Here is a 143,263-nt window from a genome sequence, read left to right as displayed (position 1 = left end):
ACAAACACTCAAAACATGTGTTGTATGGTTGCTGTTGGTACTATTTATATTGTCGATACCACAATAAATGTGGCTGATGCTATAATAGATGTTGTTCATGTTGAACTTCATATTCTATCCCCAACACAACTTCCTCTGGCCGATGTAGGAAAACTCCATCCCACAACCCACCAGCCCCCTTAGCAGACCCAGCTAGACAGCTTGTAAAGGAAATCACTTCTTCCCCAATCAGGACAACTTCAAGGAAGAAAAATAAAACACAACCAGCCCAGCTTCAACTGCCATTCAGGAAAGTTTCCCAATTACTACAACACTTCTACACATCAAATATGGATTACTTTAATTGCCCCATAAGAACACACTGTTGAAACATTTGACTTACCCAGAACTAATTGTCTGTCAAAAAGATATTTTGCAGCCAAGCAAATCGCTTAATTGGACATCTAATTTAACTGAAACCTTTTTTTTTCCTGCTTATTTCACGCTTTCTTCCCTTGTTTTTGCCAGATTGTGAATGCTGGGCAATGCTTTATCTGGGCACTAACATAATCTATCTTGTTTTTTTTTCCCCATTGTAAAAGTAACGCATGTTCATTATAGAGAGCTTAAAAAAAATTTTAAATGCAAAAGGAAAAAATAAAAACAACTGCCCCTAGACTCACTGCCCAGAGAAAGACTATCAAAATTTTAGCAAATTTCCTTCCCAGTTGTTTACTATAATAGATTATTCTACATAGTTAACAAACAAAAAACATATATTCAATTTTGTAGCATGAGCTTTTCGCTTTATATTTTAAGTTGAATATTTCCACTTGCCATTCCAAGATCTTCAGGACATTTTTAGAAATAGCGGAATATTTCCAATGACAACCGGCTTAACCTCCCACCTAATGTTGGACCTCTTGATTGTTTATGAATAAATTCAGGCTCATGTTTTAGTTATATAGTTTCCTTTGAAAAGATACTCTGTATTAGAAGGCAATTCTCCATGCTGTCTCTCAAATTTCTGCACATGTTGTGTCAGCTTTTGTTCCCAACTACCTTTGCTAGGATGTGTGTACAGCTCACAGTTAGAAGACAGAGGTAATGGAGCAGATGGCAGATTCGTTTCCTGACCAGGACTGTAAAGATGATGCCTGTCTCCAGGGCAAAGGCTGGGCAGCCCCTGGACAAAAACACTGGGATCCCTCAGCGGTGGTACAAACCCACTGTGGGCACAGCATCCACTTTGGTCCACCTCCCTGTCAGCTTGGAGGGCTTGGAGGATCCAGGGAACGGACGCAGACATGAATCACAAGCTTCCTGCTGTGCTTTATCACGAAGAATAGTCTTGTGTCGCTGACCCAGGAGTCTAGTGTCTTCTGCCCACATTCATGAAACTGGGGCAGATAACTGGCTAGCTTGCATGTGGGATGACATCCCAGACCCTTCGTAGTTCTTTATACTCGAGAGGTGAACTTGATGGGTCAGAGGGCGTGAACAATACTCTTAATATCTACTTCCAATTAGCTCTCCAAGCTTAACTGTCAATCATTGCCTGAAATTTGTCTTGCCTTCAGGAGTGGATACTACACCCTTCTCAGTACTCAAAGGAGACCGCTATTACCCAGAGGCAAATTTACCATGAAGGTAAGGAAGCTTAGGCTTCCAGACCTTTCTCGTGCACGGGTCCCTTTACGTGCTGGACCTGGGGAGGGCTCTAGGTGGGAAGGCAAAGCCAGGTTGCAAGAATAAAGCACCTCTACGTTCACGTTTCTGATCAATTACCTATGAAAATCTCAGAAGGATGGAAGGTAAATACTCATAACGTCCAGAAATCTGTTTTGATTTCTCATTCCAACAAACAGCCCAACAAATTTTGTGCTTACTTCTACTTTCCTACTTTTGTATTCTTTTTCTTAAAGCGAGATCTCCAAATTGTATGAGCTTCAGTCCCCACAAAACCTGGATGCAGTTCTGCCAAATGACAGATTCTGCATGACATCTACAGGGAAATCCTGGTTATTTCTGAGCAGCTGAGATTTTCTGATCCCAAGACAAGCTTGATTTTGAATATCCCATTGTCTACCATTAAAGACCCTACTAAGAGCTGTGAAAGCTCCAGGCTAGATGGATTTGGGAAGAGTGAGTTAGCAGGGATGTCCTACAACAATTACACTAACAGGAAGAACAAAAGGTAAGTCTGTATGCAGATGTCTTGGCCCTCAAGCTCAGGAGCCTTCAGATAACTGCCAAGTCTCCAGCCATAAATGGCCAGTGAAGAGAATTCAAACCCATCCTGTTTGCTTACAGAGTCCAACTCAATGAAGCTACTACATCCTTAATTGATAAAAAACAGGATTTTGTTTTTTTTTCAATAGTCAAAGTGATCTACACTTGGCTACGTAATGGCAAAAGTAATAGCTAACATTCATCTCCGGCATCGATGTTACACCCTTGACACAGGTTTCCTATTTTAATACTCACAGTTGAAACAGCTATTCTGGCTCCAATTTCATGGGAGAGGATGAGGAACGAGGCGGAGAGGTTACAACACTTACCCAAGGTCACACAGCCAGTGAGCAGGAAGTCCTAATCCGGTCCCTCTGATTTTAAAGTCTGTGGTCTTTCCTCTACCCCTCCCTCTGTGAACTCAGGGACCACTTCCTACATAGGCCATTGCTTGAATCCGGGGTGGGCAAGGCTACGCCCCAGTAACAAACAGCCCCTGAATTGCAGGAAGCGAAAACAACTAAGTTTCCTTTCTCACGCACACTCCGTGTTCATTATAAGTCACATGGAGCGGTGCCCAGTGCTGACTCACGCCCAGACGCAGGCAGAGAAAGCAGCCGCTACCTGAAGCAGAGAAAAGAGTGGCGGCTCAGATCCCGCCTCCTAAAGCTTCCACCTGAAAACTGATGGAGGTGATGTTGGATCTGCCGGCAGTTTCTGAGTGCGGGCCGGGATCCTGTCTCTTGAAGCCGGAGAATGGAAACACGGACCAGGGAGAGGCAAACAGTTTTAAAAAGAGGATAGTTTATTAGAGGCAGGAGAAGAGGTTGCAGCTCCCGAGTGGGAGGGGGTCCCGAATGGGGGTGGCCCCGTGACTGAGGCAAAAGCTCTTACTTTTATACCTTCCCTTGCCTGCTTGGGGGAGGGGAGCTGTTTGAAGAAGGGAACCTGTTTGCAGAAGGGAACTGGCGCCTTCTAATGAAATTCGTCTACCAGGTTTGTTCCGCTTGCCCATCCTAAAGGAATTAGCAAAGTAACCCACTCTTTATCTATCAGATCTGCTCCGTTTGTCAGGCCAAAAGGAATTTTATGATTAACCTCAAGGCCTTGTTACATTATGTCTTGGAGCGAAGGAGTGACCTCAAAACCTGAAGTTCCAGGACACGACTGTCATTTGTTTATCCCACCAGGGACCTCCCTGTCCACTTAGGGACATGCCAACTCTCCTGTATCAAAATGACAACCATCGCTTCTATGCTGATGGCATCGGTCAAAGCAAGCCCGGTGTCATGCCCACCTTTGGTGGGAGTAAGGACCCCACGTGTGCCCAGAAGACAGAGAACTGGAAACACTTGAACAGCATCAGTGACGACCCTGGGGCTGAAACGACTTTATCTCATTTGATTCCCATCAGGATAACATCAGACGCCTGAGTATCTGATCACCCCGACCCCTCACAGAGGTGGGAAGGGGAAACCCATAACTTACCTGTAACTGTCCAGAAAGACTTATCTTAAAAGTCTGGGTTTGGAGCGTTTTCCTTCAAAATGTTTCCCATTTGTCAGACCCTGTTGGTCCAGCAGATCGTTCTGTCAAGACTTCTCAAACCCCACGCTAAGATTTATCTCTCCATGATCCCCAAATTCCTCCTTCAGAAGAAAAATGATTCTAGAAATACCTCCAGCCTCATTTCCTGCAGCATGACCCATCCCGACCCGCCCACCTTCCCCTGGTCAGGGCAAACCAGGCTGAATCCTGAATACAAAAGACGCCAGTACCCCAAGCTACCGGGTCACAGAAGGCAGGGGCTGCCCTAATCAATATCCCCACTATCAGTTATTAAAAACTATGCCTGGTACGTTATCCCACTGTTCCCTTGTTCACGCCATCAGCCGCGAGTGCCAGAGTGCACAGAGTATTGTAGTTACCAGCACGGCTCTGCAGCAAGAGGGCTCCAGCTCAAACCCAACTCCCCGACTTATTAGCTAGATGACTGCTCGGTGCCTCAGTTTCCCCATCATGAAAAGGGAGGAACCTAATAGCTCTCTACTTCAGTGGGCTGAGAGGATTGAGTGAGTTCATGGATGTGAGTCACTCAGACCTCGGCTGCCTCCTTACAACGTGCTGCGTTCACGTGTTGTTAGTGTCACCATGGGCCAGGTATTGATGGAAAACACAGCAGTGAGCGGGACAGAGAAGGCCCTGTCCTCATGGAGCTTCCGTTCTAGGGAAGGAGCGGCTTTCCTAGGAGGCAACCCCTGACCCGGCCGGGCCTGATGCTCACTCTGCATCCTGGAACGTTCCCACTTCCTGAGCTTCTCTCGCTTGTGCACAAAAGTATCCTGACTAATAAAGACCCCAAAGCCGAAGCTCTTTCTGCTCCTTCAGCCTCTGCTTGGCCGAGGGTCTGTTAGTTTGCACCGACCACCACCAGTGCGGCAAACCTGGTAAGGCCCGTGGATAGTCAAACCAGACTTTACACAGTTAGAAACTATAAGCAGTGAATTATAACGAGCGTGAAATGGAAGCGTGATCTGGGTCATTACACAAGAGAGCAATAAAATCTGTCTTGGTGCCTACAGGTTTTGCGGAAACCATGACTACGTGTTAAAAAAAATTTTTTTTGACAAAGAATAATTTATGAAGTAAATTAGATTTCCTCGTGTTTTATCTAGTTAATCCAACCCTGAATATAAGAAGGATCACTTCTTAATTGCCAGTTAATTTCATCAATACAACGCATTTGACTTGCTCTTTAGAGGCCCCTCCACATTCAGACGATGTCTGCCAGCCTGACAGGCAAAGAACCAGGAAGCCACGAGACGTGGTGAGGGTTGGTGACACATGCGTGATCTGGGGGCTGACAGGCCGAGTTTTCAGTCCTGGCTCCATTACGTGTTAGTCCAATGCCTTAGTTTGGATCTCCCCAGAAACAGACCCTGAGACGACAATGCGGTGCAAGCAGTTGCTTTGGGACACGGCAGAGGAAGTGACACAGGTGAGGGACGGCAGCCAACTAAGTATCAATTACCAGTTTGGGAAACCGGAGCTTGGTCCTGATGGGAAACCCTGGGAGACACTGCGGAACACACTGGTGAACGCTTCACGACTGACCCTCCAGCAAAACATAAGAAGTCCTGTCACGTTTGCCCATTTCCATGGTGTAAATACTCTCACTGCGGCTGGTTTCAACCAACATGATGTCACTGGGCCAGACGATGGGGAAAGATAGACACAGCCGGCCGCTGCACACCCCGAGCGTGCCTCAGGTACCTCAGCCAGCCAGGGTGACAGAGCTGGGGAGCCCTCCACCGACACCCATCAGTCCTTGATAGAGGGACTCTCCTGGGGTGGCGGGTGACTTCCCCCAGCACTCCCATGCCGTCTGGGTGGGTATGGGAGACTTGCAAGGAGAGGAAGTCCTCAGGCAGAAACGCAAATGCATCTGGATGGGCCACTGGACGCTTAGGAGGGAAAGGTTAGGAGAGATGGGGCAGCGCTGAAAACATCTGCTCGCCTGTGTAACTGTGACACAGCCGCTCCACCTCTCGTGCTTCGTCTGTACCATGAGGAATCATTAACTTTCAACAAATATTTATGGAGCACTGCCTAGGTGGCAGGTGCTACTGGGGCCACGGGGGATACGATCGTGGGCAACACCCAGAAAGTCACGGGTCCAGGGCTTACATTGCAGTGGGGACAACAGCCTCTCACCATGAAACCACGAAGCGACACAGATCGCTTCAGAGAGGATAGAGAGGGTGACGTGAGGCAGATGGTCTTGGAGGAAGGGGTGCGGACGGGAAAATCTTCGGGAACGGTGACATTCGGGGTGAGACCCACCGTATGAGAATGCGTGTGCCTTGCGAAGATCTGGGGAACAGCATCCCGGGCAGAGGGAACTGCAAATGCAAAAGCCCTGAGGTGGGAAACAGCTGGGCTCCTTCACAGAAGAGGCGACGGAGGCGAGTCAGTCAGGAGGTAACGGGGGACGGGCTCAGAGGCGTGTGCGGTGCCAGGTCAGCCTTCAGAAGGAACCTGGATAATGACACAATCTGGAAGATTTGCTGAGAGGATGAAATGAGCTCCCAGGTGTTTAACAGGCATGACCCCTTTTATTAACCCAGGAAAGAGTCACATCTCTTATTTTTCCAATTAATTTCATGCCTTCCCACTATACTCCCAGAGGAGGAAAAAAGTCCAGTGTCTCCCCCTAGATTTCCCTTCCCACGGCACAAAAATGCTGAAGATTTAGTTAATCCAAAGGTCACTTCCAGACTCCAGGCCGAGAGAAGCCTGGAAGCGGATCCATTCACGGGCAGCCCCATTTTCATCTCCCCTCAGCCCCAAGGCGGCCCCAGGTGTTGCTGTGAAAGCCAGTTCACTGGTCGGGACGTCTGCTTATGCAGTGACGATGCCCACATCGCCCAGTCCCCAGCAGGGCACGGGGACCCTCCTCCACACTCTCGCTCCCAGCTCCAGCTCTTTGAACTTACACGCAACCCCTCGGAGCTGTCATACGTCCCCCTCTCCTGCCTTCCGGATCCTGCCCTGCAGCCCGGAGCTGGGGCCATCCCAGTCTATTCCTAGTCTAGTGTTAAGCTGGCTCAACAGCTGGGACAGCCCTTCTCCTTTGGGGTAACTTTATTTCTGGAGTTTCATTTCCCTTCTCTGCCATTAGACATTAGTTGGGAATCTTCCCATCCATCCAAACAGATCTCCGAACCTCCTAAAGAAGGGACTGGGACAGGAATGAGTAATACTTGAGTTTAATGACAATTTATTAAGTGCTTACTCCATGCCTGGGCTTCTGTCGAGCAACATAAATACATAGTCATAGAAATACATTCTTTTAAGCAGCACGATATCACCCCATTTTACAGATGAGAACACTGAGGCACAGGGAGATTAAAACTGATGCCCAGGATCACATGCAAATAAGTAACAGAAGCATGATTTGTCGCTAACCAGTCGGATAAGAGAGCCCAAGCTTTAAGCACTACATAGCCTCTGACCTGCCTCTTAGTAGAATATTATTTGAGTCCCTATGCAACTCGATGCATCTACTCCCCAGAAATCCCTTTGGGCACCAGAGATCTTGAAATGGCAGGCTTGCTCAGGTCAGGAAAGCTTTGGCTCCCCGCTAGTCCCAGAACAACTGGCAAAACAAAGAGGGTCAACGCAAGTGACTGACCAGAAGATAACAGGCAATCTTGGGCACACTTTCACCAAACGTGCAACTCCAATGAAGGAAAATCAATTCCTTACAGTTTCTCTGGTTTGTAAAGTCTTGGCCGAGACTGTCTATTATGACACTGAGTCCTTGCACAACCCAGAAAAGACAGTTTTCTTGACGTCAGTGGGACCCAGTCACAAAGGGCCAGCCACTTTTTGTTGATACAATGAGAAATTCTTTGCATTGTCCTTGTGAATTTGAAGTTAAAAAGACTGGCTCAATCGGTTGCATGAACCATGCTGGAAGGCCTTGGTAATTCCTTCCATTTTTCACTTTCTTTCTGATAATTCCCCGTTTGGGAGAATGTCTGGGTCTACACTGTTCCCTGCTTAGGGAAATTCGATCACTGGGCTCCCCTTCTCCCCCCAAAAGCCGGCTGTGAAGTGGCTCCCTGCACAAAGAGCCTCCGCCACGGCTGAGCTATGGGTCAGCACCCGCAGTGCCGTGGGAGGACAGACACCTCAGTGGCTGATTCCCTTAGCCACTGAGCCTCCATGTTCCATCTGTGAAACTGTACTCATCATGCCCATTATTTTCTACATTTTGTGAGGCGCTCACATCTTGGGGCCTTCTGGACCCAGGGAAGGACTGCCCCCCACCTCACCCCACCTCCAGCCAGCTAAATCTTAGAGACAGCAAAACAGTCTGGCTTTGAGCAGGTCTTTGATGCGCAAAGCAACCACCCCCAGTCCACAGCCTCACCCACCTCCTTTGGTCAGGCTCCTGCATCCTACGGGGCTGGGACACTGGTCCTCTGCCCTAAGTCACACCAGGGCAGGTACCAGACAACAGGGACCACGTATACCCCAGAGCTTTCCTGATCATTCAAACTCTCGAATCCTCTGCTTGCTCGGTGTAGCTACCCTGCCTCGCACATGAGAACCACATTAAATGCTTGGGCCCACGTTTCCCCTTTGCTCCTTCCACCTCCTGAATGACCCTGGCACCTCACCACGCGGCTCTGCATGCATGGGACACCCTCTCCTCTTGGGAACTGGAAGGAACAAACTACCTTTCCAATGGCAGTCACCCCCTGATATGAGTTCCACGACGCCAGCTTACTGTATTATTTGCTTCTGAGCAGCTCAGAGTGCCTAAGACACATGTGTCTCTAAGATGCTACCAGGAGAGGTGAGATTAGGTACCGTGGGAAATGTGATGGCCTCAGAAGGTCACAGTTCTTACCCAACTCTGCCATTCAAGGGCTGGGTCATCTTGGCAGGTCCTTCCATCTTTCTGGTCCTTAGTACCTTCTTCTCCAATCGGGGGACAATAGTGCCTGTCCTACCTACTCCACAGAGCTGTTGTGAGAACCACGTGAGATCAAGATGTGCAAGCTCTTCGCCAATTTTGAAAGACCATCAGTAGTAAAAATACACTAGGTGTGAGCTGCTAGGAGGCAGTATAGCATGGTGTCAGAGAGCTGAAGCTTGGGTTCCAACATAACCTCAGGCAACTTAACTTCTCTAAGTCTCAGTTTCCCCACCTGTAAAATGGGTATAATATTTATACCTTCCTCACTGAGTTAATTTGCAGATAAGATGAAGCATGTTTACCAGCAACAGAGTGCAGGGTTAGGTCTGTTAGGTCTCTGGACCATCCCCCCCAGGAAGGACAGAGTAGCTAAAGATCTGGAGAAGGGATTTGCCCCCACGCTCCCTTCCAGAATAAGATCTCCAGCCACTGCCACCCCTGGAGCTCAGTCTCCATGGTACCTGACACGTGGTCAGTGCTCAGCAAACATGACAAGGAACAAGTTGTCAAGGTCTCCCCTGCAGCCTCCCTTCCTACCAATGAGCAGAATCATGATTTGACCCCTCTGCCTTCTATACTGGTATTAAAATCTGTTTCCAGGGCCTGTGGCCTCGGAGAACTCCATCTGTCTGACGTCTGTTGGGTACTTCAAACTCAATTTGTCCCAAAATGAATTTACCCTGCTGCCCATATAATTTTACTGCTAAGTCTGTGTTCCCTTTATCACACATTGAGACACTTTTCAGGCATCTGCTAGAGTCAGGTCGTCTCACGTCCCACTGGCCAAAGACAGTCTCAAGGTCAACTCCACAAAGGGTGGGACGGATACTACACCCCCCACATGAAAGCACGTGGCCTCACCGAGCAGTGAGGAAAAGAGGGGGAGACTGAATATTTACTGAATAATCTAATCTTCCATGAAGCTCAAATACTTCACACACAAAAAAGCCACCATGAGACATAGCTTCTATCTCATCTATTTCATAGGTGAGTGAGGAGGGAGGATGAGTGACGAGGCCTTTTTAAGGATTTTGTACACACTTACTTTTGGAGGTCTCTGCAGACAGCATTTCAAATGTATTACAAATTTGCCTACATCCTACATTAAATGGATCTTTTGCTATCAAATATTTTTGAGAAAATTTCTAAATTTTGCTTCTGAAATTATTTGGCAATAAGGGACTTATTTAAATTTAGATTGGATGTGATTTCTTGGCAATCTGCATACTCAGAAGCTCTTGAAAGTGGGAAATTCTAATCTACCAGCATTTCAGATGTAATGAAATCTCAACGAACACTAAATTTAACAATTAGCAATATTGACAAAGTAGCACAGTTTGTAGGAAATGTTTTAAATGCTCATTAATGTCAACTTTGCTCTTTTTGCATTTTTGGAGCCAATGATTTTCTCCGGGGTCTCATTTCCGTAGACCCTTAGCCCTTTGAAAAACTCGCAGATCCCAGACAGCCTTTCCCTAATGAATTAAAAACACACTTTGGCTGGACTCTGCCGTCAACAAGTTATTTAGTGAGGGCCCGTTACAGGCTGGCTGCTGTGTTCGGTGCTGGGGACGTCCCAGGGAGCAGCCCACAGATGCCGTCCCTGCCCTCATGGAGCCCTGTGGAGCAATCAGACCTTACGCAGTAAACACAGTAATGGGTATATGATCAGAAACCAGGACCAGGGGTCTGTAGGGACAGACATGGTTTGATACACTGGGTGCTGTGGAAGGCTTCCAGAAGACGTGCCTGGGCTCTGAAGGATGAATGGGAGTTAAATGGACAAGGCATGTGGACTAAGGTGATTCCACAGAGGAAGCAGCACCTGCAAGGGCCCTGTGGCCTTGTGCCACACCCAACGAGTGAAGAGAAGCGGGATATGAGGCCGAAGAGACGGGCAGGATCCTGACCGTGTGGGACTTTGTAAAGCACACTGAGAATTTTGGTCTTTATCTTAAAGTCAATGCAAAGCCATTGGAAGGCAGCTAACACTTGATTAACTAAACACTTCAGTTAGCTAGCTCTGTCTCTGCACTTGCCTTTAGGGAGAGGGAGCCTAGAAGTCAAAACAAGAGATGATGCAATTTCGTTTAAAAGGTTTCCAGGGTCAGCCTCAGTCAGTCCATCTCTGGACCCATCGCACACACGATATTAATCGTTCCTGTTAATCGTTCATCATGTGCCAGGCATTATGATGAGACACACTTTATATACATTACCATATTTAATCCCACAACAAGATTTAGGTACTATCACTGTCCCCATTTCACAGATAAGGAAACTGAGGTTCAGACAGGTGAGTGGCATAGCTAGTAAGTGGCAGAGCCAGGACTCAAACCCACATGACTCCCTCCAAAGGCCATTCTCCTTTCCCTAAGCCATGCTGCTCCGCCTCAGGTTCTGGGAGCGGAGACAACTAGGAGACAACTTTCAGAATTTGAAGAACCAGATCCTACAAGCTCCTTAATCACCAAAGAAAGCCTGGGGAGAGGAGGAGGTGTTTGCAGGAAGTCACAGGAGGAAAGAACATTTTACACAGTGGAACAGCATGGAGGAGTGAACCCACACGGGATACCTGTACATCTGGCAGTGGTGGGCTCACAGAGCAGGAGGAGACGTAAAGAGAGGTGGGCCAGGTCACAGTGGGTCCTAGACGTGCATTAAATAAAACCACAGCGACACGGCCTTCAGGGGCAGTAAGGTAAGCCACAGACGCAGTTATATAAAACCATCATTTTCTCAAGATGCAGCGCACAGCAAGATGCTTTATCAAACCTACGCTTGCATTTAGAGCTCGAAAATGGTGCATTGTAGTCAATCGACTTCGATTTAGGGGAGAGACAGACACAAAGGGAAAGAAACTTGACCCTCTTTTTAATAACTGCGCCCAGGAAAAAGAGTTGGCTAGCCAGGTACAGTCTCTGAGAGGCCACATCAGCAGCGGCAAGGGGGACAATGGGACAAAGAGGACATCAGCTGGAATAACAAGTAACACCTTCAACAAGCCAGAGGAGTCATTTCTTTTCTTCTGCGTTGACTCTGGGCTCTGGAGAAATGCCACGGCAATTTATAGAACAGTTGAACGTAGACAGTGCCTAGATATTATTTCTGTCAGTTCATTTCAGTTCATTTGGTAAAAATTTTGCACTTGCAAATTGACATAGTTTAATAATAACTGTCAATGTCAATGCTAAATGCCACCATGATGGCACAAACACCCTTCGGGGCGTGGGCGGGGGGCGTGCAGTGGGGGCTGACTTCCTCGTCTCCTGTCCTTTCACTGTTATTAATAACGACAGTGATAATTCACATTCTTAGAGCTTTGTGATTTCAGAGCTTTGGGCTTTCCGAGAACTCACACCCCCTTTCCTTCGTTTGCTCCCTCCACAACGGGCAGTGCCTGTTTTGGCCCCTCTGAGAACCTGAAGTCTGACACGGTCCGGGGTCAGAAAAGGGCATACACTTCAGGGGTCTGTGTACAACGGGAACCACAAGCCAAGATGCCTGCAGAACACGGGCAGGGAACACAAAAGAAGAAAGAGGAAGAAATGAAAGGCAACAGAGAATGGTGGGGTCTGTGGCAAACTGGAGTGCACGCCCCATTGAATGGTGGTGGGGCCGGCTGCTTCTTATCTTGTCACCACCAACTATGTCCAGGTGGAAATACGGGCCCAGGGCTGCCAGACCTTCCAATACACTAAGCGAAGCTAAAAGGCCAGATGAGATGGAAATCTCCCAATTATTAAATGACTGCGACCAGATTCTTTAAAACACTACACCCGGCCCCAACAGAGAGGGCACAGCACCCACAAAACAGCTCCAATCATCCTTGGATCAGCAGATACCCTGGAAAGGTGACACGGGCCTGGCCAATCCAGGGCAGGCGAGTGGCCCAGGAGGCGTGAGACTCCAGCCAGGAGCCCACCGCCATTCAGCCGCCACCCACCCAATCTCCCCCACTGACCCAGCCATTGGTACCAGCTGCGCCGAAGATGTAGCTGAATGTCTTTACTGACTACCAGGCACGTTCTCAGCCACCACCTTCCAAGACCCTCGCGAGAACCGTGAGAGGCATACAGGCCACTTCCCCCATTCTCCTAGTGAGGAACTCAGTGGTTTGCCCCAGGTCACAGAGCCGAAAAAGAGACAGAGCCAGGATTCGAACCCTGGCCTCTGGCTTTCATTCCTCGGCTCTTGAACACACCTGAGCCCATCTGGATGGAGAACAGGTATGTGGACATCGCTGTGCTCGCCAGGAAGGACAGCCGAGGGCAGGGGAACACTCGAGCGCCTGTCCCTGCCCAGTGGGTCCTATTTGACTCACTGTGTCTTCACCCAAACAAACCAGCCTGTACACCCCACCCTTTACCGGGGCGCTTCCTGCCCACAATGCGCCTTCCTCAGACCTCCAACCTTCTTCTTCCTCAAAGCGACATCAGAGGCCGGCCTCTCCCCTGAACGCCGCCTCTATTCTTGCCTCCCTCTCTGACCTTGGCCTCTGGTTCCTGACAGCCTGAGGCCTCGGACCTGGACCCAACACCTGCTTCAGGATCCACGCTCTCCAGGTGTATATTCTGGCGAGTTCCCCTCCTACGTTATCAAAGCATTAGGCCTCCTGGCAAGACTGGCAGCTCCACACACACAGGGCAGGGCTGGGTTAAGGAGCTGTGTTAGGGCTGTGCCCCCTCCCCCAAATTCAGAGGGTGAAGCCCTAACCACCGCTGTGACGGGGCTGCTGGAGATCAGGGTTAGATGAGGTAGGAGAGTGGGGCCTCGGGTGGGCTTCCGGCCTTGCACGCAGACAGAGAGACAGAGACATCTCGCCCACGTGAGGGCACAGCTCGCTGGCGGCGATGCACACGACAGGCCAGTCCTCGCCAGGAACGGGATCAGAGGCACCTTGACCTTGGACTTCCAGCCTCCAGAACGGGGAGAGACCAGGGTCTGTTGTGTAAGCCGCCCAGTCTGTGGTATTTTGTTACGGCAGCCCGAGCAGACTAGGACAGCTGCTTTTCGTTCTGGAATGATCTGAGCCCGGAACTGTGCCCTGATCTACACTTTGTTCAGCGCGTCATCAGGCTGGTGGGAAAGTCTCAGGCCACAGAGGTGCAGTGAGGGGAGTCGGGGAAAGGCGGGAAGGGAGGCCCAGACAGGGGCTGTCTGGAAACAGCCTCCTGACCGTCGCCGAGAGCTCTGGGAGCAGCTGGCCACGCCTCCCCGCACACTCTGCACCTGCTCCTGTCCCCACAGCTCCCGATGCGACAGCCGCCCAGCCCTCTGCCAGCTCTTCCCTCAGACATTAGCAAGGTGGCGACCATTCCGCAGCCCCCTCCAGGACAGCCAGATGGCACTGCCAACAGCACAGGGAGCCAGAACTCCACCCACCGGCGCCCGAGGACTGTCTGAGCTCAGCCTGTTCCACAAATCAGGCCCTCAGCAGAGCAATGCTGAGCTTCCCTGCCAGCGGGCTGGCATGTGACAGCCACCCGATCTCAGAGGGCCCAGAACACGAAAGACAGGCTGTGCTGCGGTGTGAGGACACACAGGCCGGCTCGCTCTTCCACCCACATCTCCCACAACCAGGCCTGAAAGGGGCCCCTGCAGAGTCCGTGGGAAGAGCCCAAGGGAAGAGCCTCACTGAGAAAGCAGGGGCGAGGAGACCGGTACGCGAAGATTGGTTTATTGTCACTCATGTTTTGTGCTTGGGTAACCTGGGTCCAGAAAGTGAGTTTTCTGACCTGCCCCTCATCTTTCTGGATTTGCATGGGATCTTTTTAAGAGTAGTTCACATGGAAAGAAAAGGCAGCTTTGGAGTGACCGGTTAGCACAGTTGGTTAGAGCGTGGTGCTAATAACACCAAGGTTGCCGGTTCAATCCCAGCATGGGCCACTGTGAGCTGCGCCCTCCTTTAAAAAAAAGGGGGGGTGGGGGGCGGACAGGTGGCTCAATTGGTTAGAGTATGAGCTCTGGGCAACAGGGTTTCCAGTTCGATTCCCACATGGGCCAGCGGGCTGCACCCTCCGAAACTAGAATGAAGACAACGAGCTGCCACTGAGCTCCCAGGGTGGCCAGATGGCTCCGTTGGTTGGAGCGCGTGCTCTCAACTACAAAGTTGCCGGTTCAATTCCCGCATGGGGTGGTGGGCTGCGCCCCCTGCAACTAAGATTGAAAAACGGCAACTGGACCTGGAGCTGAGCTGTGCCCTCCACGACTAAGATTGAAAGGACAACAACTTGACTTGGAAAAAGTCCTGGAAGTACACAGTGTTCCCCAATAAAGTCCTGTTCCCCTTCCCCAAAAAATCTTAAAAAAAAATAAAACAAAGAAAAATCAGCTTTGCAGCCATGGAGCTGTGACCATTTTTATGTAGTTGATGGAGATTTGCAAGGTCTATGAGACAGGGCACTTGCCTAGGTGCAGGTTTAAGGTGCATGCGTGTTGATGTGACGCCCTCGTCCATCGCGCCACGATCACCACCACAGCTTCGCTAACCTCCCTCACGTTATTTAACTCAACAACTGGCTGGGCCTTTCTCAGGACACGTGCTGAAGTGGCTACGGCTTCCAGACGAGCCCTCAGTCTTAAATTTCCTTTCTTTTTGAGCCAACGCCACGCCGGCACTTCTGTCAGATCAACGTTCGTACGAAGACAGTTGGGGTCACAGGTTGAGAAGTGAAGACAACTCAGAAGCTGGTTGGGACCGTCTCACAACCACGACTCACTGCCGATCTTCTCGGTTGGTGGTGTTCTCAGAATTCTGTGCTTTGATGTGGTTCTTAAACCAGTTCCACCCTCACGACCTCATTACCTCCCAAGGCTGTACCTCCAAATACTATCACATTGCGGGGTTAGGATTTCAACGTATGAATGGGGGGGAACACAAACATTCAGTCTCTAGCAGATCCGAGACTTTGGAGGAGGGGTCCAGGGGCCCCACCAGGGAATCCAGTGTGGGCTTCAGAGCCAGACAGTCCTGCACATTTGGAGACTGCAGGGTTGTGGGGGTGAACCGACCGTCCTGGATTCAAATCCCCGCTTCATCACTTATTGGCCATGAGATCTTGGGCAAGCCACTCAACCTTTCAGCCTCAGTTTCTTCAACTGCAAAATGGAGATAAAACTCCCTGAGTGTTTGTGAGAATACAGTACGTATTCTGCTAATGGTGCCAACCCAGGAAAACAGAGTAAATTCCAGACTCTTTCCCTGCTTCAGAAACTGACCTCTAGGGAAAAAACAAATATTGGTCTTGCCTAGCCATTTACAGACTACTGCCTTTTCTCATAACCTGACGCGATGCAGGAACATCCGATGAAGAAGCCGGCGGGTACCAAACTGTCAATTACAAGATATAACAATTATTAATCATTGCAAGTCCAGCCTGTTCCAGGGAAGCCAGACGTGCGTGGACACGCTGGGCCTGCGAGCCAGGCTCCTAGATCCCGGGCCTTCCGCTACGGCTGACGCTAGGACTCTATCTCCTGGGAAAAGGAGTTTGATACAAGAAAGAACTTTCATTATCTTTGCCCTGAAGCACCAGCAACTGCCTACAAAGAGCAGAGCAAGGAAGAATGGCAGTGAGAAATGCATTATTGTGTCGTCTCCTCGGTGGGTAGTCCATTTAAAAGTGGACGGAGTCGGAGAAGTGTTTCTTTATTTGGTCCCTCTATTTCCATGAACTCAGAGATGAACAGGTAACCGACCTTCACCGCCATCCATCAATCAGCCGCCTTCTGCCAGGTGGGCCACAGGCTGTGTTGGACCAAGTTCAAGTACACGGCCACGTCTCCACCAGTTCTCTGGCAACCAGGAGGAGCTGGGGGCATGGACAAGTCTGTTGGGAGGGGTGTTCTCTCCGCCCCACGACCCTGCAGTTCTCCAAGTCTGTGACGCCTTTACTCTAGAATTGGATGTCACACATTTGTTCATTTCTGTCTGTATTTAACGAGTCTTACCATGTGCTGGGACACTTAAATGTGCCATCGGCTGAGCATAGGAGATTCAAAAGTGACAAAGACAGCATGATCCTTGCCCTCAAAGAACTTGTTCTAATATAGGGGTTCTCAACTTTGACACCTTGGCACACTTGACATTTGGGCTCAAGTAGTTCTTTGTCATTGGGGTCTGTCCTGTGCATCACAGGAAGCCTAGCAGCACCCCTGGACTCTCCCCACTAGATGCCAGGAGAACATCCCCTCAGCTGTGACAACGAAAAATGTCTCTAAACATGGCCAAACATCCCCTGAGGGTCAAAGTCCCCCCACCTTCTCACAGTGAAGAACCACTGTTGTGACGGGTGAGGCAGCAGAGCGGAAAGACTGCAGCTTTGAAGCTGGATGGGCCTGGGTTCTCCCACCTTATTTGCTGTGTGACCTGGGGGGAATTACTTACTTCCCTGAGCATAGTTTCCTTATTTGCAAATTATGGGTAGTAATCATACTTTTGAGAGGTTGTTAGAACTAAGGATCAAATGTATAAAGCACTGAGGCAGACATTGTCAATAGCCACCCAAAAGCCATTCTCCCCACCCCAATTCTTCTTGCTAACAGAACCCCAGCTCTGTTCAAGGATTCAGATCTCAGGAACGTTGGCTCAGGCCCTTGGAGGGGGTGGGGGAAGCATGTGACCCAGCACTAGCCAATGAGGGATAAGGGGCATCTGACGGAGGGGGCCCTCTAGGAAAGATCTTCCTCTCTGATAAGAAGAAGAGGTTGATAAAGAATGTGATTAGTCTTAAATATGTTCACAAATTCTTCGATACTCCTCCCATCAAAAGCTGGAGCCTAAATCCCCTCCTCTTGTGTGGGCTGAATGTTGACCCATTTGAAACGAACAGGAGGCAGCAGAAGTGACAACGTGTGATTAGAGCGTGAAAGGCCAGCGCCTCCAGCCCAGTCTGGCCTTCAGATGAAGGCAGCCCCGGCCAACATCTTGACTGAAACCTCACGAGACACCCTGAGCCAGAACCACCCAGCTGAGCTGCAGCGGAATTCCCGGCCACAGATAATAGGTGTCGTTGTTTTAAGCTGCTACGTTTTGGAGTCATTTGGGTAACAAATACAAGAAGAAACTCTCTGAACCCCACAGACCCCATCACCTCCCAATCCTGCCTTTGGGCCTCGTCAGAGGAGGACAGGTTGGAGCCACGGCGGCCAACTTGAGACCATGACAGGGAGGCCAGGATTCTCAGGGATGCTAACCACAGCCACGGAAGCAACCCCAAAGCCACCCCTTCCAGACAGCTTGTTAGAGCAGAAAAATGCCCCCTATTTGCTTAAACCATGGTTTCCTGTAGCTCCATGCCTTGAACACAGCAAGTTCTAGGAAGACAGTTATTATCTACGATGCTGTTTTTGCTATAACTTCCCGAGGCTCTTCCCATGAAGCCCAACCCCTCGTCCTGAACTGGGGGGCCTGGGGGGGTAACAGGTGATGAGCTTTGAAGCTGCCTCTCTCATCCCCTGTCCTGAGAGCTGACATTCCCGGCCAGGCCCAGCCGCACATGCTCTTAGCCATCCTGGCCGCCATGACAAAATGCCACAGACTCGGTGGCTTAAACAACTGGGATTTATTTCCTCACGGTTCTGGAGGCTGGCGGTGAGATCAGGACGCCAGCATGAACGCGTTCTGGGAAGAGCTTTCTTCCTGACTTGTAGGCAGCCACTTGCTTTGCTAGGTGCTCACATGGCAGAGAGAAAGGGAGACCCCAGAGGTGTCTCCTATGGACACTAATCCCGTCACGGGACCCACCTTCATGCCCACATCTACACATAACCACCTCCCAAAGGCCCCTCTGCAAATACCCTCACACTGGGGTCGGCTTAGGGCTTTCACAGGTGAATCTGGGGAGAACACAATTCAGTGTGGCTCATGCCAACTGCAGAAACTTCAATCTGGAGGCATAAGAACAACAGAGGTAAAGTTTTCTATGTATCACTGCTGGGACTCCTTCTAATTAATAATGACTCCAGCGTGGGCTCTGCAGCCCTGCTTCCGGGGTTCAAAGGCTGGGTCAGCCACCCACTCACCACTGCTAACCGGGGGCGACTTCACCTCTAATACGGGGATGTCAGTTGAAGTTGCCAAGTAGAGAGAGTGCTTAGGATGGTGCCTGGAGGATCGAAAGTGCTCATTGGCACAGCAGCTATTTCTACTGCTGTGGACGTTACCAGGGTTTTCATTGTTACCTTTTACTAAGGAAAGAGGGAGGCCGGCAACCAGCCTGTGGCACTGCTGATCCTGCGGGGAGTGACCCAGAGAACTGACAGAAACTCAGGGATCTGGGAAACAGCAATGGCGTTGGGCCTCTAACCTGTTTCTACTCCAGCTTGGATGCCCCATCTACACGGCGGCAGTAGGGAACACCGCCTTAAAACGTCAGAGAACGTGCAGGAAGCTTGAAAATGTCCGGGACACCTGTAGTGTTCCCTTCTCAGGCTCATGTACTGTTCCCTTCCCACCTGGGATGATGAGCAGGAACTTCAGGTATGAGAATGGACTATGTCAAAGCTTTTCAGGGCAACGAAGACTATCTTCAGGGGAAAGATGAAAAAGCTGCCTAAGAAATAAAACTCAGCCTACACTTTAAAAGCAAGACATTGAGTAAGTGGGCGCTCGGCAGGAAGGGTTCTGCTGGCCGATATCTGGAGGCTCAGTGTGACAAACGCTGCAGGTGAATATACAGTAGCCATGTGCCCCTTCTTCCTCATAAACCGGACTCCAGTTTTCTGAAGGAACTGGGGCTCTCTCTGTTTCAAGAGAAGCGGGGCCCTCCCCGCTTTCGAGGGAAGGACCTTGCTCAGTCTTAGCCATGGACAGTAAACTGTGGTGCTGGCTAAACCTAGACCACCACCTGGTGTTGGGTGGCCCAGGCGCTGAAAAGGGCTTTTCTGTTTTTTAAGTGGCTGGAAAAGATCAAAAGTATAATATTTCCTAACACATAAAAATTATATGAATGTCCAACACTCTCCATAGACAGGCCCCCTCCTTTACATATTACCTAGGGCTGCTCCACACTGAACAGAAGAGGTGACTGCTGCAGACAGCATGGACACAAGGCCACGGTATTTACTATCTGGCTCTTCACAGGAAAAGGTCCCTGGTTCAAGCCAGAGGCTCTCAAACTTAGCGTCCATCAGAATCACCTGGAAGGCTTATCCGAACAGACTGGGGGCCCTACCCCAGAATTTCTGACAGTCGGTCTGGGGGGGCCCCAAGAATTTGATTTGTATTTATAATGCGTTCCCCGGGGATACTGATGATGTGGGTCTGGGGACCACACTTTGAGAACAGCAAGTGTAAGCCAATTATGGTGACTTCATTTTCCTTGCCAGCGATTGGCTTAGAAAGCAGCATGTGATGCAGTTCTGGCCAATGAGATTCAAGGGGAAGTCATTGGGGGTTTCTAGGAAAGAGAGCAAAAGGGACAGGTAGAAGGGCTGGGCTCTCATGTCCCCTTCCTGTATCATCTTATGACCCTGAGCGGGCATCCCTGAGGACAGGAGCCACCTGCTATGGGTGGGAAACGGAGCAGAAAGGTGGAAAGAAACTGGATTCATCGTTACACAGCTAAGCCACTAAAAGAACCAACCACAGGGCCACCTTCTGCGAAACACTTAGCTGCCATTCTTGTCCAGGCCACTTCCAGCTGGGTTCCCAGTGATTCGGAGCCAAGCCCGTCCTAGGTGGTACCCCTACTCTGCACAGCCCCACGCTAGGTTCCAGCTCCCCCCCTCACCGCGGTGAGGACACCACCAATCCCGGACCGGGAGGGCTGGGGTCAGGCATAGGGGCCACACGCCCCACCATCCCACAGGAGACAGGGCAGATCTGGGGGAGAAGAAAGCATTCGTTGGGGAGCCATAAAATTCCAGATTGAAGCCTGAATTCCACCACTCAGCAACGGTGCGAGCGGGACGCCATTCACCCCGTTCTCCGGGATGTAACTTACACCTGCATGGGTGACGGAGGCAGCCCGGTCTGCGGAGCTGGGCAAGAGCGCTTCCTCTGGGACCACTATTAACCACTGCAGCCAGGACTTCGGGAACACTCGTCCGGCCCCAGACACTGCTAAACCCTTTAGCTATATCATCTCATTTGATCCTCACAACCACCGTCATTTCTCCCATCTTACAGCTCGAGAAACTGCGGCCTTGTAGGTAATGCAGCTTGTCCAAGGTCATACAAGGTGGAAGTGCAGAGACAGGATTACAACTCAGATCCGACCAGCTCAAGAACCCACGTGTTTGAGTTCTACGTGAAAGGACCGGAATGTGTCCTAGGGCCCTGGACACACATCAGGGGCCCGGGAAACATCACAGCCTGTGAGTGTCTCACACAGGGTCTCGTTCCTCTCTCATCACCCACCACTCAGCCCAGAAAAGGAGGCAGAGCATTGACTCCATGTTTGAAAGCTGGCCGGCTCTGGCCAGTCAGCCAGAGTGAAGCTGACACGAGCATCAAGGGAACCAGTGCGAGGTAACTCACGATGCGGACCATGAGACAGTGCCCCCCGAGAACCGGGGACCATGAGACAGTGCCCCCCGAGAACCGGGGACCATGAGACAGTGCCCCCCGAGAACCGGGGACCATGAGACAGTGCCCCCCGAGAACCGGGGACCATGAGACAGTGCCCCCCGAGAACCGGCGACCATGAGACAGTGCCCCCCGAGAACCGGGGACCATGAGACAGTGCCCCCCGAGAACCGGGGACCATGAGACAGTGCCCCCCGAGAACCGGCGACCATGAGACAGTGCCCCCCGAGAACCGGGGACCATGAGACAGTGCCCCCCGAGAACCGGGGACCATGAGACAGTGCCCCCCGAGAACGCCGGCGGCGGGTGACTGCGGGCCGTGCCCAGCGTCTCAGCAGCCTGCGTTCCCGGGCTGCAGCCTGCTCGTACCTGCCAGTTTCCATGCCTGGCTGAGCATCTCTCACCACCCCCTCTGGCTTCCAGGTGTCTAATCAGCTCTGCTGAGTCCGCCCTGGAGAACTGGGCGGTTTGCCTTGCCCCTCTGGAGGGCAGGCGGAGGCAGCAGAACGGGCAGCATTTCTGGAGCCGTCACAACTCCTGGCTGAAACCAAACATGACAGATTTACCATTGGGCAGGCTGTTCCATTTATTATTTAACGCTCGCAATAAATATTTGCATGACCCAGCACTGGAGGGAACGCTCTGTGATAACTCACTGCGTTTCCCTGCCAAACACCACCGCCATTGGGTTCCAAAGCTGCGCAGAGAATATTTTATGCTATTCTAAGGAGCCAGGCGGCGTTCCTCTGGTAGAAAACGTTTTCCAGCCCGTCTCCAAACAGGGGAAGGGGAGCAAGGAGACTGTATTCCAAGAAGCGACTAGATGAGGAGGAGGTTGGAGAGGACAGCTAACACTTACTTAGCCCTCCTGTGTGCCAGGCTCTATGCTAAGTGCTTCACATTCATTCATCCAGCCCACATCTCTTGAGGGTCAAGCTGCCACACTCAGCAAATAAAACACAGGACGCCCAGTTAAATTTGAAATTCAGATACACAATGAATAATTTTTAGTACAAGTGTGTCTCGTGCAATCTGGAAAATTATTTGATGTTTATCTAAAATTCACACTTAATTGGGCCCCCCGTTTTCCTCTAACCCTAATTAAGGCAATGCCTGACTGTAACTGAATAGCAAAGGGGGGTCTATTTTCAATTGGGGGGGTCAGGGAAAGGCCTCTAAGAAGGTGACACTTGAGTAGATATGTCAATGAAGGAGACATCCATGACCAAAGGGGAATCGAGTTCCAGGCAGAGAGTAGTAGAGTCCATGCAAAGGCCCTGGGGCTGGGGGAAAGTAGAGCATTTGATGAATAGAGGGAAGGCCATGCCACGTGAGTGAAGAAAGGGGAAGTGACAAGAGGAGAACATTCTGATGGTCATCATAAAGAATCTGGATGTTATTCTGAGTCAAAAGGAAGCCATTGGAGGGCTTTTCAGCCAGAAGTGGCCAGATCGGGTCCGACTCTTGCTGCCTGGATTTATGAATCCAGCTCAGACACAGAGGACCTGACATTGGCAGGAAAGAAAAAGAGGAGAAACAAGGAGAAATGGCTTTAGAAGAGAGCTGGTCAGGTCTCGCAGGAAACGCTCACAAACCAGCCGCCCTCCACAGAAACCACGTTTTCCAAGTTGTGCTCCCAGCCAGGCAGCTGGAAGGAGAGGGACCCGGCGGTGACAACGCTGTCAATTTCCATTCTGCTTTTGCCAAATACAGACAAGGACATTTCAAAGACTTTTAAAAATAACTTCCAAACAACTCAAGGATGGAAAGAAAAAAGAGAAAGAAAAGTTACAGTCAACCTGCTCGCGAATAGTGATAATGACAATACAAATAACTGTAAAAAAACAACTGTGTATTCACACGTTCTGTCATTTGCTCTTTAGTGCCCTAGGAAGCAGGCAGGGCAGATCACGGTATCCCCATTTCACAGAGAAGGAAACTGAGCGTCGGGTCCGACAGGCAGGAAAGGGCCAGGTTTGAAGGGATGTTTGTATGGCCCCAAAGCCTGGGCTCCCCAAAGCTCTCTGGAGACTTGCTATGGACTGAATTTTGTGCCTCCCCGCCCCACCCAAATTCATATGCTGAAGTCCTAACGTCAGTGTGACTGTATCTGGAGAAAGGGTGCTCAGGAGGTAATGAAGGTTAAATGAGGTCACAAAGGTGGGGCCCTACTTGGATAGGGCTGCGTCCTTAGAAGATGAAGAAAGAGATACCTCCCCTCGCCCTGAATCCTGTGGGGACACAGCAGGAAGGCAGCCCTCTGCAAGCCAGGCAGAGTCCTCACTAGAACCTGACTACCCTGACGCTCTGAGTTCAGACCCCCCGTCTCTAGAACTAGAAGCAATCGATGTTGGCTGTTTAAGTCCCCATCTCCCCACTCGGTCCGTGGTGTTTTGTTACGACAGCCCAGGCTGACTGAGAGCTGAGGTGAACCCAACCACTGCCCAGCTCTCGGCCGACCAGTGGGCCCAGCTTTGCCAACTAAGAGCCCTTCCCCCTCGACCTGCCTTCTGAGCTTCCACCCTTCGTCCCCTGCAGGACCCACATGCTTCCGTGGATGCCAACCACTAAGTCCTGGCAGTACAAGGACTCCTCCTCTGGAGGAGGCGGGCACAGAGGCAGAGTGCAAGGAGCGCAGCTCTGGTGTCAGAACACCTGAGTTCCAGTCCCAGCTCCATCACTAATTGCTGGGTGGCCTTGGCAAAGATCTGAACCTCAGTTCCCCTTCTGAGCAATGGGGTAACACAACCCAGGCCACGAGGATCACTGTGGAATGCCACATATAAAATAAAATGCCAGCTGTAAATAAGCTGCCAGGTAGAAAACCAAACCAGTACAGCGCCTGCCCATAGCGCCTAAGAAGTACTAGCGCTTGGTAATAATAATCACAGCAATGACAACACTCAAATCGTGGGACAGTGTCCATTCTTTCAACAAATTTTGACTCGATGCCTATTGCACGCTGGGCACCTGGGGATACGACAGGACACAAGATCCACGATTCCACCTTCATGAAAATTGTGATGGAAGAAACAGACACTGTATAATGAAACACCTGTGTGAAACACCAAACATACTAAGTGTTAAGTGTTGAAGAGTGCTGTAACGGCAGGAGGTTTCTGTGAGAGAATCAGCTACTTCGGCCTCAGAGGCCTCAAAGGTATTTAGCTGACACCCGGGGGTGTGAAGGAGCCTCCCCCGCACAGAAAGCAGCCCAGGCCAAGGGAGGGAGGCTGGAGAGAACTGGTTTGTACTGGGGGGAAGACAAAAGGCCAGATCGACTGGAGGAGGCCAGGAGGGAGACGCAGTTAGAGAAAGCAGCCAGGCCCAGAGTCTGATAACCTTTTCCCAGTTATTCTGAAATCCAAGGGAAGCAGGCGCTGAAGCGAAGAACGGACTACGCCGGGGAGCACAGAGCAGGAGCTCAAACAACACGAGCTCCCTTCCCGACCCACAAACAGCCGGAATAAAGAAAAGCAGGCCCTGTTTTGAAACTTTGGGTTTGGTTTTGCCTCGCAACTGTTTCTTTACAAAATGATCACGGACGGGTGGGGAAGGTGAAGTGAGAGAACATGGTCAAAATCAAACAAGCCGGAAGCGCCTGGCTGGGAGTCTTCTCTCCTGATCTTTGTAGGAATGGCCATATCGGTGGAACTGCAGGAGACAGAAGTCAGCAGAGCCTGGAATTCTTTCTGCAACCAGGACGCAGCAGCCAGGCAGATAGTGAAGCTGCCCCCACCCCACCTGCATCCACGCCGCCCGTCTGAGAACAGAATCTGCCAGCCTCCTCCTGACACAGACTGACGCCTCATAGCCAGTGTAGACTGAAGCCATCGGCCTGGGCCACTTGGATGCCAGGAAAGCAAAATATATTGCTGTTGGCAAACAGCTAAACAAATCTGGCAATTTGGTGAGGACAGAGCCACAGCCTGACTCTATGACAATTAATCCAGCATGAATTTGGGTGTGACTCAGGCCCTTCTCGAACTTTTAAAATTCATTACATTTTTTTCAAGATTCATTACATTTTATTTATGCAATCACTAACCACACAGAACTTACAGTAGACTCTAAGAAGTATGTATGACAAAGTTATAAAATATAAGTTGAAAATTGGGACTATAGGGGAAAAAATAAGAATAAGAGGTAAAGACAGGAATAGAGCAGAATAGAAGGTAAAATAAAGATACATAGGCCAGAAGGTTATTAAACTGGATCTGAAAAGTGGCTCTGAGTTCCCTGGTGGCCAAGTCAAAAAGGACAGTAGAAGCTATACTCCTGGTCCACAGGAGAAAGACACTCGACTCTCTGGAACCAGTATTGCCCTGCCATGAGACCCCAGGTAAGTGATTTAACCTCTTCTTGCACTCAGTTTCCTCATTTCCAAAAGGGATGAGAAACTCCTGAATCTTGGTGACTCCTTCTTTAGGTAATAAAAAAAAAAAATTTAAAAAAACCCCAAAACTTAATTAAAAAAACAAGAATGGCTAATCTTCCAGCCTAGACTCCAAAATAAGATTCCCAAACTCCAAAGTCTTTAAGGGCCAGTCAGTAACAACAACGAGAGAAGCAGTCTGGGCAGAACACAATAAGGAGGGGTAGGGATTGTGGTGAACTGCAGAGCCTGGGCGCTCTCTAAAGGGGGCAGCTGTTTCTCATCTCCAGCTGATCACTGCCTCCTACAGAAATGTGGGCCCATGTTCTGATTTTTACGAAGAGCTCAAAATCAGAGTTTTTAACGTAAACTCTTCTAACTTTTAAATTTTTCTTTTAATTCAAATTTATTTTCTTAAGACAATGCACAAGTCAAACATAGCCCCATCTGAAAGCCAATTTGTAGAAAGAAACAGCAAGCCCCTTTAGTGCCTTACACACAGATTTTTCAGGTTAAATTGCAATCCGCAGATGCTATCTTCTCCCAGCTAAGCATCTCAAAGAAGCATTTCCCAACAAAGGTATGATTCATTCCGAATCCCATTCCACACGCGTTGTTGAGTCCCCACCATATTTTAGGGACAGTGAAGGGTACACCAGTGTGATAAACAAGTCTTCGCCAAGAAGCCAGAGGCGCCTGGCGGTGTATGCCATCAGGATGCTGGATGGCTCCCAGGGAGGCTTCAAGGTTTGGTGATGTGTGCAGAAATCAGCCTCCCCAGCACCACCTTCAAGGCCGACGGCTGGATTTATTACTCCTGGGAAACAGAAAAGACCCATCCCTCTCCAAGTCATTTTTTCTCCGTCCAGCCCCCTGGACGAGCTTCGCAGAGCCCTGCCATTCCGTTCACTGCCAGTTCAGTTCAGCAAGACACAGGTACTCAGAGCTGGAGGTGTCAAGACAGAATATGGGACCACTGGTCCGCATTCCGCGTAAGTCTGAGATACGAGAGGCAACGGCACGTATCCTAGAGAATATGTGAATTCCCAAAGAAGCCACGTGATATCATGGAAAGTTAGTTAACCTGACCTGTGTTCAAGCTAAGAGTTCTCCCCTCCATTAGCTATGTTATCTTGGGCAAGTCACCTACAAAAGAGAATATTAAAAAAAAAAAAAAAAAAAAAAACAGGGCTATAACGTCACCTAACTTACAGTTTGTTGTGGTGTCGTGTGGTGGCTTTTGGTGACTCCAGTTGTTCAAAGCTGAGTAGAGAGCTGCAGCCAGAACAAAGAGCAAAAAGGAGTTCAGTCGTACGGATGGGGCAGCCCGAGCGACTCCGGTTCGATCTGCAGCCCCAGCCCCACCACTTCGCGTCGTCTTGCCCGTTCGGTTCTGCAGGGCTGCAGGGCGGCTGTTTCTCCTTCTCGGGTTCCAGCTCGTTGGAGGTCAGGAGAGGACGCCACCGCGGGTTGACCGTCCCGACCGGGCCTTGGCATGCACGCTCCACCCTCTCTTTCTGCACTAGCCGCTGTTTCGAGGACGCAGCCCTGAGAGAGGAAGGTGTCAGGAGACCGACCGCCTGCAGGTACATGTGACTGAACCCGGCTCTGGCCTCTGAATAAACTGTTAAGGTTCTGGCGGGCGAGTCTGGAGACCTCCTCGCCTTGCAGTGACCAAGACAAGCCTTGCAGGTAAGTTCCTTTGCTTGTTAACACCGCCACCTGCCATTCTGGAGCGACCAGCCTTTGCTCTCCAGGTCCGAAGTGTGTGTCAAATTTTACCCGCGAAACTGCGAGCTCCCAGCTCCGCCTTCTCAGCCCCAGGAAGCCGCCTCATCTCCCTCAACTGAGGCAGAAGCCCCGCCTCTTCCTGTTTCCAAAGCCCTACTACCGAATCTTCCTGTCCAAAGGGCCGTCAGCTCTCAAGTCATTGGTGGAGCACATGTGATTGTCAGCCACTGCACCCAATGACTGACCAAGTTGGTTCCAGTAGCTTCCGGAGGGCTCTTTTATCTCTCAAGTCTCTCTGATTTTGTTACAAGTGACAGAAGCCCAATGTGTTGGAAAGATACTGAAGGATCTTTAGTTATTATTATTGTTACAGATAATATTGTTAAATATAATAACAATAGTTTTAGTAGTATATTATTAGATGATTATCATTAGCTATAACTGTTATAATATTATAATATTGTTATTATAATATAATATTATTGTGGTTACCAGGGAATGAAATACAGAGATGTTGGTCAAAGGGTACAAACTTCCAGTTAAAAGATGAATATATTTTGAGGATCTAATAATGTACAACATGATTATTGTTAATTATACTATATTAAATATTTGAAAGTTGCTAAAAGAGTAGATCTTAAATGTTCTCACAATAAAAAATTAATCATTATGTGACATGATGGATGTGTTAACTAACAATATAGTGGTAATCATTTTGCAATATACAAGCATACTAAATCAACAAGTTATAGTGTTAAACATCAACAAGGTAACACTTAAATTTAGTGGTATATTTCAATTAAATCTCAATAAAGCTGGGGAAAATACTATGTCTAATTATTTTAGTATTATTACAAAATTTAATAACATTATTGTTGCCGTTATTATTAGGAGGAAGAGGAGGAAGAAGGAAAAGAAACATTTATGAAACATTTAATACTTCCCAAGTTATTCCTGGCACTTTGCATGTATCTCTATTCCTCACCACCACCCTATGAGGTACGTATTCTACTTTATCCTATTTTATAGAAGACAAAAACTGCTGTGACACAACTAGGATTTTAACTGCTGGTCTGGCTTCAGAGGTTGCACCCATCACTGTTAAACTATAATCAAAGGAAGCATAACCAGAAGAGCAGAGGTGTACAAGTGTAACTGAAACCAAGCGCTTGAATTCCAACAGGAATTTATTGCTCTTCATCTTTGCCTCTGTCAACTTTTTCCTTCTCACAGAAGATGAGCTTCCCTCCTGTGGCAGGAGAGGAGGCTCCCTACAATCCCCAGCCTCATGTCTCACAGCCTCCACCACAGAGGACTGACATTCTCTCTGCTTCCGAGTTCAAAACCCCAGGGAAGGGCTCTGATTGGCCCAGCTTGTGTCATGTGCCAAACTCTGGACCAATCACATGTGGCCAGGGGGCCACAGTACAATAGTTTCAGGGCTTTGGTGTCAAATCAATGAATGGCAGGTGGAGGCAGGACCTCACTAGGGGGTGGAAGAGGCAGGGAAGGGAAAGGGGATGAAAGCCATTTTCATGAGAAAGGAGGCATGCTGGGGACATTAGCATTTATTTCACCCTGAGAACAAGGGAAATTTGCCAGAAAGCCTCACTGGGAAGAAGCCGGTTGGCTCTTGCAGCTGTGGCCCTTCTGACATTTCCAGATGCTGGACATCATTTCTTCAAAAGTGCACGTGCAGCTTTAATGAGGGACTAAGGAGAACAATGTTCCCGGACACCCATGAAGAGGAATCCTGCTCTGCCTCCCTGTGTCTTCAAAGGGGGTTTTTGAAGACATATCCTGGGCATTTAGCAAATGCCCCAGAATAGCTCCTCTGAAGGACTCCTGTCCTCTGTTACATCTCACAGCTGCAGTTTGGGCAATTCACAATCGACATTCACTTCCACATCATCCTATCTGTCTTCTTCCTCCCCCACCCCAATCCTGATTTACATTTCAAGACCCCCCGGGTGGTGGGGCAAGAAAGCTGGCTCAATAACCAGTCAGAACTGGGTTTGAATCTTGGGTTTGCTCCTTGGCAGCAGGGCTGTCTTGCGAAAACTATTCGACAGGTCTAGAACCCATTCCCCCTGCCCCCGATACCTGGAAACAAGAATACCTTCCTGGTAAAGCAGTTGAGAGAATGAGAAATAATGTGGAGAAAGTCCCGTCAGTCAGGATAAAATGACTGGGCTGCAGTGTCAAATAAGACCCCAAATATCAGTAGCTTTGTGCCACGAAGGTTGTTTTGGCCCTCATTCCAAGTTCCCGGCCACATGAGAGGAAGTCTTTTATGGTAGGCCATCATAAGGCCAAGTCACCAAGAGATGCTAACACCAGCAGAAGTGACAGATGGACACACATATAAAGCATCTTGCTGCCACTGAGTCCCTAGTCCCTGGTCCATGCCACAACTCCCTCCATTCCGTAAGCCACTAAGTTCCCGCTGTGCTTAAGTGTGTGTGCTTCAGTCACTTATAAGTAACTGAAGGAGATGCACCCAATCGGATTAGCCATAGGAGTGCCAGCGGTCCCCTTGCTGAGTGCTTAGTATGTACTAGGCACTAGGGATCATGTTTTCTGAGCATGTCCCAGGCACTGTTCTAGACCCCTCAGGTACGCCCATTTCTGCCCAGGGTCAGCTTCACTCCCACTGGGCTGAGGCAACCTTCACACCTGCCTGTTGAGTCCGTGATGAAGACCCTATTTCTAAATTAGGAAACTGAGGCCCAGAGAGGTTAAGTCACATGCAGTCTTAGTTTGGGCTCCCCCAGAAGCAGACATGAGGCAAGAAATCAAGTACAAGGAGTTGATTTGGGAGATGCAGAAAATACATACAGAGAAGTGGGGACATGAGCTAGGGAAGAGAAAGCAGCCAACAAAGACTATTTTCCAGACAGCTCGGGCTGTGGGCCACTGGAGCTTTATCCTGTGAGGGAACAGTGGGGTCAGCATTATCCCCACCAAGGGCCAGGGAGCCGGGGTATTTCTTTACACACCTGTCAGTCACTGGTGGAGGGAAGCTCTCAGGAGCATTAATCCCTGACATGTCCAGCCGTCCCTCTGCAAGGGCAGAGGAGCATTCCACAGCTTTAAAAAAAAAAAACCCTCCGACAAGGAGAGGGAGATATACCAGCAGCTGGAATTTGGCCAACACTTACTGATATAGTGGTGTGGGGGTAAATGTTTAACAACTGGCTGTCCAGACTGGGGGAGGGGGGCAGGGAGGGAGAAAGGAAGGAGAGAGAAAAGAAAGAGACAGAGAGAAAGGAGAGAGAGAAAGGAAAGGGGAAAGAGGAGGAGGGAGGGAAAGAGAGAGGAAGGATAGAGGGAAAGCCTTGATTTGTGACGTTTGCTTATTCCACGGTGTAAATACCCCCACTATGTCCAATTTCAAGCTACCGTCTTGCAAAATTTCTGAATATTTTGGAATATTCCCGAAAATTTAACAGCTGGCTCTTGCGAGCTGGTACTAGCCAATTCCGGCACACAACTAAGCCAGAAGGCAAGAAACGTGTCTGCCACGTCACGTGCCAAGGCACACAACTGGAGTAATTCCATGCAGCAGGTATGACTCCGAAATCCACGGTCTTTACATTCTACCATGGTGGGTATTATTCATCCTTATTCCTTCTCAGCCTGGGACTGCACAAAGATTGTGGTGATAAACAGGCATTGGGGAAAAGAAAGGAGAAGCTCATGCTGAAAAGAGAGGGACCGGGCTAGTCATTGACAGAGACCTTCCAAAGCATCCATTCTGACCCCACACTGAATGCTGGGCTCCTCCTGACAGCATCCTTGCCCCGTGATCATCCATCAGCTACTTGCACATCTCCCAGGATGGGGAGCTCACCACTTCTCCAACAGACTATCTGCCTCTGAAGGGTCCCATATCACCAGACCTAGACGGGATTCAAACAGCCAACTGCCTGTTTAGGAGGAGTCATGTCACTGCGTCCAGGGCAATGGATGGCCTCGGTGCCGGAGGAAGGCACTTGAAGAATGTGCACGCCGCTAGATCAGATACACGGAGTAGATGAAGTGCCTGGTCCCAGACCAACTTAAGCAATGGCTCCTTTTGTCAAAACCACTCACCAAAAGGGAGACTATTACATGATAAATGCTGGCCTGGGTCAGAGCAATGAAGCATCGCGTGCAGGGTTCTGTCTCCGACAGGGCTCGGTGACTTCCCCCAGGCTGAAAGATTAAGACAGAGCCCTAACTTTCCTGTGTATTAGAATCACCAGGAAGCTTCCTGGGCCCCAGGCCCAGAGATTCCTATTCAGTAGGTCTGGGGCAGGGCCTGAGACTCTGCATTTCTCAGGTGGTGCTGATGCTGGGGGACTTTGGGGGTGTACGACCTGTGCTCAGAAGGGTCCCGTGCTTGCTTTAATGCTCTGCTGTTGTCATCTTTAAGTTCTTAATCATTTTTTAGCAAGAGAGCGTATATTTTCATTTTGCACTGAGCTCCACCAATTATACAGCCGGTCCTGGTTGCTGGTCCCCAAACCATACTTCAGCAGCATTGAATTAAGGACATCCGCCAAGCAGACAAGCTTCTCCTAAGTGGAAATGGGAATGTAGTTCGAACGGTTCAGCTTACATTTACTGAGCACCTACTATGTGCCGGGCACCGGGCTTGGTCCTGGGGAGGGATAGAGTACAATGGTTACAGAGCTTGCAAGGGCTACCCTCGGGAGTTCACAGAGAACAGAGGATCTTATACTTCATTCATTCAACCCGTTTGTGCCTGGCAGTGTGCTGGGGCTGTAGTGCTCAACAAAAGGCCAAGCTCTGCTCTGGGCAAACTTGAACCCTCCTGAGGGAGAAGGACTCTTCCACCCCCATTGAAAACTGCGAAAAAAGCTGAACCGAGTTAACAACAACAACAAAAAGACACTTAATGCATCAGAACAGAGACATTCAAAAGTCCTTTAAGTTAGCAGGATGGACCTGTAAGCCATAAAGACATCCATGAAGAGACTGTCAATAGAAGTTTTAGTACCAAGAGCCGCCTGCCATTTTGGACGCTCACCCAGCCCTCCCAAGCAGAGAGGCGGGACTCTTTGCAGACCCTGGTTTACAGTTGAGGAAACTGAGGCTCAGAGATAAAAGTGACAGGCCTGAGGTTACACTGCTAGTAAGTGCTGGGGCTCAGGGCTGCCTGACCCCCAAATCCACACTCATCAGTGTTAGTTTACACAGTTTAACATCTGGAGCTGTCTCCAGAAAGAAGGGGAGACTTGGGGAGGTGGTGAGTCCCCCATGCTGGGAGTATTCCTGCAAAGGCTCCACACACACACACACACACACACACACACACACACAGACACACACACACACACACGCCCCTGGCAGGCAATCCTGGAGAGAATCCTGAGCATCAGATGCCTGGACGGAGGTAGAGTCCTCACCGGAGCTGGGAGTCCATGTAGCATCGTGGCTGACGGAGGGACACCAGATTGACGAAAGTCACATCCTGACCTCGTCACTCCTTAGCTGCGTGACTCACTCAGACAAGTCACTTGGTCTCCAGGAGTGACCACACTCCAAGCACCTGACTTGCAGGCTCCACTCAGCTCTAACCTCCAGAAGACTGTAAAGTTAAGACATCCAGTACCTACCTCGCCAAGAGTCATCTTTGAAAGACAGAAGGATTCGCGGGGCAAAGCTCTTCATGTCAGTGGACCCTGCGAAGCACATCCCATAACCGTCTGCTTCTCTGCACTTTGACTGCCACCACCCTGGTCCACGCCACCATCACACCTCTTCTGGATTAACCCAGTGGCCTCTCAGCTGGTCATCCTGTCTGAGCACTTACTCCCCTACAGCAGAGATCTGCAAACTATGGCCCTCGGGCCAAGTCCGACCAGGCACTGTACTTTATTTTTGGGGGGGTCAATAAAGTTTTATTAGAACAAAGCCACATCTATTCATGTATGTACCATCCAGGGCTGTTTTTGCACCACAATGGCAGAGCTGAGTGGTTGCCATAGAGACTATACACGGTGCGTGCGTGATGCCTAAAGTATTTGCCGTGTGGCCTTTTGCAGGAAGTCTTCCGATCTCTGCTCTGCTGTCCTATCTCTCCTCGGCCTCCACAGTCATCTTTCTGAAGTGGCAATCAGATCATTTTCCTCCCCTGCTTAAAGCCCTCCAGTGGCTTCCAGGGGACATGGGAACATCTCAATTCTGTATGCCATCTGGCAAAGCCCTATGTGACCTCGTCCCTGTTTACTTCACTGCTCTTCTCTCTCCACTCCCACCAAACTGTCCGGTTTCCTTCTTCTTGACCCCTGACCCCACCCCCGCCATGCTTATGCCTTCCCTGGGGCCTCTGCATGTCCCCTCAGTCTGGAATCCTCTTCCTCGGCTCTTCAGATAGTTGGCTCCTTCTTATGACATAGGGTCTCGGGTTTCAATGGCATCTTCTCGGAAAGGCCTTCCCTAAATCCCGCCCAACCTGGGTGCCCCCAGTCACCATCCCATCACCCAGTTCTATTGTCCTCTTGGCATTTACCACTATCTACAATGGTCCCATGTATCCGTGTGTTTCCTTGACCAATGGCTGACTTCCTACTAGAGTAGAAAGTTCCCCGAGAGGGAGGAATTTTTTTTTTTTTTTTTTTGATACACTACATGCCCAGGCCCTAGACTACTGCCTGGCACATAACAGGGACTCTCTACATTCTTGTTGAGTGAACAAATGATTCTGTCACCCCCGCCCCCGCCGCCCCCCGAAGACGAAAGAAGAGACTAAAATTACAGCAGGTATGGCTTAGACCAGATGCACACGCACCAATGCTTCCTCCCCCAAAGGGATGAGACCTGACAAAAGCTATCATAAGAGACTCAGGAACCATTTTCCAACTAAATTAGGAAAAACTATAGCACCCAGTGCTGGTAACATTGTAAGTATCGCTGTAGACAGCTACAAACCCTTTGGAAAGCAGTAAGATAATATGTGTCAAAAGCCGAAAAAAATGTTCATTCAATAGACCTGGTATTCCCACTCTTGAGGATTTAAAGAAATAATTCAAGAGTAGCAAAGGGGTTTTTTTTTTTTTTTGCATAAAGGTGTTTAGTATATTATCTGGAAAAAAACTGGACCAAGCTAACTGTCCAGCAATTGGTGTACACAGCCTATAACCACAATCATTATGAAAACTCAGTGGAGCTACACAGAAAAAGGATTATGATAAATGAAAGAAATCAAATAAAAATGAGAATCTATATTATGGCTCCAAGTAGGAAAACGACTTATGAACGAGGACTAGAAGAGAGCAAGAAACCATGGAAATACCTACTACGTGAGGTGGAGACTGCTGGCTGCTCATCAAATGTGGATCGTCCATCACCCCGGACACACAGCTAACCAGATTTCCCAGCAGTCCCCACACCTAACGGGGCCAATCGCCTGAGTTCAGATTGGTGGAGTGGGAATGGAAGTGATGTGCCACTCCCTGCTCTGGCCCATAAAATCCTACCACGCATGTTTCACCACGCTGTGTCTCTAAGGTGACCTCAGAAGCCCCATGTTGGAGATGGCAGAGACTCTGTGAGCCTGTGCCCCAAACAACTGTGTGTAACAGACCTCTCTCCCGTTCACCTAAACCACCCTTAACTGTAACATGAGTTGGAAAGGAACTTCTGTCGTACATGTGCTGTTCAGTCTGGGCCTGTTTGTTACAGCAGCTTAGCTGACCCTGACTAATACCCTGAAACAGTGTCTGGTGGTTAAGCGTCAGACAGACTTGAGTTTAAGTCCCAGGAACACCACTTACTGCCTGTGTGACTGTGGTAGTTAACTGCTCTGAGCTTCAGTTTCCCCATCAGTTTGTTTTGAGAAGCAAATGAGAAAATTACTACGAAGTCCTTAGTATGGTACCTAAGATGAAGAAGGGGCTTGGTCAGGGGTCCCAAGTGTTCCTGAAGCCAGCTGCATCCTGCCCTTCCATGGATCCTGGAGTTGTCTGCCTAAGCTAGCTCGAGCTGGGTTTCTAACCCTTGCAAACAAGAGTGCAAACTAATACAACACTGCTCCAAACGTTCATGTCCCTCTCCCCACCCACTACCCAGGCAGAGGTGGTCCAGCCGGGCAAACCCCAGAGCGAGGCTAGCTCACCCGTAGGCAGGCTTCAGATAGCTCCAGAGGGCAGTAACTGACCCACTGTCCTCTGCACCTGAGTGGCAGAGCCAGGTCCTGAAACTACGAAGACCCCAAAGCAGCCTTTCTCGAGATGTGGCCCTGCCTGGTGTCCACTCAGGTCAGGCTATGCTGTCTTCCTGGACAGAGAAGTCACAGATGAGCAGGCAGTGGTCAGCAGGCTATGCCCAGGCTGAGAACATTTCTCAGGCTAGATGGTGTCTCTGGAAGGCCCTCGAAGCCAGCAGAGGCCAAGTCATGCCCAAGAGGCCCAATATGGTGGGGATGGTCCAGAGTCCCGATAAACAGGGTATTCCAGTGCCCTCCCTTTGCCAGCTGGCCACCACTCAAGCAGCCCAGAGCAGCAGGTGGGCAGGGCCATCCCAGGCAGGGGTACTGAGCCCGAAGTGGGGCTCACAGGCTCCATCACACACTCACACCCAGGACCCCACACACAAATGCATGCACACACACAGCTGCACTCACCCGTCACACACAATAGACAACAGGGCCACGGTATGGCAGAGAGGAACCCCTGGAGTCTGATCCCACATTTTTCTGCATGTGTCAGGGAGACGAAGGTATTTGACAAAACCCTTGAGTCACATCCCCCACAGGGTCCCTGCCTGCCTACAGACCCCACCAAACCAGCCCCATGGCCCCTCAGGCCCTTCCTCACTGGGTCCCCAAAGATCGATCACTTGTTCCTGCAATTGCAGAAAGATCTAGATCTGAAACAGCATGACACTGATGGCCAGGTTTCCTAAAAGCAGAGCCAGCGACAGGGACCTGGGGGCGCGTGGGTTTTTAAGGGAGGGCTTTCGGGGGAAAGGACGTGAGGGCCACAGGGAGCAGATGGTGAAAGAGCCGAGTGACAATGTGGTCTGTAACGTCTGGCCTCAGCCTGATGCCACCCCGTGACGCAGGGGCCAGCAATTCCTCCTGCTGAATCCGTGAGTCATCGGGCCATGGCACCCCTCCCGGGTGACGCGGCTCCCGCCCGCCAGGCTGTAAAATATGGGCACAGCCACACCAGTGAGATCAGCCGAATGTCAACCCCACCTCTGCCAAGGGATTACACCGTGAATCAAACTGTGCAGCCGCTGCTCCGTGAGTACCATTTCACAGGACTCTCACAAGCGCCTCTAATGCCACCATTATCCCCACTTTACTGCAAAACAGCCTAGGGATCAGGGACATTAGGCAGCTCGCCCAAAGTCACACGGTCCAGTAAATAACAGGGGCAGGACTTGCACTCACACCTGTCTGGCTCCAAAGCCAGGAAAAACTTTCCTCTCCACCTCACGGGCTTGAAAGAGATGAAAGAAGAAAGCAGGCAGAAGCCCAGCTTCCAAGGAACACGAGGGTCTCTCGGTGGTGCTAGGATCATGATTTTCTCATGTTCCGAGCGGAATGAAAGGGACAGGAATCAAGCGAGGTGTGATCCCCTGTCATGTTGGGAGACGCTCTTTTCAGAGAAATGTACATTTCGCGGAATCAACCTGCTCTGCAGCCTCAGAAAGCGGATGAAGACATGCAGCCCGATGCCCGTTACGAGAGACAGTGGACATTAAACTGAATCATCTGAGGCAATTAGGTCGTCAACATTCAATATTAACGATCCATTTCAGGCCCGAGGAAGCACGCCATGTGCTCTGTTGTCAAAAGACGGACGAGAACTGAGATGGAGTCCCCGCCCCTCCTGCTAAGGATGGTGACAGGACTCGTGTCCCCTATCCAGGGCTCGGCAAACTTCCTCCCGATAGACAGTGAGTGTCTTGTGGGCCACACAATCTCTCCTGCAACTGTTTGGCTTGTGCCCACATGGCCCCCACCTGCGGGCCACATCCCCTTGGTCTCTGGCAGGCTCCCCCTCCCTGCCCATCCCCTGGGCCTTGACCTCTCTGCTGTCCCTCACATCCTGGAGGCACAGTCCCTCTCTGGGGCCTTTGCAGTCACCGCCCCCGCCACCTGGCAGCTCTTCCTGATCTCTGCGTAACTGGCCCTTCTCTCCCTCAGGTCTCAGCTCCAATGTCACCTCCTCAGAGTGGCCTTCCCTGACACCAATCACCCTCTACCACTCTACTCTGTTTCTGTCCAGCATAGGCTAGATGCTCAGTTAATACTTGTTGAATGAATTAATGACTCCCCTCACCAAGATGAAACTTCACAAAGCATCCACTGGACGAGCGGTCAGCAAACCTTTTCTAGAACAGGCCAGAGAGTAACTACTGTAGGCTTTGCCATGACTGCTCACCTCTGCCATTGCAGGGCGAAAGCAGGCATGGGCAATCTGTAAATACATGGGCACAGCTACGTTCCCATGACTCTATTTACAAACACAAGTGGCAGACCAGTTTGGCCCGCGGGCCACACTTTGCAAACCCCTGCACTCGACCCATGAGTCTTAGTCTTCATATGTGAACAGTTCTTTGCCACCATTACTGACTATCAATCATCACTTAGGTGAGGCATTCCTGAAACTGTGAGAGGGAAGAAGGCAACAAAATGTTTTCTCCCCATTTCTGCCCACGCCAGCCCATGAAAAGGAAGCAAGAGCGGCCTGTCCCAAGTCTGACCACTCAGCAGCTACCAGCCACCTCTCCCTCTTGGCTCAAAGACAGTAACAGTATGGAAATACTGCACCTGGCAGCTCCCTGCCTCTCGCCAGCCGCTTCCCTTGCAGAGACTAGACATTCTCAGGAGGCATGGATTCTGCACAGATGTGAGGACCTCTAGTTCCAAGGCATTCATCTATTTTACAAAATCTTCAGATTCCAAAAGCAACTGCAAGATGGGCTGCTGTTTCATCCACAGAGAGGAACAGTGAAAAACGCCACTCATCTGAAAGGATATGCAAATCGGGGGCATTTTAAACAACCCCAGGCGTATACAGTACAGCAGAAGGGAGGTAGTGACCATATTTTGGGACCCAACCACGATCCCACTATTGCATCCTGAAGCACACACATCTGCTCCCACAGAGAAGGGGACAGAGAGAGGGTTATATCATCCTTTCCCCGACCCTACCAAGTTCCAGGGTCAGAAAGGAGCCTCCTGGCCCGAGCACACAGTAGGCCCACAGGAACATTAGTCTCTCCCCTCCTCTAGGCATGTCAAGATTAAGGTCATGGTCATCGAGCTAATGGGAAGATGAAGCCAAAAGTGGTAGGTGGCTCTGACCAGGCCCTGTCAAGTTTTAAAGGGGGTGGACCTGACTTCTATTGGGACGACTTGTTCCCAATAGAAAAAGCAGCTTCCTGGGTCACGAGGGCGATCCATGGCACAGAGGTACGGCTCGGGTCTGGCCAGGCCCAGGCGACTCTGCAGTTGGCCCACCACCTTCCCCGGAATTGACACCCGGGACTGTGACACAGAAGTGCTCTTTCTGTTGGGCCTGCAAATTGGGCTGATGTGAGACTCGACGAGCTGGGTGACGGAAGCAGAACAAATCGACAGAAGTCGAAAACCAGTTTCCCCAACGCTGCTCACAGTTCATTGTCGTCACGTCCACTTTTGTGGATGTGTGCCCAGCATCTGCCCCTGCCTCTGCCTCGGGCAGAGCAGTGACTGAGCAAACAGCCTCGGCCCTGATGGAAATATCTGCCAGTTTCTAGCAAAGTGGTCTTTCAGAGCTGATCTGAGAGCTGGCACCGAGCCTTGATGGAGGAAAGAACAAGGTGAACACACAAAGGGACGCAGAGCCAGAGGACGAAGACAGACCCTGGACCCGGGCCAGCATACAGCCAGACACTCTGGACTTCTCAGTAACGTGATCCGTGACATGCCCCATTTTGCTTAAGCTAGTTGGAGTTGGGTTTCTATTAGTTGAAACCGAAAGAGCCTTGGCTGACACATAAGTAGAAATACACTTTGCTGGGAGGCTCTCAGTCCTGTCTATTCATGTAACAGGCATTTATGGAGTGCTGTTCCAGTTACCTAACATTGCAGTTACCTAGCAAGTTACCCCAAAACTTAGAGGCCCAATACAACCATGTATCATATTCACAGATTCTGTGGATCCGGATTTTGAGGAGAACTCAGCTGGGCAGTACTTACTTGGGGTCTCTGAAGTGGCGGCAGTCCGATGTCGACTGGCGCTGCAGTCACCGGAAGGTTTGGCCAGGCCTCGGGGGGTCCATTCCCTAGATGCCTCACGCTCGTGGCTGGCAGGCTGGACTGGCTGTTGGCCAGAGGCCACAGGTCCTCTCCACGGGACGGCCGGAGCATCGGCTGGAGCGTTCTCAAGCCAGGCGGCTGGCTTCCCCCCAAGCCAAGGTGGGAAGCGCAAAGCTTTTTATGACTCGGCCTAAGAGGTGGCACACGCTCACTCACTCCTGTCATATTCTTTCCATCGGTCACATAGGGCCAGCCTGACTGAGTGTGGACCACTGGGGACCACCTTGAGGCTGGTATTTGTCACAAGCACCCACCCTGTTCAAGGGACTGGAAATACAGATGAGTGAGACACAGTTCTCACCCCTAATAAACACTCAGCCCAGACTAGGGGGAATGCAACCATGCAGACTTTGTCCCCCAAATCCTTCCCAACTCCGCTCCAGCTTTTCAGGAAAGGGGAATCCTGCCTATTAAGGAACTGAATTTAAGTGTTTAGTCACCTCGCTCTTGGGTTCCAGAAACAATGCTGATGGAACAATTAAAAGGTCCTCCATCACCTACACCCCCCCCCATGACCCAACCCTCCCCCGCATGCGTGGCTACCCATCACTGTGCCTTTGCTAACTTTATTACAGCTTCCGCCCACATCTCCTGCACACGACATTCATTTTCTAAACCCCTGAATTACCCCCAGACAACATGGCATGTAACCGCATTGTCCCATTTTGTACAGCAGGGGCAGTAGGGCCTCGCGGTCAAGAACTCTCGGACCTCGGTTCAAATCCCAGCGCTTGCCATTTAGTAGCTGCAAGATCTTTAAGTCTCAGTTTCCTCCTCTATAAAATGGGTCTGAAAGACGATGCACTCTTAAGGTCACGACGCTCCAGGAGCTCGTGCATGAAATTGCTCAGCACAGCGCCTGGCACACGGTAACGACTTGGGGAACGCTGGCCTCTGCTGCTGGTGCGCTTCACTCGGGAGGGCAATCATCCACTCACTGGTTTCATGAATCTCCTTTCCTCACTGTCAGACCATTAGCGTTAAGCACAAGCGCTGCCTCTTCCCTCTGCCTTTGTCTTGCAGCCGGCGCCTCCCCACCTACGCACACGTGGTCATGCCCACCTTCAGCCCTTCCCCTGCCCCCACGTCCAACAATCCTTGCTGGTTGGTTGGTAAAATTCAAAACAAGAAAACCCAGAAAAGAAGACTAAGGCAAAGGCAGCATCTTAGAATGACACCTCCCTGACACCTCTCTGGTGTCTGCAGTGACATCCCTTTAATCAGCAAAAATGCGCAAGCAACCGAGTCCTCCAAAACCTTACCATTTTAGACCTTTTAAAAAAATTGCTCAGGGAAAACAAATCTGCCTCATGTAACTTTTGCCCCATTCAAAATCCCCTAGCAACGTTAACACGTATCCCTCAGAGGGGGATCAGAGTTCTATCCAGAAAAACGAAGAAAACTACAGATAACTTCCAAATGGACGGAAAATACATCAGCTTTTTTGCAGGAACAGAGAGAGCCCTTTAGAAGTCCCAGCCACATCCAAGGTGACCGGTACCCAGCGATGGCGGAAGGCTGCCACTTAATGGCAGCCTCTGGAACTGGATGGAATGTGTTGACATTTAGTTGTATCTTTCACAAGCTTTTAACCTTTATCCCATGTCAATAAAAAAGCCCTATTAACATTTAAAAGGGATGTTCCTAGGTGTCCACTTGGAATAACAGTAAGGAAACACTCCAAGAAACATATTATGTATCTCATCTGTCCCAGACCTCCAAGAGTTTACTTCCTTCCACAGTAAAAAAAAGCAAACTGGTGAAAAAATAAACGGCCCACGGATGACGAGCTGGAATACACAGCAACTTTTCAGGTGGCCACCAAGAGGCCGGGAACCCTAAGGCTGACCTTCTGCAGGGGAAGCTGCACCCCACAAACCCTTCTGCCCCATTTTTCCTCTCTCCACTCTGTATCCTTCCAGGCTTGGCTCGAAGGTCACACCCAGGAAGCTTCCGGAAGCCCTCAGCTGGGATCAGACCTCTGTCCGGTGTCCCCATGGCCACTGGAGCGTCTTCCACCAGGAGGCCCTCAGCTCCCTTGTCCACTTACTGGCTGGTTTCCCACCCAACGATGGGTCACACGTTCTGTGAAGGCGGGCACCGTGAGGACCTCAATGCCTTCACTCATTCACTCACCCACTCCTGACAGAATGCTCACGACACGCCAAGGAACAAGTGTCTTCTACCCATCTTCATATCCCCAGTGCCTGCCACACGTGGTACTCAGTAAATGCTGGATGGATGTGTCCCCTCCTACAATATGTCTTAATTGTTTCCTTCGTGTCAGAGCTGAATTAATGCAGCGCGAAGCTGTGAATTCCTGTGGATCCCTCCTGCAAACCGGCAGCCTTCAAGCCTTACCCGTCCTATGTACCCATTGTGCAGGGGCCAAAAGCATGTGGTCTTTTTAAAAAGCGAGTTTGCAGCTAATGTTAACAACTGAAAGACTGCACACAAGACGCTGTCTTTCTGGCTTCTCTAGAAACACGAGCACACACTCCTGCAGCGCCCCAGAGAGCTCGAGCTGAGAAGCTGGCTTCTGCATACTCTGCCCCAAGCGCCGCCAGCCCGTTTCACCACCACAGAGGCTAAAAGACAGCCACCGTGTAAGCCCGCGCCTTTGCTGGGGACTTTCTCGTCCCAGCCCTTCACACATCGCCACTTGCGATCCTGGCATTATGCCAATATCATCCAAGGAATACGTCTGACTGGAGCTACAACACAAATGAACGGGTAATTTTATTGATTTTACCTCCTAACATACCCTCCTGGTGGCAGGTACACGTCGTACGGTGTCCAGCAGGGACCTTGGATGCAAAGGGACGTGAAGGGAGAAGGGAACTCCAACAGGTACTTCCCAGCGAGGGGGCCGAAACCCCCGCTGACTGGAATTCTTCCTGCCAATGACTGCTAACGAGAGGGATGACATGCTCACACCACCAGCACAGCTTAAATACCTCTTTGACAAAAATAATAATAATAAATTATCTTCAACTCAGAAAATAAATTGTGCTCAGCAGAGTGACAGACAGGAGGGTCCATTCAATGCATTGCACCAAGGGGCCAGACGGGGGAGGCCACGCCGGCCGACAGAGGTGCCGGGGCACAGAGCGGGTGCTGAAATCAGATGCAGGCTTCCGCGCCAGCGGCGGCCGGGCCCCCGGCTGTGGCCTGTCCCCGAGTGAGCCTTCACTGCCCCTCCTCCTCCTCACGTCCGCCTTGTCTTCTGTTTCTTGGCCTGTCTCTTTGCATCTTCGGGGCCGCTATTGTCAGATGCTGTCTGGCCAAGAGACCGGACGCCCTGCAGTCGACTTGTCAACTGCAACAGCAAGGGAATGAGCTAGAAAGAGAGGGAGAGGGTGAGAGAGAGGGAGATCAGGGGACTTCTGCCACGTACCAGCACACTTCCTTCTTCAGGCCTAGTCACCACCTACTACGTGCTAATGGGTGACCTCAGTTCAAAATGAAGCAGGCCTTTGCGCTAGAGAGGGTCAGCAGACAGGCTGGCTCTCTCTGGGAGCAACGCATACTTAGAAGGATCCCAGGCTTAAGGATCAGGAGAGATGTTACAAGACGTGTATGGCCTTGAAGAGAGGCTTTGGGGGTCGCCCCTTGAGACCTTTACGGTCCCTTCGAACCCTAAAATGTTATTTCTGTAACACTGGACATCCTTCTCTGTTACTTCCCAGCTGTGAGGGACCCCTCTCGCTGACAGATCCGCTTTCTCGCGAGGTCTCTGGATTCCCTACCTTATCATGGTTGTAGCCGGCCAACAGGACAAGTAGCGTCAGAGGCAGGGCGATGTAGGAACCCTGTGCGATGTCTTGCTCAGGCAGTTTCCTCTGCAAACACAAGAGCACGGTCCCTTACCGACCATCCTCTGCCCCACAGCCGTGACCCACCAGCTGTGTGAATCAGCTACCCCCAGACACCAGGTCATCCCACACGATCCAAACTCTTTATCCAAATAAGGAACAGAGGCAACTCGGATCAATTTGCAGATCCACCCCCTGCTATCCAAACTCATTTCTTGCTCCCTGAAACTCAGGAACAGTCCATTGAGAGGTATTCCTTACCCTGTGGACTTTCTCTATCTCAACTGAGGAAACCAAGCGCTGTGGAGAGCGGGGAGTCCCTGTGGTGGAGAAGTAAACGGATCTCGCTTTGTTGAGTCCCCGCTACACACAGGGGCCTCCTCCTGCAAGGACACCTCGAGAAGCCACTGTTCGAGGCTCAGGCACGTGGCGGTAAATGAGCCAGTCCTAGAGACGACACCTAGGGCGATGGAGCAGCTGCGACTTCCCAGCGGCCATTCGCCCTTTCTTCCAATAGAACCCTCAACTTTCACCTGAGCCAATCAGAATACAGATCACACGTCCGTTCTTCTCTGCAGACTGATTGATACAAGATCCAATAAGGTCCCCATGTTGCAATTGGCTGATAACTGAGTAGGTTTCCTTTAATCTACAGGTATCCCGTCCCTATGTTTTTGGTTTCTTTCTCTTACAACTTGTCCAACAAGTCAGGTCCAGGTTGTTTTCTTGCGGTTTCCCACAAACTACATTTTGCGGTGTCCATTACCTGGCTCCTGCGTCCTCTATGTATGCCCTGTAAATTGGCAGCTGGCTCTAGAAGTTTGGGCGGGTATCATGTGCCTCCCGGAGGACCACAATGCCACCAATCATTATAGAAGGGCGCAGTGGTGACCTTCATCTACAAAAGTCATACCTGAGCCACTGACCTAAACAATTCTACCCTCTCATCGCCAGTCTCCTCCTTTCCTGACAGGGAACAGAGCGCATGGGGGCTCGGACAAGTAGAAACATATCCGGGGAAATCCAGAATACAAAAATCCAGATGCTAAAGGGACCCAAGGCCAAGGGCCCGTTAATCAGCTGGGCTCCCTCCATCCAGTACCCGGGGCACAGGCGGTGGGAATGTTCCTTCTCCCGCCAGCCCTGCCCGTGGGTTTTTACAAAACGCTCCCTCTTCTTACCGTGGGATTGAAAATCAAGGTGATGTGCTTATGGTAGCCCAGCGCGGTGAAGGAAACTTGAGGCAAGACGTAGTCGTACTGGGATCTGGGGAGTGTGGAGTCCAGGAGCACAACGTAACTCTGAGCACAAGAAAGAAGGGATTTTTATAAAGCGCAGTTCAGGCGAAGCAAATGAAAACTAAAATTTAACGTACGGTTGTGATGGAGAGGACTTTATGGTCCTAACAAATTTGCCATCTTTACACCCCCAAACAGGGTCACTCAGCTAGTAAGGTACCAAGCAGGCTTGCAACCCGGGTGAGCCCGAGCTATTTCCACAGCGCTGCCTAAAGAAATAGGGGAGCATCCAGAGAAATGGGGAAAAGCCCCCAGATTCCATCACAACCTATCTCACTGCTGTATAGCCATTTCATATGCAGAAAGGCCATAGCATGTCACCCCCGTGGCAGGTGGTCGCTAGCCAGGAGACGGAATGGCACACCACAGGCTCACAGCTGACACCCTCAGGCTCAGGCCCCCAGAAAGGAACAAATTCTCTGCAAAGGTTGCTCCCATCATGCCAACTACAATAGTTTTGCTCTGTCCAATTTGAATTGATAATAAACATTCTGGATCAGTAAATGCTGCCTGACGTTAGGGCCTTGGTTAAATCAATTATGGTATTTCCTATACTGCGGACTACTGTGCAACCATTAAAAATCATGTTATAAATGATTTAATGAGGAGGAAAACATTGGTGACATAGTCTTCATTGAAAAGCACAGACTCCAAAATAATGCACAAGTCTCAGCTTTTAATCATTAAAATAAACACACCTGCATATTTATACGTATACACATATGTGCACACGCCTTGAAAAAAGACCAACAAGATACCTCTGAGGATGTTAACAGTGGTTATTTCTGGATGATGAGGTTATGTCTGATTCCGCCCCCCCGACTCACGTGCCATGAAAATGTATTTATGATTTCTGTAAACAGAAAAACACTAAGAAAAATAATCCCTACAGAGCCCAACCTCCTTTGATTTAGAAAGGACCATGTCAACCATTTCTGCAGAGTGGTACTCAGGGAGAAAATGAGAGACTTGTACTTCTGTGAACTAAAAATGGAATTAAAACAGAGACAGAAATGAGAACGGCGCCACGGCCATTACCTGGCCATCTCTGAGCAGAGGCGGGAAGTGGAAGAAGAGGGACTGGCCGAGGGAAACCGTCTGAATCGGGTTGTCGAGGTTTTCACTTTTGTAAAGCTTTACCTGGAGAGGAGAAACAGGGCAGGATGGGCTTTTGAATGAAAACACGATGAGCCTTTCATTTCAGAAAGGATCTCTGTGAACACGGGTATTTGAAGGAGAAACTATCCTGCGCTGACAGGCCACATATGTAATGCATCCCTTAGTCATTCAAAACTCCAGTTACGTAACATGCGAAGAAATGTACGACGTGAAATAGATTCTGATGACATACGTTAATGCTGAAAATAGTAATAATAGTCAGTATAACGATCACATAAAAAAGAATAGCTTCTAACATATACATATATATGCCTGGCGGGCAGCAGGGGCCTTAGATATATTGTCACCAATCCTGGCTACTCAACAGGCATCGTGATTATCCTTAAGGAGACTCCGAGAGCCTGTGTCACCTCAGGTTGCATAATTTATACATGGTGGAGCCTAGAACTCAAGCCATGTCACTGACGGTCTCACCCTCCATCACTGCCTCTCCATACGCTGTAACCTGAACTCTACAGGTATTTGTTAAACTCCAAATGCATTCTTCCCGTTTTGTATTGGTTCCCCAGGCTGCTTCTAGAAAGTTTAGTGCTTTGTTTCTGGCCTTTCTTTGTATCTGGTCCGGGTCTGCTGCCCACTCTCACACCGTGTGATGGGGCCTGAGAAGAGGAAGGGACAGTGCTGGCTGAGGCTAGAGGCTGTGGGGGCTCCACCCTGCACCTGCCACAGGACAACGCCACAGCCACCCCTCCCAGGGTGCACACTGACACGTTTCTACATTACCACACAAGTCAAGACAAGTTTTCTGAAAACAAAGTCACAGGAAATACTGGATGCCTCTGGGTCACATCCAAGACCACATATGTGTTCTTTAGGCCTCTACAGGGTTCTAAATAAATTTGAATTCATTGCCTACATTTAGAAATCAGGTGATTTCAAATAACTCTAACTTCCAGCTTGAAAACTAGAAAGTGATGTCAACCCTGGGCCAACACAGCAACAAGCAGAGGGAGTAGAGTGGCACCGTCGCCTCCCATCTGCCCCCCTTGCCCCTCTTGGATGGGGCATGGCTTCCCCAGTTCACCCCACACCCACCCACCCTCCTCACTCTCTGGACTTACCTGTCTGGCCCCCAGAGGCAACATGTTTGAAACTCCTGGACTGAAGGGCAGCGAAGAGGTGAGTTAAAACCTAAGCGCACGTTCTCACCCAAGTCTAACACTGTAAGATTGTGAGTCCCTCTGCAAAGTACACTCCCGTGGCAATTCATTAACACCTTTCAAAGGATCGCAGGGCAGTGTGTAAACATGGCTTCATTAATCGCAGACACGGACACATTGGTAGAGCTTGAAGAGACCTTATGTCACTGAGTCCAACTCCCTGGCTTTACAGAGGAGGGAAATGAGGTCCCCGGGAATGAAGTGACTGCCCAGAGTGGCAAGGTGATCACGGTGACAGGAGAGAGCCCAAACCTTCTGAGTTCTGCCCACTGCCCCCCACCTCCCACATACAGAATTTAAAGAGGTATGAGGCACTCTGCCTTAAAATTGTCTTTCCGTTTGAGATTCCACAGTGTATTGATCATTCATTAGGCTTCTACTACAATACTTCCAAAGATACACACTGCTGGCAAAACGATGATCTGAAACCATCTCTCTCCAGCAATCAGCAAACATTCCCCCAGATACCTGCTGGGATGGAAGTTCCTTCGATCTCAACTTCCCCCGTCTCAGCATCTCCACCTTTAATACCCTACAGCAAGCACTAGACAGGCCTGCATATCCTGCTCCCCCTCGTCTCAAAGCCGAAAAGAACACGATTATTTTCATCTTAAAAAACTGGCCTTACCCATAATGTAGGAAGATACTCGGAAGAAGTGATCACATTTCCACTCAGATCGAATTGATTAATCTGCCGGAAAACTATAATGTTCACATCGTCGATGTCGTTATTCCCAACCTAGAAGGACATAAGGAAATGTTCTAAAAAGAGGTAAGGAATGCTGGTATTGAGGAAGCTGGAGACAGACTTCTCCGCGGTCCTAGGGGCTCTTCTATAACAAACTTCACTTCCTATATAAAGGGAGCAAAGTCTGCAGCAGAAAGAGCTTAAGTCCAAGGTCACAAACCGACAGTAAGTAGGTAGGCTACACCTGGCCCCCACACACATTTTGTTCGATAAGCACAGTATGTGTTTTCAAAGTTAAAAAAAAAAAGTCACCATTTTTTTAAATTGCATATACCAAAAAAAATGCCAGATCTTCCAGCTTCTCTTGAAAAGAGAGAAAGCTGTTCTTGCCTGGTGGCAATCAGCAGCTGAGTCACATCTGCCCCCGCTGGGTGGGAGTGTGCTCGCCTGTTTGTCACCTGTCCATACCTGCCGGGCCGCAGTCCACACGACTGCTTGTGATCCTGGCCTAAGTCACCACGGCAAGGAAATAAGAACTTGTAAGATGCAGCCATCGCAGCCATTTAAAATGCCAGATGCCATAAAGACGTCAAGAAAATCCACCTGCTGGGCCAAATAGCCCGAAGTGGCCTCCCGCCTCCCTCCCTGACTCCTCACAACCGTCACACCTAGTGCCACCTCGGAAAGCCGGAAGGCCGCCAAGGGGCAGTCCCGCTGGTCCCACCTGAGCCCTGCAGTCTAGCAAATGACAGTAATTCTATGGGAGAAAAGCTTCACTTTAAATGATGCCAGGGCCACTTCCTGTGACCTGGAGGGCTGCCTCTGTAGGGATCAATTAGCTAAGTCACTATGTGAATATCAAAAGACCCTGCCCACCCAGTGGAACACACAGGGTCCGCTGCGTATAAGGAAACTGGGTGGCCTGCTACCAAGGGAGCCCACGGTCTCGTTATTACATTCCCTTGATTGGAAATGCTGCTTGTGCCTGAAAAGCCTTAACTTGATCAGAGCTTTCAGGGGAAGTGGGGAAACAAGAGCTCACATTTCTTCTCTGGATGCGTGACAGCCATGCTGTTCATCAAAAACGCCACAGAAGATGCCGCTTGGGAAGACGACGCTATTCTAGGAGGACCCTTAATTAGGGCTTAAAGTGCCCACCCCGCCCCCACCACAGATGAAAGGCAGCCAGCCAGAGGAGCACGACAGCATTTCTGAGCAGGGAGGCAATCACACCCCCATGCTGGTTGCACTGACGAATTTCATGCCTTACCGAAATGACCCGGTGGTGGGGGAGGGCCCGTTCTATGTGGTCGTTGCCTTCGGCCTTGAGCTGAACGTGGTACACACACCCCGGCTGCAAAGGAAACCCAGGCGTCACTTCTCCAGAAAGAGGCTTGTCACAGGCAACCTGATCTGAGCCTGTGCTGACTGCAGGTCCCCAGAGGACGCGGGCTTTTCTGCCCCACCTGAGTTCCCGGTCTGCGGCCTGTCAACCTTCTAAGAGTTCCTTTAAAAAGCACCCTGATAAAACATATATCTGATGGTCTGCGATTCCTCCCAGCGCCATTCACTTTCCTCTACCCAAGAAAAATTCAATGTGGTTCCTTAATTCAAAACAGCAAGCGTAATATGCTCTTATTCTGATAAAATTCTTCTTTAATGGCTGTCCACCCCTCCCCTCTATACATATATGTGCATCCAGGGATATCTGGAATGACAGTTCCAAATGCTTACCACGGATATTATTTCTGAGAAATAGGATTTCAGGATTTTTCCTTGTTTTCAAAAAAATATATATATTTTTTCTTCTTTATACTTTTTATTCTATTGCTCAAATTTTAGGCCTGTATCATGTTCACCAAAAAAAAAAAAAAAAAAAAATCATTCTGAAAAAACGTTTATGTGACACTGCACTCATGAAGGACATATATACATTTACTCCGATAATTTTTGGCAGATAGCCGTATTTTGTTCTAAGAAAGCCAGCACAGGATGACACTCATCCAAGAAATGGAAGTAAATTGCCTTGAAGAAATGCACTTTGCTGTTTGTTTTTTACACTGCTATACGGGCTAGCAGCAAAGTAGATAATGAGGGGTATGAGTTCAAAAGAGAATCTCTAGAGACTAGGCCGCAAATCAGATAAAATGCAGCTTAAAAGTAAGGCTTTAGCACAAATGAACTCACTGTAAACTTCTGAATTATTTTTTTTCTTACACAGTTATTAAAAGATCGGTATCTTTAATGCAGAGGATAAAGGTGTCTTACATTAGCTGGGTGAAAAATAAAACTTTTACAACTACCAATTTCTGTCACTGACAGCACAGCTGGCCCAAGGACACATCAGGACCTAGAGGCCTAAGCCAAGTTCAAAGGTGTCCATATGCATCGAAGAGGGGACAGCCCTGAGATTGCAACCGTTTCTTTTGAAATCAGCATGGATAACATGGTTCTGGTCTCAGACCTAAAATAATGTGTGCTGTGATGGTCTCTGCATGCAGACAGGGCAGTGTCAGAAATGACATCCACTCTGCATTAAACAGCGGCACGTCCAGGTGCTGGCTTTAGGGTGGGTTTTTTTCCCCCTTTCCAAATTTTGTCCTTTTGACCATGTTGCGTTTGTGCAGCCAACAAAGGACGAAACTGCAAAGGCTGGGCTTGCACTGAACACGTGAGACGGAGAAGCTGGTTCTAAGGACACTGGACATGAGTGTTCTTGTCTTTTGGACAAATAAAAATTGAGGAGAAACGCACCATGGATCCAAAACCAAATGTTACAATTTAGCAGCCAAAAGGACAAAGAAGTTGGTTGTCTGGCCCACAAAGAAGTGATTTCGTTTTTGATTTTTTTTAATTAGTTGTGAACATCTAAAGATCGGGAGTTTCTTATTGGCGCATTCATTCCTTTGCTCACGCATCAGACACTAAGTGTATGCTGTACAAGTCACAGAGAGAGCGTGGGTTGGAAGGTACTGCTGGACTGGGCCACTCGGATTTGGGGTTGGGTCCCCAGCCTTTCAGATTCACAAACCATATATTCTCAGTCGACCCCAGAGATAGTCATGCGTCTGTTGGCCACAGACTAATGTTTGCCCAGATCATGGGAGCTGAGATGCCAGTCTGCCATTTTACTTAGATACTCTGGGGTGATGCCACCAAACGCCAACCCAATGTATCAGCTAGACAAAAGGACGTGGAGGGTTCCTGAACCTCCCCGCCCTCCCAGCCCAGTCCATTCCCAGCAGTTTTGGGGGCAGCACAGGACACCTCTGAACGTTTTCATATCTACGGTATGAAAACACCCCCTAACGAAACATGGTCCAGGCCTCACCAGCAATCCACGTAACCTGAACTTGCCCTCTTCATCGGTCACGGTGTCCTCTCCATAAATGCCGCAGTCGTTCTGCCCCACCGCTTCCACGCCAACACCCTGCTCTGGTTCTCCGTTTAAAGAAGAAACTGTGCCATAGCAACTAGAGTGACAAGAGGAGAAACGCAACATGACATTCTCGTGGTTTTCTGAAGCACACAAAGGATTTCAGGTGAAGTGTCCTGCATTTACCAACAATTTACGGTGCACAGCAGCTCAGGGGAGAGCTGTGCCCCAGTGACCCAAGCAATTCAGGCGTAGCAGTGTCACCTGCAAATGGAGCCAGGCTCATGCCAGCCAGACAGGAGGATGGCACCAATTTCTCTCTCCTACATTTTAAGGGACGTTCCAGGAAATTGTAATTTTAAAAGGCTAAGCTTTATTCCATTTTACTTTATTTTAGCTACACTTTACTTTAAATAATGAAACATTCAATAAAATGAAAATAAATCACTTTCTCTTTGATTCCATGCATTCAGCTGAAAATGGTCCGTTTTTCTAAACCTACTCCTTCTGATAAATCTTCATGTCAAATACTTTTGTGTATGCGTATAAATGTATAAGTGTGTCTTTGTATATAAATTCATATATACACACATATATATAATATATATCTATGACATATATATATATACACACACACACAGAGGGTGCCCAAAAATGTATACACATTTTAAGAAAAGGAAAACACAGTATTAAAATTATGCTGATGGTAACCGCTTTGAGCATCTCTTATAACTGCAGAAGTCAAACATGACTTGTATTCACCTTTTGTTAGCGGTATATACTGAGTAATGCAATTTTAATAGTTTTTTCCTTTCTTAAAATTTGTATACATTTTTTGGCTTTTCTTGGCACCCTGTCTCTCTCTATATATGTATTTATACACACAAAAACACACCAGCATTTGCATAAACCATCTCTACAAGTATTCAGAAACACTCGAAAACGTGGGTAGCTGGGAGACAAGGATAAAAGGGAAATTTTACGTAATATACTCTTCAACATTTCGAAGTTTTACTCAAGTGAATGCATTTCCTCCTTTTAAAAATTTACTTCACGTTTCCAACTTTTCCAAAAAATAAAAATTTTAAGCAATTGCATAGCCTGTCGTGGGCCACTCTCAAAAGAGAAACGTTGGGACCGAATCAGTAGTTTGAGATGTTAGAAGAAGAGGATAGCAGTCTCTTCTCCTCTCTTATCTCCTTGCCTCCCCAATAAAATCAGTGCGGAGGCCGGGGTGAGCGTCTGGACAACAGGAGCGTGAGAGGGACTCCGCAGGCTGGGCCTGGACGAGAGGGCAGCGGCCGCTCACCTGTAGGCCGTCCGGTACCCAGTGATGGTGATCTTCAAGTTCTGACCCTCCTGCACCTCGATCATTTGGGAGGACGGTTCAAACCGGAATTCTTTCATCATGGGTTTGAAGTAATACTGGCCAGGGCTCTGCCGAGACAACCACAAACTGAACCTCTGCGGCCACATCTAGGTCTGGCTTAAAAGGGGGCAACTAAAGTCGTAATGGACCAGAATTGTGCCACAGAGCTCCAGGGCTCCCCAGAGAGAAATGGCACCCCTAACGCCACGGTGACTAGTTACAGTAACAGCAGCGACACATCTAACAAGAGCAGTGTCATCGTCATGCACCTTCAGTAACTCTGAGGTAGAAAGCATATTTGATTTTTAGAAATGATGAAACGGAGGCTCAGAGAGGTCAAGTAACTTGCCTGAGATGACACAGCAAGTCAGTAGCTAAGGGAAGACTTGACCTTGGGGGTGCATCACTGCACAGAGTGTGATCTTTCAGATACACCTGTCTGCGACACCCATACGCCCCTCACTTTATTCCCGGGATGGACAAGATGGCCGATGAACGAGCACTTCCTGAGTCCCCACCACCCGGACCACATCTGGAATGAAAAACTCATGTTATCCTCCACCAGGCAGAGCGTGCCTTATAGAAGAAGCGCCAGCTAACCGCCGAACAAGACTCGGCACTATGAATGACAGGCTCCTGAAGCAAAGCAAAGGGACGCCTGAGCCCAGGGTCATTAATTACATTGTCTTTGTGACCAGTAGGTGACCAGAACACAAGTGTGTGCAGAAGGGAACACATATCAGCGGCCTTAAGTTCTGGTTACATTTGGGCCCCTGAGAAACTTCAAACGCTCCACGCCGGTGTGCTGTTCGCACGTTGTCAAGCAACGCAGCAGTCATGCATGGCCGTCCCTGCTCCCTCGTGGGGAGGACAGGCAGTGACGGGACACCTTACCAGGTTTGAGAACGTCAGAATGCCATTGTCCTGAGTCAAGAGGTTGGAACGAAACACGCCGCCGCTGAGGGATAGGAGGACCCCAGGGAGGGGCTGGTCATCTTCAGCTTTTATCTGGGGGCAAGAAAGGGACGCAGGGCAAGTTTAACTCCCGTTAGCCATGAAGACAGTAGTTCACAAGTCAAGAGGTAATTCTTATGGTTTTTCTTCTGGTTATTCACTGGGGGGAACCAAAGGTCCGTTCTCCATCCCCATGGGTAACGGATGTTCCCAGTTTGGTGTGTAGCATTCCAGAACAGTTTCGATAGCCACGCAAAGCTTATAAACATCACAGCTATTGCTGAAGGACTGGCAGGTGCCCTGGGGGGGGGGGGGGGTGAGACACAGTGGCCCCCTACAGACTGCACTCGCTTTCTCTCCTCAACCACGCATCCTGACTCTCCTATGGCATCAGTCCCCTGACAGAAGACCTGCCTCACTGGGTCTTAACAGTTGCATATTATTCTAGAGCAGAGGCTGGCAACTCATCTTTGTGACAGAAAAGGAGAGACAATCCAAAGGTCTCTGAACGTGTATATCCTTATGCATTTACGTTTTTCTCTTTTCCTGAATGATTAATTCCTAGCAGTAGAACTGATGGGTATGTGTACTTTAAATTAAGAAATATGCCCCAATTGCCCTCCAAAGTGGCTGTCACCCTTGATAGCTCCACAAATCATCCCGTCGTGAGAAAATACATGCTCTCCACAACATGCATACTGTCTTAACTACCCGAATCTAACCCAAAAGCCAGTGTTTTGATGGTAACTTCCTTTGTGTTTCCTCAGTCAGTACGGAAACTGAGCATTTCGTCTATGTCTGTGAGTCACTTGCATCACTTCTGTGAACTGCTTTTTCATATCCTTTGTTCATCTTTTCTCTGTTGGGTTTTTTCTTATCAATTTTAGAGGTTCCTTATAAACTGGGGATGTTACTTCTGGTATAAACATTCATTCCGAGTTCGACTATTTTTCAATGAGGTATAAAATGTATTCTGTAACACAGAATTTTCATTTTTCCTCCATGTTGAAAATGTTCACACTCCAGGATCTCCAGGCTCACTCTGTGCACCTCACAGCCTGCTTCTTCCCAAGAAGGGGCGACAGACATGAAACACCACTGGAGGAACCCTTCCATTCGACACAGAACAGACTTCGGGAGGAAGGTGTAAACCACTTCCCCAAAGGTGTGCGAACAAGCTCAAGTAAGAGACCTCCCAGTTATGCTGAGGGAAAGGAGCCAGACAAAAAAAAAGAGGACGTCCTGCGTGATTCCATTTCGCTAAAACTCTAGAAAATGGAAACTCATCTATAGTAATGACAGAAAGCAGATCAGGTCGGCAGTGTGGGGTGGGCGGCATGGATTACCATGGGGTACGAGGAAACTTTTGGGGGGACAGGGACAGATGTGTTTACTATTTTGATTGTGGTGTTTCCGTCGGTGTGGAGAGTCTCGTGCAGTTTATTGTATGTCAATTACACCCCAATAAAACGGGTTTTTGAAAACACAGCGTTACCTCAAAGCTCACGCCTGCCAGGGCGTAAGCCTTAAAGTCTCCTATGGTTCCTTCCACCGCAGTCAAGACGTAGCCCTCCTTCTGTGAGGACACAGTGTATTCCAGGTCACTGTGCAGGGGCCCAACGCTGGATGAAAGAGAGCAAACGCTAAAGATGGCTTCACTTCAGACCCTGGAGGAGGCATCGCCTACCCCAACGGAACCTGGGCTCCCCATTGGTCCCAAGCGAACGTTTCTTAACCACGGACGTACCTGTAGGCGCCTTTGTCATCAGTAAACACTGTGATCAGGGGCGAGCTTGCCCCCTTTTCGCTGATGACAATCTCGACTCCTTCCAACTCTGGGTGGACCTGGCCTTCGAGGAATAAGCCTGCTCTGCCATGGATTTCAATCAGCTTGCCCGGGCAGCTTTCTAAAACAGAAGAAGTGAACGGAAAAGGACGACTTAGCTGCAGACAGAAGGGAGCCTTCTGGTTGGGGGCTTCTCCTGAACGAAGGGCCTGGAACTGAGATATTTGATGCTAACCTCCAAATGAGGCTGTTGAACACGTGAGAAACCCCAATAAAAAGAAGTAGTTCAAGCCTTCCTGCACCCTTGAAAGGCCTTGTTTAACCGCCAACAAGGTGGGCAGGTAAAGCTAGCAAAAGGCTGGGTTTTCGCTACTCCTCTCCCTCAGTTCCCACGAGGCCACAGACAAGGACAGACTGCTAAGAGGTCAGGCAGAAGACCGCCCCAAAGACGCTGCTGCTGGAAAGCCAGGCTCTTCAATACACTCTCCTTCCAGACACAAATCACATAAATGCCCAGGATTTAATGAACCAGTAATGCTAGAAAACACTACCGGTAGCCAAAAGCAAATACTCCTCAAGCAATCACTTCTACTTACGCAGCCCTAAAAAGACCCACCCATTACCCCTACCGAAAAATACACTCACGAACAATTCACACACAGAACGGCCACTGCTCCCATTCCAGCAATGACAGTTTTGCTTTTCACCCACCTCTGGTGTTAACCCGGTAATGTCAAGAAAACCCAAGTCCTTTTCCGAACAGACCACCCCCTTCTAATAGCAAAAGTTCCTTTCACTGACTTCATTCACTCGCTCATTCATTCATCAAATAGTGACATCTACGTGCCAGAGGGGATTTAAGGTTCCTTACAAAGATGGTTTCACTGCAACCACCACACAGACTAAATGTTTAAACGCAGGCGAAGGAATAACTAACTGCAAAGGGTGCCGTGGGATCTCTGAGCCGACATCTACCTCCGCTGACGGTGGCCTCCATGGAAGGTGGATAAAAGAGCAGCTCTTTAGATGAAGGCGTGACCGTGATTTTCTCCCCAGACCTGAAATAATGAAAACACTTCAATTCGGTGGGTTCTGCCCCTCCGTTACGAAGAACATCAGAACACAAGACACTGCAGAGAGAAGCCCAAGAGAGCTCACCGGGCCCAGTAGGAGAAGTCGTAAGAGAAAGGGCCTTGTAACTCATCCACCATCTCCTGGACGGGCGGCTTGGTCCTTCCTTCTCCACCCGCTTCTTTGCCGTTCTTCTCCCGCTCCTGCCTGCGGCTCTCAATCTCGGCCAGCTGCTGCTCCCTCCGCAGCTCCTGCACAGACTTCAGGGGGCCTAAGACCAAGGCGGGTTCACTGTCAATGGAAGACCTGGAGGAAAGGAAGCAGCAGCCCAGAGGATGTGGTCACTTGGCCCTGTCGTCAGTAGGAATCTGACACGTCTGCCAGTGGTCACCCGTAAGTGAAAAAACCAAACACCCCGTAACGCCCCCAAACGGCACAGTCTCCTGCTGTTTTGAATAAACTAAGAGTTTTTGAAAAATAAAGACTGAACTTCTGCGTGATGGCAGCAGTAGCTGGAGACCTGGACTGGAATGAAATACCACTGGCCTTGCGACTGTTGAAAACTTGCCAGACTGCCCGAGGATGTGGCACTCTCTGCACGCCACCATCCGTGTCTTTCATTCAGCCTTTACCGGGGGCATCCTCTGCCAGAGAAGCAGGCACTGGGATACAGAGAAAACAGCACAGACACATTCCCTAACCCTGGGGAATCCACGTTCCAGTGGGAAGAGGCATACGATAAAAGGAAAACTGATGTCAGATGATAGAGAAATGAAGAGTAAACAAACGTGAAAGAAGAGAGTGCTGGGAGCATGGGGGCACTGTTTTTAGGGGGTCAGGCAAGGCCTTTCTGAGCAGGGGACCCTGAGCAAAGACCTGAAGGGAGGAGGCAGGCATGCAGCTCTCTGGGTGAGCAGTCTCAGGCAAGGGGAGGGCAAGTGCAAAGTCCTTGGAGTCTTGCCGGTGGGGGAAGAGGGGGCTCCCTCGGCACACTCAAGGGACAGCAAGGAGACCGAGGCACCTGGGCCAAGGGACCCAGGCAGGGATCAGATCAGTCAGGGGGTCTCCGGGGAAGCAGGTGTCAAACTAGGGCTTCGGAGCTGTGGATCTTGGTGGGACCCTGGGTTTCCCTGTGAGAGGAATGGAAAACCCGTGGAGTTTTAAGTAGAGGAATAATATGATCTCTGGTAAAAGGATCACTCGTGGCTTAGCGTGGGTGGCCCCTACCAGCCTACCTCTCCTGGATGCCCCCCAATCCCAACAAGGTCACATTCAAAGCACTTATCACCCTTGTAATTTTACAGTTCTGAGAGTGATTCTTGGACTGTTGTCTGCCTCCCCCATGAGACTGTACGTACGTTCCACGGGGGCAGGAGCTGTGGGCTACGCCCAGTCACACTGAAGGCTCTCAGTAAATGTTTTCTGAAAGAATGGATGGGTGAAAAGGTGGTGGACAGAATGGTGGAGACATAGCTGGAAAATCAACTTCCACTAGGGTTAGGACAGAGAAAGTTACTCAGGTTTCCATTCTATTTGACAAAGGTGGTCGGTCATGTTGCCAAAACTCTTTCCTTTCTCAACAAAATGAGGGTGTCAGGGGCCCCTCACTACACGGCAAACATTCCTCTCAAAGGTGACATTCACATAAATCCGACCCGCCGTGAGAGACAGTCTTTGATGTCCTTTCTATCTCATGACCTTTCTTATATCAGGTGTCATCTCCATTTCCCCAGCCTTTGAGAAAAGGTCTCAGAAAAATAGGCAATCTTTTTGTATTTGCTAAAACGCTTGAAATACAATGAATAAACCAGAGATTTTTTACTTCCCAAGCAAAGACAGGAAGTGTAACAAGTTCAAAGAGAAATGGAAAGACACTGAAACGAGCTGTCAGAAGGCTCTGCCTCACCCACAGTTAATTCTTAAATCATAAAAGGAAAGGATCAAGGCCGTTGTAAATTTATGGCTACGTCACGTAAGTGTGAGAGAGAAGGCCATTTGTATACACACCTAGAGATAAGGAATCAAAAATCATTTTCAGAGAGCCTGCTGGAGAAGCTCCCAGACCTCACCCACCCCCGACCCACGCTCGGCCCACCACGGAACGCTACTCTTACTTGATAGTCACAGTGACATCCATCATTTTGTCAGTGGTGATAGTTCCAAGGACATGGTGGCGAATGGCTGTCAACGTCAAGATACTGGGTGAAGACCTATAAATCAAAGACGTGGAAAGAAAACACTAGTGGTATCACCTAGTCGTTCTGAAGGGATCAAAAGCAACACCCTATCTGGGCAACCTTCCTGACTCGGAAATATACTACGTGACATTGATCTTAGTTTGGCACGAAATAACTCCTGAAATACGTACCAGTGTTTCTGGGGAAAAAAATAAACTAATCCTCCTCTCCAAAACATTACATCTCCAAGTCCCAGTGACACTCCACAAACATTTGCAAAAATCGAAAAATGGTGGGCTTGAGCTTGAGAATTCCCATCAGGGAGGGCGGGAGGAAGATTTACCAAAGATTCTATTTAAGAAAGGTCAAAACCACAGCCTTCCATCCTGGGTTTACGAAATTTTAGGGAAAAAGATCCTACCTCCACTTCCTCAATAATTTACTCAAGTACCTTAAAATCCTAATCTAGACACTCTTTTTAACACCTAACTTCTTCCAGAAAAAAACACAAAAAATTCCACCAGCTCTCAGAAATGACGGCAGAGAGGCACACTCGCTCCCCACAGAAGGCGCATAACCCCAGAGCAGTGAGCACCCAGCTTACGTGTCATAGGTGTAGAACGCTTGCTCAAACCGGTGGCAGGACCGTGGGGTCACCTTGTACACGCCTGCAGCCAGGAAAGCAAAAGAGATTCTCAGAGAAGGGTGTCTACCATGCGAAGCGATTGCAACATTTGAAGTGCAAAGGCACCACATCACCTAAAGACCAGAGCACATCACGGGTGTGTGACAACGGGACCAGAAACGCCTTTTCCGCTGCCCATGCCGGCGTCTCCCCCATGACCCAATCCATCCAATGGTCCACTCGCAAGCTCAGGATTTTCATTTCCGGAATGTAACAACTCACACTGTCGTGTGATCTGCCCAAGACATGCTAACAGATGCTTGCAGAAGAAGTACCTTCTACCGCAACTCAGACTGAGAATTTTCTACTTGAGGACTCTATTAAAGATCCAAAAGACAATCACAGCCTGAAATTCCTATAAATATCCCCAACAAGGGGCATGGAGCAGGGGAAGGCCCCCCAAATTATGAAATAGTCACAGAAAACATTTCCGTGCCATTACCTTACGCAGAGAAACATTCCATTAGGAGCACGTGCCGTCATTTGCCAGAGGAAGACAGTCAATTTCAGGACAGAGCAAAGCCTTTCAATGAATTCCCCCAAAGGCCAATTAACCAACATTCTGCCCGTACTTCCTACAAAACCCCGACCTCTGCTGTTTTCATCAACTGAGTAGGCCCAGTGCACTTTTTAATACTGGGTTTCTCCATTCGTTTTGTTCTCTTGACAAATGTTAACAGAGCACCAGCACCTACTACAAGCCATGTATGGTGCGAGGGATTGGGACATAGTGGGGAACAAAACAGACACAGCTCCTAGCCTCCTGGGGATTACCATCTAGAGAGAAAGAGAGAAGCCTGTGACAGCCACAAGCAGACCAGCTGTGCTAAGTGCAGCCCAGGCAATGAACTGAGTGCTGTGGGCAAGAGCATGACAGGGAGATCTAACCGACACTGGAAGGCCATCCTCCCCCCGGGGAAATAATACTTGAACCAGGAAGTGATGGGTAGGAAGGCACAGCTGGGTGAGGCGGTGGGGCGTAAGGGACAGCACTCAGGCAGAGAACAGCATCTGAACCACAGACTTGCTACTTGCTTCCCCAACAGCTGTCCTTCCTTCCTCACTATCAGACCCGGGTTTATGTTTAAGGTGGCAGTGTGTTCAGCCTCAGCAACATATCCCACTGTCCCAGCCTCCCTTGCAGCTAGAAGCGACCATGTGACATGTGTCTGGCCAATAAGACGTAAAAGGGGTTTACATTTGCCTGCCCCTCTCCTGGTCTTCCTGCCTTAAACATAACAAATTTTTGGAGGGAATGGTGGCTTTCTTGAAAACACAAGGGAAACAATACAAGGGAAAGGGCTAAAAGAATCATAAAGATACCATCTCTAACATCTACCAGCTGCTGAACCCATGCTTGTAGCCACATGCTGGCAGACTTTGTTACTGAGCCAAATTAACCACTACTTCTTAAGGATATTGTTGTACAGATTTTGTTACTTGCAGCCAAAGGCATCCTAACTTCCACACAGAAGGACAGAGCGATCAGAGTGGAGAAAAGGGCAAACAGGGCTAGATTATACAGGAGTTCAAGGTCAGCTTAGGATTTTGTATTTTATCTTGAAAAGTACAATGAGATACCACTTTACACTCAAAAGTCAAAAACACTGACAATAAATGTTGCTGAAGATGCAGAAAAACAGGAACCCTCATGCTTTGCTAATGGGAATATGAAATGGTACATACAGACTCTTCAGAAAATAATTTGGCAGTTTCTTAAAAAAATTAAACATAAATTTACCATATGATCTATTAGGTTGGTACAAAAGTAATTGCGGGGCCGGCCCGGTGGCTCAGGCAGTTGGAGCTCCATGATCCTAACTCCAAAGGCTGCCGGTTCAATTCCCACATGGGCCACTGGGCTCTCAACCACAAGGTTGCCGGTTCAACTCCTCGAGTCCCACAAGGGATGGTGGACTCTGCCCCCTGAAACTAAGATTGAACACGGCACCTTGAGCTGAGCTGCCTCCCTGATGGCCCCATTGGTTGGAGCGCAGGCTCTCAACCACAAGGTTGCCAGTTCGATTTCTCGAGTCCCACATGGATAGTGGGCAGCGCTCCCTGCAACTAAGATTGAACATGGCATCTTGAGCTGAGCTGCCGCTGAGCTCCTGGATGGCTCAGTTGGTTGGAGCACGTCCTCTCAACCACAAGGTTGCCAGTTCGACTCCCACAAGGGATGGTGGGCTGTGCCCCCTGCAACTAGCAACGGCAACTGGATCTGGAGCTGAGCTGTGCCCTCCACAACTAAGACTGAAAGGACAACAACTTGACTTGGAAAAAAGTCCTGGAAGTACACACTGTTCCCCTTCCCCAATTAAAAAAAAAATTTTTTTTTAAAGTAATTGTGGTGTAAAAGATTAAAAGTAATTGCAAAAACTGCAATTACTTTTGCACCAACCTAATCGTAATTCCATTCCTAGGTGTTAACCCCGAAATAATGAAAACAGATATCCCTACCAAGACTTATAAATGAATGTTCATAGCAACATTATTCGTAATAGCCAAAAACTAAAACTATCCATCAATTGGTAAATGGAAACACACAATATGATATAAAAATACAATGGAATACTCTTCGGTAATAAAAAGGAACAAACCACTAATACTTGCTACATGAACTTCAAAACAGTATGAATTTCAAAAACATGCTAAATGAAAGGAGCCAGACAAAATACCAGTATCGTATGATTTCATTTATATGAAATGTCCAAAAAAGGCAAACCCATAAAGACAAAAACTAGATTAGTGGCTGCCTGCCTGGGGCTCGAAATGGAGATGAACTGTAAATATGCATGAAGGATATTCCTGGGATACCCCTTGGTAAATTTACTACAGATCGTTGCATTGTACATTTTAAATGGGCCTGCCATTTTATGGTCTGCAAATTGCACCTCAATAAAGTTGTTAAAAGAGAAGGAAGCCACCGAAATACTTTAAGCAAGATGGGAGATGATCTAATTTTTATTTTAAAAAGATCACTCTTAGGGAGAAATCATTGGACAATGGTGTAATATTTTTAACAGTGAAAGAGACTAATCACTATGGTTTACACCTGGAACTAATATTATGTGTCAACTGTAATTGAAAAATAAATAAATCAAAGTGAAAGTTTCAGGCCACAGAGGTATCTCTATCCAGCTCAAGCCCAAAAGACCATTGCCAATCCCCAGCTCTAATTCTTTGGTTAAAAACACTGCTCCCTCCAGAGGAAAGAGACAGAAAAACCAGAATAGGATAACTACAACCAAAATTAGTAGCTTGATGCTAACAGAACCGAGGTAGAAAAAAATGCCTTTAAAACCATCCTCTGGTACTTTTCCATTTCCCTAAGGTGCAGCACATCCATCCTCTCAGACTCACCAGGCTTGGACAGGCAGAAGCGGTTGACTCCTTTGGAAAGGTTATAAATCCCCACATTCTCAGGTCCATTTCCATCCTGATAAAATTCCTAAGGGACCAAAGTCAATACAATAACTTACTGGGGGAGAGGGAGACACAAGATGATTAATAATATTTCTGTTTCTGAACCAGTCATCTGTTTTGCCCATTAATCATTTGAGCAGTTGGGTGCCACAGGAAAATTAAAAACCTCCAAAAACTTCCAACAGAAGCGGACCCTTTTTCATTCAGTCAACTAATATTTATTGAGCACCTGCTATGTGACAGACCCAGAGCTGGGCCTTGGTTGCTGACAAGGCTCCTGTTCTCAGGGGTCTTATATTCTCATGTGGGAAGACAGAAAATCAATGCAGTCAACAATTAGTGGATTTCAGCCAGTAAGCAACCGAGAGATCTGAGGAAAATAAACCGGGGGGCAGGATATGGAGTGATCACCGCAGAGACTGGTCTCAGGGCTGGCCTCTCGTGAGTAGGGAACAGTGCGGCTGCAGGCTGAATGATGAGAAAATCCAACTACACGCATTTCTGGAGAAGACACGGCGTTCCAGGCAGAGGGAGAGCATGTGCAAAGGCCCAGAGGAGGGACCAAGCTTGGTGCGGAACTGGAGAGGCCGGTGTGCTGGGGCCCAGTGAGTGAGGTGGAGTGGTAGGAGGTCAGGTGGGAGTGAGGGAAGGGCCTTGCTGACTATCGTTCAGGAACGTGAATGTTACGTGAAGGGAAACAAATGCACTGGAGGATTTAAGGGAAGCAATGGTTTCCTACATGCCTGTCCCTTATTCTCTACTGGATATTAATTAACCCATCTCCTGAAACAAAGCTGTTTGTTTAGCATTTGTAGTTAAACAGAGCAGTCGACTGGCGTTGAAAACACCAGTTTCAATCCCTCCAGTGTCTAACACAAGCAATCATTTAATTGCCATCTGCCTCCATTTCTCTGCTGGCACCTGACAAAGACATTTACCACAGCCGGAAGTCAAAATTTAAATGAAATCCATGAATGGACCTGCACAGATGTTCCCTTTCCTGGAACTCACGTAGCATACGGCCTATCAGGCCACAAAGACCCCATCAGCAAGAGAATCAGATCCTGCCTCACAGCTCTGACCTCTGCACCAAAACACGTCTCCTGGGGAAACTGACTCAGCTACTTGTGAAATAACAGCAGTGTACGCCAAGGACATGTTAAATACGTAAGAGCCTCACTTAAACCTCACTATAACTCTGAGAAGTGGATACTGTGATCCCAATTTTAGAGGAGAAAACTGAGGCTCAGAAACATTAAATGAACTTGCCCAAGCCTACAAAACCACTGCCCTTTGTGCAACATCAATGGCTTCCCCAAATCACCGAAGTTAGAAGTTAGTGTGGGGCCAGGAAATCTCCCAAATAAAGGCGTCTTCCACTGAGGGATTGGAAATGCTGGTGATGCTTTCTATAACAGGTGGCGGAGCGGAGGGGCAGGAAAGGAAATCTGACTCGACTATGGTTATAATCTTCTGAGCACGCCAGTCCTTGCTTTCAAAAGGCCAGCGCCCTTCCAGACAGAGGGTCCTCAGAAGCCGTGCATACCAGAGTGATGGCATGAGAAAGGGAACATCTCAGCATGTAGCCCGTCTGCCTAAACTCAATCGCTGACACGTCCTCTTCCAGAACTTCCACCTCCAGACTCTTGTTCCTCCAGCACCAATCCTCATGCGTGATACTTACTGGAAAAGCACATAACACAAAGAGACGTGTGGGTATAGAGCGTACCACCTCCCTAGACGCCACCAAGAAAAAGTTCCAACAAATTCACTAAGTTTTTTAAAAGCGTGTGTATGTGTGTGTGTGTGTGTATGTGTATCAATAAACATTTTATACACACACACAATACATATATGTATACACATTCATACACACACACATATATATTCACATATATACGTACATATGTATATTTATATAGCTAGCAATGTTTGGAAAAAGTAACTGCTAAAGAAAAACAAACCAATGGCCATTAAAATCACTAAGAAAGAAATTCAACTGTGCCAAACGATCAGGCTACAGGTAAGATATTCAGGGATCAGCAAACTTTTTCTCTAACAAGACAGACCAAATTTTTTCAACTTCGTAGGCCACACGGTCTCAATTATTCAATTCTGTGTTTACAGCACACGAGCAGCCACAGACATAAACAAATGTGCATGGGTGTGTTGCACTAAAACTTAATGAACACAGGCCGTCAGCCCTCGGGCCGCATTTTGCCGACACCTGACATAATACACGTAACGCCCCTGAAAAAGCGGTCTGCCTTAGAAGCTATCCACTGCCAGCCACTCCACGCTGAGCTCTGAAGGAGAGGAAGCACAGGCAATAGGTGGCTTCACAAGAAAGGCAGGGCACAGAGGACTGACGTTTGCCAGCACCTACTGCTCACCCAGGCACTGGGGCAAGGGCTTTACCAGCTGTTTCATGGAGACTTACATTCTGCAAACAGTCTAGTGCTCCTGCTACAGACCAGAAAACTGAGCCTTCGGGACTGCCGTGGTTGTCACCCAAGGCTAAGTGGTAGAGCACATAATGTGTGATTTCATACTCTCTTCTCCAGCATTTAGAAATAAAATGGCATAAATACGGGCACCCTCCCAAAAGAGAAGTGTGTAGGTTGCCCTGATAAGGCGGCAGTTGGTTCACAGAGCCTCAGCTCCTGCCTTTACCGCCCAATGCTAACTAATGCACATTCAAGGTCAAGGGGCAAAGAAGACTCAAACAAGTAAAGGTGCACAGTTGGGGCGAAATTTGAGAGTTGGGTTTTAGAATGTAAGGGAAGACAGGAAGTGTGTGAGGGCCCCGAGGGGCTGCCTTAGGTTCTTACTTTTGTATTTTCCAGGAAGCACGCTGTCAAACGTGAAAGTCATTGAGTTGACCTTGCCAGAGAGCTGGAGGCTCCGCTTCTCACCCTGGCGGCTCAGGGACTGCAGGGTCACCAGCAGGTCACCGCAGGTGTCTGCAGAGAAAAGACGGGATGTCCTTGTTTGACTGCCCTCCTGAACACGGCACGTCTGGGCCCTTAACCTCTGCGTGCTACCTGCTACGTTGATCTCCTGCAGGGCAGTGCCAGGAGGGTTCCTTTAAAGCTAAATATGCAGCTACACTTTTTCTAAAAAGTGCCCTCCTGGCAGGTCATCAATGCCCGACAAGGAAGCCACCAATGATCCAAGCAGCTCCACCATTTACTGAAATGGCGTAAGTAATGTCTATGGAACAACTACAGCAGCCAGAGAAAGAGAGAGAAAGGTGACAAAACTTTATTGAATGTCCCCTTTATACCAGGCATAGAACTGGGCCCTTTATCATAACAACAACATTACTAATAATAGCAAAGATTTAAACGGCTCTTGCTGTGTTCCAGGTATTCCTAAAGGCTATACATACCTTAACTCATTTGGTCCTCGCCACAACCCTAGGAGGCAGGGATTATCATCATCTCTGTATTGCAGATGAGGGACTCAAAGCACAGAGAGGTTAAGTAACTTGTCCCAGCTCATACAGTGAAGGTTCCATCCTATGTAATCTGATTCAAGAGCCTACACAGTCACTGTGCTACACTGACTCCTGACATAACCACATTTAAGCTTCATTAAAACCCTCTGACAGCAGTAGTGTTCCCATTTTACAGAAGTAAAACTGAGGCTGGGCAAGTAAATGCTTACAGTCTCAAACCTGGTAAGTGACAGAGCTGGGATTGAAACCTGGGCCTCATGCCACCTTCCTTTCAGAGACAGAAGGGAGAAAGAGTACCACGTGTTCTTTTGGGAGACAAAGCAGAAATACTCCAAGGGAAATAAGAGTTTCTAGTGACTTGCTGTGGCATTTTTTTGGAAAGACCTGGATACAACACGGACTCCCCAAAACTACTGCCTAGAAGCAGTTTCGGCATCGTCTCCAAAGCTGCCCAATGAGAAAAAGCTACCCCAAACCCCACCACCTTCTTTGAAACTACATGTTCTTGCTTTCAATGGACATCTTACCTAAACAAGAGACCTTCCCAGAAACTGATGCCAAAAACTGTACAAAGGCCACGTCCAGCACGGGCCGGTCCTTCACAACAAGAGGGAACGTCTGGGGCTTCAACGTCAGGCCCGCTCTGGTCTCTGCCTCGGGAACCATCACCTGAGGGAACATGGGACAAGGTCAGCGGTGGCATCGGGGCTACTGCCCCCCTGGCCTACAGGACACCAGAACGTTCGTCTGGGCCCACGGCTAAATGGGTTTCAAAGGACCAAGGGACACTTCTAGGCCGAGTTTTATGCTCACAACAAATCTGCAAGCAGCCTGTCTGAAGAAAACACATTTCTAATCAGATATTAAAAAACTCGTCTTCAGGGCTACGGTATGCACAGAAGCGTATCGGGCCAAACTGTCCACAGAGACACATGAGCTGTCATCAGTCACCTGTACACTGGGTGGGATCCATACTAAATCCCAGCTGAACACTCTCCTGGCTGAGGTCACTCACGACATAAGCTATGAACTTGTCGACGCTGCGTGGATGGCCACGAATGGAATTAGGTCATTTTCTTCTTCCTTTCTTCTGATGTCCTTTCTCAGGCTACCAGCAGGTAGGTACTAGGAAAGGGGCCGGTGGTCACCTATTTCATCCCTAGTAAAGATTGCAGCCCGGAATTGCCCGTCCTTGGGTAAGTCCCTTATCACACTTCCGAAAGGGCTTCCAAGGGCTTCACTGTGGCCAACTTTCCAAGAAGCTAGCTGGCCAGGAAAGGGGCCGTCAACCCACATACCCCACTGACCGGTGGAAGCAGGGAGACTGCTGTCCTCCAATGCTACCCCGTTTAGAGGGGGCATCCCATTTGCCCTGGAGGACACCAAGCCTTAGAAGGAACGTTGCAGAGCCTTTCCATTCCCTCACTTGCTCTTCCTCAGGGAGGAGAGCAACAGCTGACTTGCTGGGTGAGATACGAGAGCGAGTGGGACAGTCTTTCCCTGTGGGCTTGTTCACTGCCCTGAGAAGCACAGCGGGCTGACCTCTCGTTCTGCCTTGTCTCTTGCCCAGCTGCGCTTAGACCTTCACCCTTGCAGTGACACCACAGGCCAGGGTCTCCCAGCCTCTCCCTGCCTGGATGGAGCAATCAGAGGAGCCTGCCCAGAATCTTCCATTCAAGGCGAGGCAGGAAAGGGAAGTTCCGTATTGGCCTCGGGTTCTAGACGCCATGCACTGCTTCTAGAAGTTACTGAGCAGCCATCAATAGAGTTCTTTTTTATCTCCTTCGGGACTCATGGCTATTCTACAGCAGCCAGAAGCCTGAGAAGGCGGAGGCACGACTGGCAGCCAGATACTAACCCCTAATAAACATCAGGCCTGGATAATACGAGGGCCTGTTGCCTCATTTTTAAACTAGTTACCTATGTGCTCCACTAACTGTGACATGCAGGAATGTGAAGGTTTCAAAGTAAGAAGTTGGGAATGGAAATGCTCCTTCTCGAACCCATTTGGGCTGGTAATAACCCTTTTAAAAACCACCACTTTTTTCCAAATATGTTAAGTAGAACAAAACCATCGTACCTGGACTTTGTAGGTCCCTGGTTTTGCTTTGAAACAAAACGATCCATGAGCATCTGTCTCCACGGTGACCAAAGACTTGTCCTTGTCTTGAGACGACAGGACAACTTTGTATTTACTCATCTGCTTGACAGTGTCCGGGAAGCGAATGATTGATATCTGGCCACACACGCTGAACCTGCAACGAGGGGACCATTCATTCCAGCACGAGAACTCAATCAGTAACAGGAAAGGCACTTATCAACCAACATTACGTGTCCATCTTCCAGCCATGGTCCCTGAGACCAGTTTAATCTTAATAAAGATGCCGCCCCAATGACTCCAGTTTTAAAAGCAACCTTCAGAAAGAAGACTGGACCTCTTTCTGAATAAGGGAAATGTCAGAGCAGGGGCCCAGCACAGGGTGTGCGTGTGGTGTGTGTGTGTGCGTGTGCGTGTGCGTGTGTGTGTGTGTGTTCTGGGTGACATCTGGCAATCCCCACTGAGAAAGCGACTTCCAGAAAAATCTGTAGATGATAAAAATGTTTCAGGTAATTGCATCACTGACAATGGAGCAGCCACAGGCTGAGAATGTGGGCTAATCCTTGAAAGGAACTGTGACATTACCCAGGCCATAAAACAAAGCAGGGTTATCAGATGCCTTCCTCGCCTGTGTTTACATATAATGCATGGATAAGAACAATCTGAAAGAAAAGGTAATTAAGTTAGAAAAATACAAAAGCTCAGGTTGAACTTCTTAGGACCCAGGAGCCACAAAAGCACCTTATAACTTTTATAGGTGGGAATAGATAATGACATAACTATATTCTCATTACCCCTTTCAAGGTAATGACGCAGAGTGGAGGCCACCTGCACCGTGTGTAAAACACTGCAACTTGAGCGGCCCACAAAAGGCACGTCCACTCCCTGAGAAAGATGAAGCTCTTCAGGTTTCAGTCAGTTAACGTGTGAAAGTGGAATATCGGACCGCAGCTGGAGGCCACACTTGTTTCTTGAGCTTACAAAAGGTTCTATTTCCTAACCTTAAAGAAGCATTTTAGATAAAAATCACTTGTTCCTTTTGATAGAAAGGTATTAAAAACTGTCGGATTCAATGCTGGGTAATTACGGGGCACACTAAATGCTGGAACACCCATTCCGCCGCAAACAAAAAAATAGCAGGAGGAACAAGATGGTGGAATATTGTGCGCATGAAATCTAAAAATAATGAAAAGCCCAGGCATTTCTTAGCGTGAAGTGACTGGCCCGGCCACATGCGCTCACAATCCACTGAGGAGCCGAGAAACGATGGCCCATGGGCCATTCTCACCAGCCACCTGTTTTTGCATGAACCTGAGGTGAGGATGGTTTTCCCACTTCCATTTCCATACTTTTAAAGGGTTAAAAGGAAAATCAAATCCAAAGAAGAATATTTCATGACACCTAAAAATTCTATGAAAGTCAACCTTCAGTGTTGTAAATAAAGTTTTATTGGAACACAGTCAGGCCCGCTCGGTTAGGAATTATCTATGGCACATTTCGTCACAGAGACCGTATGGCCCACGAAGCATAGAGTATTTATTCTCTGGACCTTGACAGAAAACGTGTGCGAGCCCCTGATGCAGATGAAACGTATGTGCTTTGGTTCTCACATTCTCCTACTTCGCACTATCCGAATAAAAAGACAGGAAGAGAAAATACTGATGAATTATTCTTAAGGACCTTTCGTGTTCTCCGGATTCATGACCGTATCAAGGGGAATGTCATCTTATTTGGTCCAAGGTGAATCTCTTTGCCTCTGTAAATTTTAAATATTGGAACCATAAGATCTGCTTTAGCTCATATTCTCAATTAAAGAGAAGTGCCCAGTTACCCAAACCTCAAACGTATTTTGGTTTCGCTTAGACAAATAAACTAAAAAGCTGGTAAGAGACTGTTTTTTTATAGCGAAGCCCTTAAAACTTTATTTTTGCCAATAAATTCTTTCATCAGGACTTAATAATTTATGGATACACATTGGTCATTTTGGTACATTGTGAGATAACTATATTCGCATAGTCATTTGGACGTTCGTCAAACAGAGTGGGAAAAAATTTTTTTAAGTAAGAAATAGCAATAAATTAAAAGGCAAATGTGATATGTTGGCCCAAAAGAAAAATGATGGATTTTTCCAAAGACACTCAACAAACGTAATTTTTCTTACTTTGACCCAAACATTCCATTTTAAAGAAAATCAATATAAATATATTTCCCGTCTCCGTGAACGGCACCTCCTCCATCTGCCCAGTTGCTCACGTAATAAACCCACAGCACAAAGCCTGTTGATTCTCTCTCCATGTCACCACCAAATCCATCAACTTCTCACTCCGTCCCCTGCCAGCAGCCTGGCCCCAGCCACATCTCCTCCAGACAACTGTCACAGCGTCCTGTGTAGGCGCTTATACTCTGGCTTCCCTCTGATCCATTCACCGCACAGCAGCCAGGGGGGGCGGGGGGGGTGAAGACCAAAGCAACTTCCTAAAACGGCCTGATCCACATCGTTCCCTTGCTGAAAAGCCCATCCCCACAAGACCGCTACAAGGACACGTGGCTCTCCCACCCCGCCAGCTGCCTCCAGCCTCGCTGGCTGCCTTCCCGAGAGCTCCCCTCTCCCTCGCAGGCCTTGGCCACGCTGTTCTCTCTGCTGGGAGGTTCTTCACTGAGCTAACTTTGAGTCTCAGCGACTCAGAGAAGCCTTCCATAGACCCACCTAAGTCAAGTCCTCTCAGAGCTCACGCTCCCTTCCCCGCACAAGACCTACTGTAACTTACAACCACATTTCTTCCTCTTAATCTGTCTCCCCAACAGGATGAAAACCCTGTCTTTGGAACATTAGGTTTCTTTTCACTGTTACACACCCAGCATTTCCTAGCATTTCTAGGGTAAGTGCCTCGCCCAGAGGAGCTGCTCAGAAATGTTTATAAAGGGAAACAGGGAGGACGTCAGTCCACAAGTTATTTTCTGAGGGCACCAGGTTCCACAGGTGATGTGCTTCCTCGTGTCCCATTCAGCACTGAACCTTGATCCCCAGCTGTCTACAGAAAATGGTCACTATAGCTTCCTCCGTGCCCAAGCCAATGGACTGTGTTTTCAGGGCTCAGCTGCATGGACCTTCCTGACCATCCAGCACCACCTCATACCTAAAAGTCACCATCCCAGGTTCCCAAGGCCATCCGTCAAACCAGCATTCGATTTCTGGTCAACCGATCTCCCAGTTCTACCTGCTCTGACGCATTCATGGCTCTGGCTGCCACCTGCAGCCAAACCTTCCAGATCTACAATCGAGCCAAGCACCTGTTGGAGAGCTCCACCTAGGGGTCCTACAGACCCCAAAACTGAACCCTCATCCCTGACCGTGCTCCTCTCCCTGCCCACAGCCCGTGGCACAACAGGCATCTTGCTTCTCAAACGGGGGACCCCTGAATACATTTCCAGTCTGTCCTTGACTTCCCTGTAAGACAAGCCCTCACCAACTCTGTTTTCAGGCTTCCTGTGCCCAAGCTTTGTCCCAAGCACAGCCATGCTCCATCGTGCCACCCCCGAATGCCAAAGCCTAACCATGTTAACTCCATGCCCACATGGTTCACTGGCCCCTTGACCCCTAGCAGAGAACGCCCCCATCTTCTGGGGAGTGAAAAGGCCTCTGAGATGGGCCCCTCCCGCTTCATCCTTTGCCTGGGCACTTCCTGCACCGGCGACACCAAGCTTTACGCTGCCGTCCACTCCGGCTCCTCAGGCGGCCACCCTTTTTCCTGCTGCTCCTCTCCAAGCCAACGCTGTCCCTCTCCTCTGAAGTCACTGTTCAGTGGGCACCTACTGCTGTCTCAAAGAAAGATGGCAGCATCCTGTTGGACAGGTTACACGCAGGAGAGAGAAAGCTGACCCCAAGGCCTGGGTTCTTTGCCCTACATGGCATCACTACGTGACAGGACTACAAATTCAACCACAGCGCATCCTCTCACATGCTCACGTTAAGCACAACAAAGGAGGAAGAACCATGCCAATGACCCAAAGCGTCTCACAACGAACATTCTCAACCAACTACACCATCTTCCAAAGTCCTCAAGAATTACGCCAGGAAAAGGTCCGCAGACGTGAAGTCAGACACGAAAGGTCTTTTTCTAACTTAAACCCATCTGAACTTGGAACCAAGGTTATTTTCTTTAAGCATCCAACATAGAAGTGCCTTCAGTCGGTAAGATTTTGCACTAATCTTCCTGAATTTCTCGATCGGTGTCCGAGGCCAAACGTGGATCCCTAGGGGAAACAGTCAGATGGCAGGGGATTTTGTTCTCCGCTGGCTGCCGACAGGCGCCGGCGCTTTCAGACGCACACCCGAACATCTTACCCTGTGGCAATGATGTCAGCCAGCTGAGGTGTGTTAGGTGCAATTTTGATTGTGACAGTTTCAAAGTAGAGGTTCTCTTTCTGCGCATGGATGGTGTATGTGCCAGTTGTTATGTTCTCCAGACGGAATGAGCCGTCCGCTTTGGTTTTGACTGGAAACAAAAATTCACAAACAAAAGATGAGCCCCAAACAACCGCTGAGCCCTCCATACACACAAGAATGCTTGCGATAGAAAGCTGGCTTATTTTCAGAGGGGAGGCGGGTGGGGAAGCTGAGTGAAAAAGGGACAGGGATTAAGAAGCTCAAATTGGTAGTTACAATAACAGTCACGAGATGTAAAGTACAGCATAGAGATATAATCAGTAAGGTCACAACAACCATGGATAGTACCCGATGGGTACCAGACTTATTGGGGGAATCACTGCATCCATTATAAAAATGTCTAACCACTACGTTGTACACCTGGAACTAATATAAAAAATATTAAATGTCAACTAGAACTGAAAAAAATAAATAATGTGTTGCTTTTTTTTTAAAGACGCATTTTGTCATGGGGTCCTTGAGGTTTTATTTCCTTTGTTCCTCTCGGGGATCAAGAACTAGCCCTGGTAAACAGCCCCAGGGCCCACATGTCTGCCCACCTTTGATTTGGTTGTTGAGAGTGACCACTGCCTCGGGAACACCTTCTCCTTCGGGTCCGTTTAGGACCCTCCCGGTGACAGAGAATCCCATGACGTGGAACACAGGCTGGAAGGTGAGGAACAGGAAGAAGGTTCTGAGAGGCACAAGCCTCCCTTGGCACATCCACCCATGTGCCAGTCAGGCTCCCTCCCAGCTCAGCCACACACGTGGCTCCCTCACCGGAAGCACATCTCCCGGGTCTGTCTCCTTTCTTGTATTCCCAACACACCGATGTTTGTCAAATAATCGCCTCCAACAGGTCTATAGGCTGACTTTCCAGTTAAAGACCGAGTCAGACTGGCGAGAGCCCGCCCAGCCTTGCTGCCTTCCCGCCTCCTCCTCTCCAGACACCCCCACGCTGTCCTCCAGTCTCCAGGCTTAAACTCCAGCATCCCCTTGGACCTCCTTCCCCACACCCCCGACGTCAGTCCTATGGATTCCACCTCAGCGAGGTCTCCAGGGCCCTTTTCCGGGCTCTTCCCACAACCTGAACTCACATCCTCACTGACTGCCCGGACCACCTCACTCAACCCCAGCTGTTCCCCGGCTGCAGTGCTCCACGGTGGATACGTGTCTGCCCTCCTCGCTCGTGAATGCTGTGGCTTTGCTCCCTCTGCAGTCACTGCGCTCCAGCCACCTGATCCCTGTTCCTCACACTGGCCACATGCCATCTTCACGTGTGGCTTTCACACCTTGGCCTGGATCTTCTCTCACATCTGGAGAAGATCTGGGAGGAGCCCGTTCCTTCTCATCATTCGGGTTTCAAACTGCCACCGCCTCCAAGAAGCTTTCCCTGACTAGCCTATCTCTGTAGTCCCTGCCTCCTGCCCCAGCCAACCATTATCCGTCACACTAACCTATTTTATTAGTTTCATCAAAAAACAGGCCAATATCTGAAATGTCCTTGTTTGATGTTTTATACTTTGTCTACCTCTCATTAGAATGTAAGGTCCATGAAGATGGGGACCTTTTTTGTCTTAGGCACCTGGTATATAGTAGGCACTTAATAAATGACTCCTGAGTGAATGAATGAATGAATGAATGCATCTATGCCACAGCATTTGAGAGAGCTTTAAAAAAATAACACAGCTTCCTTTTTATTCAGGTAACCCTTCTTGATCCTTCCCAAAAAAGGACCCACTTATTAATTCATATATCCACTCAACAAACACTTTTGCTAGGCGCCTACTATGTGCCAGGCACTAAATCACATGTTAGGACTACAGTCAAAAATAAGACTGACCTCATGTAGCTTACAAGCTCTCTCACTCCCAGAAATTCCATTCATTGATCTGTTTAAAAACTTGTATTCATGTCTCTGTTTAAAAACTTGTATTTGCTCGTGATCTGGAATGTCTTTCCCCACTCACCTGCCCCCATTCCTTCTCTTCACTTTCTGTCCCTTCTATCCTGTACTCCAGGGCACAGCACAGAGGTCAAATGCTTTACTGGAACTCACAAAGCACAGTCAGAACCCCACTGAGCACGTTACCTACATGGTAGCTCCTACTCATTTAGGGTACATTAACCCAGCACTTTCAAACGTAACATTAAAAGAAAACGATTAAAAATCTAATTTTTTCAATAACTGTAACACTGGGTGGTCCATTTATGAAAGACTTATTTCCTTTTGGGATTTGCTCTATCTAGCAAATTTGCTACAGCAACCATTTTCCACTTCTGTAATTAAGGATATGATTGTGAAGAAAAACACATTTACCATATATTAGGTTGGTGCAAGAGTAACTGCGGTTTAAAAGGTTAAAAATAATTGCAAAAACCGCAATTACTTTTGCACCAACCTAGTATTTTAGGGTCTAGGGAGTTTTTCAGGCCATCCACCACCCCACCCACCCCTATCACCATGGTCCAAGCGCGGTCAGCTCCACGGGGTTTACTGCCACCGCCTCCTAATTGGTCCCTTGCGTCCACCCTGCCCCCTGGGAACGCTTTTCTCAACACGGCAGCCAGAGGGATCACGCCTGCCCTCTGCTCTGCACCTCACCCAAAATGCTGCCAATTGTCACCGAGTGGCCAACCAGGCCAGGCCCAACCTGCCCCATCATCTCTCTGACCTTTTCTCCTCCTCCTCCCTTCCTCACTCCCTCCACTCCAGACACCCTGGCCTCCTGGGCTCCCCCAAACCTTCTAGGCACACCCCTGCCTCAGGACCTTTGTACCTGCCAGTCCTTCTGTCTTAAACACCCTTCCCACAGATATAAGTACAGTTTATTGCCTCTTGCCTTTCATGATGTTGCTCAAATGTCACCGCCCCCCCCGCCCCCAGTGACGATTTCCCGAGAACACCACATAAGACTGCAACCCGTCTCAACCTGGAAACTGTGTTATCTTCTTTCTTGCTTTATTTTTCTAGAGAACACATCACACTGTCTAACATACTTTCTAATTTACTTAGTTATAAGTGTATTGTCTCTTTCTGCCATTAGAACATGAGTTCCACAAGAACAGGAATTTTTGCCTCCTTTTAGTCACTGCTATACGCTCACCCCTAAGTGAGGACCTGCGACGTATATCAGTGACACTCAATAAATATATTTCACTGAAAGCAGTAGCTATAACTAGGGCTCCAGTTCTCTACGATGAAGACACCGTGTAAGAGACGTGAGGTATCTAGTGGATTCCAGGCTAACCTGGAAGAGAGTACAAGATTCTGTTTTCCCAACAGCCCTTTTAGATAAAATTCTGACTTTTTTTACAAAACATGTTTGCAACTACCTGTGCCCAGGGATGGGAACTCGAACACCTGTCCCTCCGGAGGACAAGTTCTTACCTCAATTTTCAGGCTGTCATGTTCCACTGTAAAGTCAAGTCTGGAAGGAGCAACGTCAAAGGTGATCCTCTCCCCTCGGTAGAATGGGACCTGGGAGGAAGGGTCTGCTCATTACTCAGAGCCGATAACAGGGCTCAACCATCAATACTGACAATCGATCCAGCAACCCACAAGTGACCAGGGGTTCAAGGCAGACCAAGAGAAACTGTACATCATAACTGCGGCTGGTTTTAAAAGAGGAAGGCTTGCACTGTTGCAGCTACTCCTGAGGGGTCAGTCTTCTCCTAAGGAGCTGCTCCATAAAATGTTCACAAAACCACAGGCCAATCATTGAGTCGTCACCACACCAATGGCATCGACTCGTCCTGCATCAGAAGAATCCCGAACACAACAGAACGGAAACTGCTTCACTCACCACAGTATAGCCCCCACTCGGCAAGGAACGAAAGGAGAACGAGCCATCTTCCTTGGAGACCGCGTAGCACAAATACACCAGACTCTCGTCTTGGGGCTGGAAGCCGGGCACTGGTGAGGTATTACAGCCCAGAACGTCCTATGCCAGGAAAAACAAAACCAACAAACAAAAAATGGCTTATTTTTCCACTTATATGTTCTGATTATCATCAAATAGCCACACTACAGGAAAACTTTTATAAGTTTTATGTCACAAAACATGTATTTCTGAACTCTAGGACACAGCAGAGATAAAAGGAACAAAAATCTTTACATTCAAGTTAAAAAGGGCACAGTCTTCCTGGGGGAAAAAAAATGACACGATTGTCCTTTTCCACAATGGGTTACCGCTCTCCAGGTTAAGAAAATGGAGCTCAGCAAGGGGCAGGGACGGGCCCAAGGTCACACGGCTAGTAAGAGGCAGAGCCGGGATTTGTCTGAACCCGGGTCTGATTGATTTCAAAACCTGTGTGCACTTTCCACCAACACGGCCTCCCGGTGTAGGTGTTCACGTTCTTGTGCGTCAACACGAGAAACACAATGGTCTTGAGTGTCGAGACTATAAATCAGCCTTGACCTACATTTGAAACAGTCTAGTCTCAGTCTCTTTTGTTCCTCACTTTCCTTGGCTTACCTCTTTGGTTACTAAAGAAGAAAAGAGAAGAAACTTCACCCCTTTCATGGGTTCGCCGTCACTGCGGACAGAGCCAGACACGTTATAGCCGGCCACTATCAGGGGACTGGCGGCGTTGGCGTTGGAGTTTGTCACGCGCACAGTGGTGCTCGCCTACAAGAGAAGATTTTAACTTCAAAAACAAAATACAACGTGTGTAACAACATGGGGGACATGCTTAAGCTACAATATGAACTGGGAGGGAAAGTGACATACAAAATCACTTATATAGTATGATCGCAGCTATTTTTTAATGAGCAAAATGAAGTGAAAGGAAACGTGGCAAAATGTAGATAACGATAATTTCATGTATAGGGTGACATTTTACGTCTTTTATACTTACTTTCTACCTTCCAAATTTTCTAACTCTGTTTCCACTCCTTTATGTTCTTCTATATGTTCCAATTTTTAAACATTGAGTATGCCTTGCTTTTTTTCCATGTTTAATGGTATATATGCATATATTTTTAAACTTTTTGTTCAAGTGCAATTTAAATAATACTCTACATATCCAGTGCAGTCATTTTCACAAATTGAATACATTATGCAAATAGCACCAGAAACAGCAAAGAACCAGCACCCCAAAAGCCCCACGCGTGCTCATTTCAAAACCAGTCACTACCCCCTCCAAGGGACAACCATCATCCTGACTTTTAACAGCGTGCTTTACTTTGAAACACAATTCTACATTAATAAATTCAAATTCCTTTCTGCATACAATTAACAAACAATGTAAGCCTTGCAATGTATTCTATTGATAATGGTAAGCCATTGAGTTTTCAATAAAACGTGTAAAACCCTGAGAAGGTGAAATCATAAACAGTATCCAGCTACATCTCGGCTGAAACCAGACCATCGATTATAAACACAGAGCAGAAACTGAAATACTGATTCTGATGCTTCTTGAGCAAGAATGAGAGACACAGTCTCAAAACTAATATAAAACCTAGCATGTCAAAATGTTTTTTAAGTCTTATTTCAATTTGGTTTTCCACAGTTATTATAATACCTCACCTGGTATGTTTCTTCCTTTTTTAATCTTTTCTTATAAACGATCTCAGGCAAACAAAAAGATAAAAGCAATACTCTAAAGAGCACCTATATGCACTCTAAAAAAATAGAAGCATAGTCAGACGATTCAAGACCCTTACGTATCCCCTTCCTTTCGGTCTACAGACATCAGTCTGGTAATTAACATGGGCTTTGGCATTTCCACGCACAGCTTTACAATTTTCCTACGTATGAATGTATGCATAACTGGTACCATGAGAGTTTTCAGTCACTACATAAATGGTATCCTATTTCCTTATCCTTCAGCAACTTGCTCTTGTCCTTCAAGTTATGTTTTTAAATGTATTCATATTGCTCCAGGAAGCTCTGGTTCATTCATTAGTGCTGACGTACACAATTCTATTGTGTGATGAAACCACAATCCACCCTCCTCTTCATGCACATTCAGGTTTTTACAATATTTCACTATGACAAATAAAGCTGCAATAAACATTCTTATACAGCTTCCTTGGGCACAGGTGCAACAGTTTCTAGAATGTTAAGTATATTTAAGATTGCTGTTTCAGGCTGAAAGAAAAACAACCAATAAATCAGGTGCTTCTGGTGTTGATTTAGCTTAAAATAGCCGTAGTTAATAACAGACCTATTTCACAGCAGGAAGAAAATATTTTCACCGAAAACTGAAACCAACATAAGCAACATCCGCTAAGTGAGGGAGTTTTACCTCATAAATACCACCAACCCCAGCAGCAGCCCCTTTCTTTTTTTCATCTACTTCCAGAAAAACCATCAACTCATTTCATATCCTGAATTGAAAACCCCTGCATTTGTCCCCAAGCCAGCACATGGTTGGCGTGGCTAAACACATAACGAAAATGCTCACCTCTTTCAATGCCCAGGTTGGGTGAGTTGCGAGGATTTCGTAATCTCCGGGAAGAACTTTAAAAAACGCAAACCTAAGAAATACAAAAGACCACTTAACTTTCTGCCAACACCCCAAGTATTTGTAACTTTATGCCCAGTACTGGGAAACACATGAAAGTAACGTCGGAGTCATCACAAGCTTGCCGTTAGCTAGTTAAATGAGCATAAACAAAATTCAGTCCTCCCCCGTGCAAATCCACACCAGACAGTGCTTACTGAGCACAGACTGTGCGCAAGGATAGGTGTTCCGTGTGCTGACAGGTACCACTTAGCCCCGAGGAGTTCTGGCCTAACATCCAGTCACTGTGGTTTAGCAGGGATCAGTCACAGGACAGGCAAGTGAGTTCTGACAGCAGTGACAGGCACAACGAGAAAGCAAGGAGAAGGCAGTGACGTGTCCAAAAGCACCCAAGTGGGAAGGGCAGTGCCACATGCAAAGAACAGATCTGACAGCAGATCTGACAGGCTGAGGCCACACGAATAAAGATGACACTCATGATATGGGAGGGCGGATGATAACAAGCTCTGAGTTCGACATGAGAGAGTTTGGATGTGTTATCAGAAACAAATAGGACATTCTGGGTTCTTGTGCAAAGCCACAGTGACGAAACCAGAAGCTGATGAAACCAGAGGCTGTCACTCCAGACCAGAGTGACACGAGCTGAGGTTGGAAATGTTATCACCACCAGGATTCTGGCACATTTAACCCTTTCAGTTTGCCAGGCCCCCGACAATTCGTGGGTTAATTCTAGCGAAATGAACGACAGGAAGCATTCAATTTCTTCTTCTGTGGTGGGATTTTACCATACTATGGCAAGTACTATGGCAAGTGTTGCGTATAATAACTGGAGAGGAGGGCTCGCCAATCTCTTTGCTACAAAAAAGCTGCAACTGCCACTGGATGTTAGTCTTAGCAGATTGAGCCTCTGCTTCGTTGCCCGTTTGGCAAGTAACCATCAGTGTTTGAGGTCATGCCGATGAAGGAGATTCAGGAAGGTCAAGTCACTTCTCCCAGCAAGGTCAATGGCACATTACGAGCCCAGACAAAAGGAAAACTCCACGTCCCTTCTACAGACCAGGGCTGGAGGGGCATCAATCAAATAGAAGTAAATGATATTGCAAAACTGAAAAATAAATTCAACGCTTTGGATGACTTACTGACAGACTCATTCTAAACTTCTTTTCTGCAGCTTTGTCAGTTTTGTACATTGAAGTTGTTCGTAATGATCTGAATGCTTTCAAAATTATCAGTTGGAACTATTCTGGTATTAGTCTTGGCACATCTGTTAGCATTCACAACTCAACAATATAAACCTAACGAGTAAGTGCTTTAAATTGGACTCAACAAGGTTAATTAGTCATCAGTTCTAACTACAAAACAACTTTGATTTAATAGCGATAAAATGATTTTTCTTTTAATCCTAACTGAGCTATATTGAGTTAACAGTTACTAAGCACATATTGCACACCGGGCTGTTTAAAACACTAATATTATAATTTAATCTTCCACAAAACCTTGGGAGGTAGATTCCATGATAATCACTTATAAATGAGGAAACAGAAGCCCAGAGGCAATAAGTAACTGGCCCAAGGTCAAACCACTTGCAAATGGGGGAACCAGGATTCAAACCCAGCCTGGCAGGCTCCAGAGCCCATCCCAACCATTAAAGGAAGGCCTACTATGTGCCAGTAGGTGCCTGATGAGCGTTATCTCATATTTAAGCATCCCATCAACATTAGCTGCAACGGTACCGATGACTTCCATTTTACAGATGAGGAACTCGAGGCCATGTGGGGCATGAACTTATCCAAAGTTAAGAGGCCGAATCTGGATTTGAACCCAGGCCTCCCAAGACCCAAAGATCCCCCTATCCCCGTTACAGCCCCACTCTAGCCGCAAGGCAGGATGACACAGGCACAACTCACTTTCCGCCAGGCTGTGTGACAGTGGACTGGATCTTCGCTTCGGTCCCCGTGTTTCTCAGGGACACCTGAACTCCAGCGGGACCCAGGAGCTGTCCTTTGCTGAGAACCTGCCGCGGAGAAAGGAGGTCAGGCCCCACCCAGCAGCAAAGAGCCCTTCTCAACAGATCTCGCTCATGCTCCCCACGTGGGGCCTGTTAACTTTCATTGGGTCAAGATTCCTTTGAAAAGGTGATGGAGGTCGTGAATACTCTTCCCAGGGAGGCTTGAGGGGCCGTGAGAGGGAACTGTAACCGTAAAATAATACCTAGTATCGCTGACCCTAAGACACCATCGGTTGAAGATGCACAATTCTTTTACGAAGCATGGAGAAAGAATAAATACCCTTGATCCTTCTCTCCCAAGAAACCCATACGTAAAGCTGGGACCAAAGGGCCTCACTCTCAGTGTGAAGGTAAAAAAGTAAACCGGCCCGTGCAGAAAAGGAGGCCAATAAAATGTGCTGGGTGGAGGGAGGAAACAATTCCGCCCTAAGAATCCGTCCCTGTCAAAGGCCACCCCTGGCCCTTACACGCCAACAGCCTCTGCTCGTGCACAATGATCAGCAATCTAATCTGACCCCGAAAAACACCCACTACCTTTTACACTCAATTTCAAGTTCCCAGACCCTCTTGAAGCTTATCTGCGGGTCCCTTGGGAATCAAAGCCCCCAGGTGACAAAGTCTTGCTTTTTTACAGGCAAGAGAAGATTCGGTGTGTGCCACAGGGCAAATGTTAAAAACACCCCAGTTCTGAAACCAAACCTTTCCATTCACAGAGAAGCCCGTGAACACAAAGTTGATGTCCCCGCCCTTCGTGCAGATGTCACTGATGCCGTCCACATACAGCTCCACATTTGTTGGCTCTGAAGGATGAAGGTGGCGAGGGGAGGGAATGGGGTACAAGACACAAGAGCAAGTTTAGTTCTTGGATAATGTGACGCTTTCTAGGTAAAACACATTTTCTTGGTTAACTTTCATTTTATTTCTTTTTGAGCATTTAACACAATCCCATGGTTCAAAATCCAAAGGTACAAAAGGTAGGCAGGGAGGGTCTCCCTCCCACCCCAGTCCCCCGGACACCTGGTTTCCATCCCAGAGGGAACCAGTGTTTAGAGTGTAACATACTCTTATAACGGTCTCTCGGCCGAGCTGTATCTCAGAGTCCCATGGAAAACTCAGTGAGCACCAGTTTTATTCAGTGAATGCTTACCTCAGACCAGGCACCGACCTGAGTGCACTTTATTCTCACAACTATTTTAAGAGGTCGGTAATAACATTTACCATTGATTGAGGGGTAAACTGAGGCACAGGAAGGTTAATGGATCTCCCAAAGTCACAAAGCTTGTGAGTTACAGGGCCCCAATTCAACCCAAAAAAATCTGGCTCCAGTTCTGACTCTGGACCAAGTACGTGGGTTCAGCTACTTAAACCAGGACCATAAACTCTAACGCCTCCAAGAGCCAACTGGGTAAGAAGTAAGCAGACAGGACAAGCGGTGACAAATGGACAAAAGGGGAAGCCACTCCTCAGCTGCCATGTGGACATTTGCACCATCTCCTGATTTTTCACTATTAACAATTAATTCAATTAAAAAAAAACCACTGGAGTTCATTACACTAGAGGTTAAAGTTGCAGTTTTAAAAAATTAGGAAGAATGTGGGATGATCAGTAGAGACAAAACAGGAAAATCAAGAGACTTTCAGGTAAGACGAAGAATTACCCAGACACAAACACACAGGGGAAGACACCGATAAAAACTGGACAAAAGATTTGAACAGGCACCTCACAAAATATCCAAATGGCCAGTAAACATATAAAAAAGTGTTCAATCTCAGTGACCACCAGAAAAATGCCAACAAAAACCACCATGTGGATTCCACCAGGGCCCAACCAGGATGGCTAAAAGGAAATCTGAGCCCACCGAGAGCCGGTGGCATGGGGGGTGCCTGGGACCCTTCCACACCGCTGCTGGGGTGGTAGATGCTGCATCTCTTTGGATGTTTGGCCGTATCGACCTAGAGCTGAACACGTGAAAATTCTATCGCCCGGCAATTCCACTCCTGGTAGCTTCTCCACAAAAATGCAAACGCACACATACCAAGTATATGCACAAGGCTGTCTGCAGGAGCACTGTTCTTAGTGGCCGGAACAGATCGGGAGGTGACCCAAATGTCCATCAACAGAAGAGGTAAGGCACTTTATATCAGAATTCTGTGCAGCAACCAAGCAAAGCCACTAGAGCTGCACACCACGTGGGGGAGCGTCATGAGCAGTGTTGAGAGAAAGAAACCAGATACAAAAATGTACCTTCTATGGCTCCATTTATGTCACGTTTAAAACAGACAGAACTAATGTATAATTTTAGAAGGTCAAGGCGGTGTCACCTGAGGGGTGGGGTGGGTGGAGCAGTTAACGAGTGCCTGGAACGGGGCGCTTCGGGCGCTGGAAAAATTCTATATTGTCTGCGTGGCGGTTACGTGGGTGAGTTTATTTTGTGAAAATTCACCAAGTGATACCCTTATGACAAGTACTCTGTCCTGAAAACGTTATGATCCAACAAAAAAAGCTTATCAAAAGAAAAAGCACTGACGGGAAGGGCGGGGGTGCCAACAGAACCCCCCCACAGGCTGCCAATCTGTAACCTCTGCTTTCGCCATCAGTTGAGTTTGATTTCCCCTCCGCTTTCTGGAACGCGCCCCTGGCCAGGCGCCCCCCGTGACTTCTAACTGAAAAAGAACTTCTCCCACAGGGCCAAATTAGCTACCTGAGTGATGGCAGGGGCTCAATCCTTCCCTCTCTAACTCGCGAGCCAGCCTGGCAGGGACAACCGTGGCCCCCACTCCTCTCCCTGAGCGACAGAACGGAGGTCACACTCGTCAAGTCTCCCTTCTCCAAAAAAACGTCAGCCGTGGCAAAGCTGAGCCTTCTCTTCGGACTTGAACCCCATCCCCACCTCTCCAACTTTGCTGAAAGGCGGTTACCTCAGGAATGTTCTGAGCTTTTCTTTGTCTGTGTGCAGAAGGACTGCTTTTAAGTACCTACTACTTAATTGCTGCTGATGCGCCAGCCAGGCTGAACACTAGACACGTTGGCTCATCAATCCTCCAGGTAGCCTGTGTGACAAGTGCTGTTACTCCCCTGACCCCCGAGCGCGGGGACAGACGCCGACACGGGGGAAGTGACACAGGGGAAGTGACTCGTCCACGGTCGCCCCAGAGCTGGCAAGGCCCCAGGCTGCCAGATTTCTGATCTCTTAAAAAAAGTAGATCTGGATTTTTATGTCCAATCTCCCAAATTTCATGTTGCAGTTAACTGAGAAAAAGAAGAATAACACTGAGGGGGCTAAGAAAAAAGTCATGCTGGGGCAGGAACAAAGGCCCACCCTGACCTCTATATCATCCTACTGCCACTTAATGAATGACACTGTAAAAAAAGTCTCCTGAGAGAGGTATTACAAAAGACGCCTATTTTAAGAAAGATGACAGAAAACCTTAAGGTAGATCTAAGGTGAATCCAACCTACTCTAAAGTGATGGGAGAGAGGGGACGCTCTTCTACCCTAGAAACGAACCCTTAAGGTTTAACTGTCTATGCACTTCAATTAATACTCAGCATGTAATCTAATCATTTACAGACTATGTCTGGTTATCCAGTTAACTTACCAAAACTCCACCCTAGGGGAGGTTCAATCTTCAAAATAAAATCTCCCTAAGAGAGGGGAAAAAAAGAGGAAAGGAATGAGAACTGATGACCCTTCAACTAGCTGAATTTAGCTGAGTGCTATCATTTCATCTAGAATGTTTACACTGGAAAATGAAATTCCAAGCATAAGCTATGTTCTTCTAAATGGTAGTGGACTCTCCGATTCTGCCCAGAGGCGTCAAGCTGAAGCCGTTCATCAGGAATTCCCATCCAGCCAATCAGAAGCCATCTCTTCCCACGGAGCATTCTAAAAACACCATGTTCAGCCACTCGTTGTCTTTTTTTTTTTTTTTAAAGATTTTATTGGGGAAGGGGAACGAGACTTTATTGGGGAACAGTGTGTACTTCCAGGACTTTTTCCCAAGTCAAGTTGGTGTCCTTCAATCTCAGTTGTGGAGGGCGCAGCTCAGCTCCAGGTCCAGTTGCCGTTGCTAGCTGCAGGGGGCGCAGCCCACCATCCCTTGTGGGAGCCGAACCGGCAACCTTGTGGTTGAAAGGATGCGCTCCAACCAACTGAGCCATCCGGGAGCTCAGTGGCAGCTCAGCTCAAGGTGCCGTGTTCAATCTTAGTTGCAGGGGGCACTGCCCACCATCCCTTGAGGGACTCGAGGAGTTGAACTGGCAACCTTGTGGTTGAGAGCCCACTGGCCTATGTGGGAATCGAACCGGCAGCCTTCGGAGTTAGGAGCATGGAGCTCCAACCGCGTAAGCCACCCGGCCATCCCCTCATTGTCTTTTGATACCAAAGTTACTATTAATGGAATCTCCTATCAACCCCTCAACCGCCTAAGGTCGCTAGTACCTTCAGGAACTCAAGGCATTTATTAAAACTACATTTTACTCATATGCCCTAGCTTCTTGAGATTGTTTCAGTAGTTTTAAAAAAAAGAAAACAAAAGATTTCAAGACCCAGCTAATCCACCTCTAGACCTCAATCTTATATACAGTGCATAAAGATGTAAGTTCAAGAATATTTATTTCTGTGATTATTAATTTTAGAAATTGGGAAAAAAGAAGCGGTTAAATAAATGAGTTTTGGCCTGATTCGGACATGCTATGCAGCCATTACGAAGAAGGCAGCAGGTCGACACGTGCTGATGTTGAAAGCGAGCCAAGATACCACCACAGGGAAAAGAAAACCAAGTTGCAGAATAATTCCTATTATTTGATTCCATTTGTGTGTTTTTAACTCAAAATCAAACCTACGTATGTGACTATTTTTGCAACTTCCTGTCAATCTCTATTTCCAAATATAAAATTGTAATGTGGGGAGGACGGGGGGGCTGGAAGTATGGCTACGCATGAACACCCATGTAGGTGCCCATGCATTTGTGTCTGTATATGTGTATTTGCATGTATATTCATGGAAACCTGCATAACTATAAATATAGAGAAAGCGGTCTGTTAGGATACACACCAAAACTTTTATCAGCGGTGATCACTGCAAAAGGAAGGGGACGTGGGAGGTAAAAGATAAAATTTACTTTTTATACTTCTAAAAGACCTTGATTTTTTCTTTTCTTTTTTTTTTTTTTACAAAGCTCATGAATTCACATATTACTTATGTAATTTTAAAAAAACGATTTTAAGCAGCTTGCAAATAAAGGGTCCGATTGCATCAGGGCTTCTCAACACTGGCACTGCTGAAATTTGTCTGACCGGTGCAGCATTATGGGAAATTCTGCTTCATTCCTGGCCTGTACTCACTAGGTACCTCTCACACCCCGCTCCCCTACGGCTGTAACAACCAAAAATGTCTCCAGACGTTGCCAAACGTCCCTGGAGACACTGAGAACCATGGTATTCAATCAAACCTGTTGGTAAGCTGTCTCCCCCAGAATTTGGCCAGAACTGCCAGACTCCACGCATCATTTACAAAGCGGACGAGCATTTGCTCTGTGGGAAAGGTTCCACGCCCACTTAGCACAACCCTGGGGGCCACACCACTTCCCATCGTAAAAGACTAAAGGATTCTTCCTCTTACCTTATCATACAAGGGGATCATAAAGTACCCATTGTTCGGGGCACAGTCTGTCTGGTATTTCAAAGTCCCGTGCTTGGTGTACAACTTTATCTAGAAAGGAAGGAAAGAAAAGATAAGTCATAATAGCGCCTTTGAGAAATTAGCTACGGACTTTACGCCCAAATGAATTACTAAGGTCTGGGGTCAGGCCAGGGATCTGTGTCAATAACCCAGAATGATTCCCCATACTTGAGAGTAACACTCATCTAGAGATTTTAAATTTTCTCTTTTGGTTTCATTCTCGGGACAAAAACATATCAAAAGACACTCAATATATGTCCTCTCCTCAAGGACTCTCTGAAACTCTTGCATCCTGAGCATTCCCAGAAACAAACTGTTAACCCACTAAGACGCTCAAGTAATGTCTGGGTCTTCCACATACTGGGTGACCTTGGGCAAGTCATTTACCCTCCTGAGGTCATTTGTTCCTTCATGGGTAAAAACAGAGCCACTCTCCCTCCAGGTGGCTGTACAGACTCACATCAATGCTTATTAAGCACCTGGCACAGAGTATGGCCTCAAAAAAAAAAAAAAAAAAAAAAAATATATATATATATATATACGTTAGGGATTACTATTTTCTATCACTATTTTACTATATTACTATGTTGTGTTACTAACATCTCTCTGAAGTAAAAAGCAATGTAGTGTCATCGGCAGGACAGAGACTGGATTCAAAGAAAATTCCCTAAATCTCCCCAATGGGCGCAAGCACGCCGAGCCTCAGTTTCTCCATCTGTAAAAGGAAGCAGTTGGATCTGACGATGTCCAAGAGCCTCACCTCTAAAATGGTAACGCTCTGTGACCACGACACGAGAATGACAGAGTCACGTCACACCAACTAAGAAGACGTAAAGCATGGCAAACGCACAGTGTGCACACTTAGGAAGGAAACAGAGTGCAGTCACATAAGGACTGCACGTGCCCCGTGGGCGTGACCTCAGCTGACACTCCGCAGCGTCAGAGACACTGTCTTGTTTCGCGGAGGCGCTCAGTAAATACTCAGCGAATCTGTTCACAGGCCATGAAGAAAACCACACACTTAAGGCAGCGATTGAAATTCACCTGCCAAGAGGGGACAGGGAAGTAACGTCAACAGGCATTCATCTAAAGGGGGACAGATCACTATTCAAACCCAAGCCAAGTTTTGCAGCCTGAACATCAGCTGGTTTTCCAGAGAAGCCAGAAATCCAGTTATTAATATGAAATCTCCTGACTGTTCAAGTATCAGCAACCAATATGATTGTTTCTTTTGTGGGGATTTTTGTCTGCTCTGTTCACCACCCTGGACAAAGTTTTAATACATACAGGAGCTCACTCAGTAGTGACTAACTGAATGACCACGATGGGAAAACACCAGAAGGGAAGAAGGCGGGGAAAGAAAGGCGGCAATTCTCTCTTGCCTTCAAGAAATGATTGCGAAATATCTCAATCGTGTACATGTCTTTCACAAAGTACAGATCAGGACACAGGACGGCAATATACATTACACACATGAAATGTCTGATTCCGTAATCAGAAATTATGAAAGAATGAACGCGTCAGACCACCTGGACAGGCAGCCCTGCGGCTCAAGGAAGACGCTTCCTACTGGGTCACCTAACCTGCCCCTCTGTTATCGAGGTCACTATTAGTGTTTGGGGTGGGAGTGCCCTAAACCGCGTTCACTTTCCTCCCAGAGCCCCAGGAAACTACAAGCTACCAAAGGCCGATCAAGGCAACTTCTGAAATGTCCTGTGCCCACACACTGGGAGGCAACCCAGGAGGTGGCATGGGCACCCAGCTTCTCCTCGGAGCCCTGCCACTGAGAGTGGGTAGAGTCATTAAACACCCGACTTCTTAAGACCAAAAACGGTGGAGACGCCACAGACAGAGGGGTTGTAAAGGTGGTAACTGTTCTCTCTTTTAGGAAATATCTGCACTAGGTTCGGATGCTTCTCCCACAACATCTTACAGGAACAGGAATTGGGGCTTGGGGCACGGCCAGGCCAGGTCCAAGAACTAGTGGGGTGCGGGATCTACTTCCTACCGTTCCCCAAACCTCAGCAACCTGCTTTGCAGAACACGCTGGCTCACCCTTCACCGCAGCCCTCCAGCTGCCAGCACTGGAGAGGCTCAAATGTGCTTTCAGGCAGCGTCTGGGGTCTCCGTCCCCGGTCCCTTCTCTTTGGCATCTCCTGGCCTGTTCCTTTTTTCTCTTTCAAATCCCCTTCTCCGGCCTCATCATCAGTACCCTCCTAAAATAGAGGCCAACCCTCCCTCTGGTCCCTTCCCATCTACCCTGACAAGTGACCTTCTATCCTCCTACCTCCATCAGCCTCCCTTTCTCTTCCCAAAAGCTTTCTGGGGGGGGGGGGGGCGGCCGGATGGCTCAGTTGGTAAGAGCGCAAACTCGGAACAACAAGGTTGCCAGTTCAATTCCCGCATGGGATGGTGGGCTGCGCCCCCTGCAACTAAAGATTGAAAACAGCAACTAGACTTGGAGCTGAGCTGAGCCCTCCCCAACTAGACTGAAGGACAACAATTCGAAGCTGATGGGCCCTGGAGAAACACACTGTTCCCCAATATTCCTCAATTTAAAAAATTAAAAAATTGGAAAAAAAAAAAGGTTTCTGGGTCATAATCCCACTGGGCTGATAATCATCTAACTGACCCGGGATTTGCAACTTAATAAGACTTCTGCACACATCTCTAGTGTAATCCCAAAAACTACCCAGTAAAGCAATGAGGGCAGCTGGCAACTCGCCATTTTCAGAGGAAAAGGAGCCCCAAGGGGTAAGAAAAGGGGGTGGGGGTAGGGATGACAAGTACAGATTCGCGGCCCCAGAGATGCCAATAGAGACCTACTGGGAATTCAAGCTCTTCAAAAGCATCCGGGGGGATGGGAAGAGGGGTTTACTGCATTAGAACTTTTGGGGCGCTGAGCTGTGGGGTTTGGGGAATAAGACTTATGGTCTCTAGCTTCTGGAATACGGGTTTCAGCAAACTGAGTTTCAAGGGTCTTAATTTTGAGGATCTGGGGTCTGGGTCCCAAGGGGCTTGGGTCCTGCTGAGGCTGGGTTTTAAGAAATCTGGGGCCGGGGTTCTGGGGACCGTCGGGGTTTGGGATGATCTTGGATCTGGATTCTTAGGAGCTGGAGTGTGGGCTTTTAAGAACCTGGGGTTCTGAGGTGGGGGATCCTTGGTGCCGAGTGATCTGATAAAAGTTACGCAGCGCCATCACGAGAAATGTCCCTCACAGCCCTGCGCAAACACCTTCAGGCCCCCGCGCCGATTCCGTAGCGGACCCCACGATAAGAGCCTCCACTCTAGCGCGACTGACGAGGGGGTGACGGAGGGCCCGCGGAAAGCGGCGCCTTTAAAGGGGAAAGGACTCTTAGCATATGGGGCTGCTGGCCGCCGCATGGTGTCAGAGAAGCCGCCGTGGCCCAGAGAGGTTGAGCGACTGGCCCAGCGTCACAGAGCGTGCTCAGGCCCGGGCCGCGGGCCGGGCACTCACCTCGATGAGCGAGTAGTTGATCTCCACGTCCGACTTGACGAAGCCCCCGCAGCCCACCACCATGTCCTCGGAGCTGTGCGCGGGTCGCACGCCGCTCAGCAGAAGCACCAAAGCGGCGGACACCACCACAGGCCCCGGCGGCCCAGCGCCCCGGCAAACCCGCATGACCGGACCCCTAGCACCCAACCCTCTGCAGGCCCCCGGGTCCCGCCCCTCACACCGCACGCTGCCCGCTGCTTCCTTCTCGGCGGATCGCTGACAGCCCAGGCCCCGCCCCGACGCCGCCACGCATGCTCGCTCCGGCCCCACGCCCACACCCTCAGGCAAGATGACCCCAGTGCACGCTCAGCAACGAAACGAGACCATTTGTGCCCTCTGGAGGCCTGGAGGACTCCGCGCACTGACAGGTCCCGTTGAAAGACGCATGCTTACACGCGGAAACTCCCAAGTTGAATTCCACTTTGGAATTCACTCTCTCTGAAACTGGAAAGGGCGAGTTGATGGAAGTATCCAACAACGTTCCCGAATCGTTTTGACCCATATTTCACGAGTGATATATAAGCTCAAAAACCACTTCAGGAATTTGTATACATTGGTACATTTTTTCCATGATAAATGACCAGTAAGTTTTTTTTAAGCAAAATGTAGGTCATCTAAGTTCAGCACAACATTTTAAAAGATATTAAATTTTTCTTTTAATCCCAGATCTGATAATATTTTCATGGAAACAAATTCTGATGGTTTTCCCCCATACACAAGAGAGGCACGCAGTTTAATTTACTGTGGATTAGCTCCGTGAGATGAAGCATGATTTGTGCAAAAATAAGTTCAAATACCAGGATGTTGTATTTTGTCCCAAGATTGAGTCTATGCTATAACTTACACTGAATTTAACTGCAAGCTACCACATCAAAATAGACAAGAATTGCTTTTTCTGACCTAGTGTTTGGAATTCTTCGATTTTTCTCCATTAAAAAAAAATCAAGCGCTTTATTTTTGATAGTTTTGATATTTTGTGTGCAAATAATGAGGTAAGAGAGGAAATTTCCCCTGGGAATTTGCCATTGCGGCTCTGACTTAAGCAATATAAAACTGTGACCACAAGGATGTTAAACTCTACAGGGGTTAAAATCTTCACAGTGGCTAAGTGGAATGGCAGCTCAATTTTATGAGTGCATCTGATTCCAATTTCTCGCTCTGAATTCTCACTTGAAGTACAGTGAGACGCTCAAATGTTCAGTTATAGAGAGAAAATGTTTCAATGATTGTTTTATTGATTGCAATTTGTTATTAATAACTAATATTAGAATATTCGCCCTTAAAAAAAATTGCTCTTTACCTTCCCTAACATGAATCCCTGTGATTTGTCTTAGCAAATCACAAGGAGTTGAAAGCCACCAATTGGGAAGTGCTGGCCTATGGAAACTTCTCATCTTATAGAATGAGAAACTGAGGCTAAATGTAAACAGCAGACCTGCCACCCTCAACTCCAAGACAAATCCTTGGGTTCCTTGTATCTCTGCTCTTCCTCATGCCCCCGCCAGGACGACGGCTGATGTGGAAACAAAAAGAAAGGGGGCCATACGCCCAGGGGAACTCATGCGTTGCGGCCTTCCCTGCAAGAGGCAGGAGAAAAGGTGAGATCAAGACCCTGAGAAGTAACCAGGCAGCGTGGAGGGAGCAAAAGGTGTTCATTCTGCACGCACCTTCTGCACCTGTGCTTGTCTGTCTGACCCTGTGCTTGTCTGTCTGACCCTGTGCTTGTCTGTCTGACCACGCTGAGTTGGTCATTACTATATTGAAAGGAATACCTGCTCATCGCAGAAGGAAAGAAAATAGAAAAGGAAAGGAAAAGAAAATTAGGATTCCCGTGATCACTGCTTTAGTCTATTTCCCTGTTTTTATTTATGCATTTACAGGACATAGAGTCATTTCCAAAAAGAACTCATGGCTGGGCACACACCTTGCTGTGAGACACAGAAGAAGGTAAATTACTTGACTTCCCCACTTTCCCCAACTGAAGCATATACTTTTTTCCTTGTGCAAAAAATATCATAGCCTATTTTATGTTATAATCTTTTTTCACTTAGCGTTTAGCAACCATCGTTCCAAATTAATATATTTCTGCATTGGCACTTTGAACCACTGCTTAGTAACCTATGAATGAAATAATACTACTGCTAATAATAGCTCTTGCTGAGCATTTGCCAGGCACGGTGCTAAACTCTTCGTAAGTGACCTCAAAATCTTCGCACCACCTGAGAGGCAGAGGATGTCCAGTCCCAAGGATGAGGAGACTGAGGCTTCATCAGACGTTCCCCCCCGCCCCCACCTACCCCGGCTATTGGACACTTAGCACGTGCACACTTGCTGGGTTCTTTCATGGGGATAAATTCCAGGAATTGCAGGTCCACGTGTTCAGGAAGTTTGGGGTGATTCTCGCTGGGGCAGGTGGGTTATACGGAGATGCCACTGCACTTTCTGGGGCTGGGGGATCCCCCGGTGTCTGCTGGGGCCTCCCTGAGCCTCTTTTCACCCCTTCTGGCCCCACCCCCACAGCTCCGCTGGACCTTGCCCGGGGCCTTGCAATCCGGAGCTCGAATCCCGTCCAGGCCTGCTGGGCCCCGCCTATTCCCCCCAGGCTAGGAGCGCGGGCGAGGAGGCTGCCAGGGACTAACGGGGGGGACTGACTGACCGACAGACCTACTGACGGACGGAGGGACAGAGGGCGTCTGATGGCGGCGCCTGGACAGCCCTGCGTGGGACCAGGGGTGAGTGTCCCCCCCCCGCGGGATTCGCCTTTTCTGGGCTTGGTAGATCTCTCACGTGGTGGCACTGGGGAGGGTAGAGACCCCCCAAATTCCGGGCCAGATGAGCAGCAGGGGAAGGCGACCCCTTTGACCAAGTCAGCGCCCAGGAAAGCCCCGCCAGGTCAAAGGGGCCTCCAGACCTCCCAGCTACAGGAGAATTGGGCCTCTGTTTGCAAGCAGCTTCAGGTCCTCCACCTCTCTCATCCAAGCTCTCAGCAAAGGACTCCAGGAAGTAGAGTTTACCAAGCGGCCTGTGAGGGTCGCAAACTCCCAGGATTTCAGGGGCCAGGTAGGAAAGGCAATCATAATAGCTGATATTAATGCAGGGCTTACTTTGTGCCCAGCGACATGCTACCTGCTTTGCTGGTACTGACCTATTGAATACAGCTCTTAGAGGTCGATTCTCTTATGATCCCCTTTTTGCAGGGAAGGAAACTGAGGCACCAGGAGGTGGCGGTTCACACAGATGGTGAATGGTGAACGCCAAGAGTAAAGATAACCCGTGGGGAGGGGATTGAGGGGTGGTTAATAAAACAGTGGAGAGAATGGAAGAGGCCCTGTTCTTTCAACTTCACATTCAAACTTCTTCTAGGGTTAGAGAAGGCCCGTAGAGGGGCTGACATAAGATTCACAGATGGAGAACAAGATTTGGGGTCAGACAGGCCTGACTGGAGTCCCCTCTGCCACTTCCTATTTGTGTGGGCCTGAAGGAGGCTGTCCCCCTCTGTTTCCAAGTCTGTGAAATTGGGGACAGCAGCAACTACCTCCTAGAGTTGTTATAAGGATGAAGTGACAGTCTGTGCCCAGCACTCGTCATGGAGCCCAGGTGTCCTAGACTCCAGGATCCAACCGCCTAAGTTCAAATCCCAGTACCACCACTTTCAAGCTGGGTGTTGTCAGCCAAGTTATTCAACCTCTCTGGGCCTCAGCTTCCTCATTTGCAAAACCAGTGTGATAACTGCATCTACCTCACAGGGGTTTTGTTAGCATTAAAGGAGTTGAGAATTTTAAGGAACGCCGGAGTGCTTGGCACGTTTCCATGTAAATAGGAGGGGTTCAAAATGTTGCCTGGCCCCCTGAACCAGTGAGTTTGGGACCCCTGTGTTGTACCATCATAAGGATTGCCCCGGTATTCCCTCAGGTCTGGAACCAGACGGAGCCTGAGCCTGCTGATGACCACCTACTGAGCCTATGCTTCCTGAAAACAGCAGGGGTCTGGGTGCCCGCCATGTACCTCTGGGTCCTTGGCCCCATCTACCTTCTCTACATCCACCGTCATGGCAAGGGCTACATCCAGATGTCCCCTCTCTTCAAGGCCAAAATGGTAGCCACTGCCTCGGGGAGCCTGGAATCAGACAATGTTTGGGGGGAGGGGAGGGGCAGGCTGGAACCTGGCAGAGACTTCAGAGTGGCACATAGGGTAGGGACAAGAAGGGAACCTGTTAATCAAACAGAGGCTGGCAAAATCTACACTCCAGAGGCGGCAGAGGTAAACTCAGTGGAACAAGGGTCACCCCAACAGATTTGGTAATAATGAAAATCCATCAACACACACATCCTGACACTCATGCGTTCCTGGACAGTGTACGGCCCCCATAACCTGGCACGCTGCTAAGGTGCAGTGTATACTCCTGGGATATGCAAAGTAATTTTAGGAACATGCTAGGAAAAACCTGTTACATTTTTAACGGTTAGGCATGGATGTTTATGTCACCCCCACCCCTGGTAGTACTAAACAACAGTTCTTAAACTTGGTAGGTATTTCTTTTAGTGAGTTAGAAAAACACTGGCATTCTAAATCCGCCCAACCACCCCCTTCTCCAAACTTCTACAAGAATTGCCCTCCGAGGTCTATTCTTTCCCATACCACCTTGTTAAGTTTTATCCTATCGCTCACCATCTCTCCAGGGATTGATGCATTCTTCCTTAAAGAGCCAAATAGTACCTATTTGAGTACCTATTTGGGTCAGGGGTCTCTGCCACTTAGTTCTGCCACTGCGGCAGGAAAGCAGCCACAGACCACAGTAAACAAACAGGCACAAAAAATAAATAAATGAATATTTATAGTCCCTGAAAGTGGAATTTCCTGTCATTTTCACGCATCATGATATACTGTGCTTTTTTTGAGTTTCGTTCAACGATTGGCAAGTGTCATAACCATTCTTAGCTCACAGGTGATACAAAACTCAGCCTGTGGGTGGTAGTGTGACCCCGGCTTTGATTAACTGACGTGCAAAAGAGAGACCAAGTCATCTGAGAGAAGGCCTAGAGACACCCTGGTCTCAACAGAGTTTCTCCTTGATTTAACAGTAGGGATTGAAAGAGACTTGAAGAGAGTACAATTTTTTCACCCGGTGGGTGTCCTCTGAAGTTTCTCTCCTGTGCACTATTGAGCTCCACCCACTGGGGTGGCTTGGTGGCCTTGTGGTGCATTATTTATAGGACGGTTACAGGTCCAGATAGATAGATCTGCAGTGATGTCCCGTCACTGCTGTTTCTTCCACATCTTCCACATTGGCACCGTTAAATTATGACATTGGGACGGGACAGTGCCCCATCCAGAGCCACTGTCCCCTGGGACACGGGGTCACTGTCCATTTTGCCACCATCTTATCTAAGCCTGTCTCCCCAGGTGTTTGGGTTAGCCCTCATAATCCTGTGCACCTCCAGCGTCTCTGTCACTCTTTGGAGGATCCAGCAGGGGGCGCCCCAGGCCCCAGAATTCCTCATTCACCCCACCGTGTGGCTCACCACAATGGTAACGAAGTCCCCAGGCTGGCTGGCTTGCTCCTGGCTGCCGCTTTTCCTGCCCTGGTGAGGGTGTGGGGCAGAGTGGGGCTCCCTCTCTCTCTCCCCCACCCTTCCTCTCCCCCTCCCCTCCCCCACTTTAAGGGCGTGGCCTGACCCTGTGCAGACCTTCGCAGTGTTCCTGATCCACGCTGAGAGGAAGAAGGGGGTCCAGGCGTCTGGGGTGCTGTTTGGGTACTGGCTGCTCTGCTCTCTCTTACCAGCTACCAGCGCCACCCAGCAGGCCTCACAAGGGGTAAGTGGGGCTTGGGCCACCTGGGGAAACCAATAGGCAGCTTCAGGCCTCCGGTCCCATTCTTCCTCCTCCCCTTTCCACACACCGGTGGTTCTCTAGGTGGTTCTCTACACCGAGACAGACACACACACCGTTGCTTAAACTCTAGCGACACCCAAGCGCACTCTCCCCTCGAAATAGCCATGTCCCACTCAATTTTGTCGACACACTTTCCCATTGTCTCGCAAACTCAAGTCACTCACTTGACTTGCATCCCAGACACATACTTGTATGCCCCCATTTATGCGTCACACAACCACAGACTCCAAAACATTTCACACACACACACACACACACACACACACACCTGCACAGGTCCATTCACACTTGCTGCCACCCAGCTGTGGCTCCAGCTTCAAGCTCTCTCACACGGCTCGGGCACAAACATCCCACACTCCCCCAGCGCACACACACTGCCTGCGTGCAGACACACCGTGGGTTTGCGAGGTCAGAATTCCCGCCTGAAATTCCAAGCAGGCTCCATACCAAAGAGCAAAGGGAGGGGAAAGAGACAGGCGGAAGAGGCAGGTCGTTCCAGAATGGTCGCTGGTGGTTTTAACATGCAAAGGAACTTACCTACGACGCTTGTCTTGGTCCCTGCAAGGCGAGGAGGTCTCCAAACCTTCCCGCCAGAATCGTAACAGTTTATTCAGAGGCCTTAAGGGGTTCAGTCACGTGTACCTCCAGATGGTCTCATGCCACCTTCTTCTCTTAGGGCTGCCTCACTGAAACAGCTCCCATTGGAGGAATGGCGGGTAGAGGGCACATTTCTCAGACAGAAGAGGGAGCCTCAGATTGCCCGGGGCCAGCGCTAGGGTCAACCGGAGATCGTGTCCTCTCAATGACCTCCTCCAACATGCACTTCCGCTATATACATGCACATTCCCCCATCTCACCTTTTCTCACCCTCACTTGTGCTCCCATGCATATATATTTATACACTCATTTTGCACACCCACCCTTATTTCCCTGTCTCAACCTGTACAGCAGCACTTTTACGTTAGCGATCGTTTTATCTACTAAGAGAAAAATACATAGCCTAGACCAGGGTTTCTCAACCTCAGCACTCTGGACATAATTCTCTTTTCAGTGGGGGAGCCATGCTGTGTATTGTAGGATGTAGGATGTTGAAAAGCATCCCTGCCTGCCACCCAGTACAGGCCAGTAGCACCTCCCCAGTATGGTCACCCCAAATGCCTACAGACATTGCCATGTGTTCCCGGGGGGGCAAAATCACCCCCCGTTGAAAACAACTTGCATAGACATTCACCTAAGACCTCTGATTGAGAAAATGTTTGCAGCAGGCTTCATTCAGAGCATTGTTTCTGGAGCCAATTAGTTACTGCATCCTGCTTCTAAGAGGAGAAGACAGAGAAACACCATTCTGTTCTCCAGGACAGGTTTTTACAAACCCTCCATTGATTCATTCATGAAAGGTGGTTACCCCAATTGACTTCATCACTCTGCCTGCTTAGACCCCCTGCCACTTCTGCCTTCTCTCCTGCAGGATTTCCAGAGTGACCCTTTCCGGCACCTGTCAACCTACCTGTGTTTGTCTCTGGTGGTGGCACAGTTTGTGCTGTCCTGCCTGGCTGATCGAGCCCCCTTATTCCCTAAAGACCCTCAGCAGTCTGTAAGTTGCCATGTCTCCAATCCATTGCCTCCCTGGTCCCTGTTCCACTTCCGTTCTCAGTCTCCCCATGTGCCTGGAGGAAGTTGTAGGCCTTTAATGTTTTATTCACTCCGTCATTCAGCAGTATGTGTACTGCATGGCTACTCTATGCCACGGTTGGCCAACTTTTTCTGTCCAGAGCAAGATAGAAAATATTTTAGGTTTTGTGGGCCGTATGATCTCTGTGCCTACTCAGCTCTGCTGCTATGGCACAAAAGCAGCCCGACAGTATGTCAACAAAGGAATATGGATGTATTCCAATAAAACTTATTTGCACAGATAGGCAATGGGCTGAATTTGGCCCCCGGGGCCTTAGATTGCCAACTCCTGTTCTGTGCCCCAGCTAGGAGCTAAGAATCTATGGTGAACAAGCAGATGTAGTTCCTGTCATCATGCAGCTAACAGCCCAGTAGGGGAACCAGACATTAATCACATAATTACACAAACGCATGGAAAAGTATAACTGGGGCACATGCTCTGCAGGAGAACTTCATGATCCATGAGCATTTACAATAGGTTGTAAACCTACATTGAATTAATCTGTGAAATCAGGAAAGAATTCTCTGAGGAACAGACTGTTAATCTGAGATCATCTGGAAAAAAATGCTCCACTGCTTGAATCATCAAGTTAAAACTGTAATGGGACTTTTTAAAAATAAGAATGGCAGAAAAAATATTAAAAATGGATAACAAGCTGTGATGACAGAGATGTGGTGAAATGGGCACTCGTGTGTCCTATTGGGGAAGAGTGTAGATCTGTGCAATTTTTCTGGAGCAGCTGGCAAAATCTCAGGACAGAGCCCTCTCCACCTTCTTACCACTTTCACTGAAGGATATTGTTGAGAAGGTTGTGTATGTCCTGGTCCTTGCTTTGAGAACTTCCTGGTCTCAGTATTAATAATAGTTTTTCTTCTGGGAAACTGTTCGTTCTTAAATTGTAGCTACTGTTAGTCTTATGGCCCAATCCCTTTTTGCCTTGCCTGCTAGGAAGCACCACGCCCATTGGTGTCCACCTCTGACAAGTAGTCAGGGCACCTCGGTGTACGCTGTTGGTGCTAAACTCATGGTCAGTTCATCCTGTCTTCCTGCCCTTGGTTCCCCTTCCTGCCCTTGGTTCCCCTTGCCACATACTGGCCATAGAATGTGAGACTGAGTCCTCCCTCTGCCCCATCTTTTGTTTTTACAGAATCCATGTCCAGAGGCTGGGGCCTCCTTCCCCTCCAAAGCCATGTTCTGGTGGGTTTCTGGGTAAGTAAAGTATCCGGGAAGGGGGTGGGGTGGTGCCTCCCCCGTCCTCCCTGCATTTGCTGCCCTGAGTCGTCACTACAGCTCTTCCCTCATCAGCTCCCCCTCAAGGTCAGCTGGCTTTCTCCATTCCAGCCTCAGCGCTTCCCTCTTAGATTTCAGTGTGTCCATCATACACAGCCCACTCAAACCCAGAGTGAGATCTGGGTTTGAATCCTGACTCTGTCTCTTAGCCAGCCATATCACAAACCTTCAGAGTCTTGGTTCCCCCTCTATAAAATGGGAACAACTCTACCTTCATTCAATATTACGTGCTTAGGGCTTATACATAGTAGGTGCTCAATAAAATCATATCTCAGGCTCAGCTTCATTCATTCCACCAACATTTAATAAGTACCTACTATGTGCTGTGTACCAGGGATGAGGAGGTAAACACCAAATCTTGATCACCCAGAGGCTCCCAGGCTGGTGGAGAAGACAGATGTTTCCCCAGGATCAGCACACCATGCGCAGAGGGTGTGCCCACCTACCGCACCCCTTCCTGACCACCCTGCAGTCAGAGCTCTGTAGCACCTAGGTTTAAATCCTAGTCCCACCACTTCCCGGCTGTGTTACCTTGGGCAAGCTACTTAACCTCTCTGTGCCTCAGTCTCTGCACCTGTAAAATCAGGATGATAATAGCATCTGCCTCATAAGGTTGTGAGGATTAAATGAGATACAGGTTGTATATAGAAGCACTTAGAACAGGATCTGACCCATAATGAGAATTATATAAAGCAGTTGTTAAATAGATGAAAATAGGATGCTTGAGGGTGTGGAATTGGTGGCAGGAACATAGAGGTGCTAGAAGAAAACAGATCTAGCCCTCTGTTTCCCTAACGTAGGCATTTATGGACCATTCTTCAAGCATTTGCCTTATTAGGGTATCCCTCTTATGCTACATGCTTGATGTTTTTTTCTTTAAATCAACTCACTTTTCCTACTTTTTTAAAAAGGAAACTTTATCACTGCCAAATTAGAAAAATCCATAGATTGCCACAGAGAACTCCAAACCGAATTTCAGTGAAATCCAAGCAATGTTAATAATTCCTAGATCAGACGGTTGCTTGCCTGAGTTTGTTCTGTGTGAAGAAAGGGAACTTGGAAAATCTTAGCACCAAATGAGACCATCTCCTTGGTGGCATTAGAAAGATTAGAGAGATCTGAAAAGAAAATAATTCTCCCCCTGTGGAACTATAGTAATTAGTTTCCTGCGTATGTGTGTTGGTTCGCAAACTGGCCCAGTACCCGGAGAGCAAAGAGAGGCGGAAAAGGCAGGTCACTCCAGAATGGTCGGTGGCGGTTTTAACAAGCAAAGGAACTTACCTACAACGCTTGTCTTGGTCACTGCAAGACGAGGAGGTCTCCAAACCTTCCCGCCAGAATCGTAATAGTTTATACAGAGGCCTTAACTGGGTTCAGTCACGTGTGCCATCCAGATGGTCTCATGACACCTTCCTCTCTCAGGGCTGCGTCCTTGAAACAGCTCCTACTGCAGGAATGGCGGGCAGAGTGCACATTCCTCAGACAGGAGAGGGGTTAGGATGCCTGGGTCCAGCTGTGGGGGTCAACCCTTAGTCACTTCCTCTTGATGTCCTCCTCCAACAATGTGCCAACTGCAGTCATATTATATAGGAGTCCCATACACTGAGGAACATTCATTTTAAGGTGAGAAAGAACATTGAGGTCCTTTGATGGGAAGTGATTTGCCCAAGGTCACAGAGTTGATATGTGGCTTCATGTGTGCCCTGTGCCAGGAGACAAGGATAAAGGCAAGCACTGTCTTTGCCCCCGTGGAACTGACGCTCCAATGGAGGAGAAAGACACTAAATAAATAATCAGACCAAAAAAGTAAATAATCATAATCGAAACAAGTGTTATAAAGAAAAGCTCAGGGAACCATTGGATCTTATAATAGAGGAATCTTTCTGGACTGGGGGGATCATCTAGTGGGTTTCTAAGGAAATCCCGTCTAATTCAAGGTGAAAGACAAGTAAGAAGTGACCAGGTGAGGAGTGGAGGAAATGAGTTTTGAGCAGAGTGACAGCATATGCAAAGGTCCTGAGGCCCCTGGCTGGAGCAGTGAACAAGGAGAGTGAGGACATTTAAAACTGAAGAAGGAGTTCAGGTTTCCCATGTAAAGGTAGTTTTCAGCACTGGATTTCTGACTTCTGGGGAGATTTATTTCCCTTGCCACACAGACTGTCCTTTGGTTAAGTCATTTGATATCTCCGAGCCTCTCTTTGCTTCCTCATATATAAAATGGGTCAATAGTAACCTACCATATAGGTTCATGTGAGAATTAAATGAGATCTTTATAAACTGAGAAGTGCCCCACAAATGTTAGGTGCACTTCAATTCATTGCTTTCCTTTTACCAACTGGCCAGCAAAGATGCAGAGAGGTAAGGTGACTTACCCAGGGTCCCACAGTTCCCAGGCCAGGACTTTGCAGGAGCAGAAGGCAGGAGGAGCTTGCCCTGGTTATCCCTCTTTTACAGGCTGGTCTGGAGGGGCTATCGGAGGCCACTGAGACCCACAGACCTCTGGTCGCTTGGGAGAGAAAACACCTCAGAAGAACTCGTTTCCCAGCTTGAAAGGGAGTGGACAAGAAACCGCAGTGCGGCCCAGCGGTGAGTGTGCAGTGGTGGGGAGCTCAGCCCGATGTCCGGTCAACGAAGCTCATCATTTGGCCCCCAATTCAATCCCCGACGCTACTCTACCCTGGGCTCCACCTCCCTTCCTCACAGCTGATCTCACTAAGCATTAACTAGTCGGGCTCAAGGTGCATTTCCTCCCAGAGTGCTTTGCAGGTTCCCAAAGGAGACTGACAAAGTGGGGTTTCCTCAAGGTCCCCAGAAGGAAAATCCAATGGTGGAATGGCCGGCAGGAAACAGAAGGGATATTTGAGGACTGGGGGTGGAGAGTTGGGGGATGGTCCATACATGCAGGCGACTACTCACTATTATGTCATGTGAGTGATTCATTTCCTGGGCCTCAGTTTTCTTATCTGTTCAATGGGGATGGCATTAGCCCCTAGCTCATAGCCTGTGGGAGATGAAAAAAATGAATTTAGAAAAGAACTTAGCGAAGTCCTCGAAAATGGTAAAATCTCAAACAATATCCCTTACCCAGAGGATTTCAAGCTCGTTCCAGTCCTGACCACCCTGCCTCAGTCTTGCCCTTTGTGACATCTCTGGAAACTTCTGTGGGGCCCTTAGAGTTTGAGGAAGCAGTTTGGGAGCCCTTGTTCTAGAGAAATGAACTGTCCACATCAATTAAACCTGGGGTTAAAAGCAGCCCTGTCATTGAGTAGTGGATGACCTTGGACAAGTTCCTTAACTTCACCAGACCTTGGTGTTTCAGGGTACAGACAAAAGTTAACTTAGCTCTGTTATCTGTGTATTGGTCTCCTCCTAAAACCTGTCCTATAACATGCCAGTTCAGCAACTCCCGCAGAATGAGAGAGCCTCTGTCCCCTAGCTTCCCCATTGAAAATCCCAAGGAAAGCCTCTGATTGGCTGGCTCAAGTCATGTGCCTCTCAGGGGCCACTCCCATGGCCAGGAGGTCGGTCCCATGATCCGTGGTCCCTTCAGAGCCACAAAGGGAGGGAAGGGGCTGCTCCCGAAAGGAAGGAGGTATGTTTCTCCAAAAGGTCTGAGTAATATGAGCAAATCAAAGCAGCAGTTCTCTCTCTCACCCACGGCATATCTTGTTGACCTTCCCCGTCACTCTTAAATTACTTTTGAGTGGCAGAGTTCATTCAGAACAGGAGGTCCTCATCCACTCGTTCCCAGTTCTGGGCTCCTCGGCCGGCATGAGAAAGATAGTCACCCAACCCTGGAACTAACAGTTGGAAACATTCTCCAGAACAGCCTGGGAATCCATACACAGTGGGCAGAGAAAAAGGAGGAAGGCTTGCTTACACAAAGACCCAGTGCAGTCATTCTCTGAGCTGACTGATTATACACAGAGAGAACTTTGGTTTTGTTTCTGAAATATTTTGCAACTTTGGGGGGAAGGGAGCGCATGTCATCCTGAGAGGTCACAGACCAGGCCCCTGCTGGCCGAGTCAGGTTCCCAAGGTATGCTTCCCACATGGTATTATGTTGTTCTTGTTTTTTGGGGTTTCTTGTCTTGTCTTGTTTTTTTTAATAAGTTGCCAACATTGAACACGTTAGAGATGTCACATAAAAATCTGGAATTCTGATCTCTCTTGAAGTAGACTGGCAATGCTGGCAGTAGACTGGCAGAGCCCCATTAGACAGGACATGTGCTTTTTGGTTTGCCACAGTCTCCACCCCTCCCTTTTGCGTCCCCCAACTTACACCCGGCCTCCCCCACCCCCTGCCTTGCCTTGTGGTCATATGCGAGTTCTGCACTAAATGGTCTTTGGTCCAGAGACCAAAGACTAGACACCAGTCTAGAGACTTTCCTTGATGGAAAGAGAGACTCACTGAAAAGGAGAGAGTTTGCTACAGAGCCTGCAGGCTGAGAACTGGGACTCAATTCTGGGGTGAGCAGCCGGAATAGAGCAAAACATCCAGCTAGAAAGGCCTTCACAGTCATCTCTTCGCCTATCCCATTTTACAGATGGAAACACTGAGGCTCAGTGGAGAGGGTACAGAGCAGGCATCTGAAACTCGGTCTCCTGGTTCCAAGGCCAGGTTCCATCCACTAAACCAAGTTGCCTGCTTCCTCCCTCCCTTCCTCCCTTTCCCCCTTCCTTCCTTCGTTCCTCCCTCCCTCCCTTCCTTCCTTCCTTCCACAAATCTTTATAACATTATGTACTAGGCACTGCTGTTAGGCCCTTTGCGTACAACACACATAATCTATTTTCTCCCCATTCATTTGGCAAGTATTTATTGAGCACCTACTACATTCAGGAGCTGGACTAAGCGCTGGGGAAAATACAAGCAAAAAGTCTCCCCACCTGGACTTGTAACGAAACAAATAAGGAAAGAGTTGGAGAGAGTGAGCATGGCTGCAAAGGCAATGGATTAAACAATGGGACCCAATGGGGAAGGGTGGTCAGGAATACCTCTGCAAGGAGGTGACATCCCTTTGGCATTCGAGACCCAAATACCAAAATGTCTGTGACCAGCCAGCCATGCGTAGGTCAGTGACAGAGGCCAAGCCACAATCCTCTGAGAAGCCAAACCAAACAACAAGCCAGGCCAGGGATGAGGGGCAAGGCTTTGACCTTGTCAGTAAGAGTCTGGCCACCCACGCTCACCAAGGTTTTTCTCTTTTTCTTTTTGCTGGGAAATAAGGGCCACAAAGAGGTATGATGTTAACCATGAATTGAGATCTGGGCTCTTATCCCTACTCTGTCTTTGCTGTGTGACTTCAGGCAGCTGTCACCACCTCTCTGAGCCTCAGTCTCGTCCTACGTAAAGCGGGGAGCTCACGATACCCACCAGGCAGGGAGGTCCAGAGGAGTCAATATGCCCATGCATGTAAAAGGTTGTCCCGGGTCCCAGCTCTGTAAATGGACTTGAAATTAATGATAACCCCAGAACCTGTCAGAATTGGAAAGGACTCAGAGAGTGGGACCAGTCCCATCCTTTCATACATGAAGACACAGAGGCACAGAGAAGGAAGCAGTCTGCCCAAGGCCACACAGCAACCGGGCTGCCAGCAGCTGCATCACTGCCAGCCTCTTCCTCTGACCAAGGACTGATCTGCCTCAGGAAAGGTCCTCTGGCTTCCCCCTCCCTTCTCACCCTCCCTCACCCTAGCTCTCTCTGTGGCCCCTGGTTATGACCAAGGGCCAGGGATCTTATTGTTTCAAGGCTGCCTGAGCGCCCATCTATTGTTTCATACAGACTGGGAGTACCAGGCCTACAGATATCAGCCTGATTGTAAACCACTTATGGGCTGGCTGGTTGTGGGAGAATGGAGGGCTGTGTATTGGACCACAAAGTGCCGGGAGGCAGAGCCGGGATCAAATCCGTTTTTACTTTTCAGCTGTGTGCCCTTGGACGAGGTCACCTTCTGGGCCTTAGTTTCCTCATCTGTGAAATGGGGATAACACCTGGTTTACCAGGTTCTTAGGAGGACTAAGGAGTGACTGGCACATAGTAGGTGCTCAACGCCTATGCATTTCCATCACCTTCCATGAGGCCTTAGGGGCCCTCCTGCCTGCCCCACTCCTGCCCTGCCTGTTTGTCTCATAAGTGGGTCCTCTGGGTGATAAGGAAAAACAGGTGAGGGATCGGGGCTGGAGCCGTGCTCGCCCATCCCCTTGCTGGGAACAAACCCTGTAATGGTGGATCCTGCTGCCAGCAGCTCAGCTGCCACCTAAAGGACTGTCTTAGTCCGTTATGGCTGCAGTAACTAAATACTATAGACTGAGTAGCTTATAAACAACAAATGTATCTCTCACAGTTCTGGAGCCTGGAAGTCCAAGATGAAGGCACTGGTGTCTGGTGAGGGCCCACTGCCCGGTTCCTACATGGCCATCTTGTCTCTGTGCCCTCACACGGCAGAAGGGACAAGGCAGCTCGCTGGGGTGTCTTTTATAAGGGCACTAATCCCCTTCAGGGGGGCTCCATCCTTGGGACCTAATCACTTCCCAACGGCCTCACCTCCTAACACCATTGCATTGGAGCTTAGGATTTCAACCTACGGACCTGAGGGGATACAGCATTCAGGGTAAGGAAGTACTTCCTCCTGTCCCCAAGGCACACCTGCAAGGCAACGGCACTGAAAAGGAAAGGAAGCCGTGGCGGGGCAGCCTCAGAGACCGAGGCCTTCTTACAGCAAGAAGGGAGCAAGAGGGGCCTACTGCTGAAAGCCATCTGGCAAGTGTTCCACTCCACCTTCCTCCTGGGGACACTGAGCCTTGTTATCAGCGACGCTTTCAGGTTCACGGTCCCCAAGCTTCTCAGGTGGGTTCAGGCCTTGGGTGCTTTGCTATGGTTGGCGGTCCCTTCATGGTGTCTTTCCAGGGCCGGGGGACTTCAGCTCTCTTGCCTCTGCCTAGACGTCTGGTGCTCAGGGCACTGGAGGGGCGATGAAAGGGTGCTGAGGAAGGACAAAAATAAATGAGAAAGTGACCGAGCTCAGGGAGAGAGGAGTGAACGCTAACCGGACTGAGAGTTAGCTTTTGCTGTAAAACAAAACACCCCAAAGTGAGGGGCTTAAAACCAGTTATTTCCTTTTGAGAATATGGGTCAGCAGTTCGGACTGGGCTCAGCTGGGCGGTTCTTCTCTTCTTGTCTGGGGTCAGCTGTGGGGCTGGCTGGGCACTAGGCCCAGATGGTCTCCGCCGAGACAGCTTATCTCTGCTCCACGCGGCATCTCATCCTCCAAAAGGCTAGTTCCCGCTCATGCACATGGCCATTTGGGGGTGGAGTCCCACATGGACCCTTGCAGGCTCCTCAGACATAAAGCAAAAGGTGCATTTTTCTCTTGAGGCCTGGGCCCGAGACTGACACAGTTTCACCTCCACTGTGTTTGGTTGGCCAAAGCTGATTGCACAGTCAGCCCACATTCAAGGTGGAGTGGATTCGTTTGCTCAGGCTGCGATAACAAAGTGCTATCGACTGGGTGGCTTCACCAACAGACATTTATTTTCTCACGGTTCTGGAGGCCGCAAGTCCCAGATCAAGGCGCCGGCAGGGCTGGTTTCTTCTGAGGCCCCTCTCCTGGCTTGCAGACAGCCATCTTCTCACTGTGCCCTCACGTGGTCTCTCTGCGTATGTGTACCTCTTGTATCTCTGTGTCTGTCCACATTTCCTCTTCTAACACAGACACTAGCCAGATTGGACAAATGGCCTCATTTGAACCCGTTTGCCTCTTTGAAAGCCCCACCTCCAAATACATTACATTCTGAGGGACTGGGGGGTTCAGATTTCAACATATGAATTTTGTGGGGACCCGATTCAGCCCCTCACAGGTGGGGATAAAAACTCCACCTCTTGATGGAAGGAGCCACAAGTCACGTTGGAAACAAGCGTGGGTAGTGGGGGAAATAATTACAGACATTTTTTTTGCAAAAAAAAAAAAAATCTGCCACCTGTGGGAACCTTGTCTCACCAGCCATACCTTCTCCCTCCCTCTCCCACAAGCCTTTTTCTGGAGTTTATCGGCGACCCCAAGACCCCCGCCTGGAAGGGCTATCTCCTCGCGGTACTGATGTTTCTCGCCGCCTGCCTGCAAACGCTGTTCGAGCAACAGCACATGTACAGACTCAAAGTGCTGCAGATGAGGCTGCGAACAGCCATCACTGGCCTGGTGTACAGAAAGGTGAGGCCTGGGGAGAGACGTGGGCCTTTCCCTTCTCTCCATCCTGTCCCGATTTACATCCACCCAGGAAGGCTCACGTCACTGAATTGTTAATATCGCGGGTGCTCGAGAATACATCACTCGTTACTTCTTTCACAGTTGCTTGCACCAACTGCACTCTCACCTCCTTGGTTATTTCCATAAGGCCCTGCGTGATATGACCCTGGGAGCTCTCCAGCCTTGTCACATTACACACCTCCTCCTCTCTTGCTCACCCTGGTCCAGCCACAAACACGCCAAGCACCGTCCCACCTCAGCACCTTTGCACTTGCTGTTCCCACTGCCTGGACACCCTTTCCTCTACTCCTCATGCAGTTAACTCCCATTCATCCCCCTTGAGGATAAAGGGCTCACCTTTGGGCTGTGCGGAAACCAGATAAAGGTGGACGGTCAGTTATGTTGCCAGGCAACACTGCTTACGGGAAAAATGACCCCTGACCCACTGGTAAATTGCATCTGGGCTGGAAGTTCTGTCGGGGAACTGTGAACCCCTGGTGGGAAGCCATAGCTCTGGGCTTCTCTCTGTGCAGTGACTCTTGGCCCCTTGCTGGGACCCTGGAAGCGAAACCCCTGAGACTGTTGCTGTAAGAGCTATTGGTTCCTGTGGGGTCTGGAGCACATAAGCCAAAGTGATTCTGTCCCGTGTGAGTCTCTTTTGCTCACACCTGAGCTGTCACCTGGGGGAGGAGAGGAGCAAAGGGGGCGGCCTGAGGGCATTGCTCTCCCCACACCCCGCCCTTAGGGAAGCCTTCATCTCCGGATAAGGTCAGGCCCTCCGCTCTACTCTCGGGCTGCTTCTGTATTAACCGTGTCATCTTCTTTGCCACATCTGGGGCTTTGACATCTGGGGCTTTACTGACCCAGGAGGGACTGTCCCTCCTGGGCTAGCTAATGCCTAGAGATAGTACATGACTCACCTGAGAGCAAATCTTTCATGTGCAAACCAGCCAATCCAGAGCCCATCCCCAACCCCTGCTTTGGGGGCCTCTCCCACTCTGGGCCCCTGTCCCCTGCCCTAATCCCCTCAGGGCCAGACAACTAGGGACAGTCCTGTGCCCCAGAGCCTGCTGGAATTACTGAAACAAGCCCACCCTAAACCTGCTTACCCTGCCTGACCCTCCATCCTGTGAAAACCACCGTACAGGCTCTGGCTCACTGTCCCCCCATTCCTCTCTCTGCCCAACCCTGGTGCTTCCCCGAGCGGCTCCTCCATCACGTGGAGAGCCCCTGCTCTTGAGACCTGTGAGTATAAAAGCTGTCTTGTCAGTGACAACCGTCTCCTGATCTATGGGCCTTGTCATACCTGAATAATAGTAAAATCTGTATTTTAAAAACACTTCTTCATAGCACTGATCAGAATTACCATTACAGAATGAACTACGTGAGCCTTTAATTTTGTTCCCCCCTCAAACTTCACTCCCAGCAGACCAAGGCCCCTGCCTGCCTGTGTGGTTCACAGCTGTATTCTCAGTACTCAGCTCAGGCCGAGGCACACAGTATGTGCTCAATAAAGATTTCAAGATTTCTTTTTTTGGAGAATGTCTACACTCAGTCATTCCCGGCTCATTCCTTCACCGCCTCACTTCTAGTAGGACTTAATATTCAACAGGCTGGAAGGGGTCCACTGTGACCCCAGGATTAGGGCAGATTTGGGGCTGCTAGAGAACCAGGTAGATGTCTGAGTGGCCCATTCAGTGCCTGCAGGGGTCCATCTAACACCCTGTTGAGCCCGTGTGGTGCTTCAGTCATCCTGGATTCCGACCCTGGCCTAGCCACTTACTGAGCCTTTCGGCAAGTTTGTGGATTCCTCTGTGCCTCAGTTTCCGTAGCTGTAAAATGGGAGTAGTAATTCTGCGTTTCATTGAGTCTAGTCTCACTTTAATACTCCTGAAATCAAGAAGTGTCTTACTTTAATTGGCATTGATTTTTTTTTTCCTGAATGATATAAAAACGGAGAAGGTTTCCTTCATGGCGTTTTAGATTGAAGGAAATAGGGCAGTACCTGCTCCATATGGTCGTGCCACGTGCTCATCGCAGAAAGTGACAAAGCTGTTCACTGAGCACCGGGCCTGCGACGTAGCAAGCACTGGGCGAACGAACGACTGACCATCATCCCGAACCCAAGGCTTCTGTGTGTCATGGGATTAACTGTCATTACGCCAGTGCTTCAGGGACTTCTGAGTATTCTCACTTTTGTCACCTCCCTGGATTCTCACAATGGCCTTGGGAGGTTGGCCTAGGAAATTTTGATTAGCCCACTTTACAGATGCGTGCATCGAGGCTCAGGAGGTAAAGAAACCTGCCTCAATGAGCAAGGCCAGCAACGCTTCGCCCCAGGCCTGCTGGGCTGCTGAGCCCTTGCTTCCCCCACGCCTTGGGCCTCCCTGCCCCCTTCCACCCCTCGCCCTGTGCTTCCCTCTGACTCAGGTCTGACTCGGGTCTCCTTCCTCCTGCACTGCCCAGGTCCTGGCTCTGTCCAGCGGCTCCAGAAAGACCAGCGCAGTTGGGGACGTAGTCAATCTGGTGTCTGTGGATGTGCAGAGGGTAACCGAGAGCGTCGTCTTCCTCAATGGGCTGTGGCTGCCGCTCGTCTGGATCATCGTCTGCTTTATTTACCTGTGGCAGGTGTGCTGGGTGGAGGGAGCTGGGTGGGAGCTGAATCCTACCCCCCGACTTCCTCCCTTGATCCCGTCTCCATCTGCACCCTGTGGGCTGATATCATGGGCAACATTTGAGACAAGGGTGACCTTCACTTGACCTCGGGCAGGGGGCTTACCTCCTCTAGGCCTCAGTTTCCTCGTCTGTAAAATGATGACACTGACACTCTTGGGTGTGTACTAGCGGGGTACCTGGTAGACACATTAAACCTGTTAGAAGTTACCAGTGACACCAGGGCACCAGCAGCACCAACAAAGAAAACAGAACATTTTAGGGGAAAGAATTTGCTGCCTAGTTTTTAAAAAGCTATAAAGGGATCATGCGGCCAAAAAAGAAAAAAAAATCAGAGCTTTTTGTGACTCCCGTCTAGTTTGTGGTGTAGGATTTTCTTTTCTTTCTTTTTTTAAATAAAATCATAGACTTTGGAGTGGGACTGCATTTTGCCACCTGCTCGTTATCACCTAAAACCTCGCCCAAGTAACTAAGTCTGGGCGCTGTTTTCCGTTTTCCTCGTATGTCAGGTAAGGACCATAATTACCAATACTTCCCCTGCCCTGCTGTTGACCTGTGAAGTGAGCCAATGCCTGGAAAGCATTTAGAGGGGTGTCTGGCACGCAGCTGTGCCACGTAGGTATTTGCTCCTTTTGTTAATTATGGTGAAGGTGGAAGATTTTACACCAACTCTGCCCCAGGGGTGGGTGCCAGGCTCACACATTTCTGCAGAGGACCAGATGGTAAACACTTTAGACATGGGGGCCATACAGTCTCCATCAAAACTACCCAACCCTGGTCTTCTGTTGCAAAAGTGACCACAGACAAGTCAGATGGACGTGGCGGTGTTCCAACCAAACTATTTATGGACATTGAAATTGGAATTTCACATAATTTTCATGTCACGAAACAATCTCCTTCTTTTGACTTTCTTCAACCATTTACAAATTCAACATTTTTGGTTGAACAAATGGCAGGGGGAGGGATCTGGCTGACGAGCCCAGCCATAGCTCGCAGGCCCCTGGCTGGGTGTGTCGATGGCATACGACTGAGAGCGAGTGTGGAACACTCCAAAGTGCCCACTAGTGCGTGGTATTATCTTATCGTTCCTCCGCTCCACACCCATCCCCCACCTGCAGGGCCGGGGCCCGGGGCCCTTTCGCACCTGGTACCTTGTATTGTGGGATGTTGCGCACAGTAGGTGCTCAGCAAGTACACGTAGGGCGCTTCAGACAGTTCCTGACGTGCAGTGCATACATGTTAGCTGCTATGGGAGGGAGAGAGGAAGGAAGGACAGACACTGGGGGAAATGCAGGGCAGCTGAGCCGGCCTACCCCTGACCCAAGAGAATCTGCAGGACACACCCATCCCTTTCCTGGCCTCTTGGCGGAGGGTCCTTAACATTGGAGGGTCACCCTGAGATCCTGGCCATCGGGGTTGCTATAGTTAGCATTTGTAGCATTTGTGTGAAATGATGCCATTTTTCCAGAGAGAGTTTAACCTGTTGATATTTTTTTGACTGTTTTCCCAACCCTCGCTGGGACGGCAGGTTATTTGCCTTCTGGGCACTTCTCTATTTAGCCACTGGGTGGCGCCATTGCTGCATAAATGAAACAAACTGGCTTGCTCGGTTGTCAAGGAGATTGGAAAACTGATTTTGGCTGACAGGAGAAAGTCAGGCTCACAGACTGGAGGGGCCCAAATGACCTCAGAAGGCATCTCAAAAAGTCACAGTCACTTAAAAATCATTTACCCCAAGCCCCCCTCCTACCTCCACATTTTACAGACAAAGAAACCAGAGTGTAAAGGGAACTCAACTGTCCCAAAGTCACAAAACTGGTGTGTGAGTGTGTGTGTGTGTGTGTGTGTGTGTATGTGTGTGTGTGTCTTGGGGCGGGGGAGGGGAGGCGGGAGGGAGGGTGCTGCCAGGATATCCAATTAAATATGAATTCAAGATAAATTGAATAATTTCTTCGTGTAAGAATGTCCCAAATATTCCACACGACATACTAAAAACTTATTTACTGTTTATCTGAAATTTAACTGGGAGGGTGTCCTATACGTTTATTTGTTAAATCTGGCAACCTTTGTCAAGGGTGAAACGAAGACTAGGAGAATTGATTGTGTGACACAAGCAATTATTTTAGGCTGTGGGAACAGTTCCATTTTCATTTAACAGATGAGGAAACTGCAGCTTAGGAAGGGTACGTCACTTGCCCAAGGCCACACAAATAAGTGTCCGAGTCGGGATTTGAACCCAGGTCCTGATTCCAGAGATCTGATTTCACCGTTCTGGCAGGCACACCCCCGTGCCCCACCCGTCTAGACGCAGGACTTGTCCTGAATAGATAACCCCCGCCCATGTGTGAAGTGTGTCATTTCCACTCCCTAATGTAGGTCTCCATCTTCAGCAGGCGTCCCCTTCTCCTTCAGGGTCTGCCCCATGGGAGTCCTGGTCCCATGAACCAGTGGCTGCCCTCATCAGACTCCCTGACACCCCCCTGGCCTTAGGAACCAAGTCTGAGCCTCCCACCCCAACCCCTGGTACTGACCAAATCCCTCGGCGTCTCCAGCTGGGCTCCTGGGGTGTCTCGTGACTTCTTCTCCTCTGTCTCAGCTTCTAGGACCTTCTGCCCTCACCGCCATTGCTGTCTTCGTGAGCCTCCTTCCTCTGAATTTCTTCATCACCAAGAAGAGGAACCACCATCAGGTTTGGCATCTGGCAGAAGGGAACATGCCAGGGGAAACGGGGACGCGAGCCTGCAGGGAGGTGGGAAGGGAGGGCTTTGCCTGTGTGGTGTGAGCCCTTCCAGTCACTCAGTCCTGTGCCCCACGTCCCTCCACCGTGATGGATGGCAGCTCCATCCCTCCAACATTCAGGCCACATGCCAACCGTGGGTCAGTTCTGACGCCTTTTTCTCACACCCCATCCGTCAGCTAACTGGGTTGGTCTCAGCTTCTAAATGCATCCAGAACTGTTGACCCTTCTCACCCCAGGCTCCCCAAGCCCCACTGTCTCTCACCTGGATCACTGCAGGGACCCCGAGTTCTCACTTCTGCCCTCACCCGCAACCCTGGCCTCTTCACACACCAGCCAGAGGACGCCTGTGAAAACCAGACAGGTGTCATCCCTCACATGTCTCTCAGTATCAAAGTGAAGACCCTGCAGTGGCCACTTGCCCACTGTGATGTGGCCTCGTCACCTCCTACCCGTCTCTCCTTGCTCACTGCACACCCCCCTCTGCTCTCCCTGTGAGCCTCAAACCAGCCCAGCTCCACCTCGCGGCCTTTGCACTGGCTGTTCCCTCTGCCTGGAACCCCCTCACCCCAGACACCCCGTCTCCCTCCCTCCTCCCTGAAGTCTGGGCAGTTTCCCCTCCCCTCCTGCAGCTCAGCTCCTTTGCCTGTGCTGTTCTATTCCATAGCACCTGTCACCGTCTAACCTGCCATAGGACGTACCTGGCTCTTCCACTGACTCTCTTTTTCTAGTTAGAATGAAAGCTTCTCAGGGGTAGGGATGCTCACTGATACAGGCTCAGCTCTTAGAATCGTGCTTGGTGCATAGAAGTTGCTCAGTAAATCCTGAGGGAGGGAAGCAGGGAGAGAAGAAGGTCTCTTGCATGCACTGTCTCTCCAGCCTCCTGGCTGGCCGCCTCTCCACACACTCTCCACGCAGCTGCCCCTCTGACGATGCCCCTCCACCGAGAAACATGGGGGGCCCCCAACTCCTCTGCCTCACCTCCAAGTCCCAGCGTGATGCAGCCCACCTCTGTGTCGTAGGCCTGTACACACCCTCCTCTGACCACACGGGATGTCCTCCCCGTCGTGCTGTCCCCTCCATCGTCCCCACCCCCCATCCACCCCTTCTCTGCATGCTCAGCACCTCCACATCATTTCTGACGTGGCCCGGGCATCACCCCCGCCGCCAGGAAGCCTTCCTGATGGCACCACACCCTGTTGGGTCAGGGCGCCTTCTCTGTTCCCTGCACTTTGGGGGCTTCCTTTTGTTAGGACACATCCTCCCCGTGATGAGGGCAGAAGCAGAGGGCAGAAGAATGGGAAGCGGCGCCTGCAGTCGTCCAGGCGGAGATGACAGTGTCTTGGGCCAGGGCTGTGGGGACGGACATGCTGAGAGGCAGCCCCGTGGGGCCTGCTTTGGAAACAGAATCAGCACAATTTGCTGAAGGGGGTGTGGCGGTTACAGGGAAGGCCAACTCTAGACGTGTCCCTGTCCTTTGCCACCCCTTCCCTCCGGTCCCAGGAAGAGCAGATGAGACACAAGGATTCCCGGGCACGGCTCACCAGCTGCACCCTGAGGAACATGAGGACAGTCAAGTGCCACGGCTGGGAGAGAGCCTTTCTAGAGAGAGTCCTGCGCGTCCGGGGCCAGGAGCTAGGCGCCTTGAGGACCTCCGGCCTCCTTTTCTCTGTGTCCCTGGTGTCCTTTCAAGTGTCCACGTTTCTGGTGCGTTCCCCCTGGTCTCCCAGCAGAGCGGGGACTGGGGGACAGCATGCTGGGGGTGGGGGCATGAGGTGGGCGGAGCTTTGCAGATCACCCTGTCCATCAAACCGCAGCCTTCCTGGACCCTGCTCGCTCTCAGGGGCTCCTGCTTTCTGCTGAGTTAGCCAATCACTTTCATCACTGCCCTGAACCTGGCAGTGGCTGGTAAGGTCTGTCGTTCCTCTGAAAGCTCCGGGTGTCTAGAACTGCTGCTTCTACTGCCGTGGGGACTTGGCGACAGGTGCAGGAAGCTGCAGAGCTGGAACCCCACATTCGCTGAGGCCCACCCCACTGGGCACAGTGCACGTCCTGTCTTTCTATGATTGAGTTCACAAATTCCTGCCAGATTAGCCTTGTAAAACGCAGCTTTGACTGCCGTTGTGCCATTGCAAATAAACCTACAATGACTCACCGCTCCGTCCAAGAATAAAATCCAGACTCGTCATAAAACATTCAAGGCTGGTGACAAGTGGCCTTAAGCACTGTTTCCAGAAGGACCTAGAATTCCAGGGGCCATCTGCTATGACACCAGACGTCACAGACGCAATGAACACTCAGAATCGCAAGAACCATCGCTTAGAACATGAGGGCTCCCCAAATAGAATCACTGGTCAGCTTCCAAGGGATTCTGGAATCACAAGTCCCACCCACGTTTAGAACCACAAAAATGCTACCAAGATGGACAACTGGGGTGTCCCCCAATGCCTGGAACCGAGCATTTCTGATCCCGACAGCGGGGCCACAAGTGCCTCCCTTCATGAATAGCTGAATTTGAGGGCTGAAGTGGGCGGGCGGGGGGCACACGGACCCCTGGAGGTTCCACAGCTGGCTCAGGCTTCCCTGGCCACACTCGGCGGCTCATGTCACCCCGTGTCTCACCCAGGTGGCACTGGTGGTGTTTGCTGTGCATACTCTGGTGGCCGAGGAGAATGCCATGGACGCCGAGAAAGCCTTCGTGACGCTCACGGTTCTCAACATCCTCAACAAGGCCCAGGCTTTCCTGCCTTTTTCCATCCACTCCGTGGTCCAGGTGAGGCAGGGGGAGGGGAGGCCAGCTGGCAGGAGCTTTGCAGGGGTGTAGCAGGCTGTGCCAGGTCTCCATCCACCACCCTCAGCAGAGGAGGAGGAGAGAGGGCGAGAGTGAGAAGGAGAAAATGAAACAGCAGGAAATGAGGCTACAGCAGAAATCAGAAGTCGTCAGCGGACACCCTCCAAATACTCAGCCTCCCCAATCCAGCAGCACTTCATTCCACATGCAAGAGTTCATTCCGGTTCCCTTGTTATACAAAGCAATTTTATCTTATTTCTTTTCCTTTATTGTCTCTACTCACGTTACGTGTGCCTCGTGCCACCTTGGGCATGATGAAAACGAGAAAGCATTCGCCTAGTTGAACCGTCCCTATTTACGGGGCTGCCTCCTCCGCTACCAAAGATAGGTTTGGAGTCGGGAGCAGAGAGGGCGCCCCCTGGTGGGCCAAGTTTGGGACCATTCGTGATCGTGGCCTGATGACCCGGTTGGAAAGGCCACCGTCCTCTTCCAGGGTCTGGCCTGCAGAATGGCAGCTGGATGGCGCCAGTTATGCTCATTAGGAGCGAGGAGGTGGCAGGTCTCCATCACGGCATTGTCACCACCTTCGTGTGCCTGGTTTTCTGTCACCTAAAAAGCTTTGTACTAATGCCTGGCGACTGAGCAGAGCTTGGCAGATAGGAAGCTTCCTCACCATGTTGAGGCGCCCAGCACCCGAAGCCTGAGTTCTTTTTCTGCTCTTCCGATCCGGTGACCTGGGGCTTTGGTTCCCCAGGCCCGGGTGTCCTTTGGCCGTCTGACTGACTTCCTCTGCCTGGAAGAAGTTGACCCTGGGGCTGTTCTGGACGTCCGTTCTTCCAGATGCGGTGAGTGCTAAGTTCAGCAGGAGGGGTGTGGCAGGGGACCCCCACGCCACTGCCCACTGAAGGGATGCCAGGGTCCCAGCTGGGGAGCTGCCGGCAGCGGGAAGGCTTGTGCAGACCACTCTGTTGGCCATGTCACTTGGAAACAGGCACCGTGATACTGCTTTCTGCCAGTCATTCGGTGGCTACTCATGGGCACCTACTGTGTGCCACTGTGCTCTCATGTACAGCAGTGACCATGCTAACAGACCAGCCTCTTACCCTTCTGGGTAGGTCCAGGGAGATGAGCCTGGCAACGTGTTCATAAAGCTAGGAAATAAAACCGGAGAGATGAGCACCATTGTATGATGAGACTCACTGAGCTCGAGTTAGCCAGGCTACCCTGCTCTGTCCCATTTCTAACCCTACACCTGTGGATCTAGTGATCTAACTGAACTGCTGCAGGGGGAGGGTGACCCATCATGGGGCTGAGACCCTTCCCTTGTAACTGAGGCATCCTCAACCTGCTTACCTAGAAAACAGCCGAATGGTGGCTGAAAGTGTAGCCTGCGGCATTGGACAGCCCCAGGCAGAACTTTATCTCTGAGCCTCAGTGTCCCCATCTGCAAAATGGGCATGATGGTCTTCCCAGCACCGCAGCTTAGGGCTGTTGTGAGGGTTAAATGAATCCGTTTAAGTACCACTCTGAGAGCAGGGCCCTGCACAAAATCAGCGTTCCGTGCATTTTAGTTATGATTAGAAATATTTCTAGAAAAAAGAACCATGGAAGCCAGCAAAGAGCCCTTTAAATCAACCCACATTGGTGTTTCTGAGGCTACCAAAGCTCTGGCATATTTTCAGCTGGGCACAGCTTTGTTCAGCTGAATCAGTGTGTTGTGGGCATTCAGAACTGGGCACTGGGTTCAAGTTCCAGCTCTGCCTCTGTGTGTCCTGGGCAGTAACACCACTGACTTCCTTCCCACTGCCATGTCCCACCTCTGGCAGGATTGTCCCAAGAGCCAGCAAGCCCAGATCTCAGGAGCTGCTCCATCGATCTCTTAGGGTCCATGGTTACTGTGCGTTTGTCCCCACTGGAGGACCCCAAGGACCCTGGGCCAGGGACCCCTGGGTCTTCTTTGAGCCACGAGTTTGACACAACTGGTCACCTGCCTCGCTCTCCCCTGTCCCTACTCTTTTTCCAAAGGTGTATGACAATGAGATTAATACAAACACCACAGCCAGTGTGGACTGGATGCTTCCCATGTGCCAACACAGTTCAAAGTGCACTGTACAGTGATGACCTCGTCTGCCCTGCACCACCCACATTCTAGACGGGGAAACAGGGCAGACTCCCCACACTCCAGACTGTTAAGAAGGGACCAGCCCCAGAGAAGGGTAGCCAGATGCACAAATAAAAACACAGGACTCCCAGTTAAATTTGAATTTCAGAGTCACAGAGAATAATTTTTGGAGTGTAAGTATATCCCATGCCATACGTGGGATTAAAAAAGTGCTCGGTTATCTGAAATTCCATTTTAACTAGAATCTTGCCTTTTATCCGCAACCCTCCCCTAGAGACTATCCAGTCCAGTGGGTGTCAACTGCTCATTGGACAGAAGATGCTCAGGTCTCAGCCCACAGAGATTCTGATTTGGGGGGTTTGGTCTGAGCCAGGGAGGGTTTTGTGTTTTAAAAACTCTTGCCAGGTGATTCTAAATGTGCTCCAAGGTCCAAAACCACCGACCTGGTTGCTCCCTCATTATACAGATAAAATATCTGAGACCCGGAGACACAGAGAGACAGACCCGTGTCCCTGGTCACCTGCTGTCCCTGTGAAATTGAAAACACTCCCTTCACTCTCCAAAGTCCCAGATCAGATGATAAATATATCAGAAGCCCAGTAACTTTTCTGTAAAGGACCAGATGGCACATATTTTGGGCTTTGCAGGCCACGTGGTCTGTGTCGCAACTGCTCACCTCTGCCGTTGCAACGTGAAAGCAGCCATTAAAAAAAAAAAAACACAAAAAACCATGAGGGAAGAGTTCCAATAAAACTTTATTTATAAAAATATATAGCAGGTGTGATCTGGCCCCTGGGCTGTGGTTTGTGGACCCCTGACTTATGAAACCATCCCACAGGGAGAGAATGTGACCGCTCCAGAGTCACACACAAGCTCCGTAGGAGAGATTTCCTGCTGTCTCTGGGGGCAGAGCCTGGGGTGGGGGTGTCTCTGGGATGAGGAGGCCCAACCAGGAGTGTCTGGCGTAACTGGCCTTTTATGCCCTGCAGCTGCCAGGGGGGCTTGCATCCGTGTACAAGATGGCACCTTCGCGTGGTCCCGGGAGAGCCCACCCTGCCTGCACAGGTACAGAAGAGCTGCCCTGGTAACTACCTACCTTCCTGTTGTCAGGGAGAAAATGCGCAAGGCACCCGCCATTTCCTATGTGAGAGATGGGGTGGGTTTCCAGCGTGGGACTGGCGGGCGGGCGAGCCTGGGCTGCTGTTCTCAGGGGAGACGCCCGGGATCGGCCCTGGCAGAGAGAGTCCTGGGAAAGCAAGAGCTTCTGCAGATGGGGGAATGGGACACCTGAGCCTCCCTATGAGGGAGGACACACCCCGCTGCTTCCCAGGTTGGTCAAGGCCACACGAGGGCGGCCTGGCCAAGAAGAGCCTCGAAGCAGAGACTCATCAGCCATGCCCACTTCTCTCCCTCCTGTGTCAGTCCCTAGGTCATTGTCACCTCCATCCCCTCACTCTTTGGCTGGGTCTTTGTAGCAGAAAACCCCAGCCAACCCCCAAACTTCCTGTGAAGGGAACTAAAACACCGTGGGCAGTATCTGTATCGATTGTCATTCACTCACTTCATAGTATTTATCGACCAGTTGCTTTGTGCCAGGGCCTCTTCTAGGCACTGGGGATAGAGGGAAGAAAACAAGGGCCCTGCACTCTTGGGGCTGACATTCTGATTGGGGGGGCACCCAAATGGGGACTAAGGATGAGGGGACAGAATGTGATATCGATGGAAGGGCATGTGTAGTGAAAGAAAGCTTGACATTTAAACTGAGGTCATAATGAAGTGAAGGAATGAGCCTTGCAAATGCTCGAGAGAAGAGCTTTCTAGGCAGTGGGAACAGCATGTGCAAAGGTCCTGGGGCAGGAGTACGCCTAGACCCCGTTTTCTCTACCTCAGCACTATTGACCTTTGGGGCTGAATAATTCTTGGTTGTGGGGGTTGTCATGTATATCGCTGGATGTTTAGCAGGCCCCCCAGTATTACCCACTAAATTCTATTAGGTTGATGCAAAAGTAATTGCGATTTTTGCAATTAGTTTTAATCCTTGAAACTGCAATTACTTTTGCACCAACCTAACAGCAGTAATCCCTGCCCCCACGTTGTGATAACAAAAAATATTTCTAGACATTGCCGAATGACACCTGGGGGGGGGTACAATCACCCCACTTGTGTTGAAACATAAGTCGGCATGGCTGACAAACAGAGAAGCCTTTACCCTGAGTGAAATGGGAGCCACTGGCCGGTGTCCAGCAGGGGAGTGTTTTAACAGGCCCCCTGGATGGAGGTTGGACTACAGAACATGACAGGCAGGGGCCAAGGGGAGAAGCAAGGGGAGCAGTGAGGGGCCTATTGCAGTGACCTAGGCAACAGGCGATGCCTGTAAGCCCTCCTGCCCCAATAAAACTGTGTGTGTGCACGTGCGTACCTGTGTGCATGTGTGTGTGCACATACATGTGTGTGAGAGCACGAGTCTGTGTGCGTGCACTTGTGTGGGCATGGATGCGTGCATACATTGTGTGCCTGTGCCTGTGTGTGGTCTGCATAGATACATGCATTTGTGTGTGTGCGTGCATGCCGATGTGTGCATATATTGTGTGTGTACTTATATGTGTGCGTGTGTGGGTGTGCATGCACGTGTGTGCACATGTGTGTTCGCATGCACATGCGTGGGACGGGATGGCTGCTTGCAAAGCCAGACAAGGATTGGGAGAGCGAAGGACTGCCCTGCATGTCCTCTTAGCGACCTCCCGGCTGAGTCACTGGGCTTCACCAGTTCTGCCCAGATTCCAGCTGGGCCTTACCCAGGGATGTGTCTCCTATCCCGTGTTGCCAGGATAAACCTCACCGTGCCACAGGGCTGTCTGCTGGCTGTCGTTGGTCCAGTGGGGGCAGGGAAGTCCTCCTTGCTCTCCGCTCTCCTTGGGGAGCTGTCAAAGGTGGAGGGGTCTGTGAGCGTCAAGGTGAGGCCCCTACTCACCTGCCAGAATGTCCCCCATCCTAGAGCCCTCCCTGCCCCTCCCCACCCCGCTCCGATCCTCCCCGCCCCTCCCCGCTCATCCCCCTCCCAGCCCAGCTTCTCTCCCATCGCTCTAACTTCCACCACCAAGAGCCCAGTGCTCAGTACTCCCCCAAACCCACTCTACCTCCATCCCCATCGGCCTCCTCCTCACCAAAGTGAGTTGTATTTTAGGGTCCCGTGGCTTATGTGCCCCAGGAGGCCTGGGTCCAGAACACGTCTGTGGTGGAGAATGTGTGCTTCAGGCAGGAGCTGGACTCACCATGGCTGGACCGAGTTCTGGAGGCCTGCGCCTTGTGGCCAGATGTGGGCAGCTTTCCTGCAGGAATCCGCACCCAAATTGGAGAGCAGGTGAGAGTCTCAGGCCTTCTTGGGCAGGGAGGCACTGCAGCTGGGCCACTTGCTTCCCTGAGCTGTGGGCAGTGTGGTGGGAGAGGCCAAGGGGAGACAGAGAGGGCCGGAAGTGGGGGAGAAACAGGGCCCAGCTTAGGCCAGGCACATAGTAGCTGCTCAAGAAATAGTTATTAATCAGTGAATGATTGAAAATAGAGCCAGGGGGAGGAAGAGAGATGTGGCAGGGACTGGTGGTGACGGACTCTCAAACTGGGAGTGGGGAGACCTGTGCGCCTGTCCTGCCCTGCCTTTTGGGGTGACGTTGGTTAAATTGCTTCCCCTCTCTGGCCTCACTAAAGGGTCTGGGCAGAGATGTGCAATAAACAGGGTATATGCATCTGGAGCTATGGATTAGGTGGGATTGACAGATGAAATCCAGCCTCCCATCTGTTTTTGTAAATAAAGTTTTATTGGTACACAGCCACCCCTTTCATTTACCTGTGGGCCACGGCTACTTTTGCACAGAAAGGGCAGAGATGAGCAGTTGTGACAGAGACTCGGTCCCTCAGCGAAGCTTAAAACCGTTACTATCAGACTCTTTCCAGAAAAAGGTTGTTGACCCCTGGATTAGGGAATTGAGAATGGAAAAGTAGTAGTTAAAAATAAGGAAATGGGTGAGGTTTCCTGGAAAGAAGCGGAGGCTAGGGGCCTAGGAGAGGGTCTGGAGCAGCCCCTGCATGAGAGGAGTGTCCAGAAAGGAGGACGAGGCATCGTGGAAGCCGAGGGAAGGGTGTTTCAGAAGCAAGGGGGTGCCCGCTGCCGTCTAGGCCTGTCCAGCTGTGTCACACCCTCAACGAAATGTGCGCTTTCCCACCACCTCTGACCCCTGCAATGCGCCCATCCAGGTGATGGAAGCTCCATCCTCCAGGAGCTCAGGTTTAAACCTGCGTGTCCCCCTTGAGTCCTCTCTTTTGCCTACACCCACATCTAATCCATCAGCAAATCCTGTTGGGTCCACCTTCGAAGCAGACCCAGAATGTTCTGTTCTCATCCATCAATTCTCCCCCACATGGCTGCAGCAGCCCCTGGCTGTGCTCCTTGTTCTGTCCTCAGCCCTGACAGGCTAAGCCCAGTGCAGCAGCTAAAGGGAGTCTGTTCAAACGTAAGTCACATTCTGCTCGGAATCCTCCAGGGTGTTCCCGTTCCCTCAGAGCCAAATCCTGACCATCACTGACAAGGCTGCCTGGGATCTGGCCGCTGTTAGCTCTCTGACCCCATCTCCCATCATGCAACACTCCAGCCACATGGTTCTCTGTGGTTCCTTGAACACCCAAAGCACACTCTCACCTCAGGGCCTTTGCACGTGCTGTCCTCTCTTTCTCAGGAGTCCACAGGGTCCATCCCTCACTTCCAGGTCTCGACTCAAATGTCCCGAGTGGAGAGGCCTCTCCTGACCTGCTCACACTGTACACCGTCCACCCTTCCTCTGCTTTATTTCCCTCATAAAACTAACACCATCCGATAGGTGATACCTTTCACTTGTTTGCTTATTAATTATCTCCCCCCCACCTTCATTAGGGTGAAAGATCCATGAGAGCAGGGGACTGGCTTTTGTTCATTGCCATGTCCCCAGAGTCTAGAACACTGCTGGGTACAAAGTAGCCACGCAGGAAATATGAGTGGAATGAATGGATGAATGGATGAATGAATGAATGAATGAATGCATTTAAGGACTGAAAAGCGGCCCCTGGAATTAGGAACAGGGAAATGATGACTGGTGTCCTTGAGGAAGGCAGTATCAGTAGAGAAATGGGAACAGAAGCCAGACTCAAGTCGAGGCAGTGGGAGAGAAAAAGCCATGGAGGGGCCAGACAACTCCTCCAGGAAGCTTGGCAGGAAGGGGAGAAGGGAGGCTGGGTGGAGCCTGGGGGGATATTGGCTTGAGAACAAGTGTTTAAAGCTGGACGGCCCTGCAGGACAGGCACCTCCCTCATGAGCAGATGTGGCCCCGTCACAGCAGCTGCACCCAGCAGTGTAGACCCAGGGCCCTGTCTCTCTCTCTGGCCACAGGGCATGAATCTCTCTGGCGGCCAGAAGCAGCGGCTGAGCCTGGCCCGGGCCGTGTACAGGAAGGCTGCCGTGTACCTGCTGGATGACCCCCTGGCAGCCCTGGATGCCCATGTTGGCCAGCACGTCTTCAACCACGTCATTGGGCCCGGGGGGCTGCTGCAGGGAACGGTAGGTTTGGAAAAGGCATCGTCAGAGGGCACAGGACAAAGACAGAGAGGGTCCTAATGCAAGTCCGGCTCACCACCACCCTCCCCGAGTCCAATGTTCCTCTTTGTAGTGGTCAGCTTTTGCTGCATCAATGCTACGTAACAAACAACTCCCACATCTCGGTGGCTTACAAGAGCAGTGTATTTCGTGCTTATGGGTCTGTGCTTAAACTGCCACAGGTCTGTCTCCCCCAGGTCATCGGCCAGATTCAGGCAAACTCCGTGTCTTCTTGAGATGCGGGTTGAAGGAGCCCCTCTGTATCTCTACTGGGACGTGCTGTTTTCAAGAAAGAGGGCAAGAGCATGCCAAGGGGCACTCTTCCCACTCTGAGCCCCTGGCACTTCCTGCCCCCACCCCCACCCCAGCTCTGGAAGGCTAGTCAAGTTCATGAGTGTAACTCCACCCGTTCCTCGCTTAGACACGGATTCTTGTGACTCACGCGCTCCACGTCCTGCCCCAGGCTGATTGGATTGTGGTGCTGGAAGATGGCGCCATTGCCGAGATGGGTTCCTACCAGGAGCTTCTGCATAGGAAGGGGGCATTGGCAGGCCTTCTGGATCGAGCCAGACAGCCAGGAGACAGAGGAGAAGGAGGTATGGACTGACTGCGCTTTACTGGTTTTCTGTGCTTGGCTCCTAGCAAGGGTCCCAGCTGGCCTGAGTGGACCACTCCGGCCATTCTCTGCCTACAGCCCCAAGCCCGAGGCAGACAGTTCTCCTGAGAGGCGACCCATCCCCCTAGGAAGAGCCAGTGGCACCGTTCTTGAGCCAGGGGCTGTGCTAAGTGCTTCTATAAATATATGATATTTCATTTAATCTTCACAACACCCTTTGGAAGCACATACAATTATTGCCGCCATTTCACAGATGAGCAAATTGGGGCAGAGAGAGTTAAATAATTTGCCTGAAGACATAAGATTGGAACTTGGGTGGGGTCAACTCTGGAGTCTATGCTCATAGCTGCTACAGAGACTAAACACGGTCATTTGATGCATGAGGCCAGAAGGCCCAGGCCACGCTAGCTAGGGCTTCTAATGATCCAGAGAGCACAATGCCTGCTGGGAAGACGATGGCGTTCTGGAAATGAAGTCACTGACCCACGCTCACCCACGGGGAGTGAGAAAGAACAGCCATGGCTACTCACTTCCATTAACTCATCACTATGTCCCCATGAAGCCAGGACTGTAATTACCTCCATTTTACAGATGAGGAGACTGAGGCCCAGAATCAGGACCTGGCCCAAGGTTACACGGCTTATAAGGGGCGGTGCTGGGATTTGAACCCAAGCAACTTGACCCCTCATATTTCATCACTAGACTGTATACTGCCCCTCCCTAATGAAGCAAGGACTCGCAGCCAGGCGCCCCCCAGCCCCTGGCTCTGCCTAGTCTGAAAACGTCTGTTGGGTATGGCCCACCTAAGTGGCGATTCACAGTGTCTCCACACTGGAGCTTAGAGATGGAACCTGCCTGGCCTCAGGGACAGTTGGGGGACAGGGGTCCTCCCTGGGGGAGATGACACCTGAGCTGGGGTGAGAGTTGGCTGGAAACGAACATTCCAGCCATAGGGAACTGCTTGTGTGAGGGCGTCAGGGGAACCCGGAGCAGTTTGCCTTCATACAAGGTCACGGAGGTGTTCCCACCCCAAGTCCATGGCAGGTGCTTGATGATATTTGCTGAGTGCATAAATGAAGGAACGAGTGATTGAATGGATAATGTTCTCGGCAGAGCCCAGGGAGGGTTGCAGAAGGTTGTAGGAGCCAGATCAGAGGAAATGGAGGCTCAGACAAGTTAAGGGCAGACAGCCAGTGGGTGTCAGTCAGCGTCTGGAGCCCGAGGTCCTGTCCCCCAGCATGTGACAAGACTTATTTGACCTTGCAGAAACAGAACCTGCGACCGGCTCTGAGGATGCCAGAGGTGCCTCTGGAGGAGGGAGGCCCGTGGGTGGACCACACAGGTGAGTCCGCTGTGATCCTAAGTGCAGGGAGGGCACAGAGGGAAGGCTGGAGGGGGGCTGCTGTGTCGTCACTGCAGCTCAGGCAGGTAGGCGGCAGCCAGAACTATTCTGGATGCAACACCTGCTGAATACACACCGTGGTGCTCAGCGGCCAGATAATTCACCAAAAACTGTTGGACTATCAAATGGCCAAAATGATTAAGTCCCCAAATGTCCAGTTCACAGAATGACCAAATTGCTTTCGAGTGTAGATATGTAGATGGTAGATGATAGATTGATTGTCAGAGTACAGCTGGATACATAGAGGTAGGAAGATGTAAATAGATGAATATATAGGTAGACACATGATAGATTAATGATGGATGAATAGATGATACGTTGGTTGATACGTGATAGATGACAGATAGATAAATAGATAGATATGTTAGATGATAGATAATTGATGGCTGGATGGATGGATAGATGATAGAATTGGTTAGTAGATGAGATAGGTGATAGATAGATGTAAATAGATGAATATGTAGGTAGACAGATGATAGATATATTATAAGATATGTTATAGATAGAAGATAGGTAGATAGATGATAGATTGAGAAATGATGGATGGATAGATGATAAATTGGGTGAAAGATGATAGATGATTGATAGATAATAGATGACAGATAGATAGATAAAAATAGACATAAATTATCCGATTGTACAGTTGAGGAAACTGAGGCATAGAGGGGTTAAGTCAGCTGCCCACGGTTTCAGTTAGCAGATAGCAATTCACACTGAAGGTTAAGTCGGCTCACTCATCCACAGACGAAAAGAACATACAAGGAACATCTGAACTGTGCAAAACTGACAGTCTGCTAACTTGGACCGACAAATTTGAGGGTAAAACAGCAGGGACAAAACTATTGCAGCAAAGCTTCGGCCAAAACGAAAACTCTGAAAAGCAAGTTCTAAAGTTGGGCAAAGAAGTTCATTCAGTGAAGTGGCATTGGGAGAACAGGCTCGCTCGACTCTGGGGTAATGGACGTTCTGTAGCCGGGCGCCACAGAGGGAGGACAGAGCACGGCACCTAGATGGTGCTCAGTGTGTTAACTGAATGAATGAATGAATGAATGAAGTGGAGAGTGTACACCAGAGGTGAGTGGCTACCAGTAGCACACACACCCCACGGAGAGAAACACTGATTTGTCCTCATTTCCTCTCAATAACAGGTCTGTGAAGTTAGTCCCCGAGAAGGACAGCACCACTTCAGAGGCCCGGACAGGGGTTCCCCTAGATGACCCTGAGGGGACAGGATGGCCAGCTGGAGAGGACAGCGTGCGGTATGGCAGGGTAACCACCAGCTGCTCCCTTCTGTCCGAATCCACTGCTACCGCTGCCCCCAGGAGCTCAAGACCTCTCACTAGCACTGGGGGTGGGGCTCATCTTTACTGAACACCTACTATGTGCCAAGTAACATGCTAAACACTTTCTATTTCTTAATGCTCACGACCACCCTAAATTAGATGGTGGTAGCTCCATTTTAGAAATGAAGAAACAGGTTCTAAAGAGTTGAGAGACTTGTCTGTGTTCTCATAGCTACCAAGTGACCAACCTGGGTCAAATCAAGGTCAATCCTAATCTGAAACTCATACGCTTTCTCCTCTGCTGGTTTCTCCATCCATCCACCCACCCATCTACTAACCTGTCTACTCATCCATTCATCTATCCGTCCACCTTTCCACCCATCCACTCCTCTGTCCTACTCACTCATCCATTCACCTACTCATCTATTCACTCATCTATTCATCTCACCCATCCATCCACCCACCTACCTACCCATCCATCCATCCATCCATCCATCCACCCACTCATTTATTCATCTACCCACCTACAGACCCACTCATTTATTCATCCATCCACACATCTAGCCATTCATTTACCATTCACCTAGCCACCCACCATCCCACCCAACCAACCACCCACTCACCCACCCAGAAAACGTGTACGGAGCCCCCACTATGTGCCAGACAAAATCTCTGCCCTGGTGGAGATGGCAGGCTGGTGAGAGGAGACAGCAAACAGTTAGGCTAACAAGCCGCTAACGTCAGATACTGATCAATGCTATTCAAAAAATAAAGAAGGGCAATGAGATGAGGACCAACTGAGAGTCAGAGGTCTGCTTACATAGGATGCCCTGAGGAGTGACATTTGAGCTGAGCCCTGAGGGATGCAAAGGAACCAGCCATGGAAAGAGCAGGGGGAAGAGCATTCTGGGCAGAGGGAACAGCAGGTGCAAAGGCTCTAAGGTGGGAGGAAGCTTCGGGTGCCAGAGAAAGAAAGGGCTTCCATGAGGCTGGCAGACCGTGAGCTGGGGCTCAGGTCAGAGAGGTGTACAGGAAGTTTGGAATTTCTTCTGAGAGCAGGAGAAAGCCACGGGCGGGGCAACAACAGCAAGATGGGATCAGGTTGATCTTTTTAAAAGTTCACTCTGGCTGCGGCTGTGTGAACCTCAGATTTGTAGGAGATGGACCTTAAGCAAGTAGCTTAACCTCTGTGCCTCAGTTTCCTTATCTCTTAGATGAGGATAGAGACCCGTGCCTGTCCCATAGTAGGTGTTCAATAAATCACTCCAGAGCCGGAAAGCACCACAGCCTGTCAGCTTTCACGCTCCCACTGGTCCTCTGTGGGTTCTGTAGCGGGAGGGGGTCCTGAGGCTAGGTGGGGACGGTGCTCCAGGTGGGATGTGCTGAGAGAGGACCTGTGAGGTGTGTGTGACGGCTCCATCTGCACCCTGGGCATGTGGGAGCCTCACCTCGCCTTCCCTCTCTTCCCCTGTCTCCCTTACACGTACCCCAGGTGAAGGCCAGCATGTACCTGACCTACATACGGGCTGTAGGCACCCCACTCTGCCTCTACGCACTCTTCCTCTTCTTCTGCCAGCAAGTGGCCTCCTTCTGCCGTGGCTACTGGCTGAGCCTGTGGGCGGACGACCCCACCATGGACGGGCGGCAGACACAGGCGGCCCTGCGAGGCTGGGTCTTCGGGCTCCTGGGGTGCCTGCAAGGTACCCCTCCCTGGCCTTCCTTACCCTCCATCCTCTCAGCCGCACCCAAGGTGCTCAGGGCTCCCTGGGCCGCCCATCCCTGGCTTATCCTACTCCCCCTGGCCATCCTTGAACGTCCTGGGTCTTTAAGACGGGGCTGGGAGGAGTAGGGGACATGGCACATCCCTCCTTTTCTGGAATCCTCAGAATCTGCACCAGACTCAATGGCAAATGCAGAATTTCGGCCCCCAGACACTGGGGCAGCCGAGACTTAGGTGGGCACAGATACGGCAGTTCAGCTGGACACTGCCTCTCCCCAGCAACTCCAAGTGGCGTTTAGCACTCTAATCCCAGCCTCCAGATGAGCCTCTAGATGTATTTGGAGGCCCTGTTGTTACACAAACACGTTACGGATTGTTATGTCTTCTTGGAGAATTGACCCATTTATTGTTAGGTCATGCCCCTCTTTACCCCTGATAATTTCCTTACTCTGAAGCCTGCTCCATTTGAAATTCAGAAAGCTGCTAACTCTACGTTAATAGCTATAATATACTAACTATATAACTATACATCTCAAACTAGTTTAAGCACCAAGAGAATGCATTGGCTTATGGGACCAGAATCCATAGATGACTAGCTTCAGGTATGGCTGGATCCAAGGGTTCACATGAGGCTGTTGGAATGGCTTTACTTTCTTCCTCCGCGATAGCTTCTTATCCCTGCAGGCTTCTCCTCCTAGTGGCAAGATGGGATCCCATAGCTCCAGCGTGGCCACCTCGAAACAGCACGCACCTTTTTCCCAAAAGTCTTAGCAAAGTCCCAGGTCTCACCCTCATTGGCCTGACTTGGGTCATGTGTTCATCCTTGAACCAACTGCAGTGGTTGGCTTGGTAAGGGATGAAAGTCGCCCCAGAAACAGAGAGTGAAGTTAGACCCATTCTCCCATTCTAAGCACATAGATTGGTTGGCAGGAAGGCGTATATTAGTTTCCTAGGGCTGCCATAAAACAAATAACTACAACCTAGGTAGCTTAGAACAACAGAAATTTACTTGCTCACACTTCTGAAGCCACAAGTCCAAAATCAAGGTGTCAGCAGGACTGGTTCCTCTCGGAGCCTCTGAAGGAGAGACCGTCCCTGGCCTCTCCCCGCTCCTGCTGGCTGCCTGCAATCCTGGGCATTCCTTGGCTTGTGGCGCTTCTCCCCACTCTCTGCCTCCGTCTCCACACGGCCTCTTTGCTGCGCTTTGTGTGTCTCCTCTTCTTAAAAGGACACTAGTCATTGGATGTAGAACCCACCCTAAATCCAGGATGATTTTATATCTCAAGGTCTTTCACCGGTGACATCTGCAAAGATCCCATTTCCAAATAAGATCATATTCTGAGGTTCCTTCCACCCACTACGGGGTGATTCCAGCAAAGGATAATCCGGGGGACCAGACCATGAGATGGACACCACAGGGGGTGGGTGGGGCTCCAGCCCACATGACCTGACCCCCTTTCTCTCCCAGCCATTGGGCTGCTTGCCTCCATGGCCACCGTGCTGCTAGGGGGGACCCGGGCATCCAGCCTGCTCTTCCAGAGGCTCCTGTGGGACGTGGTGCGGTCTCCCATCGGCTTCTTCGAGCGGACGCCCATGGGGAACCTGCTGAACCGCTTCTCCAAGGAGACAGACACGATGGATGTGGACATCCCAGACAGACTCCGGTCCTTGCTCATTTACGCCTTTGGCCTCCTGGAGGTCAGCCTGGTGGTCGCCGTGGCCACCCCGCTGGCCGTCATGGCTATCCTGCCCATGCTGATTCTCTACGCTGGGTTTCAGGTAAGGAGAGGTTGGGTGGACCTCCTGGGGCCTCCTGGGGTCTCCTCAGCCAGTTCCCGTCTCTGGGCCGGAGTCAGTGTAAGAGGTTCTGTCCAGCTGGGGGTCCGGGAACCACCCCTAGAAGAATTCCCGGAGGCAGAGACACCACAGCCTGTCTCTAACACCTGTAGTTATCTGGACGTTTGGGGGCAAACGTCCACATCGACGTTCTTCGTATCTCACATTTTGTCCTGTTACTTGAAATCAGCTCCTTCTCCAGTTACCTGGAAACCAGGAGGGCATTGCAAAGTCCCGAAGGTGGCTGTAGGAGGCTAGACTCTTTCAGTTGCCAAGGCCAGAGACGAACTGAAGTTAGCGTACACAGAAGAACAGAATTGAATGGCTTACATTCCTCGGGTGCGGTGGCCAGCTGTCACCAGTACAAGTCACTCCCTCCGTATCTTTGCTCGGTGCTCCTCAAAGTGTGGTCCTGGCCCAGCCACAACAGAATCACCTGAGAACTGGTTAGCAATGCACATTCTCGGGCCTCACCGAGACCTACTGACTCAGACCCTATGCAAGTGGGGCCCAGAAATCCGGGTTTTAACAAACCCTCCAGGTAATTCCGGTACACGTTAATGTTTGAGAACCACTGGCTTAGCTCTGCGTGGCCCAGTGTTGCACACACTCTTTCCAGGGGGCAGTTTTGATGGCCCCTGGCACCCCTATACTCACAGCTTCCCACCTTAGCAACCCCAACACAAAGAAACCTTTTCTCCAGCTCAGCATTCATACAACAATCCCAGAAAAGATTCTGATTGGCCCTGTATGGGGCATGTGTTCATCCCTCAGCCAATCACTGGGACCAAAAGGATAGTTTACTCTGGCTGGGTAGGCTGTATCATGTGACCACCCCTACACTCAGGTTCCCCAGTTGACAGCTCCCCCGGGAAATCGAAGTGGAGTGGAAGACGCTGTGGTAGTCAGATAAAAACCATGGCCACCACTGTCCTCCACAAGCATCCCAGGTCTTCTCTACATCCTCTTGCCTTGGGAGAGGGACAGCTTCTCCATCGGTGACTGGCTCAACGTGAAGCATTTGGCCTGAGAGCTGGGAAGGAGACATTTACACCCGATGCATGATTTCTCAATCCTGGCCATACGTTAGAATCACCCAGAAGGTGCTTCACAAATGCCAAGACCAAGGTGACACCACTAGAGATTCTGATTCAGTAGTTCTGGGGTGGGGCATTGGAGGTGTTTGAACCTTCCCAGGTGATTTTTAAAAGAACCACCAAACTCTGATTTTGCAAGGAAATTGGAACCCAGAGAGGAGCAGCAACTGGCCCAAGGTCACACAGCAAGCTGGTAGCAGAGCCCGGTCTGGGACCCTGTACCTGGGACTCCCTGTGCTTCTCAAACTCTCTCTCTGTGTCTGTGACTTCTCCCCTCCTACCTGTCCCACTTCAGAGCCTGTACGTGGCCACCTCGTGCCAGCTCAGACGCCTGGAGTCAACCAGGCACGCCGTCGTGTGTTCCCACATGGCGGAGACGTTCCAAGGCGGCGCAGTGGTCAGGGCCTTCCGGGTCCAAGGCCCCTTTGTGACTCAGAATGACACCCACGTGGATGAAAGCCAGAGAGTCAGTTTCCCAAGGCTGGTGGCTGACAGGTAGGGTGGGGCCGACAAGACTCTGTAATCCATCTGTGTCCCCAGAGTGTGTCATACTGTGTGGCCAGAGAGCTCAAGTGGCCTGCCGAAGGTCATACAGTGAGTCGGGGATACAGCTGACGCTAGATCCCTTGGACATACTTGGCTCACACTGTGAGCAAGTGGAACCTGGCCTGGGGGGTGGGGGATCCCCAACAGCAGGTGGGCAGGAGGGATGTCAGCAAAATGGAAGGAACCTCTGTAGCCAGGCCATTGGACGAGCCTCTGTTGACTTGGTGACAAAGCAGCTACGTAAGTATCCTCAGCCTCTTTTCAGTACCAAGCAAGAATAAGAACACAAGCTTTGAGCACAGAAAGACGTGGGTTCAAAACCCAGCTCTGCAGCTTACTCGCTGGGTGACCCTGGGCAAGTTACATGTCCCCTCTGAGCCTCATGTATCAGACCGGGATTGTGCTCATGGAGCGGCTATGAGGATTGAATACATACGTGCATAGCTAATACTTGTAACACGCTTACTACTGCCTCGCACAGTTCTGAGCTCTCTACGTGTATTAATTCATTTAATCCTGTTAACAACCCATGAGGCAGACTGTTTTGTAAATGGTGACTTTTAGGCACAGAGAGATTTAGGAACTTGGCCCAGGGCCACACAGCGAATATGTGGTAGAGTCAAGGTTTGAATCCAGGAAGTCTGGGGCCACTGTGTGGAGAGGGTCAAGCACACAGTAGGTACTCAACAAATGTGCAGTCCTTTCTCCTTTTGGCCCAGGTGTCCAGTCAGCAGGACCTATCAGGCCCTGTAGTTTTGGGCAGTGTCTCAATTCCATATGCCTCTGGGGGGACCTGCCCTGCCCCGTCCTGGAGTCTAGCCTAGAGAGGAGGGATCTTACGGACATTTAGAAGGCACCTACTGTGTGCAATGTTCAATGATTTTCATGCTACCATGTTTCCCCGAAAATAAGATCTAGCCGAACCATCAGCTCTAATGTGTCTTTTGATAAATATAATTAATAGAAGACTCGGTTTTATATTGCATTATATATTATATTTTATTATATACCAGGTCTTATATAATATAATATAAGTGGCCTTATATTATATTATAAGACTTGGTCTAGTATAATAGTAAAATAAGACCATGTCTCATATTAATTTTTGTTCCAAAAGACTCATTAGAGCCGATGGTCCGGCTAGGTCTTATTTTTGGGGAAACGCGGTATATATGGCATATCTCATTTAAACCTCTCAACTGTAATGAGTCAGATGTTCATTTCACAGATAGGTAAACTGGGTTCAAAGAGGTGAAGCGACTCCCCAGGGTCAGCCATCTAGGAAGGGGGAGACCCTCTGTGTGTTCAGTTAGTTGGCTCACTGAGAAGCCTGATGTTGGAAAGGGTGCGTGCTTTTTGGTATGGATCAGCAGATGTGGCTTCAAATCCTCGTGTTTGTTATGTGTCTGGACTTAAGTAAGTACCTAACCCTTCTGAGCTTCAGTGTTCTCATCTGTCAAATGGGGATACCTCCCTTCGTGGGGTTGTTAGGAGGACTAGCTGTTATATGTAGTAAAGGCCAGAGCTCCCTAAAGATTTTTATCTGTTTGGTTCATGGCTGTGTTCCCAGCACCTTCAAAATGCATGGCACAAAGTAGGTGCTCAATACATACCTGTTGAATGAATGAATAAATGAATGAATGGCAGAGTAGAAATTCAATAAAAGGGGGTGCATATTTATTCATCCACTCAATATATGTTTGTTGAGCACCTACTCTGGGCTGGGTCTTATGCTAGGTACTGGGGACAGAGCCGTGAATGAGACAAAGTCGCTGCCCTCATCAAACTCACCATTTGTTGATGGAGACTGAGTCAAGGACTGATTAAATAGTTGAATTATAAAGACTGATAACTGTCATGAAGGAAGTTATCAGCGATGTGTTAGAAAGGGGGGAGCAATCTGGGAAGGCTTCCTTGAGGAGGTGATGTTTGAGCTGACTTGCTCATGAAGACGGTGGCCACGTGAAGATGGAGGTTGGGTTCAGGCAGGGGGCGCACAAGGGAATATGGCTTGGCATATCCTAGGCACAGAATGTCGGCAGCATGGCAAAGCTTTACTAGAGCCCCTACTATGTGCCAGGTCCTGAGCTGAGCATCGGTGAGACAGGACAGCATCAGCTTCCCTACCCACTCAGCTTGCATGGAAACTGGGGTGTGGAGGAGACCATGGCCCCATGGGCACTCAAGCTGGCACCAGGACCAGTTCTTGTGCCCAGAGGAGCAGGCCCCACAGAAGGGCCCTCACTGACCCCGCTGTTACCTGCCTCCCCTTACAGGTGGCTCGCTGCCAACCTGGAGCTCCTGGGGAACGGGCTGGTGTTCTCAGCTGCCATGTGCGCTGTGCTGAGCAAGGCCCATCTCAGTGCCGGCCTCGTGGGCTTCTCTGTGTCCGCCGCCCTTCAGGTACTTCCCACACCCCAACCTGGGCTCCGGTGTGCGGGCAGAATCAAGACAGACGGGCCCCTGCCAATAGAGCCTTCAGGGACCCGAGTCCAAACCACCAACCACTGAGGAAAATATGGCTCTTAAACAGCTTAGCTGAGGTGACCTTGCTGGCCCCTGAGCAGGAGTCTTACCTCTTGGAGCCTCAGTGTGCTCATCTGAGAAATGGGGCAGAATCCCTCCACTCGGCTAGTTGAGATAAAGTATGTAGAGTTCATGTCCAGTGCACTGTTAACTTTCAGTTAGCTATTAACAATATTTAGCACGAGGTCATGACATCTATGAAGGAAAAAAATATACATCTATGTATATATTTAAGTAGCATTCATCCTGAATGAGACATTGTTTTAAGAGCTTTTTAAAGATTAACTCCTTTATTCCTGCTCCCAAGCCCATCAAGGGTGCTATTATTATACCCATTTTATAGTTGAGGCAACTGAGCTTAAGGATAAAGCAAGGGAAGAGGCTGGAGCATGATGCGGGGAGGGGTGTTGGGAGCTGTGATGGAAGAAAGTGAGGGTGGGAGGGAGCGGAAGTGCGAGCCCAGGCCTGGGGCTGGGGGGATGGGAATGCCTGGTAGGCAGTTTGGCTGGAGAGTGTGGGCTAGGGGGAGACTGGGGGGAAAAGAGGCTGGGAGAGGAGAGAGGGCTGGAGCAGGCAGGGGGTGTGGGCCCTGGGAGGAGCTTGGCGTGGTGTCAAATGTGACGGGCACTCGGGAGGGAAGCTTCTCCGAATGGAAGTCATCTGGTCTGGGCCCTGCTGGGTATCCCTGGGAGGACCATGCACCCTCTCTGGTCCTGTCTCCTCACCTGTATCAAGACGCGTTGGACAAGCTGATGTCTGAGGGCTCGTTTCTGCTCTGCCTACTCTGGTTTTACTGAAGGGAGAGATGGGTACTGGCGGCTGCAGCCAAATCCAGGCCCCTTGTCTGGTTGGGGCCCTGCCTCCCAGTCCCTGGCTCAGCGGGGCGGTGCCAGCCTGCGGGGTGGCTTTGCTGAAGCCAGCCTGAGGCGTCTTCTCTCTCCAGGTGACCCAGACGCTGCAGTGGGCTGTCCGCAGCTGGACCGACCTGGAGAGCAGCATTGTGTCCGTGGAGCGGATGAAGGACTACGCCGGGACGCCCAAGGAGGTGATGGGTGGGAGACGGGGGCGGAGGGCGTGCCCCATCCCGGCCTCACCGTGGGCAGTGGACCCGGGGCGACATCTGCCGCGGGCTTTGGAGCCCCCACCACTGTAGGCAGGAATCCCAGTCAGGGCCGCAGCAATGGCTGAGAGCATGGGGTCTGGACCAGGTCAAATCCAAGTCCTTTGCAGGTCATTCTTCTGAGTGACAGGGGACATAGGACACAGCAGTGCCACAGCCACGTGATAGCAACATGATAGTGACATTCCAGTCGCACAAGAGCAGCATAACCACTAACAGCTGGGTGTCCCGGGAGGGTCAAATGAGATCCCTCAATAAAGGACTTAGGACGGCGTCTGGCACCCAATGAGCAGTGCGTGCCCACGGCTCTTATTGGCCCCATTTCACAGATGGGGAAACCAAGGGCACAGAGTGACCTGTTCAAGGTCACAGGAATACTAAAGGCAGCGTTGGACTCCCTGCTGCAGACTTGCCCTCTTCACAGAAACAAAGGAGAGTGCTTCTCCTGCTAGCGGAAGAGTGTGTGTGATTTGACAGTTAGCAGTGGCTGATAATAATACTGATTTAAAGAGCAGCCAACACCGCCATTGTTTTTACGATACCAGGTATTGTTTCTAGCTTTGCTAGGTTCCATGCCCTGTAACAGCCCTGTCAAATAGCAGTAACTATGCCCATTTTACAGAAGAGGAAACTGAGGCTTACAGAGGTTGGCCTTTGTGAGAAGGCAGGGAGAAAGGCTCCTCTGACCCAGTGGGGTCCCCTCCCCCCCTGCCCCAGGCGCCCTGGATACTGCCCACCTGTGCAGCCCGGTTCCCCTGGCCTCAGAGGGGGCAGATCGAGTTCCGGGACTTCGGGCTGAGACACCGACCTGAGCTCCCGATGGTCGTGCGGGGTGTGTCCTTTGAGATCCGTGCGGGAGAGAAGGTGAGCGCCGCTCCCATAACCTCCTCCTCCCGGGGGCCAGGCCACAGCCAGGCTGGGTGCTACCCCAGGGTCCAGGCCCTGAGCACAGCTGCGTCTTCCACGTCCCCACCTCAGGGCCCCTCGTCTTCAGACCCACCACGTCCTCATGAATGTAACTTCCCAAAACCTGCTTCCACCACAGCGAAACCCACCCCTACCTTGCCGTCCCAGATGAGGTATCTCCCAAGGCCCTTCTTTCTTCTTTCTCAGACATTAGTTGCAGACCTACTGCGTGCCAGGCAGCGTGCTGAATGCTCCACATACATTATCCAGTTTGCATGGGCTCAGTTCCTGGCTTTGCCACGGGGGACCTGGGGCAAGTCACTCCATGGCTGAGTCACTTCATGGTCTGAGTTTTCCCATCTGTACAATGGGAGTGTTGGTGTCAACTTCGTAGAGTTGTTGTGAAGCTTATCTGCGTTGATACATAGAAACTGCCTGGCACAGAGCAAGCGCTGCAGACGTGTTTGCTGATGCTTTCATTAATCAGCATCTGCATTTTTACTCTGACAACCACCCTATAAAGAAGGTGCTGGTATTGTCCCATTTTACAGATGCCTAGTCACTGAATCCCTTCTCCCAGTGACACTTCCTCCCTGTAGCCCTCCCTGCTCTCACCCTGATGGCTCCAGGCCCCCATTGGAGCCCCCACACTCCTCCAGTCTGTTCTCCTCTGATCTTTATTTGAGAATGTCATCCCCCTGCTTGAGACCTTTCACCTGCTCCCAGCTTCCCTCAGCATAAAGCCCAAACCCCTGAGCTTGGCAGTCAAGGCCCTGTCCAGCTCTCCATTCAGTTTCCTGCCAGGGCATAGCCAGCATTTGTGGAGCAGCTGCCTCTGGGCCAGGTAGACGCCTGGTGCTGCCCTCACTTGTGGTTTGCCCCCGCCCCGAACTCCTGTACACCCTTCAAGACCCCACTCAAGTATCCCCTCCTCCGTGAGCTTTCCCTGATTACCCCATCGACCCCTACCCCATACAGCACGAACAGCACCTTGTTGCTAACCTCCATTGCTGCAGGTCCGGAGCTTGGGTAGAGAGAGGCCTTGCTCATCACACAATATTATTAAAATTAAGTTTACTCAGTGGCATTATTTCCCAGACTAGACGGTGAGCCCGTGGGACCAAGGACTCTTTACTGTTTGCTTTCTTGGTGCCCAGAAGGGTGCCTGTCATACAATGGGGTGACACACATTTCATTCATTAAACAAATGGTGTGGAAGCCCCACCATGTGTCCGACACTGAGCACGTAACAGTACGCAAGAGAGAGAAGGAGGCAGGAAAGATGAGGGACAGATACAAGGATGGGCAGATGGATGGAAGGAGGCTGGCTGGCTGGGCGATGGATGGTGGGTGGGGTGGAAAAAAGGGGGATGGTTGGATGGCTGGATGGGATGCTGTGTGAGAAAGGATGAGAGGTGGACAGAAGACAGGATTATGGATGGAAGGATGGTGGCTGGAAGGAAGGCTGAGAATGGAGAGCAGGAAGGATAAGGGACAGAGGGAAGGATGGGGACGGATAGAAGGATGGGACTTGACTAGAATGACGGCATGAAAGGAAGGATGATGGAGGGGTGTGGATGGAAGGATGGAGAAACAGAGGAAGGGTAGGCTGTAGAAAGAAGGGTGGGGGACTAGATGGGGAGGTCTGCTGAGATGAGGGGAAGAGAGAAGAATACATAGAAGGTTGGCTAGATAGACGGGTGGATATATGGAAAGGTGGAAAGATGGAAGGATGGATGCTCAAAGGATGATGGATGGATGGATGGATGGATGGATGGATGGATGGATGGATCTTGGGTGCAGGCGAAACATCTCGCAGAGACAGATGCCCAGGCATCCTCCGGGCTGTGGCCTACCTTCTTCTGGTCAGGCATGGTCAGAACAGCCTTTGCCCTCCGGTGCCCTGGCAGGTGGGCATTGTTGGCAGGACGGGGGCCGGGAAGTCCTCCCTGGCCGGGGGCCTGCTGCGGCTCCTGGAGGCAGCTGAGGGCGGGGTGTGGATCGACGAGGTCCCCATCGCCCACGTGGGGCTGCACACGCTTCGCTCCAGGATCACCATCATCCCCCAGGTGAGGCCTGGGGAGCAGGGCGGACAGAGGTGGGGGCCTGGCTGGGCCCAGCGCTGACCACTGCCTCCCCTGGCCAGGACCCCATCCTGTTCCCCGGCTCTCTGAGGATGAACTTGGACATGCTGCATGAGCACACGGACGAAGCCATCTGGGCCGCCTTGGAGACGGTGCAGCTCCGCGCCCTGGTGGCCAGCCTGCCCGGCCAGCTGCAGTACGAGTGCACAGACCAAGGCGATGACCTGAGGTAGGGTCACCCCACCGGCCAGGACCTGGGGGCACAGGCGGGCGAGGTGAATGTGGCGCTGACTCCCCCGGAGCACGCTACCCGGGAAATCTGCCTCCCCCACAGATTGCCACCCCCTTTCTGTTAATCACAGGACACGTCCCATTCCTTATCAGCGATTCCAAATTCCAACACAGTCTCTGAATATCGAGTTTCTTGTTCCTCAATTTAGTTCCTAAATGTATGTGGTGGCAAAACCCACCCTCTATTAACACAAGGCAACGTACAGTCTTTATTTATCCTACTTGACATTTATTTTGCTACAGAGATACTGTGTTGGATGTTGGGCGCTGACCCCACGCTCACTGGGGGTGTACTGTACGCCTTTACAAAAACGGTTTTAAATTGTAGCAAAATATGCATACCATAAAATTGACCATCGTAACCCGTTTTCAGCATATACTTAGTAGTGTTGAGTATAGTCACCTGTTGTGCAGCCAAACTCCGCAACTTTTTCATCTTGCAACACTGAAATTCTGTACCCACTGAAACAATTCTGCTTCCCCTCCCCCGAACCCCTGGCAACCACCGTTCTGCTTTCTGTTTCTGTGAATCTGACTACTCCAGGTATCTCCTTTAAATGGTACTTATATTATTTGTCGTTTTGCGCCTGGCTCATTTCCCTCAGCATGAAGTCCTCAAGGTTCATCCATGCTAGCACGTGGCAACGTTTCCTCCCAGTTTTAAGGCTGAAGAATATCCCCTTGTGTGGCCACAGCACATTTTGCTTATCCATTCATCTGGTGGTGGACACTCGGGGCGCCTCCACCTTTCGGCCCTTGTGGATAATGCTGCTGTGTGCCTTCTTAACAACCGAGGTGTTCTAGACGTAAAACCCATCTGGCCCTGGTAAGGCGCTGTGAGTGGTAGTGATTTTCACGCATTGGGGAGACAGTGTAGCCTGACAGGCTTCCAACCCGGGCCCCCCACTTACCAGCTGTAGGACCTCAATCTCCTGTGCTTCAGTTTCCTCATCTGTACAATGAGAACAATCGTTAGTACTGGAGTGAGGATTAAAGTGAAGTTGCTGAAACTGTGCCTGGCATACCAGATACAATATCCGCCTTCGTGTTTGGCAAAGCTGCCCTCTCGCTCATCTCGCTCCTCTCATTGTGAAGGGTTGGCATCTGAGGCTTGAGACTCGCCCAGCGTCAAGGTGGGAAGGCTGGAGTGAGGCCCGGGCACCCGACACCTGCGCAGCCATAGTAGCTTCTGGTTCCCTAAAGGCTTTCCTGTGAGAGGAAGCTGAGCACAGCAGGAAAGAGCCCCAGATGGCTCGGGGTGCTCCCTGGCCGCGTGACCTTGAGCCTCACCTTGCCCATCTGTAATTAGAATAAGAGAAGCCACTGTATGCTGAGAGCTTACTGTGTGACCCGCATGCACTTGTGTGACTTCTCTGGTCCTCATGACCCAGCAAGGAAAGACCCGTTAATACAATACCTACCTTTGTGGTTACATGGGACTTGAGTCAGGTTACGCACAGATCGCAAGGATGTGTCTGGCACGTGGTGAAACCATGGAGACACAGAAACAGCCATGCCCCCGGTGGGGAGCGGAGGCACAGCGGGTTTGATGGCTGCCTAGTCACCCTGCCCCACAATGGCAGGATGGGAGGGGGGAATGGGGATTCCTACCCCGTCCGTGGACCGGGGTCCATGGGCACGCACCCCCCACTTCTGCGGCTGTCGTGGGGGCCCATTGCTGGGCGCACGCTACAGATCCTGATGGGGAGACACGCCAACCTCGGGCCTGACGGTCCCCCTCTTTCCCAGCCTGGGCCAGAAGCAGCTCCTGTGTCTGGCACGCGCCCTCCTCCGGGACACCCAGATCCTCATCCTGGACGAGGCCATGGCGGCCGTGGACCCGGGGACGGAGGTCCAGATGCAGGCCGCCCTCCGGAGCTGGTTTGCCAGGTGCACAGTGCTGCTCATTGCTCACCGCCTGCGCTCCGTGATGGACTGTGCCCGGTAAGCTCCCCTCACGTGCCGGGGGGCTCCCACGGTGGCGGAGGAAGGCATCTGGGTTTAGAGCTGGAAGGGCGATGGAATGGATGTCAAGTGCCCATTGTACAGGGTGTAAGACTGATGCCCAGAGGGGGAGGGCTGAGCCCAAGGCCACATGCCCAGCACGTGGGTCCATCCTGGCTGTCGGGGCCGGGACACTATACAGAAGGCCAGACTTCCAGGGAGCAAACCTCAGAGCGGCCACATGCCCGGGCTGGGGTCCAAAGAGCTGCCTGTCTCCGTCTCCCCTGCAGGGTGCTGGTCATGGAGAAGGGGCAAGTGGCAGAGAGCGGCAGCCCGGCCCAGTTGCTGGCCCAGAAGGGGCTGTTTTACAGGCTGGCACAGGAGTCAGGCCTGGTCTGAGCCTCCCTGCTGTGCCACCCTGATGAGATGTGCCGTGCCCTGGAGATACGAGTGCCCTGGGGTCACCGGTAGCCCCACAGTGTTGAGTCTAGACCACTCTCTGCTCTCGGGCAGAGAAAGTGACCGATCGTCACGGACGCAGCAGCGCCCAGGTTGGCCTGACCAGAGCCTGTCCACCCAGGAGCCAAAGTGGACAGCGGCTCCCAGCCCTGGCTGCCCATTGGACCCCCCTGGGGACCTCAACACCTGCCCACGTCCAGGCTCCACCGCAGACCAATGAAATCAGAGTCCCTGGGGCTGGGGCAACGGTGTGTGTGCTTTTTACAAATTGACCGTTTATTTTGAGATGATTATAGATTGACAGGCAGTTGTAGGAAATAATCCAAAGTTCCCGTGTCCCCTTTCCCCCAATAGTAACACCTTGAAAAACGACAGTATGGAATCACAACAAGGACTAACATGGCTCCAATGCACCAATCTTGCTCAGATTTCCAGTTTTGTACGTGTGTGTGTGTGACTTCTACACAATTGTGTCACACGTATAGGTTCCTGCATCCTCCACCACAGCTGGGATGCTGATCACCTCCATCACCACAAGGAGCCCTCGGGTTCCCATTTTGTCACCACAGCCCTCCTGCCCGCCCCAGTCCCCAATGTGTTGTTCCCCGTTTTGCTACGCCGTCTATTTTTAAAGCTCCCCATACGATTCCAACATGTACCAGGCCTGAACCCCACCCCTCCTGCTGCTCTTCCACCCCTCGGAGCATCTTGTGTGAACAGGACACACGCGCCACAACCCACACACCTGGGACGCACGTTCACTTCCAAGCGAGACAAGAGGAACCAGAACACCTGGGTCCCCCCTGGGAGAACTGGCTCACAACTTGGCACGTTTCATGCACTTGTTGGTTAAAGACGAGATACCGGCTTCTCTGTGGCGGGGGCGGGGGACCTGGAACACCCAGGGCACATTAGTTCACACTTCCGCTCCTCAGAGGTCAGAGGTCATGCGGTGAAGGTCACGAGGGCAGCGCACAGCGCATGCGTTGTCAGGCCTGTTGCTGACAGTCTGGGGCGCTTAGAACCAGCTCAGGCCCCAGGAAAGGGGACTGGAGCCAAGCCTGAGGTCCCACTCGCCACTAGATGCCAGTGGCATCCTCACTTCCAGCTGTGACAACAATGTCTCCAGACATTGCCAATGTCCCCAGGGCGATCTCAGTCACTGGGCCGACCTGGCCCACTGCCATCAGTAATCCATGCTGCTTGGGCAGTGTTTGTGTGGCTGTGCCAGGGCAGGCCTGTAGACAGCAACCCGCATGCCAGGACACAGGGCCTGCCCTCTCCCGGCCTGGCCACGGGGCTCCCTTTGCCAAGATGCGGCCAGAAGCTCAGTGATGCTTTCCAGATGGGGCAGAGCGTCTGCATCCCTCGCCCGCCCACCCCGCCCCCGCGTCGTGCCTACAAAGTGCTGGCCCCACCTTGCCTGATGGATGCTTACGAGCTCCATGTTGCAGACGAGGAAACAGGCTCAGGGAGCTGACATTACCTGCCAAGGGCACCCAGCTCGTAAGTGGCAGAGTGAGCATCTTCCCCTGGGACTCATGAACACCAAAGCCTGGGCGGGTGTCTGGCCAACTTGGAAGCACCTCTCGTTTCTCTGCCTGGAGCTGAGCCGCCGGATGTCCCGGCAGAGCCACCACAGGCAAAGGCGGCAGCAGCTAGCTGTACGCTTGGCAGACTCACTTGGTGTCGTTCCAGGGCCACAAAAGCCTCTTTCACGGACGGAGCTGGTCTGCCAGAGCAGTGTGGGTCACAGGAGGCAGGCAGCACCCATGACAGCCCGCTCTTGGCCCACAGCATCAATCCTTGGAGACTAGCCCCACCGCCGTCCAGGCCGTTAATCCCCCGCCCTGAGCTCCTGCCAGCAGGGCCTGGCTGCCCAGTGGAACACAGACCCAGGAAAACTGCATGCAGACCTCCAGTGAGTGGCGCCTCACCCATGTGCTACTGGTCACTGCTGACAATCCCAAGCTCTGCTCTCAATGGGCCACACAGCCTCTCAGGTGATCCTTCCACCGGAGGAGGAAGGTCTGATTGATCTCACCTCACCAGGATGCTTGGAGGAGGAAGGGACTGTCACTGGGCG

At 49.9% G+C, this 143,263-nt stretch overlaps 2 protein-coding genes across 2 annotated transcripts; one reads left to right on the top strand and one right to left on the bottom strand.

The window, feature by feature from the left end:
- Positions 1–42,379: 42,379 nt before the first annotated feature.
- On the bottom strand, positions 42,380–90,551 carry LOC117019636 (nodal modulator 1). Its single transcript, XM_033101636.1, has 31 exons — positions 90,272–90,551; positions 86,734–86,823; positions 84,710–84,755; positions 81,811–81,911; positions 81,011–81,117; positions 79,044–79,116; positions 77,111–77,263; positions 76,439–76,576; positions 76,024–76,113; positions 73,193–73,298; positions 72,552–72,702; positions 68,189–68,363; positions 66,636–66,777; positions 65,480–65,611; positions 64,195–64,331; positions 62,586–62,673; positions 59,142–59,205; positions 58,475–58,570; positions 56,448–56,666; positions 56,265–56,347; positions 55,251–55,410; positions 54,999–55,125; positions 53,444–53,557; positions 52,490–52,617; positions 51,136–51,277; positions 49,075–49,158; positions 47,745–47,855; positions 45,816–45,917; positions 44,661–44,780; positions 43,414–43,506; positions 42,380–43,004 (listed from the first exon to the last, which is right to left on the bottom strand). The coding sequence occupies exons 1-31, from the start codon at positions 90,434–90,436 to the stop codon at positions 42,873–42,875; spliced, it is 3,669 nt and encodes a 1,222-aa protein (XP_032957527.1). The 5' UTR covers positions 90,437–90,551; the 3' UTR covers positions 42,380–42,872.
- Positions 90,552–92,935: 2,384 nt separating this feature from the next.
- On the top strand, positions 92,936–141,607 carry ABCC6 (ATP binding cassette subfamily C member 6). The gene is made up of 31 exons (XM_033101158.1): positions 92,936–93,042; positions 94,223–94,405; positions 95,714–95,839; positions 95,996–96,124; positions 97,671–97,796; positions 99,022–99,083; positions 101,619–101,750; positions 105,805–106,011; positions 107,194–107,371; positions 109,874–110,035; positions 112,677–112,769; positions 114,321–114,524; positions 115,444–115,590; positions 116,363–116,453; positions 118,720–118,795; positions 120,558–120,684; positions 120,915–121,091; positions 123,144–123,311; positions 123,769–123,943; positions 125,230–125,305; positions 126,514–126,634; positions 128,141–128,348; positions 129,837–130,147; positions 131,597–131,796; positions 134,124–134,250; positions 135,317–135,418; positions 136,211–136,357; positions 138,310–138,468; positions 138,546–138,712; positions 140,524–140,718; positions 141,009–141,607. Exons 1-31 carry the CDS (start codon positions 93,007–93,009, stop codon positions 141,115–141,117), a joined length of 4,521 nt encoding a protein of 1,506 aa, XP_032957049.1. The 5' UTR covers positions 92,936–93,006; the 3' UTR covers positions 141,118–141,607.
- The last annotated feature ends 1,656 nt before the right edge of the window (positions 141,608–143,263 follow it).

The sequence above is a fragment of the Rhinolophus ferrumequinum genome, assembly GCF_004115265.2.
Source record: "Rhinolophus ferrumequinum isolate MPI-CBG mRhiFer1 chromosome 15 unlocalized genomic scaffold, mRhiFer1_v1.p scaffold_54_arrow_ctg1_1, whole genome shotgun sequence".
NCBI lineage: Eukaryota > Metazoa > Chordata > Mammalia > Chiroptera > Rhinolophidae > Rhinolophus > Rhinolophus ferrumequinum.
The sequence above is the reverse complement of the archived record's forward strand: the minus strand, read 5'-3'. Positions and strand labels throughout refer to the sequence as shown.

Excerpts from the sequence above, each read along its gene's own strand:
- LOC117019636 (XM_033101636.1), bottom strand. The coding sequence starts at position 90,436 with ATGCGGGTTTGCCGGGGCGCTGGGCCGCCGGGGCCTGTGGTGGTGTCC. Across the intron at positions 86,824-90,271 it reads TCAACTACTCGCTCATCGAG|ATAAAGTTGTACACCAAGCA; the intron begins GTGAGTGCCCGG and ends CTTCCTTTCTAG. Across the intron at positions 52,618-53,443 it reads TTCTGACGTTCTCAAACCTG|AGCCCTGGCCAGTATTACTT; the intron begins GTAAGGTGTCCC and ends TTGTCTCGGCAG.
- ABCC6 (XM_033101158.1), top strand. The coding sequence starts at position 93,007 with ATGGCGGCGCCTGGACAGCCCTGCGTGGGACCAGGG. Across the intron at positions 101,751-105,804 it reads AACCGCAGTGCGGCCCAGCG|GCACACCTGCAAGGCAACGG; the intron begins GTGAGTGTGCAG and ends CCTGTCCCCAAG. Across the intron at positions 106,012-107,193 it reads ACGGTCCCCAAGCTTCTCAG|CCTTTTTCTGGAGTTTATCG; the intron begins GTGGGTTCAGGC and ends CTCTCCCACAAG.